General features: G+C 48.1%; 3 protein-coding genes and 1 pseudogene across 8 annotated transcripts in view; 2 read left to right on the plus strand and 2 right to left on the minus strand.

Annotated features, from left to right (window-relative positions):
- LOC149345678 (uncharacterized) overlaps positions 1 to 13,288 on the minus strand; it is a 16,193-nt gene extending 2,905 nt beyond the window's left edge. Inside the window, exon 1 of the mRNA XM_089585274.1 lies at positions 12,856 to 13,288. Within this exon, the coding sequence (XP_089441400.1) occupies positions 12,856 to 13,155 (300 nt within the window). The 5' untranslated portion in view covers positions 13,156 to 13,288. The remainder of the gene's footprint in view (positions 1 to 12,855) is intronic.
- Positions 13,289 to 26,369: 13,081 nt separating this feature from the next.
- On the plus strand, positions 26,370 to 31,317 carry LOC149345679 (uncharacterized; annotated as a pseudogene).
- Positions 31,318 to 33,365: 2,048 nt separating this feature from the next.
- On the minus strand, positions 33,366 to 42,969 carry LOC149345680 (histone H3.3A). Of its 3 annotated transcripts, none has more exons than XM_089586180.1 (3): positions 42,816 to 42,969; positions 40,452 to 40,761; positions 33,366 to 35,020 (listed from the first exon to the last, which is right to left on the minus strand). In XM_089586180.1, the coding sequence occupies exons 2-3, from the start codon at positions 40,731 to 40,733 to the stop codon at positions 34,892 to 34,894; spliced, it is 411 nt and encodes a 136-aa protein (XP_089442306.1). In that variant the 5' UTR covers positions 40,734 to 40,761; positions 42,816 to 42,969; the 3' UTR covers positions 33,366 to 34,891. The 3 variants fall into 3 exon arrangements, with proteins under 3 accessions (XP_089442306.1, XP_089442305.1, XP_089442307.1); XM_089586179.1 differs by lacking the exon at positions 42,816 to 42,969 and adding an exon at positions 42,093 to 42,248; XM_089586181.1 differs by lacking the exon at positions 42,816 to 42,969 and adding an exon at positions 41,835 to 41,976.
- Positions 42,970 to 43,167: 198 nt separating this feature from the next.
- LOC149345681 (uncharacterized) lies at positions 43,168 to 121,097 on the plus strand. Of its 4 annotated transcripts, XM_089586177.1 has the most exons (16): positions 43,205 to 43,277; positions 47,984 to 48,123; positions 49,410 to 49,546; positions 51,449 to 51,532; positions 53,975 to 54,049; positions 56,591 to 56,702; positions 63,195 to 63,380; positions 67,585 to 69,205; positions 81,388 to 81,587; positions 89,316 to 89,464; positions 92,734 to 92,850; positions 95,205 to 95,306; positions 106,396 to 106,524; positions 107,805 to 107,872; positions 116,055 to 116,182; positions 120,573 to 121,097. In XM_089586177.1, the coding sequence occupies exons 4-16, from the start codon at positions 51,461 to 51,463 to the stop codon at positions 120,614 to 120,616; spliced, it is 3,003 nt and encodes a 1,000-aa protein (XP_089442303.1). In that variant the 5' UTR covers positions 43,205 to 43,277; positions 47,984 to 48,123; positions 49,410 to 49,546; positions 51,449 to 51,460; the 3' UTR covers positions 120,617 to 121,097. The 4 variants fall into 4 exon arrangements, with proteins under 4 accessions (XP_089442301.1, XP_089442303.1, XP_089442304.1 ...); XM_089586175.1 differs by lacking the exon at positions 47,984 to 48,123 and having other exon boundaries at positions 43,168 to 43,277; XM_089586178.1 differs by lacking the exon at positions 47,984 to 48,123 and having other exon boundaries at positions 43,217 to 43,235.
- The last annotated feature ends 8,728 nt before the right edge of the window (positions 121,098 to 129,825 follow it).

Raw genomic sequence — 129,825 nt, forward strand, 5'->3', positions numbered from 1 at the left:
CTGCACCCTATTTATCGTTTTCAGCTATGCGCATTACACGTCACCATCATCCCGGTTCACTTACCCCGTACTTTGCTAGAACTGACACTTTTAAATTTTCCTTTTTCCCGCGTACCATCAGTGACTTGAATTCTTTGACACAATAAAATGTAAGCGCATAGTCATCCTGCATGCATTTTTATTTTTAGTTTTTCTTTTTATTTTACTTGTTGCCCGTGTATCTGTGTTATCCAACATTTATTTTTTCTGCTTGGATCTGTAAGATGATCTGCAGTATGAAATAAATAAAAAAAATAATAAAAGAGCCGAGAAAATTCAGAATTTTTCGAATAATTTTCAAATAATTGCCATGAAGGAGAAACAAGGCAAGACGTAGTTTTCTTCGTCGACTGTTTCAGCAGAAGGGCCCACTCCTACGCCTCACAGCGCTCTGCCGCCATCTTTCTGCGCGGGAGGCAGAGTTCGACATGATCCATTCGATTCGCGGTTTCATAATGCTCATACATGGCCTCCAAGATTGGGTGACAAAGCAGGGCTCAGGCATGTTTAGCACACCCTGCTTTGACGCCCGATCGCGGAGGTCATGGGGCAAACGTTGCTCCAGCTCCTCTCATCTACTGAGCTGTGGTGCTGTCATGAGTAGCAAAAGGTAATTTTGCTATATGTGTAATAACATGTTGGTCAGTTATTGTACTGGCTTCGTGCAGTGTACCCCTCAGTGGAGATCAGTTTTGCATCCATGGGCAGCTATGGGTACTCCACTAGTTATAGAGCCGTACCGCAACTGCCGTTAGCACTTTCGCACGATTGTTGGTTTCGTACGATTAATGGCACTTGTAGCGAATATTTGTAATATTCGGATCGTATTCGATTAGGTCCTATCACCATTCGGTTCATATTCTATTCAGTTTTTATCAATTATATTCGTATTCGATTTGGCTTTGACAGTTACTATTTGCACACACACTTTATACTAGGATACAACTTTTAAAAAAAAAGCTGTTAATGACACGGCCCGAGGCGTCCTGCATTTGAACAGACAACAAAATCAGCTCTTTAATGTTGAGACTTTATTACAGAAGCCAGGTATCCGGATTCTAGACCTTGATAATTTTTTTGTGATTAGCTACTTACCTAGGTAACAAGAAAAATTTTGACAACCCACTACTTTTTTGTCGTGAAGGAATTCTGTGCGGCGGTCCTGAATGTTGGCGGAGCTTCACTGCATACCTAAGTTGTATACGACTATAGTTACCTCATTCAGACTGTTTGTCCAAAATTTCAAATATAGTAATGGGGCGAAGGGGCAAATTGGGAGGGTATGATCCTATTTCCACAAAGCATTTCTAGAAACATATTTCCACAGATAATGGGGCATAGAGCGATTTTACCCTTTAGATAATTTCCCGCTTTGGAAAAGGAGAAGGGAAGCGGTTACCCCTCCCAGCACCCTTCTCTTAATTCCACCCTACGCGTTTTGCTAAAGGCGGGCTTAATGGGAATCAAAAGGCTACACGCTTTTGGGATCCTCTCTTCCGAGCTCTAAAAATGCTGGTGAAATTCGAAAAGTAGTCCAGGAATAACCATTCCCTGTCCTGGACTGTAAAGTGCTCATTCAACAAAAACAGAATGCTTATGTGGACATCACAAGATTTCCGCGTTCCGAGGCATGCCAACAGCGTCCCTATAGTCGGCAACTCCGTTTCGAATATACGAGGTCTGTTAGAAAAGTGTCGTGTCCGGTCGCTGTGTTGAATGCAGCGAAAGACGCACACGGTACTTTAAGACTTCGTTTATTTAAAGCCGATGAGGGTGCGACCAGCGTCGACCGAGGCAGGAGCCGAACTGGCCGCCCGAAGAAAGGAGGGAGTGGAGAAGCGTCCACGGCAGGGAGTGGCTTCCCAGAACAGGAGGAGGGTGCGGGGGCGCACCATGGGGGGGCATCCGGCGACAGCGTGCGACGAGGGGCAAGCGGTCGTTAGGAGGAGGATGCGAGTGGTCGTTAGGAGGAGGATTGAGTGGTCGTTAGGAGGAGGACGCGGGGGCGCACACACACAAAAGCAATAAGGGGACACAACACTTCCTTCCCCCTTAGAAAGTTGCCTGGTATCGTGCAGGGGGTCGGCGCTCACGCGTGGAGGCGCGCTGGCTTTGTGCGCTCGGGGGAGAAACACTTGTAGGCTGGCTGTTGTTCGCTGTGTCTCCTGGGTCTGTCCTGGGCGAAGTCTCTTCTTCCGGGAAGAGGTGCCAGGCTATGTGGGAAGACGGTGCACGTGTTCTCTCCGCTGGCGGACAGCTCTCAGACGGCGTCGTAAATCTACGCAGCTGGTTGAGATGTCGGCGTGCTACTGTGCCATGTATGTTGACGAGCCAAGAGCGCAGGCCTATGCGTCTGACAATTGTAGCTTCCTCCCAGCGTGGCTTTTTCAGAAACTGTCGGGCGAGGACGCGCTGCCCCTCATTAAGCGTGCCGCAGCGCGGAATTGCTTTTTCTTCCCGGAACGTCTCTGCCTTTGGCTCGGGGAGGATGGCTGTGAGCTGGGTTCGCATTTCACGCTCGAACATCATTTTCGAGGGGGTCTCGCCTGTTGTGCTCTGAACCGTCGTGTGCTGCTTGAAGAGAAAGCGCGCAAGGCGGCGCTGCAGCGAGCCTGTCTGATCTCTTTCAAGGGCGCGTTTTAGCTCGGCTACGTAGCGCTCGGCTTGTCCGTTTGTCGCTGGGTGGTAGGGGGCCGATGTAACTGATGAGATCCCGTTGTCGCGATAAAACTTGAGGATCTCCGCAGACACAAACGGTGTTCCGTTGTCCGACACTACCTTGCGCGGCAGGCCGAACGTTGCAAATAGTGATCGGAGGTTGTCAATGACTGCTGCCGAAGTCGTCTGTCCCATTTGCCTTATCTCAAGCCACTTTGTGTAGGCATCTACGACCACAAGGAAAGTGCAGCCCTCAATTGGTCCTGCAAAATCAATGTGCAGTGTGTGCCATGGTGTGTCTGGCTTTTCCCATTCTGGGACAGGAGCTTTCGGCGGGGCGCTCCGGCTGCTCTGGCAAGGCTTGCATTCTCGCACCACTGTTTCGATGTCGTTGTCAATGCCAGGCCACCACATGTAGCTTCTGGCACACTTTTTCATTGCAACGATGCCCCGATGTCCGGCGTGGATGAGAGACATAGCTTGTGCGCGTAGTTCTCTCGGCATCACCACTCGGGACCCAAATATGATGCAGCCGCGATGGGTGCTCAACTCTGTAGCTCGCCTGCGGTAAGCGTCGAAGTTGTCCCCTTTGAGTTTATGCACGTTGCCTTGTTGAACAGCTGTGTAAACTAGCCGGAGAGCTGCGCACTTCTGCGTAGATGCTGCAACTGTGCCTGCTGTAAGCGGAGGTTCTGGCAGTGCTTCGAACATCAGAACGTCTCCTGGTGGAAATGGTTCGTCAACAGTTGCGTCTAGTGGCAGACGGCTTAGCGCATCGGCGTTTTGATGTTTACTCCCATTTCATCACGCCTAGTGGAGAAAACCAATTTCTCCCTAGAAGGCTTGATCCTGTGCCCTTCACAACAAGCAGAGGTAGCGTATGGGTCTGGCCGTTGTAGTTAACCTGCACGTTGGCAGAGCCCAATAGTGGCAGATTCTGTCCTGACCACGTTCGCAGGTGCGTGTCGTCTTGTTGCAGGGCGGGTGCGTCAGATGGCCATGAAGTTCGGAACGTGTCCTCACTGATCAGAGTACAGGCTGCGCCGGAGTCCACCTCGAACTTAATCAGCTGGTGATGTACGCTTACTTCTGTAAAAATCTTCGGTCGCGTGCCGAGATTCATGGTGTTCAGGTCGTACAACACAGATGGTGTTGCTGATGTTGTTCCATGGAGATCAGATAGCGGCGTATTCTCTGAGGCGTTGACGCTGTGATTAGGCTGGGAAGGTGACTTTATCTTGGCAAGTCTCCGTTTCGTAATGCATGCTCTTTCGATATGCCCTCGCTTGTGGCAAAAATTACACGTGGCTGACTGGAATCGACATCCCTGGGGGTTGTGTTGGTCGTCACACCGCCAGCAGCGTTGTGCCTTTTTGACCGATTTTACAACAACAGAAGGCTTGCGCACCTGGTTGCTTGTCTGGTGTACCGGCTCGGTGTTCCGGCGAATCCCTCTCTGCTGGTGACCGGCGCTCTCCGCTCGAACGGCGATGTCGTAAGCTTTGCTGAATGTGAGGTCCTTCTCAGCGAACAGGCGCTGCTGCAGTGACTCGTCACTCAGTCCGCACACAAATCTGTCGCGTAACATCACGTCCAAGGGAAGCATGGTGGTGTTAGCAGAAGAAGCTGCGTCTCCCTCCTGCCCGGTAGCTGTTGTCGACAGCGTTCCAAAATTGCAGTCGGCAGCGAGCTTCTTGAGCGCGGCTACGTAGGCGCTCACAGTTTCTCCTCCCAGTTGATCTCGTCGTTGGAAGCGAGCCCGGCTGTAGACCTCGGATGGCCTTGGGTCGTAGTGCTTTTGCAGCGCTTTTACGATGTCGTCGTAAGACACTGCCGCTGGTGTGCTTGGCTGAATAAGGGCGCAGACAGTATCGTAGGTCTGCTCCCCGCACAGCGTCAGCAGGTTGGCCCTCTTCAAGGCTGGGTCTGTGATGTTGTTAGCTTCAAAGTAGAACTAAAGGCGTCCAACCCACGATGACCACGATGAGCCGTTGAATTCTGGTATCTGATTGGGAAACCCTCGCGTAGCCATGGCTTGTCAATAGCGTTGCGTAGCGCGGGTCGAATCCACTTTCTCGTCGCCACTGTCGTGTCCGGTCGCTGTGTTGAATGCAGCGAAAGACGCACACGGTACTTTAAGACTTCGTTTATTTAAAGCCGATGAGGGTGCGACCAGCGTCGACCGAGGCAGGAGCCGAACTGGCCGCCCGAAGAAAGGAGGGAGTGGAGAAGCGTCCACGGCAGGGAGTGGCTTCCCAGAACAGGAGGAGGGTGCGGGGGCGCACCATGGGGGGGCATCCGGCGACAGCGTGCGACGAGGGGCAAGCGGTCGTTAGGCGGAGGATGCGAGTGGTCGTTAGGAGGAGGATTGAGTGGTCGTTAGGAGGAGGACGCGGGGGCGCACACACACAAAAGCAATAAGGGGACACAACAAAAAGTATCCGACCTTTGGCCGAAGAAAAAAAAACTGGCATAACTGGAGCGTTAGAAACCTGATAACCTTCAAGATAGTCTCCTTGGGGCTCCATATACATCTCCCAGCGGTGCTGCTATTGTTGGAAGTATTCCGAAAAGGCCCTTTTCGGAAAGGAATTTAGCTCTGCTGTCGTTGCAGCCATAATGTCCTTTCTTTTCTGAAATGGCGCTCCTTTCAATGGCCTCTTCATTTTAGGAAACAGCCAGAAGTCGTAGGGGGACATATCAGGAGAGTAAGGAGCCTGTTGAACTACAGGAGTCTGGTTTTTCGCCAGAAAAGTCTGAATCAAATGCGAGGAATGTGCAGGAGCAATGCCGCGAGGGATGCGCCAATTTCTTGCTGATCTCAATTCCGGTCTCTTGCGCCGCACAGCACCACGTAGGCGATGGAGGACACCCCTGTAGTACTATTTAGTCATTCTTTGACCCTGTGGGGTGCGTACTCGTGGTGTGCCACACAGAGGGAGTCAAAAAAGCAGTCAGCATCACTTTGACATTGCTGCGCACTTGGCGGGCCTTCTCTGGTCTTGGTGACGTGGAATGCGTCCTCTGTGACGACTGGGATTTGGTTTCCGGGTCGTACCCGTACACCCAAGACTCGTCACTAGTGATTACGGCGTCGGTGAAGTCAGGATAACTGTTTGTGGAATCCAGCATCTCCTGTGAGACTTCAACACGAAGCTGCCTTTTCTCCACCGTCAGCAGCTTCGGCTCGAATTTCGCTGCCACTCTTCGGTGGCCAAATCTTCGGTGATAATGGAATGTGCAGAAAAATTGCTGATGTCCACCTCTCCCGCAATTTCTCGGATAGTCACACAACAGTCCCGCATCACCATAGCGTTCACTTCGGCAATTACCTGGTCATTTCGGCATGTTGATGGCCGACCGGAGCGTGGCTCGCTCTCCACCGATGTGCGGCTGTGTTTAAACCAGTTGCACCACTGCTTAATCTGTGTGCTGCTCATAGCATCATCACCGAAAGCCGTCTGAACATTTCGAATTTTTCGAACATTTTTCGAACATTTTTCGAACATTTTGCCAGAAACTTGGCTATCGCCAAGTTTCTGGCAAAATTTGAGGTAGTAGCGCTGCTCCTCTCGCTCCGCCATTTTCCTTGCAACAAAAAACCGACGAGAGCACTGCGCACTGCCTCACTCAAACGCTGCTTCCCAGCCACTGACGCTATCGGCAGGCGGGAAAAAATTCGTTCATGCGCACGAGGGTTCAAGGTCGGCTGCTGTAAGCGCGCTTGTTTCATATCCATCAGGTGTTCGCAAAAAAAAAAAAAAAAGTCGGATACTTTTCTAACAGACCTCGTAAAGCATACACGACTGCACTGTGCCGATGATACGGTCACTTCACCTCCCGCCTTTTCGTCGATGTGGTTGCCTTCCAAACAAGGGCGTAAAATGGCATCCTTAATCGTTCCTTAATCGTTCCTTAACTGCGTGGCGGTAGTGACACGTGTGTGCTGCTTGCGTTGGTTAGGTCGTCGGCGTTCGTTGTGTTCATTGGCGTTGTCAACACTTTACACTGCGATCATTTTAAGGAAAGGTTTGGTTTGGTTTATTGGGGTTTAACGTCCCAAAGCGACTGAGGCTATGAGAGACGCCGTAGTGAAGGGCTCCGGAAACTTCGACCACCTGGGGTCGAAATTTCCCCCAAGGAAAGGAAGGAAGGAAAGGAAAGGAAAGGAAGGAAAGGGAAGGAAAGGAAGTGCGCATAATGGCTCCCTGGGTCAGTGGACGCTTGAACCGTGCTTATAGGTACGTGGGGTGATGAGAGTAGGCTGCGCGCTGCGCTCCATGTGCGCCATGTGACGTCACTCGCTCCTCGCGCATGCGCAGTTGGGGCTCTCCGGGGCTACGCGAAATTGCTCACACCTAGCGTAGTGTTTCTTCCGCAACAAAAAATGATCGATAAGGTTACTATCATAAATCGCCCACCAAATGGTGACCAAGAAACGTTGCTGATCCACAACTTGACTCCCACTACTGCACGACAACGATGCGAACGTTGCCTGCTGTGAGTGCTGGTAACCGTTAGGCTGAAACGGCTGCCAGCTGCGTGGTGCTGCCACCTCTTCCTACACCAGCTGCATTTTAAGGCGAAAGTCTTTAATGCCTCATATATACTGTCGTGACCAGGGTTGCCAGATGGCTCCGGCCTCTGGTAGCCAAATTGGCCTGCGTAGTAGCCCAAACGCAGCCAAAAGCGAAAATTTTGCGTAGCCCAAAAGTAGCCAAAAATATTAGTTTTTTAGGACGACATTTCTTAAGCATATTAAATTAATTTTCGGCAAGAATATTTACATATTAGATTTCTTTCCCGCAGATTTCTCTTCCGTCTGAGGTGGTGCCCACGGCCTGTTCTTTCCGTTGTTACGTTTCGCATCCCTCATGCGAGCTAACCAGTGCGACTAACCAGGTGCGCTAGCCAGGTCCTGAAGATGGGGCCGCAGTTCCACTTTTCATGCGCGGCAGTAGGCCATATCACCTGAGGCGGGCTACGACAGCCAGTCTGCACGCGGAAAAGAACGGCGGCGCTATATAACGCAATCGCAGCTCTAGTTTATAAATATTTCACCTTTTAAATGTCCGCGCGCACATTACACACATCGACAGTGAAAATACCTTGCTGTATACTTACGCAGCCTCACCATTCAATTTTATGCATTAAGAGAAAGGTTCTCGCTGAGAGCGTCACCTCAAAGCACCTAGCATGCGCCTTCTTGAAGCTACATTCTACGATATGCATGAGCTCAGAATAAATTAAGGATATGTGCCATTAGATAATAATCTATGTCGATTTCATCTTCAGTCTAACAGTACGTTCACAATAATGAGAAAAACATTTTACCCTTGAACTCCGGCTCCTTTTTCCATTTCTTTTTGTAGTTCCGGATGTACATAGCCAACTTGCCCATTCTGATTAAAGTTCTCGTAACGACGGATCTAATGCCATGTCATGCCACTAACTTCCGCCGTCCTCGTTGTTACAGTGGGTTCCGCGCCGCGCCAAAGGATGACGCCATGGCACCGCATGAGTGCACGCGGATTACGCAACGGACACTGCGCTCTCGCGTAGCTCTCAATGAATCTCGAGGGCTGCACGTGTGCCGCTTGAGGCTGCAGAAAAAGCGTAGGCTCTTGAGAATGGCGCGCTTGCTGTGTCCACCACGAGATTAGGAAGAAACAGGAGAATACCTTATTAATGCGTAAGCATTACTTGCCTCATGCGTATCTTGAGCAAAATGTGTCCGCAGAACCAGAATAAACAATACAAGAAAAGAACATGCCTGGCGGTGGGTTTTCAACCAGCCACCTACCGTAGCCGAAGCGGACGCCCAAACCACTAGGCCACGTCTACGGTTAACGGTTAATATGTGAGGATCACGAAACCACGCAAAAGAAGCGAAACAGTAGCATTTAATGCTTACGCATTCGCACCACGTATGGAGACTTAAGTTCTCTTCGTGTTTTACCTCTATTCTGGTACCATGGTCACCCGTGGTGAACCGTCAATGGGGAGAACGCTCACGTGTGCTGACGGCAACAGTCTATGTTCGGTGGCGCGCGGGCGCGGGTGGCGTTAGTTCGCGAATTAAGTGGAATCTATAGGCCGTGAAGTGTTTCCTGGGTTCAACTTTCACGTAGTGTCTACTCTTTATAAAAGAAATCGAAAGGCCATGACCCTTGGCCGCCTGACACACACAAGTTTTCCCGAACACAGCGTTTACAAATTGTCATTTTGTAGCAGACGCACTCAATTTCTTTAGCCTGCTATAGCCTGCATTTTGATTCCAACATGCCTTTTATTTCTGTCCCTTCGTTATTGTAACAGAGCACGTTATAACTACTTTAACTTTTTTTTCACGAATAAAAAAGATGTAGCCCAAAAGTAGCCACATAGCCAAAACGAAATTTCTGACGCCAACTGGGACGAAAAGTAGCCCAATTTGGCTATTAATAGCCCAATCTGGCAACCCTGGTCGTGACCAAACGTGTTAGCAAATGTGTCCGTGTTTCGGATGCATGCCTGATATGGGCATATGCCAATCAATAGCCAATCGATAGTCGGGTGCAATCGAGACATCGGAACATGACATTAAGTGATTTCTTGATTATATCATTGTACTTAATGACTAAATGACTAATTGGTAATTAGTAGTAGTTAAGGGACTGTGCACTGCGCCTGTACCTTAACCAACACTAATTAATCACGCACTAGTTACGCTCACGCTAACTATCACTAACCATACATTAACTAGTATCACGAAATCAGCGTCATGCTTAACTATCATTAACCATCATTAATAGCTCAACGTTTCATACATTGTGTCGAACATTCTAGAGTTCCATCACTTGACAGGTGAGTGACAGGACATGATGGATGGCATAAGAACAATGGTAAAAACCAATTAGCCTAATTAACCTTTCTAGTCTGACCACATAAATAAATAAAACCGAGTAGGAAATTTGTCGAGTTGGGGAATCGAACCAGGGTCTCAGGAGTACGAGACGAGCACGCTAACCACTCCGCCATGCCAGCTCGATGGTTTGGAATGAACAAAGGCGCGTCTAGCTAATACGGCGTCTTCGTTCATTCCCATCTTCCTCCATTTCCTTACGGTGAGGTTCAGGTGTCCACCGACATATGCGAGGCAGATACATTTCCTTTCCTCAAAAACCAATTTACCGTGGAGCAAGGCGCAGAGCCGAACGGGCGACGACGTTTTGTGGACTCCCTGGCAGCGTTGCAAGACGCTGTCGCGTTCCACTCTCAGAGGCGAAGCTTAACATCTTACCCACATATCAGTGACACAAGTAGCAACACTGCGCTTACGGCTTTCGCCTCACCGCACTTTAGGTCAACAAAGTGCCCCCCTGAATTTTTGGCAAACAGGCATACGAATACACGACCGGTAGCACTACAGATGTGCTATATTTCGGCTTGACCACTCACGACGCTGATTGCGAATACTACAAGAAATAAAAAAATTCGCTGTGGCTTAGCTTGGTTAAGCCCGGTAATTGCGAAAGCAATATCCATACCTAGGCCATGGTACAGCTGGTAGTGTAGCTGGTGGTGCTGCTTGTGGTTAGACTTGTGGTGATGCATCGGTAATACAATCCAATCCAATCCCATCTCATCCAATCCAATCCACTCCAATGTAATTAATCTAATCTAAACTAATCTAATCCAATCCAATCCAGTACAGTCCAATCTAATCTAATCCAATCTAATGCAATCAAGGTCAAATGAAGGTCAATGGTGGCCACCGCCGCGGCACGGCAAAGGCATGAAAGTGCAAGTAGTATTGCTTTGGTGGTCACCGCCGCGGCACGGCAAAGGCGTGAAAGTGCAAGTAGTATTGCTTTCGCAATAAAACTCAGCGCACTAGGTGGAATAGATTAAGTAGCTCCGCGAGCACTGTAGATGCACACCCTTTGTAAAAAATTGGCGGTGGCTTAGCTTTGGTTAAGCCTGGTGGGTTGCGAAAGCGCGCAGCGCCTCCAACTGAAGGAACGCAGTGCGCCGCGTCTGCAGGTCACGCGTGGCTACCGGCTTTTTGAGGAAAGGAAATGGCGCAGTAATTCTCTGTCATCTCGGTGGACACCCTAACCGCACCGTAAAGGAAGGGAGGAACGCCACCACCCGTTCGGCGCGATGCCTTGTTGTTGCGAGTGAAAGAAAGAGAACTTGTAGAACGCCGCCGGGCTCGCCATTCTGCGGCATAGGCGCGTTGCTTAGCCAACCGCTCTTGCCTTTCTTCTGTCTCCTCGGCACGGCGCCGGCGTTTGCGCGCAGCACGTCGCTCCAGCGACGCCTTGTACAACTCCTCAGACATGACTAAGCGGAGCGCGCCTGCGGCACCCCGTTTATCCTCTCCTAGCGAGCGCCCTCACGCGTCGAGCCGAGGAGGCCGTCACGTGGTAGCCGCCGCGCCGAGCGAAGGAACGACTACGGTCGAAGAGACGAGTTGGGGCCTCTGCTCTCCTCTAGTCGTGACGTCACGCTGTCACGTGGTCGTGCCACGTGACAGCGAAGGAACGACCTCCACCGATGGCAGAAAAGTGCTAGCAATATTGCTTTCGCAATAAAAGTAGAGCCCAGAAGGGGTTTGCTTCTAAGCCATCTAGTGGGGTTCTTCTAGCAACCGTGCACTTTTAGAGAAGCGAGCAGACAAGTTCCCCTCACCTTCAAAAGATTAAGAATGCTGGCGATGCATGACAAGCCACGAATCATGACTCGAAAACAAACTTCTTAGCCTGCCTTAGGCAACAGAGACTTGCAATGAACTTTCTATTTACATATTTAAAAGACACTGGAGATCTCGATAAGCTCTAAATTCACTGGCACGTTACCTGCATGCATTGTTCATGCAGTGAACTTCGTCAGCCCATTTGTTGGACTATGCACTCCGTCATTCGATAGGTTACATCAATACTCGCCGTTGCATCCTTGGTATCCATTTCATGGCCGCATTTTATCTTCGTTTTTTTTTACTTCTTCCACACTGCTCTCCTTCTGTCTTTATCTCCCTAATTCCCCTCCCTACGCAGAGTAGCATGCCAGCGATTTTTAAACGCCGGCTAAATTCTCTGTATTTCATTAAAGAGTTTCTCTCTCTCTCTCTCTTGGGCTCCAGACTTCAGAGAAAGGGCATTCGTACACTGCACGCGAAGCCTCTGCTGAAATGTCATGTTTTTCGGCCTATAGCATGAAAGCAATCCTAGGTCGTGTATTAAGGCGAAAGCCTTTAATGCCTCATGCTGTCGTTAGCAGACGCGTCGGCAGCCGTGTCGGCAGATTCTTCCGCCTTTCGGCTTCACTGCTTAAAAGGCTCAAGGTTCCAGCATGAATAAAGGCGCATCTAGTGAATGCATGGGCTTCATAAATAAAATAAAAGGAGTAAAGTCAAGAAAAGGAAAGTAAACAATAAAATTAAGAAAATAAACAAAAATAAAAACAAAATAAAGATAAGATGTGAAAATAAAAATAAAAACAATAAAATTAAGAAAAGGAGCAAAAAATAAATGGAAAACAAAATATGAAAAATCAAAAAGTAAATAAAAACAAACAGTGGCCAGGAAACGCTTTCGCCTTGCAGCACTTTAAAGAGCCAAAGTGCCCCCTGAATTTTTTCGTTCGACGGCACGTGAACGCATTTTGCACACTACGGCAGGCTGTGTAAACGACGAGTTCTTCGCGGTTAGAAATGCAAGCTTGTCTGCATCACATGCGTACGGCATCGGCAGTGCATGAAGCGAAGTTTTCTCGAACATTGTATCGTCCATAGCGCACGTGTAACTTGCAGGGCGTTCGTAATGCCTCTTGAGCCGCCGCGGTGGCTCAGTGGTTATAGTGCTCGGCTGCTAGCCCGAAAGACGCGGGTTCGATCCCGGCTGTGGCGGTCGAATATCGATGGAGGCGATATTCTAGAGGCCTGTCTACACTGTGATGTCAGTGCACGTTGAAGAACCTCAGGTGGTGGAAATTTCCGGAGCCCGTCACTACGGCGTCTCTCATAGCCTAGGTCGCTTTGAGACGTTAAACCCCATAAACCAACCAAACCTTGAGCCGGCCTCTCGTCCGTATGAGCACAGACAACGTAGCCAACGCAAGCAGCAATTGCCTAACTTATAGACTTATCGACAGCAGCCACGACCTGTTCCATACCTCGTCTCCCGTTCGAAGCCCTCGCTGGTCACGCGCCGCGGATGAAGACGCTCCGGCGGAGACGTCATCCTTGATTGCGTTCCGGGCCACGGGCCGCCAAGACTTCCATCGAAGACGAATCAGCTCACGGACGCTGCGACGACGGGGCAGGGGACACCTCCGCGACGTCATGATGCCCCGACCACCCCTGAAGGCTTCCAAGTCAGAGCCGGTCGTGAGTCCACTGCGTGCAGCGTTCGGCACCTCGTCGCCTAGAGCGACGTTGCCGAATCCAATCGTTTCGGCGGTGCGCTTGGGCATGGCTCTCGCTGTGGTGCACCAACTCGAGGGTGCTGTCTCGCAGGAAGTGCCTCTCCAGCCTCTGCTGCACTTGCTCTGACTCGGTCAGTCAAGGTTAAGGCGCTGCTGCTGCTTCGTGCGCCAGGTGCTTCGACGAAGCTGTTGTTGTTGTTGTTGTTGTTGTTGCCTTGGTGGCATGGCACATACCCACGACGGGGGACTGGCCAGGGTTCAGTGAGGAGAGCCCAAAGAAGGCAAATTGGTACCAAGCTAGTGGATAACCTTTTGGGGCCAAGCTAATGATTAACTTTGGGTACGTATTGCGAGGAATTAAAGATGGAATTATGGATAAAAAGAAATTACGGGAAGAAATGAATGAAAAAAAAAACCGGCATAAAGATTAGAGAACTGAATACCAGAAAAATTCTGAAGGATTTTGCAATGCGGACATTTTGGGTACCATTAGCAAGGGAACCTGCCGGTAGCAATTATGTAATTGTGGAGGAAATCGCAAACTTGATGCAATGCAAAACCTCTGGCGCTAGCACCGAAGGACAGGAGAAGCGGAACCGACAAAGTGAGTCCCATTCGAGAAATTGGAATTTCGAGATACGTCCTTCTCTGAAGTGCAAACCTCCGGCAATAGAGTAGGAAATGCTCCAGTGTTTCCACCTCTCCGCAAGTCGCACAAAGGTTTGAGGGACTGAACCCGCATCTGCATAAATAAAGATTTAAGCTGGGAATTCTGCACCGCAGGAGTGTCATTGCAATCTCACACTGCCGGGATTTACAAGCACGAACCTTCCATGGGTACATGAGATGGTGGTAGTCAATAGTAGACAGAAAGGGATCGTTGCACATAGTGGTAATATGCTGAAAGCGCTGAAAGCGAGACATTCCGAAAAGGATCAGATTAGGGACGCTACAGGCGACCGGTGCATTGAGAGCAGATTTTGCTAAAAAGTCTGCTGCATCGTTTTGAGAAATACCGCAGTGACCTGGGATCCAAACGAAGCGCACCTCTTTCACCCATCCAGGAATGAAATACTTCAATGAGCGGCTCAATAGATCGTCCCGTTTAGAATCCAGCGCCAACAACACAGAGAGGCAATCTGACAGAAATATCACTTGGGAGACACTGGGGGGAATCTTTAAAGCAGCCAGCCCAAGAGCCATAAACTCCGCTAGAAATATGGGAGTGTAATCCGGGACTCGAAGTGAATAACTCCAAGAGAGATCCTCAGAAAAAATGCCAACGGCTGCGTTCTGGCCAGCCCCGGACGCATCTGTAGCAATCACGCTGTGGTGGGGGAAAGAGTCAAGGTATTCTGAGAGGAGACTAAGTAGGGTCCTGGACGGCAGATGCTTTGAATTAGGTGGGAAAATATAATCAAAAGCAATATCCACAGTGGACGTTGCAGAACCTACTCTACACACAGAACTGAGATCTACACCAATGACCGATAAAAGGTTTTGAGTAAAAACGACCTGAGGGAGGCGAAACCTTGGCCAATGATGACTAAAAAAGAGAGCCGGGTGGGAAACAAAAATAGGTGTAGCCACACCAGAAGCAGACTCAAATGCCCGTAAGAAAGTCCTGACAGTTAATAGCTGAAAACGAGAGTTAAGGTCGGGAATACGAGCCTCCAGGTACAGAACTGCGGTGGAAACTGACTGAGGGAGGCCGAGGCAGAGGCGCAGGGCACGCCTTTCTGACAGCAGCAACGGACGGAGCTTGTATTTGGCGGACCCAGAAAAGAGTATGCAGCCAAATTCCAAAATGGGTCTGACATAGGCTTTGTAAAGGAGTAGGAGCGTGTCCCGACGCATGCCAAATCTCCTATTGCTTATTCGAAGTAGCCGACCCAGCGCACGCTCTCCTTTCTCAACGATACTCTTGATGTGGGGCCGCCAGTCCATACTACCATCATAAATTACGCCTAGATACCGCAAGGAGTCCACCTGCGGTATAATGTCCGTGCGATATTGTAACGATATATATAAAGGCATGTCAGATTGAAAAACTAACACACTGCTTTTATGCACATTTAACACCAGATTAATGTTATTAAGCCAAACCTCGAGAGCATTGAGGTAAGCCTGAAGACAACGATACAGGGCATGAATGTCGGTTGCCGAGGCAAAGAAGGCAATGTCATCTGCATAAACGTAAACTGTAACGTCAGGGTGGATGGGAATGTCACACAATAGAATATTGAAAAGGAGTGGCGAAAGCACAGAACCTTGTGGCACACCTCTGGTCTGGGCGTAGGTGTCTGAAGTGAAGGAGCCGTCAGTGCAAAAAAACTGCCGTCCCGCTAAAAATTCGCGGATCCACGCATAAACGTAGTACGGCGGGTGTAGTGTTGACAATTTCGTGAGAAGGATAGAATGTTCAACACTGTCGTACGCTTTAGCAATGTCAAGCGTCACTAACGCTGGGACTTCGTTTTTTCGCATAGCAAGGCGGATTCTGCTCTCTAAATCAACATGGGCAGACCATATTGAGCATCCGCGGCGAAAGCCAATCTGGGCTGGACACAATGCATTAATTTCTGAAACATGCTTTGACAGGCGGCTGTGCACAATTCTTTCCACGAGCTTTACCAAATTGGATGTTAGAGCTATCGGCCGAATGTTATCAAGATGGAATCCTTATTTTGAATATTTTAAGAGTAATACTATTTTCGCCACCTTCCAGGAGTGCGGCAACCATTCAGCTTCCAATGAAGCGTTGACCAGATCGAGAAGGTCCTGAGTGAATTCTTCAGCTAAGATTTTCAACATACCGACCGTAACACCGTCCGAACCCGGAGCCGAAGACTGCATCGCAGAAACTACAGTTAGTAGTTCTGATTTATCAACCGCCACATAGTCTGAGCAGGGGAAGGGGTCGAACAGGGGCACTCTGCGCTGCTCCTGAAAGCGTAACGCGAGCCCTTGTGCGATTCGCTCTAACTCATCTTTCGCCTCATGTGGGGACAGTACAGCCGAGCTTGTTAACTGCATTGATGAGGAGTGGATATTCCGTTCCATAAAACGGTACAGAGCCTTCCCATTGTTTGGGGCTGACAAATAGGCATTAAAATTTTGATTGTAGTCATCCTTTGCCTTTGCTATTGTTCTCTTAAACGAGGCCGAGAAAAATTTATAGCTGATCCAATTAGCAGGGCTCTGATTATGCGAAAGGCTCTTCCATGCTGCTTTCCTACGGCGGAAGGCTGTCTCACACGCAGCGTTCCACCATGGGGATGGTGATTTATTGCCAACACCCGACCGCACAATGAACTGGGAACTCTCTGTAGCCTTCAAAACAGAATGAAACACTCGCTGAGCCCTGTCGTTTCCGTTGGAACAAACATCAGATGAAAGGGAAGCGCGCAAAGACGATTTGTAGGCTGCCAGATTAACTAACTTTCGGGCAGAACCCTGCCCATGGAGTGAGCGCACCAAGATGGTGAAAATAATTGGCAAGTGGTCACTAGACGTACCACTGTCAACTGTGGACCATGCCCCTATACCTACCCCACCTGCTACCAAAGACAAATCGAGAACTGAACTCGAATTTCCACGGATGAAGGTTATGGCCCGAGAATTGCAGCAGCGCACATTATTTGCCGACATCCATGTCCATAACATCTGACCATGAGAGTCAGTGTAGGTATCCCAGACAACGTGATGTGAATTAAAGTCTCCAGCAATAATGACCCTATTAGAGTTGCCAAGCAAGCTGTCCAGGTGGTCTGTTCTGTTTACTCCTGCTGGATAATATACGTTAGCAACTGTGACAGGAGCACAGTGCGGCAAAATAACATCAACAGCTAAGAGCTCGCAGTCGGGAAGCATAACCATTTTATTAATTGATGCGCGGTGACACAGTTTTGAAGAAATCAGGGTCACTAACCCACCGCCCCTACCATGTATGCGGTCCGCTCGAAAAACACGAAACCTATTTAATGAAAATGATTTTACAGATGAGAGCCAAGTTTCTTGTAAGAGCACTATATCTGGATTATGAGAAGATAAAAGAAGTTTTAAATCTGTAAGAGAAGAAGCAAGAGATCGACAGTTCCATTGTAGAACCTTTACACCAGCCATGTTAACTAGTCGAGAATAGAGGCCGAAACAGCCTCCTTTAGCATATCAGACTTCGAGGAGACTTTAGCAGGCCCTTTTCTAGTCTTGAGCTGGGGAACGGAGGTCTTAGAGGGAGAGGTGGAAGCACGATGCTTCTGTGTAGGGCAGGTCATTTCCACATCAGTAGTACAGACACTGCTGCGAGGAAGACTAACTGGGACGCTATCGAGAGGTGGCACGGGAGTCGGTATATTGGAAGATGATGGTCCAATCGAACTTTCAGCACACGGTTGAAGTGAAGTTGTCACTGGCGGCACTGCAGGTGGGAGATGACAAACTGCCTGACTCGCAGCAATCTCAGACAAAGCCTGAGTAAAGCTGCTGAGCATACGCTCTACCACAGCTGACAGTGCTTTTTCGACGCTTGACACAATCTTGGCAGACAGCGTGGCTTTAAGGTCGGGAGTAGAGGAACGCACAAGGCTGGCGTAAGAGTGATTTCTGCGGTTAAGGAGCGCATGAGCGTCTGCTCGGGAACATCTATTTTGCTCAATTAATTCCAAGATACTCTGCTCCTGTGACCGTTTTTCGCAAGTGGCATCATCAGCACTGTGGGCGTTACTGCACAAGCAACAGACAGGTTCACCAGCAGTGCAGCTGTCGGAGGAGTGACCTTCACCACACACCCGGCGTCTAGTCGCCGACTTGCAGGCTTTACCACTATGTCCAAATCGCCAACAGTTTGTGCATTGCAGAGGACGAGGTTGCAACGGGTCCACACGATATACAATAGGCCATATTTTCAGCTCAGAGGGGCAGGTGCGACCAGCAAAAGTTGTAATTACCGACTCTGTAGCAACACGCACTCCTGCGACCTCGCGCGAGCAACGGTATACAGAAATAACCCCGGCTCCTGCGTCCTGGAATTCCTCCAGAATTTCTTGGGCGGAAGATGACGGGTCCACTCCACGGACAATACCCTTAGTGCACGCAAGCTGTTCCGGAATGAAGGCCTTAACCGGAACTGCAGTAAAAGTACGACACCGGAGCAGATCCGACACACACTCAGTGTTTGTCGACTTGCAAAGAATACCACGCCTCCCGAAAGGACGCACTTCAGAGATGTCGAGATAGTGATTTGACAGACTCTTCAGTTCGTGCTGGATCGCTTTGGAATTCTTCATTTTTAGTACTCCATCACCTAACGGTACAAGCGCCACCGGAATTGCATCTACACCATTCCTCGCAAATGAAGTCAGAGGCAAGCTTTCGACCGGCAGACTGGCGAACCAGGCTGCCCAGCCCCCACCCGGGGAGGTGAAAGCCATGCCTATAGCCGGCGCAAAGGCAACCTCACATTACTCAAATCTACAGTGCTACCCTGAATCCTGACCAAAAAACCCCCGAACGTGGAACGGCCTCACCAAACAGAAACGCCCGGCACCACCAGGAACCAAAGCAGATAGGCAGGCAGTCCGAGATCAGATCGGTCAGATGAAGTCAAGCCTGGGAGACGGTCACTGACGTAGCACAGGACGGTCGATTCTGCTCGGTGGCGCCTGTGCTCTCGTGATCACCTTTTCTTTGGAATGATTGAAAATCCTCCTGGCGGCAAAATCAGCAGTTACACTGACCTGGAAACCACAAGGTTTAAAAATAGTGCCCTTTGCCTATTGATGCGTCGTCGGCAAACCTTGGCATGACCACGTGATCACAACGTCACCTCACCGGCGGGCTATAAAAGGAGCTGCCTGAATAAATCGTTCCTTCTTGTTGTGTCATTCCTGCGTGGTGCTATATAACAGTGGCGACGAGATAGCGCGCCGGCGCTAGGCGAACTTACGTGCGCAAGAATGAGTGCCGGGCGGCCACCGGAATTCACGGATGCAGAAGGTACGTGGCCTACGTATCGTGTTCGGCTAGAGGCTTACTTCGAAGCCCATAGCATCGCGGAACCAACGAAGAAGCGAGCGCTGCTCATAGCTTCGCTCACAGACAGTGCGGTGCGAGTGGTGCAGGGGCGGTGTCATCCAAAACAAGTGAATGAGCTGAGTTACGAAGAAGTCGTCCAGCATTTGGAAGACCACTACGCTCCGCAAGTTAACGAGATCGCTGCAAGTTATGCTTTCTTCAGGCGCTCGCAAAAAGACGGGGAGTCTGCCCAGGACTTCATTGCGGAAATTAGGCGGCTGGCGGAGAAGTGCAACTTCGGAACGTCACTGGAGCGCATGTTACGGGACAGAATTGTGTGCGGTGTGCAAGATGAAGACGTCCGGCGACATTTACTGACTCAACGGAAGCTTACACTAGAAGAGGCGGAAGACTTTGTTGTCTCGGCACAGAAAGCCTCCCAGAACGCCAAAAGCATGCACTCTTCAGAGCCAGGAGAGGTACATTTTGCCCGTCAAAAGAGCCGTTTATCGAAGCCGCGCCCAAGGCTGGAGAAGTGCGATACGTGTGGCAGGTGTGGTGGCGAGTCGCACACCGAGGGGGAATGCAAACACCTTCACGCGGTGTGCTACCGGTGCGGCAAACGAGGACACCTGCGCCGAATGTGCCAGTCCAGCACAGGTTTCCTTCGGCACGCATCGCACCCGGGAGGCCAACGACGCCAGGGCTCCTACGCAATGGCAGCAGCAGGGGACACGAGCTCGGACGACAGCGAAGCCCTGTACACTATTGCAGCGGTTCTCCAGCAAGAAGCCAGCATCCGCAAGGTTCGACCAATTTACAAGGACATTAATTGGAATAACGTCCCTCTTACTATGCTGGTGGACACAGGATCACCCGTGAGTGTCATCTCCGTAACGACGTTCCGGAAGTACGAGGCGCTGTGGCCGCCGTTGCGCAAATCACAGCTTAAGCTATCCTGCCTCTTGGGCGAACTTCCAGTTGTCGGGCAGCTCAGTATGACGGCTACATGCGACGGGAAAGGCATTCCGGGTACGGTCATAGTGGTCGACAGCGTCGGACCATCTTTGTGCGGCAGAGACACAATCAAGGCATTCAACGAGGCTGGGGTGGCAATGCTGTCGCGTGTGGTCGCGAGTGTGCAACCATTCGAGATAAAAGCTGACAGCACGGAACTGCAAGAGCTGCTCAACGAATATGCTGACGTGTTTGCTCCAGGACTCGGCGTATGCAAGGGACCACCGGTGACATTGCAGCTGAAAGAGAATGCGTGTCCAAAGTTTTTTAAGGCCCGTACGGTTCCCTACGCTTTGAGGGACAAGATGTCGGAAGCGCTGGACCAACTGGTTGCGCAAGATGTCCTGGCGCCTGTGAAAACCGCCGAATGGGCAACACCAGTGGTACCCGTTTTAAAGGGCGATGGGTCTCTCCGAGTGTGCGGAGACTTTCGTATGACAGCGAATGCAGCCACAGTGATGGAACAGTACCCGTTGCCTCGAGTGGACGACATTTTTGCTAAGCTAAATGGCGGAGAAGTATTTACGACGTTGGACTTGCGCCAAGCCTACAACCAGCTACCTTTAGACACGGATGCCAAAAAGATAGCAGTGCTGAACACTCAGAAAGGTCTCTTCTGTTTCAACCGATTACCTTTTGGCATAAGTTCTGCTCCAGCTATATTCCAGAGGCGGATGGACGCGCTGCTGGGCGATATTCCAGGAGTGCAGGTGTACCTGGATGATATTATCATCGGTGAAAAAAAGGACGATGTATCAAGGCTGAAGAGGGTGCTGCAGCGCCTGCGGGAGTACGGTCTCCGACTGCACAAGGATAAATGCAAATTCCGGCAAGACGAAGTCACTTTTCTCGGCCATCGGATCGATGCTAAGGGTCTGCGACCAAAGGACGATAACATCAAGGCTGTTATCGAAGCCCCAGAACCTACTTCAGTGAGTGAGCTGAAAGCTTTTCTCGGACTTGTAAATTATTACGGCAAGTTCTTGCCCAATCTGGCCACTGTGCTGGCTCCGCTGTACGCCCTCCTAGCTAAAGGGGCCAGGTGGGAGTGGAACAAGGAACAAGAAAAAGCTGTTCAGAAAGTTAAGCAGGCAATTGTGGCTTCCAAGTTCCTTGCTCATTCCGACCCGGATAAACCACTGCGGCTCGAGTGCGATGCGTCACCAGTAGGCATTGGGGCCGTTTTGTCCCACCGTGTGAACGGTGTTGACTACCCCATCGGATTCCGGTCCAGGACACTCACAAAGGCAGAGCGTAACTACTCTCAGCTAGAAAAAGAAGCGCTAGCACTGATGTTCGGCGTCGCACGGTTCAAGGACTACTTGTATGGACATTGGTTCGTGTTAGTAACCGACCACAAGCCTCTTACTGGTTTATTCAATCCAGGCAAACCAATACCACCGATGGCGGCTGCGAGAATCCAGCGCTGGGCCTTGTTCCTTGGCAACTACAGCTACACATTGCAGTACCGCAAGGGCAGCGAGAATTCCAATGCAGACGCCCTCAGTCGCTTGCCATTGCCGGTTACGGAGCCGCGGGATGTCGCTGCCGACGAGTACGTTTTGTATGCCCAGTGTCTTGAGGAAACAGCGGTCGGCGCCCGGGAGGTCGAACAAATGACAAACCGAGACGCCACTCTTCAACAGGTCAAAAGGTGGATTGACGACGGATGGCCACCGTATCTACCGCAGGATCTTGAGCATCTCCGGGCGTACTTCAACAGAAGAACAGAGCTAACCGTGAGCCACAATTTGGTGTACTGGGGACGTCGCATTGTTCTACCTATGGCGGCGGCAAAGCGTTTGTTGGGGCTGCTCCATGAGACGCACCCTGGTATGACATCCATGAAAAGCACGGCGAGAACGCTGTTTTGGTACCCGGGTCTGGATTCTGACATAGAGCGACTGGTGAAATCATGCTCTATTTGTGCACAGGCCGCTGCGATGCCACCAGCACAGATACCTTTGGCGTGGCCAGCAACCGGGGAAAGATGGAGCAGACTACACGCAGATTTCGCAGGCCCAATGGACGGACATATCGTATTGGTCGTCGTAGACTCTGAAACAAAATGGATAGAAGCAATTCCAATGAAAATTGCCACATCGCAAACAACAGTGGACGCACTACGGTCAATATTTGCACGCTTCGGCCTACCAAAAACCTTCGTTTCAGATAACGGTCCACAATTTGTGGGCGCCGTTTTTCGCGAGTTTCTGGCACGAAACAACGTAAAGCAACTCACAACAGCCCCTTATCACCCACAATCGAATGGTTTAGCCGAAAGAGCTGTGCGCACGCTCAAGGAAGGGCTAAAGAAAAACCCTGGAAAAGACCTGGAAATGCGTATAGCTCGGTTTTTGTTCCGATATCGCCGAACGCCTGTTAAGGATGGCAAGTCGCCCGCGGAACACTTATTCGGCTACCAGATAAGAACAAAGATGGACTGCATCACGCCCGGTGAGAAGTCGGCAGAAAGCCAGCCAAGAGTAGGTGCGACTAAAGTGGATGTGGGAGAACCGGTCTGGATGCGCAATTTCGGAGCAGGTGGATTCCAGGAGTAGTGCATGGTCAACAGGGCTCCAGGATGGTCTCCGTTGACTCGGAGCAAGGTCTTCAGCGGCGGCACTTGGACCAACTGAGACGTCGGACTGAATCAGAAGACAGAGCCCCTGGAGAAGTTGGCAAGCGGGAACCTGCGGACGACGCTCCAACCACGTCGCAAGATAGCCCAGAAGCATCCGGGACGGAAACTGGCCCGCCTGGTTTGCGAAGATCAACCAGACAGCGACGGCCACCTGTACGCTTGTCTCTTTAAGGGGGGAGAGATGATGCGTCGTCGGCAAACCTTGGCATGACCACGTGATCACAACGTCACCTCACCGGCGGGCTATAAAAGGAGCTGCCTGAATAAATCGTTCCTTCTTGTTGTGTCATTCCTGCGTGGTGCTATATAACACCTATGAGCTCCTGGTTCTCCGCTGTACGAGAACGAAAGTGCAGGTGATGCACAGAACATTGCTACCTTCGAATGGCGTTCTCAACGGGAATCCATGCGCCGCGATAACATATTTCTTTCTCCGGAGTCTGTTGGAATAGGCCCTGTTCACTTATCCGTGCATCAGGTTCTTTCTCGTTTTTTTTTTCTTTTTCAAATCGGCAAACCACCCTTTTTTAGTATCTGGCATCTCAGTGCTCATTTGCCTTTCCTGTGCACACTGACTGGACACACTCGTGAGAGGCCTTTATGCGGATTCCTCAAGGAAGTTGCTGGCACCTTCAATTTCCTCACTGTGTGGTTTTCTTTAGACTACCTGTATAGCCTCTCCGGAAGGCAGATGACTCAGGCACTTACAGAGTATTTGTTTCCTGTGCCGTTGTATCGGCGCGGAACGCCACGCCGGAGCGCGTTAGGACACGCCGGGACGGCGGCCTGAGGAAAGACACACGGACGCAGGTCGAGGTTGAGAAAGCCACGGTTTATTCGTTGTTGTTGTTGCGACTGAGAGATGGATGACAAGGAAAGTGCACGGACCTGTCGACTGGCTCAAGCCGAGCCACCACCGCTGCCACGTGCAGATAGAAGACAGTCAAAAGATCAGAGGAAAGAAAAAAGAAGCGCGTCAAAGTACAAGCGTGAACCCCTGTTTGTTATGGAGCGACGCGCTCTGCGCCTTTGCTTAGGTCTGCCTAAATCAGTAGCTAATGCTGTGTTGTACTTGGAGGCGCGGATACCTGATCTCAATTCTCGGTTTGAGCTTATCACTGTGCGGACATTTTTAAGGTCTTCGGAGCCTGTTCCTGGATTGGCTAACCCTATATTCACAACGAACCCAACTCTGTTCTTTGGTACTCCCTGGCCTCGGTATAAGCTCCCTCAGGTGGTGTTCACTAACTCCCTGCTGTCAAATATTTCTGTATCAATGAGATCTTTAGTACTAGTCACCAACAGGCGGGCTGACACGGCAGTCTTCTTTGACAACACCCTCCCAAGGAATGCTAAGAACCTGCCCGCCAATATGTTAAATGGGCGCATAGAGGAGTACCTAGACAATTTTCCTAACCATATTGCCGTCTATTGGAGCTACTCATTTCGGGCCCCTGACTCTACCCCTATTTTTGTAGCTTAGTTTCTGGCCATTGAGTTGGCCTTAATAAGGATTCCCTGCAGTATCACTCGGGTTATTATACTCTCAGACAACCTTTCTGTTGTGGCAGCGCTCGAAACCTCGAGTGATACTCCTATGAGCCGTTCCCTTCAATTTTTTATTCCTCCACATGTTACAGAAGTACGCTTTCACTGGGTCCCTGGGCACTGTGGCATTGTTTCTAATGAGAGGGCTGATTTTTTAGCAAACTCTGCCCTTGATGGTCCTATTGTCCCTTTCGTCCCAAATACTGTTTACTTGACTCTAGCACGCTTTCAGCGATTCCAGCGTTTCCACACCTTGAGCCATGAGCCTCTCCTCGCTGCAGCGGATTTTCAACACCTGGCATTTCCTTGGAGTGTGCGGATGTGCAGTTCGAGGCAATGTGAGGTGTCCATGACCCTTTTGCGCTGCAGGATACCGCGGCTAAATCTTTATTTATGCCGATCGGGGCTTTCGATATCCAACCTTTGTGAGTCTTGTGGCGAAATTGAGTTTTCCTCTCCTGCCGGCGGCTCGCTGCTCTCCGTAGAATTTACTTGGAGATCCCCCTCGCTCGGCTTGGGCTTCCTCTATCTATTCCGATTCTCTTATCCTTCGGGGCAAGCGCCAAGGGATATGCCCTGAAACCAGTGTTCGATTCTATTCACGATTATATAATTTCATCTGGTAGATTCCTCTGCTAGAATGTGAATTGACAACTTTTCTTTCTCCGTATTTTTGTTTTGTACAAATTCTAGCTCTACGTCCCAAAATTTTAAATTTACTCCATTCCCTGTACATGAGTGCGTTTGTATCCGCTATGCACCCTGGCCAATCCCCCGCCGTGGGCATGTGCCATTTAGCCTGAGGACATCATCATTATCATCGTCGCAGCAACAACCGCGTCCGCTGGCTGAAAAAACAGATAAGCGGCCGTAGGGAGCGCAGCGCCTTAAACAGGGCCGCTAATACAGCGCCCCCTGAGGTGATCTGTATTCTCCAAACCGAAACCACTCCGCAACAGGAACCTTTTCTGGAGTTCGGTTTGGTTTACTGAGGTTTAACGTTCCAAAGCAACTCAGGCTATGAGGGACGCCGTAGTGAAGGGCTCCGGAAATCTCGACCACCTGGGGTTCTTTAACGTGCACCAGCTGGCATCGCACAGTACACGGGCCTCTAGAATTTAGCCTTCATCGAAATTCAGCCACCGCGGCCGGGATCGAACCGGCGTCTTTCGGGTCAGCAGTCGAGCGCCGTAACCACCGAGTCACCGCGGCGAGCTTCACGCCAGTGTTTTAAAGCGTGTAAGGCAAAAGTGCATTTCTTCTGCTGCAAAAACATTCTTCTTCAAACTGCACACATCTACGCTGCCTGTGAAGGCATGGCTTCATGCTAAGGAGATGTTTGCACCATGGACCATTGCCGCCTGTGCAGTAGACCAGAGACAACTGACCATTTTTAAAGGGGCCCAGAAACACAATCTTAGTTAACTGTTTTGCCTGTTGATTGCATACAGTGAGTTATAATGGTGCTATTAGCGTCGGTAATACCACGTATATTCCGTTTTTTAATATTTTAATGTCCTCCCAAAAACAACTTCATGGCTCTGATGGTGTCGCCACACAGTGGCGGGTTTTTAGCAGCGGATATGACATCGCCTGGCGCGAGCTTGATGATCGGACAAACAGTAAATATACTGCAAATTGTGTGAATAAATAGAGACACATTTTGTCACCTGTCTGCGTTTTATATTAGATCAACAAAAACAACTTGTTTGTCTTAGATAAAATCCCTGCAAAGCAAGTAAAATAAAAATACACCACCAGGGGCGCTCTGGCATGGAAACAAGCGGCAAGCGCAGTAAGGGGCGAGCAGCAGCGTCGCCGCCCAGCACCTCGGTGCAAGAAGCAAAGAAGCTTCAGAATCGGTTTTCTGAACCTTCACGGCGCTCGACGAGAACAAAAGTGGGCGGAACTGTACAGCGCGCTTCGCACAGAGGAAATATCCGTATACGCGGTGGCCGAAACCCACCTCCGCGACCTCGAGGAGCCTCCCATCGACCCGAGCTGGTGTTGGGCGGGCAAGAACAGATTGGATGAAAGCCGGAAAGGTGGAGGTGTGGGAGTGATGTGGCGCCGTGAGTTGGAGTGGCAGGCGCAAGAGTGCAGTGATCGTGTGGGGCATGACGATGGATGCAGTAACCACTTATGGGTGGCAGGTGATCTTCTCGGGGTCCCCACAGCGCTATGCGTGGTATATTTTTCCGTCCGCAGCAGTCGTCCCGACAATAACCATGGTTTAGTGGAGTGCGTGTGCAGAGACGCCCGCCTGGTTGCAATTGACAGGGAGGTGATCATTCTTGGGGACTTCAACGGCCACCTCTCCGAGCTTGACAGATACACTGACGCTAACGGTGACCTCCTCATCCGGCTGGCGGATCATCTCCAGCTCAACATCGCCAATTTGGACCCGAGATGCGACGGCCAGTATTCGTGGTGCGCCAGAAACAGTGCAACATGTATTGACTGTGCGCTGCTATCCCCTCGTTTTTCTGAGCCTTCTGCAGCACCTCGACATTGATGAAGAAGGCCTGGTTAGCATGGGCAGCGACCATAATCGCCTGCGTCTGGACTTCAGCCGTAAACAACGTCGGAAGACTCGACCGCGACGGTCGAAAGCTCTCTACCTTCCGGTAAGACAGATGGAGGTCGTCGCCAAGGAATTTGAAGAGAGCCAGAGGCGGATCGGAGCCTCTACATACGACGACTACATGGAAGCCGTGCGTTCGATAATGCGCTCACACGTGGTCCACAAGGGACATGGGCAAGCCTACAAGAAGCCATGGTGGGACAGGCAGGTGGCAGAGGCATGGCAAGCGCGCAGGGACGCGAACCGCGCCCACCGCAGGGCGGTGAAAGATAAGGACCCTGAGGCAGCAGCAGCGACATGGGACAGGTACCTGCAGCGCAAACATGAAATGCAGTCATTGGTGCAGGCAAAGCTGGCGGCCGCAAATATCAAGCAAATGCAAGAACTGCGGGCAGAGGGCAAGTCGGCAGCTCAGAGATTCTGGCGGTATGTCAACTCACTGGACAGGAAAAGGGAGGGGCCAGTTGAAATGGTGGATAGTGCTACAGGACTGCCCATCACCGACCTGCAATAGCACGTCACTGACTACTTGTCAGCCCTGTATGGGCCACCAGCCCACACGCGTGAGCACAAGCTTGAGAAGACATCGTGCTCAGCTCCACCCCAGGACCAACCGGACATCACATGGGAGGTCGCACTGCCAGGCATGAATCGGGCACTGGGTCGCATCAGCGCTTGCACAGCCACGGGACCCGATGGAATACCAGCTCGCCTACTAAAACTACTCGGTCCAAACTCGAGGGAACAGCTTGCCGATTTGTTTACCACCATTATCAACGGCGGGACATACCCGAGGACTGGCACAATGGCAGGGTGGTGCTCCTGCTGAAGCAAGGCGGCAATGCTGCCCATATCGGCGACTACCGGGCACTGACGGTCACCAGCGTGGTGTACCGAGTTTTCATGCAAGTGTTGAAAGCCTGGATCAGCGGATGGGCTGAATCAGCGCACGTCTTAACGGAGCTGCAGAATGGGTTTCGTCCGGGCAGGAGGCTAGAAGACAACCTCTTCGTACTCACCAGCTGTATAGACATCGCCAGGAAGGAGGGCAGGAGTCTCATCTGCTGCTTTCTGGATGTCGAAAAGGCATATGACAACGTTCCGCACGAAGCTCTCTTCCACCGCCTTGGTACTCTGGGGGTGGCACCTCCACTCCTCGGTACGATAAAGAGGTTGTACCGGGAAGCGTATTCGCCAACTGCAGCCTGTACAGCCACAAGGCTTGAAACCACGGTGAATTGATCACGGTGACTGAAGATTGTCACTACGCCTTACCTAAAAGGGATAATAAATCCTCTTAAACGGCGTTATATGCCACTAAGCATCACGATTTGCGACCTAAAAGGGAAATAATTGAAAAAAATGAAATTAAAAAAAAAAAATAAAACTACAGTACAGAGAGCGGAGTCGAACGGCCGACCTTCCATACGCAAAACGAGCCTCTAATCCACTGCGCCATAGCAGCGATGTCAAGCTGTCGTTCTGAATGAATATTTATAACCAGCCTTAATGTGGCTGCTACCTGCCGGTGGGCGGCGCTGTCATCGCTGGCTGTACCGGCTGCATTTGGCGAACACGCTACCGGGAAAATGCAGTCACAGCCTTATTTGGCAATGTGCAATCGGAGCGGGTCTGCGTGCGCAAAGGGCTTAGGCAGGGATGCCCATTGTCTCCCCTTCTCTACCTGCTGTATGTGTGCGGACTGGAAAAGGCACTTCTGCAGGCAAACCTGGGATTCGGCCTTAAGTACAGCACCAGAAGAATTGACAACTCCAGCCGACTGCCGGGTCTTGCCTTTGCTGATGACATAGTAATTATGGGAGAAACACCACAGGATGTACAGAAAATGCTAGACGTTTGTGCCGTGGAACTGCGAAGCCTTGGACTCAAGTTCAACCAACGAAAATGCATGGTTGTTCAGCTGGCGGGCGAGGCGACTGATCAGCTGTTGCTGACGTTGAACGAAGAGCCCCTGACAGTCGACACATCGTACAAATACCTGGGCATAAATTTGTGCGCTGAGACTGACATGTTCAGGCTGCACGAGGCCAAGGTCCGTCAGTCTGCACTCCGAGCGCAATGCATCCTCAGACGTCGGTGCCTGTGGGGGTGCCATCAGTACACTATGGTCCGCGACCTCTGGAAGCTCGCGCACGTACCAGGACTCACGTTCGCCAACGCGGTGGTCTGCCTCCCATCAGCCACCAGGAATTGGCTAGAGCGCAGACAGACGGAGGTCGGCCGCACTGCAGTCGGTTGTCATGGACGGGTGGCCAATGCAGCCATCCAAGGCGACCTTGGATGGTCTAGTTTTGAGGCAAGGGAGGCATGTAGCAAGCTAGAGTACCGCGGTCGACTCCAGTTCATGAGCCGCGACCGATGGGCTAGGCGAGTCTGAATACCTCGCTGCGACATGCCTACGCACTACATGGGTGAAGCGCCTCCACTGGATAGAAGGCAAGTATGGCCTTTTCCAGACACCCATAAATGCCGAATCAGCAACGGCGTGGAAACAGGAGGCAAGGAGACGGGTCCAAGAACTGAGAATAAGCAGTGGCTACAGACGCTCGCTGAAAAACCGACACTGGCTGTGTACCGCCAGTGCAAAGACAGCATCGGACCCGAAAAGATCTTTGACAACGGCCTGGGTAACACACTGCTGTTTGAGGCTCGGGCCGGAGCGCTGTGGACACTGGTGTACCGCCGTCGCTTCGGTGCAACATCAGAAGCACAGGCAGCACTATGCCGAGCGTGTGGCGATGCGGAGGAGACCATCGAGCACCTGGTGATGTCGTGCCAGAGACTCCATCCGATGCCGACAGAGGGCACCACATTCCCTCAGGCGCTAGGCTTTCACGATCCTGCGGTGGACGACGAGGGAGACAACTCCAAGCACAAGAGCGAGGGTGTGCTGCGAACCAAGCGTCGACTGACTCTTTGGTGGCGCACTGTGTCTAACCGCGCTAAACCGCAGAGTCGGATGTGAACGCGGTCGATGAGCGAACTCCTTGCTTTGAACTTTGCGGTTTTTTTTGTTTTCTCCTTTCTTGTGCGCTTTCATCTCGTTTTTTTTGTTTTTTGGTCTGGGTGCTCACTTTAGTGGTGCCCGCCCGTTACAAAGTGTACGGCCTCAAGTATCTACCTAACGCTGCCAGTCTCAGCAAGAACGAGTTACAGAGAGCAGGCAACCATGGAGTACAAACTTCCGCGACGTGCCCTGGCTGGCTGTTTTGATTGGTTGCGCCAGGTGCCGTCATTGGGAGAGTGAAATAGGAGTGGGAAGCCCCGCCAAAATCGAGTTGAGGGCAGCGTTTTGTTTGCTTGTATTTTGAAATTTCTTCACTGAATAACCCCCGTTCCTGTGCATCGATTCCTGTAATTCTGTTTAAGTCAGCATCAGTGTGACAAAGAACCCACCTAAAGTATAGCCGGTATTCCCCCAGGCAGTGTTTCGCAGCCCCTTTAAGGCATGCCTCATACTGTCGTGACCAAGACGTGTTAGCAAATGTGTCCGCGTTTCGGATGCATGCCTTATATGGGCATATGCCAATCGATACTTAATCGGGTGCAATCGAGACATCGGTACATGATATAAATTTCATGATTATATCATTGCACTTAATGACTAATTGGTAATTAGTAGTAAAGAAGTGGCATGTGGGACTGCACTGCACCTATACCTTAACCACACGAATTAATCAGTGTACTAGTTAAGGTCACGTTAACTATCACTAACCATACATTAACGAGTATCACGAAATGTGCAAGTCATGCTTAACTATCATTAACCATCATTAATAGATAGACGTTTCGTAGACATTGTGTCGAATATTCTAGAGAATGCCAGATCTTTACTCCATATGAACAATATCCTAACTGTTTCAAAGCTCATCAAATTTCATTTGGGTATATCGTTCTTCAGGATCAACAACCAATTACCAACAGTTGTTTTTTTCTTACACACCAATTCCAACACTACACGGTTTGCTTCTAACAATTTCCTCTTACCAAAAGTTCGTACTAACTATGGCAAGCAGACTGTTCAGTATTCATCGATTGCACTATGGAACACCTTACCTCTGAATACTAAGAACTAGCGTGCAGTGTTTAAACAGACCTTAAAGCACCTTAATATGAACTACCAACTCGCTCAACAGGAAGTTTTAATGAACGTTAAAGCAATTCTTGATAGCAGACAGTTCACCATTTTTTTTTCTTTGGAGTTTGTTCTTTGTCTACAAATGCATGTATTGTGTCTTAATTCGGTATCATCTTTCATTCTTAAAATGCCGCGCATAGTTTACTTAACTCAATGTTATTATGAACAGGAGGTCCCCTTTCAGTCATTCGACTATGGGACCTCCTTCTGTACATCATTGTATATTGTTCAAATTACCGACTAATAAAAATTCTTGATTCATGTGGCCTCTATAGTACCGCAGTCAAGAATGTAGACAGATAAAAAGAGGCAAGCGTCATACATGTATCGAAATCAAGCACCCATGCCAGGTGCACCCGTTGAACTGCCAGCAAAACGAGCGACAAACAAGGCCTCCAGTACTGGTGCTGCCACTAGTGACAACTGTTGGATCACCTCTCTTCCACCGTGCACGGCAACATGACAATTGTGAAGAAGTCATGGCTGAGCACTTTTCGCTAAAAAGCAAACAACCAATGCCTACTAACTTTTCAGCACTTAAATTTGCTGTGCTGCAAAAACTTTTCTGAAAGGCTTTTGGTAGCCACTAGACAGTCAGGTCTGACCTCTTCTTCAGTCCCTTGTGATACCAATGAATGTAGCTTTACTCTATTGAGAAACGAATGCATTAAGAGAAATTTTTTCAAACATACAACCAGTAAAAGACTGCTCGTAGAGGAGACAAAATTGTTGCCTTTCACCTATGCTATGGGTTGTGCTAAAGCAGTTAGCTATGTCTGCATGGTGAAAGAGCTGCAAATGACTTTGTATGCATAGACGTCAATAAAGCAAATCCCATTCAGTATTCCATCACTTCTGATGATTTGAACAAAAATCTCGGGTCCCTTGAAGTTCGAATCAGAGTCTACTGTATTCCAGTGTCTAATCCAACATCTGATTGTCTATAGGGCTTCAGTTAAAGGATGCCACTTCACAGCCTCCGACAAGAATTTTTTTAAAGGAGCCGTTTATCTGTAGTGAAAATTTGAATTCCTGCTTCTTCGCGCCTTTAGGCTGGTTCACATGCAAGAGACTGAGCGAGTGCAGTGAAAATTTCGAACTTGTTGGAACCTCGCCGCTCACAGCAGCGACAACTCGGAACACGTTTTCCTGCCGCAGTGGCAGGATTCGCTAGTATTTCCCCTTGCATGTGAAACAGGCTTTTCTCTCACTCCTCTAGTCACTTTGAATGCTGAAATGCCTGCGTTCCTCCGCTGCATGTGGGAATTCCCCAGAGGGTGGAGCTTCCAACTGCAGCTATGTCATTTGAGCGGAATGCAGTGGCCGCAACTGGCAAAGGACAGGGTTCGAGACATGGGAGAGGCCTGTGCCCTGCAGGGGCGTAGTCGGGCTGTTGATGATGACAGTTTGCATGCTGAACCAATGACAGCCCTCCATTGCCGACGTAAAGAGTGCTGCATGATGCAGTGCACATGGATTCGGGCAAAAGCCTGCCACTGTGAGGTGTGAAGTACGAATTGCTGAACACATTGCAAATGACTGGCTTGCTTTTCAGGTCTCGTATGCAGCAAGAGCACTCTGTGGCCTGCAACTCTTGACAACTATATCTAATTTACTTCACAAAGCAGATGATCACAGCTTGGCACAGCGTAGAACATCTAGACTAAAATTTGTTATCATGGTAATTTGAACATATCAACAGAAGCATACCTCCAGGGACCATTTCATCACTCTTCGAGAACCACTTCAACCCATAAGCCATATTAATGCTCATAAATATTCTTTTCCATCGGCTATATCTAGCTCGAACAAACTACCCCAGGCTGCTGGCAACTATTCATAGAGCACATCAATAGCATTGATTCACCCATAATGCAACCGTGATAAAGCTATGATGCTGACTTTCATTTCACATTTTTTGTAACTATATTTGTTTCCGTGCCTAACCAGCTATTTTTGTTTCCCTGAATTGGCATCATTACCACCACGATGCCGCTGATGATGAATTCTTATTTTGTATTACATATGTACCTAACCTGTTCCCCTGCACTGTCTCCTTTGTATCCACTCCTGCACAGGCCCGAGAAGGGCCTGCAGTATTTGTAAATAAATGCAATCGTGTTAGTATAGCCAACCTCAAGCACCCTTATCGGGGACCGCTCTAGCACCTGTGCCAATGGCGTGAATGCAGAGCTATTCAGATCCAGCCACTGCACTCCAACATCGCCACTGTGTGCTGCTCCAACAGGAGGGATGACCCATGGCTGTCAATGAATGAATGACGCACCCAATGCATTGGAATGTGATGCACTTTATTCCAATCGTTTTTTTCCGCCATTTATGGTGAAGACCAGACTTTTGAGAAACGCTACGACCCGTCGCTTTACGAAACTACTGCTACATGCAAGAAGGTGTGTGTCTGTATGGTGGTGACGTGATAATATACATGCAACACACTCATTAAAAACACTGAACCACAGTGGGTGTTAGCCCCCTCTTGGTGGCTCGCTTGTACACCACGGTGAGAGACATCAGCACAGGGAGCGGGAGCCCGACAGAAAAAAAAAATAACCCTGCAAAGGCTCTGCTATGCAGCACCATGATCCAACAAAGGAGGTTAAAGTGAATCAGCAAAAAACCGAAGAAACGTACGAAGCTGCTTTGCGTCGCAATGTGGCAGTGGTAGACAAAAAGTTCTTGAATGAGGCAATGTCCGTGCTCGCACAGGTTTGAAGCATCCTTGTGCACACAAACTGTTCCTAGTGCAAATGCACACAACTGAGCCTACGTCACAAGGTGGAAGTGAGCACCATGCTAAGCTTGACCTGCTGCTGACACAGCCTCCTCACAGAGGCATGCTTTGGATCGCCTACAACACTGTGCACAAGGAAGCCTCCAACCAACCCCATTTTTGTCCCCAAAATCACAAGAATCTGCCCCAACCCAGGCAGGCGGGAAAATAAAACCTTCCGAACAACCTGCAACTCTTAAGTACGTGTTCCATGCATGTCTTGCGAAGGAGGGGGGGGGAGAGAGAGATGAGGGTGCAAGCACAAGTTATGTGCCTAAGAAGCCTTCAAGGCATAGCATCCCTAGGTTCCTCAAGTCTTTTCTCCGCCGCACCCCCCCACCTTTCCACCGACGACTGGTTGTGCCCAGGACATGAGCAGTTGCCCCATGGGCGATGGAAGCTGCTTAGCACATGGCAGACCAGGGTTTGCACCATGCGCAATACCAGTCAATGCAAAAACACTTCACAACGATGCGACCAATGAAATGGAGAAGAGTAAATAAAAAAACCAGATGCTTTACTGAAGGTTGTTGCTGGACTGCTGGCGGCAGCCAATCTCTGAAAAGAAAAGAGGCAGAGAAGTCTTGCTAAGATGACAAAAGAAAGAAAAAAGCCCGTTACTCCCCTGATAAAAAAAAGTCACTGCACAGGACACCAAAGATGGCTGGGCACACAGGAAAACAGTCCACGTGCACTGCCATGCTGGATTTTAACGGCCGTGGTTGATCTCGCATGGTGTGTGTCTGTGAAACTGTCCTTGCTTGGCCGAGGGCGGCGGAACACCTCCAAATGACCAGAGGGGACAACGTGTTGGTGGGCACACGGGTCGAAGGGGCATGGATCTTCACACACACCACACACATACACACCACCAAGAAGATTCGAGCGCAGCAGGACAGGCAGTGGCCATTTTCCTCGACGGGGGGCAGGAGGGCTGGACAACGAGACGGAGAGCGCGCAATGAAAATGAGAGAGGACGACGAGCGGGACGAAGAGAGAGGAGTGTGTGTCCTTGGTGAGCGTCTTCTAGGCGCGCTCCCCACGGATCCGTCTGGCCAGCTGGATATCCTTTGGCATGATGGTCACCCGCTTGGCGTGGATGGCACACAGGTTGGTGTCCTCAAACAGTCCAACCAGGTATGCCTCACTGGCTTCCTGCAAGGGGGGGGAAGCAAAAACACACGACACTGTACTCCGCTGCACACATACCGGATGCAGCGAAGCAAAATATTCAGGGGGGCACTTGGTTGACCCAAAGTGCAGTGAGGCGAAAGCCTCAAGCGCGGTGTTGCTGCTTGTGTCCACTCATGTGTGGTCGAGATATTAAGCTTCGCCTCCAAGAGTGGAACGCGACAGCGTCTTGCAACGCTGCCAGGGAGTCCACAAAACTATCGCCCATTTGACTACGCCTTGCTCGTCTGTAAATTGGTTTTTGAGGAAAGGAAATGTATCTCTCATATCTCGGTGGACACCTGAACCTTGCTGTAACTGGAAGGGAGGAAGATGGGAGTGAATGAAGACACCATATTAGCTAGACACGCCTTTGTTCATTCCAAACCATCGAGCTGGCATGGCGGAGTGGTTAGCGTGATCGTGTCGCACTCCGGAGACCCTGGTTCGATTTGCCAACTCGACCAATTTCCTACTCTGTTTTATTTATCTGGTCCTACTAGAAAGGTTAATTAGGCTAAATGGTTAACTAAACTCAGTCCCACTTACTTGGTGCATCACTATACCATCCATTTAATTGGTCACATGGTTACTAGCCAAAGTACAAGTCACGCACTGTGACATCACGACCATTTCGACCAATATGAAACACGGACACATTTCCTAACACGTCTTGGCGAGTGTGAAAAAAAATGCAGGTGTGCAGACACTTCTTTAGCAGCCAGGGACAGTGTGCCACCAGGAATAAACAAATTGAGAGGGGGCAGTTAACTCGCTCGCCACCGCACCACAGGCCAACGTTCACAAACGAACGATTCAAAGTGCACGCGCAAAAAGCTCACTCCGGAGAGTCATGGACGTGCTTTGCCATTTAGTTTGTGTGCTGAACAACTGTTCTTTTGAACAACAAAGATCAAATATGTGCAGCACCTGTCAAGTTCACCTCTGCTTCACATCTTCACCCCTCATTGCTTTCCACAGTGGCACCACAGTCATGACCCCTGACTTGACTGGTCATGGAAAGTGCAATAATTTTACCTCATAGCTGAAACTGGGAAGAAGGAGAGCTATAAACATGAACAGTTTGTACATTCCAATTTTCCACCAATCAAGTTCTGACTTGGTGCAGCGCGTAATTTGTTTTTGCTGCATACCTTTTAGTTTTTGGCGTATTGAAAAAATAAATGTTCAAGTACCGTTGCACACACACGACTCTGCTGTTTGTGTCATTCAGAAGTGCAACTAATAAGCTACAATTTCATGCATTGCAATATGTGCTGGGTTTGTTACTTCTCGTGAAAAAAAAATTTCCTTCAGCACACTCCAAATCGTCCAACTTTCTGTCTTAGTGAAAGATGTAAGCTCCACCTCAAAGGTAGGAACAGAGGTAATGCCAACGTATGCAGAACCAGTCATTCTCTACTTGACATTCATAGCTCGCTGGCTTCCTCTTAGAACCCATGCTGCAGCTGTTAAGAGATGTGGCACTGCCCCGAGATGGCAAATACTGCGACGCCTTGTGCAACCCAGGATGCTCTTCCCAAGCAACACCTCGCAACCAATCACTGAACACGCCAATCAAGCAGCAACACAAAATGGACAAACAGAACTCCAAAGCTAAGAATGAAGGAGCTACAGGCAAGGGATGGGGCCCAGCAAAACGACAATGTGGAAACAGAGGAGACAAAAAAATGAGGAAGGAGAGAATGGAAGGAAATTCGGTGCTGGGAGGAGTGTACATACAGACCAGATTCTTTTACCCCTGCACGCCGGCTGTGGGCGTGCTACTCTGGACACCAGTTGCCATCTGCCGGCGCGTACAGCCAGATGGACCGCTGGCTGCACCGCCGCGAAGGCGCTGCGCGTAGAACGCGTTTGCTTCTGTCATTGTTGCGCTCCATCACCCAATGTACGAGGGTGTGGGTATTGTGTGACAACTCCCATTGTCCCTCTACCAGAAAGTACTACTGCGCTTATCTTTCGAGCACTTAGTCGTTAATGTGACATCCAAGGGTAGTGACCAGGTAGGGTACGGATCAGAAATCAGTACTTGTAAGCAGATTTCCGTGCTGGCGTGTCGTTTGTTGCAGTCTTTTACGTGTGCTACCATCTATGATAATCTTATGCATTGGAATGTAGATTCATTGATTTGTCTCAATGATGTAACTGGAACAGCGAGCTGCAGACTGAAGGTTGTCCAGATGGAGCACGCGTTTTCGATCACCAGTACGTGTTCGGCATCCTTGCGCGGAGTTTGTTCTTGTTCCCATTAAACACATGTTGTGTACAGGACGTTAGCAATGTTAGCACACAAGTGCTGCCAATTTCACTTGCTCTTTCCGCTCGCATACCTGAAGGATGGGGGGGGGGAGTAAAGGGTTTACCGAGTGGTATCTTTCTGCTGTTTGTATCTGCATTAATGATAGCAAAATATAGACGAATTTCTTTTCTTTGCGATGGAACACCAAGACGGTAGCCATATAAGCTCGAGCTAAGCACCGGAGCAAGTAATGTAACATCAATTTTATCCGTTTAATGCAAACACTTCCTGCAACACTACTGCATGGCTTAAGTATGTAGCGCCCAAAGAACGGCAGTTAATCGCGGCTATAGGGAAGCGTGGCCACGGAGCTGCAGCAGCCCCGCAGCCGCTGAAGGAATGCCAGCACCACGGCAGACAGCGGCTCTGGATTCTGGTCGGTATTATATGGCATGAAAAGCACTCATTTATCAGATACCCCGTGTGGCAGTTCATTGGTTTTCGAGGCTAGAACAGGGGTTTTGAGAATGAAAACCCACAGGTCCAAATTTGAAGTGGATGGAGTACACGCACCGCCTGTTGAATTGAAACAGACCAAAGAGCACCAAGTCCCCAGGTACACAGATACAGAGGGTGTGCTGGGGAGGACGAACGAATGGATGAAAGAAGCGAGGGAGATTTGGGCAGAAAAAGATCAAATTAGACAGGGGAAAAAACAAATTTACTGGAGAAATGAGACTAGCTGGTGCACGCTGTTGCTGGATACAAAGGGTGAAGCCATTATCATCCATCCAATACAACTGCCACCCGCCACAGTGGGCAATTAGCTCGCATGACCTTGTTGGGCCTTTGGATTGTACATGAGGGCCATGCCTTTAAAGGGGCAGACATTAAAAAAGTCAACCTGCCACCTGGGCTGATCTTTTGCCCATGGCCAACGACGACCTCTACACGACTCAAGCTCCTTGACGTGATCACGTTGAAGCTGCACTTCATTAAGCTCATGGCATTGAATAAGCATGCATGTGAAGCATCTGTAGCTCACCACAAGGAATGCACTATTACTTGTTTGCAGATGCAGATAGTGCCAACAAGAGCAGTAGCTATTTTCACACTGTTGTACCTATGTATGGAACAGCATGGAGCAGCTCCAAAACACCCACAAAAAGTGCACGAATGCATGACACCTGTAGTGGCAACAGTTTATGTGCACTAGATGTGTTGGTCAGAGCTCGAATGAATGTAGCACCCAAGTGCAGTACTGTCTGCCTTTTCCTGGAGCCACTTTGTTTTTCTGCTGGCTCCGCATATCAAGGTAGGGCGTTGCATTAACTGCTACTCCAAAGCAATGCAGGGATCACTGCTCCTGTCGACGCCAAGCCAAGCATGCTCCCAACAATGAACAATCAGTGCAGTACTGGCTGCGTATGGCCAAATAATAGCACTGTCCGCATGCTCACTGAAGTTACATTAGCAGTGCCCTGAACCAAATGCGACCACTGCAAGTCGAATGTTTGCAGCCCCAGGTAGCCCACCTTCACGCATCTAAAGGAACATGCTCAGGGCATCAGAACAAAAGTGGTACAGAACAGAACACCGGTGAGCAAGCTGGGAAGCGCCAACAGGAGTTCCGCCCATCTGGCTTCGTCTTGGTCGAATTGTGCGACAGGGGCCCCTCCTTGCTGCATTCGCTCGACAAGCTGTTTAGCCTAAGCTGCTTCATCATTGCCACTTTAATCTTAGAACTCATCAGCCGTTCCCGAAACTCCTGGCCCGTCAAAATGTGGACGCACGCTGCTGAGACGACGAAGCCATGTGGATGTAGAAAAATGCGCTTCATCCATTAATGTACCCTGCAAATTCTGTGTGCGTTTATGTGGCCTCAACCATAGGTGGTGTGACATGCCCGCATTATGTTTGTACATGAGCAGTACCGGGAGTGGAAGGGAGAGGGCTAAAAAGGAGACACGAGTATGTTCGAGAGTAGCAGTGAAATGGTCAACAAAGGGGAGACAAAGATCGACGCAAGAGGTGAAGGGATTGTCAAATGAGACATAAAGGGAAGGACGAAGTTGAGAGGAATAATTAACAGAGGGGGTAATCAGAGGTTAGGTGGCACAAGCTGCCACCCAATACAAAGGGTAAAAAGGCATCCATCCATCTAGTCGCCAGAATCACTGTAATCAGCAGTTAACACATGTGTGCATCGAATCCACACATCTTGACCACAGGCGCAACAACCAAATGCAGTTCCAGACAGAGTAGACTGCACATTGCCAGATCCCTTTGTGACCCGTGGAACCGATGGTCAGCAAGTCTCCACAGAAATCCTGCCTGCTTCTTCTTCATAGATTTCAGGCAGGTTATCCAACTACTGCCATTAGCTGGCCTGTCTGCACTGAACTTGCTGCCACGAGACACGGCTGCACAAGGTGAAAAGCAAGCCTTCGCAGCTGGACTGGACCTCGCTCGCCGTTCATTTCTTTACAGCACGAATACCGCAGCCCGAGAGGCAAGTCTTTCAGCTAAACTAGAGCCGAAGCAATCCACTCCCCTGTGCATGGTCACATGGTACAGACAAAAGAAATCCCCTCCATAGGCGGATACACTGGGCTTGAAATTCCTGGCTTTTCGTCAGCCACTGTCCACACACTCAACTGGAGCATGTTCAGAGGTGCGCATTATGTATCATTCTGCTTTCGGAGGAAAGATTCAGTACCTCCTTTGTACCGTGAAGCCAACTTGCCACTCCTCTCTGGTCGACAAAAACAAGAACTGTCTCTTTTAAAACGTATCATGAACAAAACTGTTGGGATTGATCAACAATGTTATATAAAGGAGTGCAGATCTAATAAACACTCTATATGTCAAAGAATTCCATGCTGCTAAAGACTGCTTTAAATATTCCTTCTTTCCGCTGACCGCACACGACTGGAATCGGCCACCTGACGACGTGGTGTCAGTGGAATCTCGTGATGAGTTTTAGTCTTTGCTTTATGATCATTGTTGTAGTACTTAGCAAGCATCATTTGTTACGGGTTTGTCTGTGCCAGTTTCTCTCGGTATTTCTGTCCCTATGCATGTAATGTTTCCACTCCTACCTTAGCCCTGGAAAGAACTGGTAGCATGTACTAAATAGGTAAAATAAACACTCACCTGGAGGGCGCCGATGGCGGCGCTCTGGAAACGGAGGTCCGTCTTGAAGTCCTGGGCGATCTCACGCACCAGGCGCTGGAATGGCAGCTTGCGGATGAGCAACTCGGTCGACTTCTGGTAGCGACGGATCTCACGCAGGGCCACGGTACCCGGTCGGTAACGGTGGGGCTTCTTGACGCCGCCCGTCGACGGGGCGCTCTTGCGCGCCGCCTTGGTGGCCAGCTGCTTGCGGGGGGCCTTGCCTCCGGTCGACTTACGGGCGGTCTGCTTGGTACGGGCCATGGCTGGTCGTCGGCAGGAGTGGCGTCACCTGCGCACGCCAAAACACCTTTACCCACGGTCCAGCACGTGCTCAGACCCGGCAGTTGTGCATGTATTACTCATACTTCAAAGCACGCAGACTTCATGTAGACTTATGGGCTCAAAGGCGTCTGAATCTTGCCTGCACTTCAGTACGAGCCTCAAGGAAACCGGTGCAGTACTGACAAAAAAAGGGGTTCATTAGAATCAAGGCGGAAAGCTGGGCTAGTTGGTGTCTCACCGTTAATTAGAAGACTAGTGCATAAAACTAGGGCAAAGACATAGAAAGAGAAAGGACGAGCGCTAAACGTGAACGGAAGATTTACTACGACAAACAGGCACATACAAACACTTCGGTGTCACATGCGTACACTAGGTTAAAACGAGCACAAACTGATCAAAATGTGGCAAACTGGTTCGGAGACACATTTCTTCTTTTCTGGTCAGGGCAAGTGATGTCGTGCTGACAAAGCTATCACCTTCCCTGTTAATGTGATAAGCCTCGCAAATCTCACGGTCATTAGGCATGGCACGCTGAACTAAGTACCAAACGAGAACTACCGGACGGACATCGACCAGTACGTTTTCTGAACACATGCACGAACTAGGGCGACTGAAGACAGCGTCCCAATGCGGGCAAACCCATCACGACACGTGCTTGCAGGCATCAACCGCGCAGCTTTATCCGCTCCCCGAGAGTGCGGTGTCGAAAGCTGTCCCGAAAGGGGGCTCGGACGCGGGCGCCAATCGACGCGCGGCTGATTCCCGCCAACTGAACGGGCGCCCCTTTCCAAACCGAGTGCAAGACTTCACAGTGTGGTCGTATGGGCAGCGCAGAGACCCGAGCTGACAGCAACAGCACACGTGTGCGCAAAATCTTAACCGCCCGCCTTCCGGGAGCGGACGCAATCTGGTCGGCGGCGATGGTGGGGGTCGTTAGGCTTAGCGGAGCCGCCGCCAGCGCAGAGACGACCCGCCAACAGCACGAAATTGACCCCTTCAGGGCTGAACAGCGGAAATAAAACGCGGGCACAGGCGCCAACCGGGCGGTTCTCGGGGTGATGTGCGAAGCCAACAACTCACGGCGACAGCGGTTGAGAGCTTGGGCCGACGCCGGACACCGCACAACGCGAAAGCGATGAACGCGCTAAAAGAAGCTTTGTTTCAAAATGGCTGCCCCGGGTATTTCGAGAGAGCGGCAACACAATGAGCGCGGCACGACGCGGACAGGGGCAGACGTGGCAGCCTCGCAAACGACTCGGTTTTGCCTAGCGCTAAACTACGCCTGAATGAAGACGTCGGAAAGACAGGCGGAGGTTTACACAGAAACTGGCCACAAACCTGATGCCAAAAATGCGAAGCACTTTCACGTCGAGACTTGCTGCAGCACGAAACACAACACAACAAGCAGGCGTGCGGAGACCACGAAACGGACAGTTGCAAAGATGGGGGGAGTGAGAAAACTACCAAAAAAGAAACACAAAGCAAACAGCAGCATGACACAGATACGACGTCATCGCCTCCGAAAATTACTACTGGCCGAATCTGACGTCACGTCTCTTTCTATTGGCTCCGACAAGCTCTCTTCCCATTGGCCATTTCTTTGGCGGCAGGGGATGGTGATTGGTCCTGCCAGGAGCCTTCTGGATGTCGAAAATGGTCGCGTTTTGTAAAGCCCAGTACAGGTTCTAGGCGTTTCTCTGGCACTGAACTAAGTTTCGCCGTTGAAACGCGCTTCACACATATTACATCTCACTAAGAACTGTTCCTCCAAATAAAAACCTCGCCAATAACCGTTACAATAATGCGACGAACTTGTTTTCACCTACTTCCGCAAACACTCATCTGAAAGCCCGCCGGTTTTAACCTGACAGGAGGAGTAAATCGCACATTTTGCCAGACTCACGCCCTAACTGAACGCAGAGCATCGTTATTTATAACTGCTGTAGCCAGTGTTCCCCGTGCAAGCATTTTTAGGGCAGAATAAGCGTCTAAGCACAAACTTTCAGCTCAAGGTAGTACATTTGCAAAGGCAGATACGACACAACAACTAGTTCGACTCACCTTAACTGGAACGTGCCCTGAAAAATATCCAAGCTTGGAAAGCAACTAGAAATTCAGTCCAACGTTGCCGTAACTGATATTCGAGGGCAGCTACTTCGACGACAACGCGACCGCACACTACAATGAACCGGGTAAACTAGGTCAAATCGACTCTCGCGCCATCTGGGATAAGCGTACCTTTATATCCTTAATCGAAGTTAATGAACTCCAATAAGTAACGCTTGAGGGAATTTTTAAAAATAATACACGTTTTATCTGCATTTATTTTTATTTTATGGGTACATTAGAGGGACTAAAGACGGCTCAGCGACGGCGGCGCACATGCGGCGCAGCTTCTGGTGGGACGGTGCGGGCCTTGCCCTTCGGGCTTCGGTCGCTGCAGGCGCAGCGCTGCAGTTGCTTCGGTTTTGAACGCAAGAGGTGAGGGAGTAGGCGCAAGTTCGAATGCGCTGCCAAGGCAACGTGAGTAAACAGGGTTTGCCGTGGCCGTTAACGGAGTTATCGCGCGATGCGATATCTCTTGCGTAACATCGCTGCGCGCGTCAAAACCGTTGCATTCAAGCGGTGACTCCGTGCCTGCGTATTTGCTGCCGTTATCTGGCGTCTAGCGGGAAAGCCACTAAAGGTTTGAATGGTTGTCTTCATCCTTGGAGCGCGAATATTCGACCTTGCAAATCACGTGAGCAAGCTTTGGGGCTTAATTCAGCCTTTTGGACCTCAATTCAGTGCAATGCAAAGGTGCATTTGTTTAACGCAGTGCCTGCAGTTTCGTATGGCATGTGTTCTGGGAACTGCGTGCGCGATTGCTGTCGCCTTTCCCGACCTCGCTAGCTTCCGCCCTCGCCAATCTTCCGAGATGGGACAAAAACTGTTTCGAACCACAAGCCGGTCATGGTTCGTACTGGCATCGTGTTCGATTCCTTCGCGCAGCAGTTGGCCAGACCAGCGGTTCATGCTTCTTACATTACCTCAGTGGCGTTTCCTTGGGACGCTCATGGACCGTGTTTTGCGCAAAATTTTGAAAACGTGCGTGCGTGACTACGCCTGTAACGGGTTCGCCAGCGCCGCGTCCTGCTAAATCGAAACCTTTCGCCCAGGTCCGCATGGTTATTGGTTTTAGTTTGGCCGGTGTGCAAACTCCACCCGGCGTATGCGCTGTCTTAAAAAACGACACAGCCACTAATTACCGAATATAACAAGGTACCCATGTGGGCTAGTTGGTGTTCATCAGACATAGCTTCACCGGCGAAAGTACGAGACACCAGGAGAAGAACACAGGACAGTGAGTTGTTAGTCCAGCGTTGTCCTGTGTTCTTCTTCTCCTGGTGTCTCGTACGTTCGCTGGTGAAGCTCTGTCTAATTATGGAATAGATGCGTTGTCACAATGCACGGTTGGAGTTCGACCAGCGTGATAAGTCTGCGTCGCAATACGGCGCCGGAAACTAATGTGCCTTGTGTAAGTGGGGGAAAAAAAGACCCACTTCCTGGGCTTAAATCTGTCAAAATGCGTTGCACAGCAACAGTCATTACTGAACAGATTCAGAACAGCTGCGAGTACGAGGAAATACTTTTTACAGCTGCGGTGGTCAGCATTGCTGGCTGTACATACATGTGACTGTTGATGTCACCTCACCCGCATTTGTGCGGAGCGCTTTGGCAGCATTGGAAAGTGCAAAAGATGTTGCCTGAAAGCCATTGTTGTAACTGGACAGTGTCTGCTGCTGTGGATTGCAGATCTTTTCTGCCTGGCTTTGCCCATCTAGGCAGGGCATCTCATGCCTTGGATGTGGTATTCATTTGGGACCGCTTGCTATGTGTTGCTGATCATCGGCTTATTTGAGACGGTGCTAGCAGACAAACAGAGGAACAACCAGTTTGTGGTAGTTGGGGCACCCATCTTGTTATTTGCTTGCTTGTTTTAGTAAAACGAGCTTTTGGGAAAGTTGGTTACTTTGCTTCCACATAACTGCAGCGTAAAAAGAGACGAGCACAAAGGAAGAAAACACCTACGACACGGACAAACGCTGCACTCACAACTGATTTTATTTCGCCAGCAATGGGAAATATAAAGGTTCCGCCGCGAATGTGCGCGCACGAAAGTACACGTGTACTTTCGTGTACGTGAAAGTACACGATTCTAGGCAAAAGCAAAGATCAAACTGCACGTGAACTGCTGGAAGCTTACCACATAAAGAAAAGGCGATTTTTGCGTAAGTGATACTTCTACTCATTTTTATAAAGCAGAATGTGACCCTTTCCCTGCCACACGATAAGATGTGCCTCACAGTGTGATAAGGTTTCTTTTGTTGATGGTGGCACGTGTACTTTCCTGCGTGCGCATTCGCGGCGGAATCTTTATATTTCCCATTGCTGGCAAAATAAAATCAGTTGTGAGTAAAAGCAACGTTTGTCCGTGTCGTAAGTGTTTCCTCCTTTGTGCTCGTCATTTTTTACGCTGCAGTTGTGTGGAAGCTTCTGTTTGTGTTCGTAGTGACTCTCTCTGGTAACCAGACTTGCCCAGCTCGCTACTCTGCTCTGAGTAAAAAGAATGAAAGATGGAAAACAGGCCATGCAAAGTGCTAAAGATGTGCCCACCAAATCGTAGCCAGTCCCTAGGGCATGTCAATTGCTGCAACAGCTAACAAATGGGACGGCCTATGGGAATGCTTGTTTGTATCACATTGTATCAAGCATTGTATGTATCACATCTAATGATGCATTTTTCCATGCACTGCAATAATTTTTCTACCTCTAATGAAGTCTGTACCCCCCTGCTGTATTGCCCTGCGGGGCGATGCAGGTAACTAATCAATAAAAAAATAAATAACCGTAGAGCAATTAGAGGCTGCAATGTGAGAGGGATGGGGCACATTAATTCCTACAGGTTGAGTGCATCTTTAGCCACTTCCTTAATAAGGCCTGTGGTCAAACTCTCTCTCGAGGCACAGAGGTCATGGACTGTCGCACCCAGTGATTCAAGGTTTAAAGGCTTACGAGTGGCACATTTTAATTGCGTGTTCTCTATTTGCAATCATGCGCACATCAGTGAACATGTGTAGCCATGTGAAATTCGTTCGTGCGCAGTAAATGACAAAATTTTTTTTTCTCTCGCGTTGTTTATGATGCACAAGACTGAATTCAGGTCACGTGAGGTATGCAAAATCTTGAGCATGGTAGCTGATTTCTTCATTTAAATTCACGCCAACTCTTGCAGAACTTTACGCAAAGCTACAGTTACAAAAAGTGGACAAATTGACAAGTAGCAATTATATCGAAGTTCTTGTGTCCCTCATGGGTACCTCAACTTGTTTCATATGTGAAAGTGATTGTTTAGCTGTTTGAACCAAAATCAAAGCAATGTGAAGAAAAAAGAGTCAGTTATAAATTATAATTGGGGGTGTAGGCAAATGCCATGTGTTGATTCATGTATGGGTCTTTCCACTCCAAACGTCCCAGACGTTGCACTTGAGCATCTCAGATTTATTTTTAAAAAATTCATGGAAACATCGCAGTGTCTTTGATCTAAGCCAAAAATATTTGTGCCAAAAAAAATTTCTTTGTGAGGTGAACTCAGTTTGAATGTTTCGAAAAGACGTGAAACCAGGCACCGCTCAAAATTAAAAATTGGAATTTTTAGAAAACACTACAAAATTTTTTAATGACACTTGCACAGATCCGAGCTTTTTCTTATTTATTTTATTTATTCAATACTGCCAGCCGCCTTTTGGGCGGCCAAGGCAGGAGTGGAGATGCAATTGCACAGTGCTTTGTCCATAGCAAACAACGAAAAAAAGGAAAAAAAAAGAAGGCCTGCAGGTAGGCAGCAAAATTTGTGTTGAACAACTCAAATAACACACGAGTAACAAACACTTTACATTAAGATACAAAACAGCACACGACAAGGGCAGCACTCCAGAATCGAACCAAATACCCTAACTTGACCGGCTGGGGTTGGTTGCAGATAAAAATGTTTCGGCTGACGATAAGGTGACCACCTCGCGAGGTAATGCATTCCAATCAGATATCCTTCTTGGAAAGAACGACAGCTTGTGTGCAGTGGTTCTGCATTTGGGAACTACAATTGTTTTATCGTGTTTGTGCCGAGTTTGTCGTGTTCTGTTATACTTTTGATATGATTGGCATCATGTATTTTTGGACAGTGTGAATATTTTTTAAAAGTTAAGTGAAATGAAAAAATTTTATTACTCTGACATTTAAAAAAACATGAATTTCGTCTCAGAAATTAAAAAAAATGTCCATCTTGCTTCCCTAGTTGTCTGTTACCTATAAAAAATGTTGCAGCTGATGAAACTGAACATGTCGAAGTGAAATACAATGCTAAAGTTGCAGGAAAGTGCATTTTGAACCATGAGCACCTGTTTATTTCACCCTGAGATGGCCCAAATAAAAATACAAACGATTGTAAGTTTAGTAGAACAGAGTATTGCCTTTCATTTCTGAAGTTTTAATCGTGGTGATTTTTGTATAAAGTGAGAAAAAAATTCTTAAGTTGAGTTCTTGTGTCGTCTCTTTGCGCCTCTCTTTGAACATCTTTTTATTTTTTTCAAGTATTAGTGTTTATATCACAAGTTTTTTTTTGGGGCCTCGTGTGCGTAAGGGTCAACTACACATTGGAGCCATCGTGTGGTGGATGAAAGCGAAACAGCCTGGGAGAAGAAATTTAATTATAGATTATTTAGTGGTCATAGGTGAATACCACGCGGTGGTCCATGCGTTGTGATGTCTAACGGATGATTTGAAAGAAGAAAACATGCAACTAAAATTAGGTGTCTGTATTTCTTTTAACAGAGTCAAGCATTAATTGGCTGATTTCATTTTTCTGTTAGGATGGTCATGGTTGGCACTTGCTGTTTTTTGTTTAAGTCTAAGGGGGTTATGCGTTTGTTTAACGCATAACCCCCTTCCGGGTTATGCGTTGTGTTGAAGGTGAGGTTCAGGGTTGCGGCTTGACGGAACTGCGCTCAAGACGAAAAAATTTTAACGGCGCAAAAAGGCACACACACAGGAAAAGACAAAGAAAAGGAAAGTAAGAGCGCCATTACTACCAGCAGAGTTTATTGCGGATAACAGCCTCTTTTATACGCCAGTACATTATCATATCCCGAACCAGACAACGGGAAAACAACATGGTCACGATTTATCTACAGGCCAGTTCATCATCACACCCAGCACAAGACGACACCTGTTCCGACTAGGACAAGAGTGCGCCGCGGAGTGAAGGAGTTGATTGATGCAGAAAGAAGACGACTCGGTTTATTTACATTGTGTACAAGAGTAAAGATCAAATGTGAGTGACTCGGCCGCTCTTGTTGTTGAGATTTATAATGCTCTCGTTCCCTAAAGTCCCAAGTTAGAGTATGGTCTCACCATGGAAGGAGTGACCTGAAATGTTTAGTACTTGTACACACAGTCTCTCAACCCCACATTTACGGACACGCCCCCGTCACATGTTGAACCTGAGGGGGAGGCCCGTGTACTGTGCAATGTCAGTGTACGTTAAAGAACCCCATACTTTAAGAGCGTTAACTGCTGAGCTAGTTGGTTTTTAGACATAATATAAATGATTTTTAGCACAACGGGGACACAACACAAGAAAGACGACAGCACGGGCGCCCGTGTTGTCGTCTTTCTTGTGTTGTGTCCCCGTTGCGCTAAAAATCATTTATTATGTCTAAAGAACCCCAGGTGGTCAAAATTTCCTGAGCCCTCGACTACGGCGTCCCTCATATAGCCGGAGTCGCTTTGGGACGTTAAACCCCCTACACAGCATACAGCAGGAAAGGCGGATGTCGTCGAGGTAATGTAGACTGCGGTAGGTCCGCATGTGTAGCTGGTGATCCACACTTGTTGCTGACACCTGTTCTCCATCACATGTGACGCTCGAAAACAGAAAACTGGGCAAGTTGGAACGGATTCATCTTAAAGCAGCGCGATACACAGGACGAGTGAAGAGACGACACGAGTTCAATCTAACAACTAAATTTTATTTTTAGAAGGGTTAGATATATAAGCACCAAACACAACGATACAACACAAAACACATTGTGATAGCCCCTAAAGAACCCGTACGCGCATGCAGCCGAACGCTAAACGCCTCATCTCAACAAAGCCATCCAGCAATCTTTGCGCATGACAAGCACCTACTATCACCCTGTCGCCACACACTCCCCGAGAGCGCGAATCTCTTTTTCCACGAGATTAATGGAAGGCGAGGCGACATATGTCTCAGACTCCTGGCTTATCAGAAACGCCTCAACTAACTCCCTGCAGGTTGTGTTTGGTGCTTATACATCTAACCCTTTTAGGTATAAAATTCACTTGTTAGATTGCGCTTGTGTCATCTCTTGTTTCTTCCACTACATCCTGTGTTTCGCGCTGCTTTAACATGACGCTCGAAGTCTGAACATGGAGTCGAGAAAAAAGGCGGAAAGTGGTCCTTTGTTCTTAGACATATTCATGACTGTTGGGGATACGGGCGCTAGCTCGCAGGAGCTGTGCTCAGCATGTGAGGAGACGCTGGATATTGGGTCGTTTTGTGCTCTAACTTCAGTCTGTTGTTCTTGTGGGTCGAAGATGGGCGCACTCCGATGCGGCGAAGCACGGTGATTGGAGCCAGACCGGGCCCTTTCCTGGGTGGTCCGTTCCGGCAGGCGTGGGAACAATCATCGTCGAGTGGACAAGGGATGCTCGGAACCGCCCGGTAGAAACAGGTGTGCATCCCAGGCGAGACCTGCTGTCATTCCTAATAATTGCTAGTCATTGTTGCAAGAGTCAGCCTCAGATTCGTTGCCACTGCATCTCCCTTGCTTTATTTCTCTTCCCATGTGTGCACCTTTTGTCTTCAAGCGTTAGATATCTGGACGAGAGATAACCACCTTAAGGGTAATACTACAAAAACAAAAGCAATAATTTTTCAACCCAGAGGTAAACAGGCTGCCACGTTTGCTGACCTAATATTGAAATCTTCGAAGATTGAAACTCTGCAGTGCATTAAAGTTCTTGGAGCACATTTTTCCGAACACTTGCAGTGGGATGATCGCGTAAATTTTGTGTTTAACCGACTGAACAGTACGATAGGGATAGTAATCGAAACAGGTGTCTTTTACCTGAGAGCGTGAAGTTGATCATATACAGGTCTCTGTTCGCATCCTACTTAAATTATTCATTTCTAAGTATGGGGCACAACCATGGAGGGTAATCTAAACAATTTACTAATAACATGAAAGAAATTTCTACACATTATTGCTAACGTACCATACCTGCAATCTACCTCTCAGCTTTTTAAACAGTTCAGTATACTCAGAGTTAGTGAGATATGTAGCTTTCCGTTATCAATTATCACGAGAATATTATATCAGTCAAAAGTGCGGAAGCAATACAGCATTGCCAGACTATGCTTGGCCGATTCAGTGTACGCCACCAGGTCTGCCCCATTTTGGAAAATATCTACCTGCCGGACTAATTACGGTCAACAAATACTACATGATCGGTTACCATGTGTGTTAAATGACTATATATAAATCAAGGTATCGACATTTCTAAACTAAAGCTTTCTGATCTCATCACCATGTTCATCCGCTGAATCTTAACTCTATTGTGAACCATGTGATGCGCGCTCAGTTGGTGCGGTGTGATGTAGTGTATTTTGATAAGTTGAATGTTTGTACCACTTGCTATGGTTCCATTTTTATTGTTGTATATTTTGCTTTATGCTGAGTGAGCTAGCTGCGTCCTAGATCATTGCTTTTTTTGTGCTGTTCTCGCTGCTGCCAGTGCCTGATAAGTGGGGCCACGGACACCTCAGCCGTGCTTGAACGGCTTTTCTCTTGGCTCCTTTTTTTTCACTATATAGCAGGGGGAAAAAAAAAGAAGAATGAACGATTGATTGAGAGGACATAGTAGTAGCGCTAAAAAACAAGGACGAAAGGGTAGAGAAAGACAACACAGGCGCTAGTACATCAAATGACTTTATTCTCGAAAAGACCACGAATTGATAGGTGACAATCAGGAGCAAAAAAATAGTCAACAATCGAACCGCATGCGTGACGGCACTTCCCGATACAACAACTTCAATTCTGTAGTACAGAGATAAACATTAGGTTTGCTCACGCACGATTGGCTTTTCACGTGAATAAGGAAGGCTTCCAATGCCTCCCGCTCCTTCTGGTCTGCATTTACATACATCACTCGTGTCTGCTCAGACGAAGGGGTACAAGTTATTTTTTCATCATGCTTATATTGTTTGCAGTGTGCCGCCAAGTGTCCAGTGCTCGATATAGCAGCTGCCAGATTCTTGTGCTCCATGAGGCGAACGTTTATACCACGGCCGGTTTGGCCGATGTAGCATTTTCCGCAAGGTAGCAGAATCCGGTAGAACACATTGGTCCTGCACGCGGTAGACCACGTTGGCCCTGCAGGCCTGGTTGTCACCTATAAATTCGTTGTGGTTCTCGAGAATAAAGTCAGTTGATGTACTAGCGCCTGTGTTGTCTTCGTCTGCCCTTGTCCCTGTTTTCTAGCGCTACTACTGTGTCCTCTCAATCCAAACACCAACTAGCTCAGCTCTCTGCCTTGAATGAATGAATGAATGACACCTGCTTTGCTCACCGCAGGGTGTGGCAGCCATGGCGGAGAAGCACCGGGGGCCGTACGTCTCGTGCATCAGGAGCTTTGGCCGACCCATCTTGCCTCCACTGGTGAGCACAATATGCCATGGGGGGTGGGTGTAAGAATACCCACTGGCACACCAGATGGTGGCCCATTGGAGGAGGGTGGACTCTTACAGGTGGCAGCTTTGTGTGCACTTCATTGGTTGCAAAGTTCAGGGGGCTGTACACAGTCCTTTCTTCTACCGGTTTCCTCGCTGAGAGGAGGTGCCTGAAGCAGCCTGAGGCTCTTTCAAACATCCGAGGAAATTCGGCCAGATAACCCTTGGTGACAGTTTATTCCTCAAGGGTTGAAAAGCATAACAGTGATGGGGACCTAGATTCATACGGCAGATGCTGCAGCTTGTCATGGCCTGAAATTATTCCATTGCACAACCACATATATGCTTGTGTGTTGCTGTGGGGACACTTGTTTTTAGATGCTGGGCTGCTTTACTGTTCACTCTCCTTGAGACATTTTCCTGTTATTTGTTGACCTACCTCCCGTTTATTTTTTTTTTTTTTCATGTCGGCTATGTGTAGGATCTACACGGTCTTGCTCGTTCTTCTCTAAGTGCCGTAATATTCAGTATAGAGTCTGCACCCAGTCTGCAGATCTATTTTTGGTGAAAAATTTTTTTCACTGGATTGTCCGCACCAGGTACATAGCCTGCAAGAGCAAGGTGTGCACCAAGCACATAAAGATGCACATCCACGCAGAGGGCAAATCTCAAATTTTTTAAATAAAATAAATTTTTGCAATTTTATGCTATATTGGCGATGTTAAAAACGAGTACTGTATACTCTGCATCTGTGGATAGTCTGCGATGCACAAAGTTTTGGACTGTGTGTCAAAAAATTTGGTACTTGCCAGCAGTGAAATTTGAAGTGGTGTGAAAAACAGTGACCACACAGGATTGACAGCATGAGCACTGGGTCAGTGCTGTGTTGTCCTCATTTTTTTTTGTGCTGTTTCAGGTTTGCATGATGAGTGAGCGACTAGCAGGTAAATTTGCTCAGAGGCACATAAGTGGTCGAGATCAGCAGACAGTGATGACCAGACATGGCAGTGTCGACTACCAATGAACCACACATCACGAAAGAAAAAAAAATGGCTGTTTGCGTAGTTAGGCCGGATGTGAATTAGGTGTACTTTGTGGCCATTGTTTTGCAGTTTGCATTGTTTTGCATTTTTAAACCAGTTATAAATTGCAGTCCATAAAGCACAATCCACCTGTTCTATTAAATCGCCATAAAGATATGAATAACTTTTCGTTCAAAAAGCTACACGAGTACTTCAGTAAATTGTAATTGCCTTCTGCCTCGCATTTTGTGGTTATATAAATCTGCATATGTACCCTCTTTTGTGTGCTTTGTATATATGTATGTACTTTTTATATGTGTATTACTCTGTTTAATTTTGTACTGTATAGCATTTCTCCGCATATACTGCCTGTCGCTGCTCTGTAAACGTCTCCGGTACCCAGTCAAGGCCTAGTCGGACCTTTTAGCCCGGAGAACGTTCCAGTGTATAACTGGAGAATAAATTGAATTAAATTGAAAATTGAATTGAATTGTTTCCCACGGTCGCGCTTTGTCATTCGTGATATTGCTGTGTGCTTAAACCGGTGCGTATCAAGTGTGTTCTTTGTGTTGTGCGTATTTGCATCGCATGGATGAATCACAGTAGATACATAAGACAGTGGTTATACAGTCGTGCCGCGCTTCCATGTCAGTCACTTACTCTTGACTGTTACCAAGGCTCTCTTATGATCAGTAAAGTAGTTGTCCAGTATGTGCATACAGTGCTACGCACGTACACATGCACATAACAGTCTTAGCAAGTGGTAGCCTTCAAGTTATTTTTTTTTTGTTCTTCAAAGTTAGTTAATTTGTCCAGCCTAATTAGCTAACTTTTTAGTTATTGTCTGCCTCCTGCCCACGGGAAGACCAGAAGGACAAACGGCTTTTTCCGTGAATGCAGACTTGAGTGCCACTGCACTAAAGCATATTGTCACGTAGTGGTGGCTGCAGTCCGGCGAACAGGTTAACAGTGAGGATGTCTTCGAAACGAAAGTCTTTATTCGGGCTGACTTGCACCCGCAAAGAACTGAATCACTCGGCGGCGGCGTAGCAGCAAGCGTGCTCGGCGGTCGTCGAACGGAATGCCCGCCGCTCTCGGCCGTGCTCTTTTTAAAGCTGATAGTGAACTTTCGACATAAAGCTTGGAAAGTTACTAGGACACTCTGGAACAACGTAGAGTCGGCTCCGCCTGGATGCAATCAATCGAGATAAATCCAGGCGCGTCTTGCATCACAAAAAAAAACCCGAAAAAGCGGCACGCTGGCAGATTTTAAGAATGAACACACACTACAAACATTTGCAGCAATATTTGCACGTGACTGGTAATGTGCAGTGCAGATACTGAAGTGCGAAAGGCATAGGGATTGTCGGGAGTTGGGCTGAGTTGTGTCGTGTCCCTTGCGTGTGCAGATGACTGAGGAGAAGCGGCGGCTCATGCGACACTTCAGGGCCCTGGCCTGCGAGCGGGAGGTGGCACGCGACAAGGTCGGTTCTGCAGTTCTCTCCTTTAAGGGACTGTGGGCACCAGGTTTTTGCCTGTGTGTTTTCTTCTTTCAGACGATGCATTAGTAGACATCACTATGCATGGATCACCGTGTGGCATCTGCCTACAACCGTTAAATAATTCATAATTAAATTTTAAGGCGAAAGCACTTCAATAGCTCATCATTCCATTTGTCCGTCTGTCACACTATAGCTGTCAATCATCCTGACGACATCATCAGTGGTGTAATACACCGTAACCAGAAATCACTGAATTCATTCTGGCATAGTACTATGTTGTAACCATTAGTAATTAGTCATTAATTAGTACTGGTAATCAGTCATCAATTTGTGATTACCAGTGTATAATTATCAATTAGCCATTAATTTGTAATTAATCGTTGTTTATTATTAACCAATTGGTGAGTAGTCATCAATTTGTAATTAGTTAGAAATTAGACATTAATTTGTAATTGCATTACCACATGGTTGGCGGTGTGCTCGCTTTGCTCCTTGCTGTACTGTGCGATGTCAGTGCACGTTAGAGAACCCCAGGTGGTGGTCGAAATTTCCGGAGCCCTTCACTACGGCGTCCCTCATAGCCTGAGTCGCTTTGGGACGTTAGACCCCAACAAAACCAACCAATCTTGGTGCCACCGTTGTGTGGCGCTGTCATTTCGGCCGACCGAGTCGGACGTCTCCTTTCATTCGTAAACAGCATTTCAATCAGCAACAGAACCATCCGTAGTGGTGCAGAAAGGCTTTCGCCCTACGCTCTGTAGATGATTAAAGTGCCCTCTCTCGTCTTGGCGCTAGAGTAGTTACTGAGTGGTTAAATTTCAGGCGCAGTTATTTGTGAAAAAAAAATGGCACCACATTTTCTATAGTAACCTTGTTCAAAAGGTTTCTCAATATAGCATGAGTCTGCAAAACAGTTTTGTTGTGTCCTTGCATTGTTGCGCTTTTGGCGACTTTGACACAAAACGGGGAGACAGCACAGGGGACAGATGCACCAAGATCATGGTAATATCCGGCTAGCCCAATTTGAAATGCTATAAAAAGGGGGACATAGGTCAGGGGACCAAAAGATTGTATTTTTGGAATTGACAGCTATTATTCTCTAACTGTAGCAATTTTTTTTACTTGTGGAAATCAGTATTCCGACCATATCATTAAATTTGAATGATTGTATGGGCTGAATTTCCGCAGGAGCAGACGATTTGATGGCATAAAAATTTTGGACACCTGGCTTTCTTAGTATGTCGATATCTCAGCAGCTAGGACCGATAGAGATTTGTGACGGAACAGCGCGAAACACCGGGACAAGAGACAAGCGCTTGTCTCTTGTCCCGGTGTTTTGCGCTGTTCCGTCACCAATGAATAACCAACATGCCCAAGCTGCTGTCCTGGCCGACAGAGATGCCATTCGTTTTCTGCCTAAGGTAAGCTGAAGGCGCAGTGTTTGCAATAATCAGAGCACAGTTGTTCAACCTTGTTTCAAGAATTTGTAATTCTGCGACGTTTATCGATGCGTGCCATTCACACCGTGAATGTTGCTATTCCAGGCGTTGTAAATTTACTAATGAGGGTAAAATGGAAAAAAGAAAGGCCTTCGATTATTGCACTCTTTATACATTAGACGACATAGCCACAAATTAAAAGTAACTTTTTATTGAGCCATTTATTTTGTGGCGAGGTTATGATCAATGACTGATCAAAAATATCATTAGAGCTAAGTAATTTATGAAGAAGGCTATTTAAGATTTGAAATCAGCATAAAAAAACTGTGCAAGGTTGCTTAGTGTCATTAAGAGTGGACCAAAAGTAAGGAAAACAGGTCTAAGACCAGTGTCCTCCCCTTAAAGGGGCACTGAAAAGGAATCTGAACTAGTATTTTTTACCGCTGGAACTCAATCTACACGTTCCAAGTGTTCTTGGAAACATTGAATTATTGCCCTGTGCAGCCGATTTCCCTAATGTAAATCGGATTTAACGTCGCGCTCCTGCCTTTTTTTTTTTTAATTCCCCACAAACGGAGGGAGGAGCCAACCAACCAGCCAGTCCCGTGGCTACTTGCCGCTCTGCCATTGGCGGAGTGATACGTAATGGTCGGTGAAAGCAAAGAGTCTGCGCGCATTTTTATTTCCGTGGGCCTAATTTGCAGCTATGTAGTCTCTGACTAGACCTATTTATTCACGGAAACCTAAAAGGAACAAAATAGAAGTGAAAGCAAAGCTGCCACGTGGGTGCCTGAAAGGTACTCCATGCGTTGGTTGACTCCGCCCACTGTATGCGAGGAATTAAAAAAAAAAAAGCCGGAAGCCGGACGTCAGTCACATTTAAATAGGGAAATCGGCTGCACAGAGCAATAACTCGAAGTTTCTAAGAATTCTGGGAGTGTGTAGATCGAGTTCCCGTGGCAAAAAGGCGAGTTCAGATTCCTGTTCAGTGCACCTTTAAGTCTTGGTCTGCACAGCATCTGTGCCCCACAAGATCCTCAGCAGCCCTTGCCGCAAAGTGCTCTCTGGTTTTCCCCACTCCCAGCGAAAGAGGGAAGTGCATCTTCGTACCTTGCACGAAGCGGAACTGGGGCCTGGCGATGATGGCGAAGGGGATAGCCTGGACGTGTCACAGCTTTCATCGCTGCTCTCATTGGGTGAGTGGAACTTCCCTGGCAAGTTGGCTGCTGTGGCTCTCTTTTATCTTTTTTTTTTTTTAAGTTGGCATCGGGCACAAAGTGCAATAGTCATTGCCTTTCAATTCCTGCAGGAATACCGCTGCTCGCACATAGATGGCGCCAGAGTGGTGGGGCTCCTGAGGAAATTGGACGATAGTAGGCGGGCAGCTAAGGTATTTAAATGCTTATACAGGAAGAGCGTTGACTCAGAGTGGCGGAAAAGAACTAGAAAACTAACCAGTAAGTATGCCGGACAAGAGGACGGAGAAAGAAAGAGCATTAAATGACAGGTTAAAAGCACGGAAGTGAAAATTGGGACTAATTCAATGGAAAAGAAACGTAGTGTAGAACTATATCGATGCTGGAAAAGGCAGATCAGGAAAGATTTTTTCTATGATAACTCAAGTGGCAGTGCCCTACTTTTTGAAGCTAGGTCAGGGTGTCTTAGAACGCGCAGCTACAAAAAGAAATTTAACGAAGAAGATGACACATGTGCAGTGTGTGGTAGATCTGTGGAAACAACTGAACACCTCATAATCAAATGTGTGATGGTATCCATCCGGATGTCGATGCAGGTGCAGTCACTCTTTCTGAGGCCCTAGGGTTTAAAGATAGCAATGGTCATGTAAATAAATCTGCAGTGGAAGTCAGCAAAAAGCGATTGGAGGATTGGTGGCTGAAAAGCAGAGATGTGGCATAAGGTTAGAATTGTAGGGAACCGTAGTGAAAGAAGATGGTGAATCTTAATGGGAGTTAAGAACACAGTTAAAAAAATGAAGAAAGAAAAGCTGAGCATGGTGGCAATTGTCACCACCCAGTTTCAAAGGGGGCACTTCTATCCATCCATCCATCCAGCCTAGGGGTTTTAGGGGCGCTGTATGTGCCGTTGTCCGTCACCAGTGCATGAGCAAAGGTAGGGTGGCAAGGGGAGGGGAGGTCTGCCTTACCCTACTCTTTGGTTGGAAGCGGATACTGAAAGAAGCAGAGAAGGAGCTGCTTACGGCACTGGAACCCTGTCACGGTGGTTGTGCTGCCCAATATGTCAGACCCGTTTTTCGCTGCTGGGTTCTCAAGAGGATATGCACAAGGTGACGTGTCAGTCACTTCAGTTAGGCTGCTAGTGTTTCACTGCTTGATTGGAAGGGATTTACGGTGAATCTGTCTACAAACGTCGACTCCTGCACTCAGTTGGGTCACGAAAAGTATTTGTATCATCCGAGATTGGTATAGTCCGAAATGAACAAAATTCTTCGGCAGAATTTGCACAGATCTGTCTTTGGCTGACTAGGTTTACTTACTGTCACACGCAGTCGCTCGAGTGCAGCTGCTGCCAGCCGACTAGAAGTGCAGTCATACCTATGAATTGTGTTCTCACACCATGTGCTTCTTCTGAGTGATCAGGCATGCAGTCCTGTCGGCCTGGTTGGCACGAGGAGGTATAGGGCAAGTACTGCGTTAGTACAGCCGGCCGAGAACCGAGGAGTGGGAGGAACTGTTTCCCTTGGGTGCAGGTGTGTTTTAAGTACAGTAGAATCTTGATGTGAACCTTGTGGACTAGCAAAAAGTATTGTCGCGAACCGGAAGGAGGGCAGCTGCAGACACAGAAGGGGCTGAGTTTAACCTCTGACAACCCAGCCCATCCCAAGTGCTCCTTGTGCGAATCTGTCCGCTTCGTCTTCCTCGCAGCTCAGCGGGAAGGTGGTGCGGGTCAGGCACGTGGCTTTATCACCAGAAATTGATATCATGAGAAAATAATGGGAAATATATTTCGCAAATTTATTTACAGTTCACCGAATGCTATCCCACGCTGAGTCACACCTTCACCTAATACATTTAGAGCATTGAAGAATTTTTTCCGTCACACAGAAGCGTCTCAGTAAAGCGACACTATATGCGCCTGTGGCATGGCATACTGCTGTTGATCTACTGAACATGGCAGTCTGAATGTAGAATGACCTTTCTTTTTTTCTTTGCTAATATTTATGTCATACGATAGTGTTTCAGTTTGTATAATGTTGTTTTGTATTGCAATTGTTTCACTCCACACTGATAAATATGAATGTTTTTTTCTCCTGATTCGTCAGTAGACTTAGTATTTGTATTCATTTTGGGATCCACGGCTAGCCTCTGGCTAAGGATCCTTGAGTGTCTTTATGTAATTGCATGTGTACTTTGAAAATAATAAAGAAGAAAAGAAGAAGAAGAATATACTTACTGTCGTGTGCTGCGCCGCCTGTTGAGCATGATGCTTACTGTGTGGCTGGGGGGAATATGAGAGCAGCTCCAGTATATAGTACAGTAAAACCTCGTTATTTTTTCTTGCATTTTTGGAAAACTGTATTATCCGGCAAAACATGTCATCTGCACTGCCTAAATTTCAGGAATGGATATGTTGAATGAGGTACAAAGACACTGATAATTTCATTTCATAAAAATGTCTATTCGCATTTCTGGTACAAGGTCTGACCAGCTCCTTTATGTAGTGCTTGCAGGCTTCGGTCCGCATTAAGCGGAGAGCAAACTTTGCAACACACGTGGTCTCTTGGAAGTATAGTATTGAAGATGCATGCATCTTAGATGCTGTTTTTTTTATACATTTCGTGTACCAGTATTAGGTATCGCTTTTCAAAAATAAAAGTATCGGAATAACTGTATCGAAAATATGCTTTTAGTGTATCGTGTATTTGATGGTACTTGATACTCAAATGAAGTGCACCGCATGTTTTCAGGCTGCTGCTAGTCAAATCTTTGAGCGTGTGGCGCACGCTTAGTGGGTGACGCACTGAAAAAAAAAAGGGGGGGGGGGGGGGGAAGGGAAGAATTGGGAAGCGATGATGTAATGCGGTTGGCCTTGTCAGTAGTCTTTCTTTCTATGTTCGTTGTTCGGCAGGCAGATGACATGCAGAGTACAACCTCAATAGAACTTTGATAATTTGAAATCGTATATTTTGAGTCAACTTTATTTTTTGTCAGCCAGGGCTACAAGTTGGATGGTAGACTTCTACATGGCAGTACTATAGGGTAATCACAAAGTTTGTCCAATAAAGGTAGTGTGTGTCCGCAGTGGAACTTTTACCTGGATTTATTTTTTTGCGGTGGTTGGTAAAGTCGAATATTTTTCGCAGTCCCAGTGACTTCGAATTGACTTTGAATTAATGAGGTTTTACTTCATGTTGCGTTTCAGACAGGCTCACTGTTATGGTTGAGACAACGCCCCTTCATGGCTGTTTCAAGTTGCGTTGGTTGCTAAGAGACATCGAAGACACCCTTTCTCGCTCAGGAGCATACAGAACGCTAGTTGTTTACTTTGTAAGCACGATAAAGGTCACGCAACTTTTCCACGTGCGGGTCAATCTACACGGGCAACATCAATTGCATGAGCTGACACATTCCTTTCATTTGGAGCAGCAACGCTACATTAAGCCATTGTTCTCAAGATGCACCAGTGAAACTTGAGTTTCTTGACTATACCTCGAGGATGCCCGCGTTGAGGCGGCTATGCTTCACTCTTATCCGTTGATAAAAAGGTCTGTCTTGAAGGGACGCTGAAGTGGTTTTTTGAGAATTGGAGGTTGTTCAAGAATTCAAATCTATGAAGGTTCACATCACATCACTTTATTACCTTAGGGACCCCCAGTTAGGGGGTATTACATAAGGGCTGGGTACAGATAGAGTCAAACTTTATGTACAAAGATGTTATTTGTTAAATATGGCAGTTATACAATTCAGCAGTGAGGGTGGACAGCATGCAAAGGTTTTTTCCTCTAGCATTTAAAATGGTGAAATAGTAGTAGTAAAAGACTTTTAATTTTTAATATGGTGAAATAAATATAGGTTAAAATCGTGACGATGTCCAGGCTTCTCCTCATTGCGTTGGAGAATGAGGGGAAACTCGCAGTGACGTCATTATCGCCGAAATTTCGAATGTTCGCTGAAACAATACTTTGCGAGCTTCACCTTCGATGGCATTGGTTTTCCTTCATGAAATAACTGTTTCTTCGCTGGAAACGCGACGCCGTCATGCGTGACGTCATTATCAGGGGCCTCTGCCCGTCGCTGTGCACTGCAGAGAAGCCTGAGTGCCAGCACCACTTCATTCGGCAATTATGTCACCATTTCAGATAGTTGTGCAAATTGATATCGCAGGCTTTACCTGCATGTTTCTCAGATTCAGCCCTTTTAAACTCATTGAATTCTAAAAGCACTTCAGTTGCCCTTTAAGGGAATGACGTGATAGCATAAATGGGTCCTTTCAGTGTCCTGGGGTCCTCTTTGCATATCATTTCGCAGACATGGACACTGTTCTTTATTTTGTTTGCTTGTTTATTTTATTAGTCTGTAATTTTTTGTTTTTCACTAGGTCTCTCTTTAACCAAGCCGAACGAACGTTTAAAAATCCGTAGTGTGGTGAAGGACAGAGACTGTGATGATGAAATTGTATTGCTGTTTCGAAATCCAGCGCAACCGAAGAGTTTGGAATGTTCACTGCCAGCTAAGACTGCTGCAGTTTTGTAAATAACCGCCTGACTGGTATTGCTATGTATTCCCACGCCTTTGAAGGCAATAGAGAAAAAAAAATGTCTGTCGGTTGGGTATTTAGGCCAAATGCAGATAATGTGCTCTAGCATGGCGTGAATTGTTGGTTGGAGCTATGACCTAGTACCAGGTGGTACCGGGCTACTGCCCGAACTACTTCTTCTCTTTAGCTACTGTGCAAGCATCATTCTCATCACATCCTCTTCTCATAATTACCATTCTGCTTAGCTCGGTGCGTGTAGGGGCAGTGCCACCTGATTAGCGTCTCAGGTTCTCGCCTGGTTGCCACTGGCTACACCTTGCCAAGTGAGCCACCCAATGGGAAGGTGGCACAAGGAAGGTGCTATGGCAGGTGTCGCCATCGGTGGGTTGCTTGGTTTGGGTTGGGTCATCATGGTTCTCAAAGGCTTCGCCCGCTAATGCTTAGGCTCCGCGAAGAAGCGGGTGCATTTCTCTTCTTCGTGCCGTGTGTAGTGACCCCTCCCTACTCATACATTAGTTCAGCCATCTTTTTTTTTTTTTTGGTGCTTCGCCTCCTTGCAGTGTAGCACACAGGGAAGCCACTGTGACGAGTGGCTGCTGCTGCAGTTTGCTTTATGTCGTGTACCCCCGTATTCAGCCTATTTGTATGTTTGAACATTTATGGTTGGTCGCTAATTGTATTGTAAGACTAGGATTTTAGGGAATTTTAAACATAGTAGCTGGAAAGTTATGTTATCCGGGAATGTACGACCGGGAGAAAAATACTGCTACTCTGTGGGTCACATCCCGCAATTTTCAGTGTATGAACAGGGAAATTGCATGACCCTGGAAAGTATCAACAAGGTTTTACTACTTCATCTCGCAGGTTGTTTGCAACACTGTGAAGGCTGCGACGAGCAGAGTCAATCAAAATGGCGTGCTCTGCACAATGTTTTCCTCCATGCTCCCCACCCCATGGCTAGTGGCTCCATCCTTTGGAGGAAATGGGCACCAGTGTCCAGCTGCTGTACACAGGAGACTTGGCAGACTCGACAGATTCCATGTTTACGAATGTTGGCTCATCACTCCGCAGCAGGTGTTTTGCAATGCTGTGTTCATGCAGGCTTTCTCTGCTGATTTAACCAAGGAATGAAACTGTACTTCCAAAACACCATCCTGAACTGCCTTTTCAGTTACTGCAATAATTGTTTAAAAAATGCTCAGATATTTGAGGGACCGTTTGTTGTCTTCCTTGGCCCTGATTGGACGAGAGAGCTCTACCTTTCACAGTGCTGCCAACAACTTGCGAGATGAAGTATAGCTGTAGGTGTTGTTGCAGCTTCCAGGATCATATCACGCGCAGTGGTGCAGAGATGTGCTAGCGGCACATGAAATTCTACATATTGTACGCAGTGCCCTTTGGCACTTTGGAAAATTTAATGAATTTACATTGTCATGAAAGTCATGTCTGCCATGACCGTGTCGTCACGTTGTAGTGACGGCATTCTAGCGGTTAGGAAGACACCAACAAGACTTGCAAACGAAGCTCCTTATTTGGGCTGACTTTCGCCCGCAAAAGAACTCAATCACTCGGCGGTGGCGTAAGCAACAAACGTGCTCGTCAGTCGTCGAACTAAGAATGCCCGTCACTCGCGGCATCCTTCAATTTAAAGCCGGCAAGGAAACTTTGAGATAACCGGTCAAAATCAACTACAGTAATCTGGAAAAACGTAGCTGCAGTTCTTCATGGCTGTGATCAATCGAGATTAGTCCAGTCGCTTCTCGCGTCACGACTAAAAATGACAACGCCCCTTTCCTGCGGCCTTGATCGCAAACGAACGGGCACTACAGTGATACGTGGCAGTAACAGCGAGATTTTGCTGAATGTGAAATGGAGTGTAGCTGGAGCCTGCTGAGATTTTTGCTTTGTTTTATTTAATTTTCTCGCGCTTCTCTTCACGGTGTTGTTGGCAGGTGGCGGCGGTCCACCCATGCCTCCCACCCTTGGGACAAGGCTGGGTGGAGTGGTGTCGGGTGCCACCACGGATGCGGGGTCCTCGGCAACGTTGGTGCCCAGCAGCCCAGACTCGGACTACGAGGGCGAGGATGCCGACAGTTGTTTGCAGTCCAGCTCCATCCCCACCTCCCCGGCGAGTGAGGGTAGGTCTCGCGGGGCAGGCAGAGCTCTCTTAAGCGGGGAAGCTGGTCTTAGAAAAAAAGTTTTTGTTAATGAAGTCACAATAATGGAATCTTCAAGAAACATGTATTTCTGCGTGCTGATTCCAAACATGCAATTTAATTTTGTGTACAACAAGTCCTTGTGCACTTATATAATATGTTATGTAACTTTTTGCCCAGAGCTTTCAATAAATTTTGCTGCAGGAAGCTTGCTAGGATGCATGCCATTGGCTTGTCTTCACATCAAACTATGCAATAAGGACAAAATTATCATCCTGCCTATCGTAGAAGTTGAGTTACAAGGTTTTTGTATTTGCCGCTTCACAAACGGGAAGGAACTGACGATTTCAAAATCCTATAACTCAGCTTCTATAACAGACAGGTTGATAATTTTATTGCATAGCTTGATGTCAAGAGAAACCAATGGCATGCACTCTAACAAGTTCTCTGCAGTAGAATTTCTTCCAACTTCTCGGCAAATGTTACCCAACAGATTTCATAAGTGCACAAGGACTTGTTGTACATGAAATTAAATTACTTATTTGGAATCAGCATGTGAAAATGCATGTCCCCTGAAGATAGATTTAATGGTTCTGACTTCATTGGTAAAAATTTATTTCTAAGACCCTCTTCCCCCCTTTCCTCTTCAGTAATATCATGCGAGTGTTGGCCAGATTAGCGTCCCATGCAGGATCGCAAAGGTGAAACTGCTCTCCTGCTGGAGCAGGCGAGCAGCGGGACACCTCTCACATCAGCAGAACAGCAGTGTGAAGACTACGCTGGTCTGTGACATCATCATGGGGCTGCGTATTGTGTTCGCTGATGACCCTTTTGTTTCACCAGACATAACTTCACCAGCGAAAATACGAGAACACCAGGAGGAGAAGAACACAGGAACAGAACCAGCGTTGTCCTGTGTTCTTCTTCTCCTGGTGTTCTCGTACTTTCGCTGGTGAAGTTATGTCTGGTGTGCACCAACATGGGTACCTTGTTACCCTTTTGTTTATTTGTTTATTTTTCCCCTTGATGGCCTCGCTGTGGGATGTCTACACGAGTTGTGAGCTTGAAGTACGCTTTTGAATGTTAAATGGATCCGAAGTATTGTGTATAAAAGAAATTGCCATGCAATCAAATTGGATAGCAGTTCGAGCATACCAGTGCACTCCCTTTAGGACTAACTTAAAGGGACCAGAAAATTTGTTTGACTCCCATTAATTCAAGCTTCAGGGGACCAGAGATATCAGTTTCAATTAAAAGGCCACCTTGCAATGATCCAAGAGTAAATGCGATTTGCTCTATGGATATGTCTGCATGAAAAAAGCTCGAGGCTCGAAGAGCATCAGAATGACATCATGAACGGCCGTTGTGCATCTAATGCTTTGGGGGAACACAAGGCATCAGCAGGGACACCCCATTGATTGGGACGAAGCATCTATCATTGCCACAGAGAAAAACTAGTCACCGCGCCTCCCTTTGGAATCATTCCATATACATAGCACAAAGCATGCTCTTAACAGGACACGTGGTAATCTGCCGGAAATCTACAGTCGCTCACTAGGAAATTTTAACCGTATATAAGCCACTGTCGTTCCATACAGCGCTCTGCGTGATCAAGGGACCTGTCCGGGCCCCGAAACGTCATGTTTTCTTTTGATGAATTTGTTGGCAAGTGTATGTTTGTTATTTCCACTATGTTCGCTCCTCGCCAGACGGTATTCCGTCAAACGCTGGACTGTATCACAGCACAGCATATGGCTCACTGCACTGAGCATTACGCATTTCAGCAATTGTGCACCTGCATGGAAAGCTAGAAGAAGAAGAGACTGAAACACAAACATAATACCTACATAACAAACCTCAAATCAGCAAGACAGAGTTCATGTGGCACTACTGACCGAAGGGCACACATGTCATGAGCATGGAAAGCGGGCACTTGACTCTTCCTTCAAATGCTCGAGATCGTCCGTGAGTGCCACATCTGCTGGCAAGTGATTCCAATCGGATGATGTAGTTGGAGGGAAAAGATTTAAGGGGGGAAGCTGGTCCTAGAAAAAAAAATTTTGTCAATGAAGTCAAAATAATGCAATCTTCAAGAAACATGTATTTTTGCATGCTGATTTCAAATATGTAATTTCATTTTGTGTACAACGATCGAAATTTCCGGAGCCCTTCACTACGGCGTCTCTCATAGCCTGAGTCGCTTTGGGACGTTAAACCCCATAACCCAAACCAAAGCAAGTCCTTGTGCACTTAAGCAATATGTTATGTAACTTTTTGCCAAGAGCCTTCAATAAATTTTGCTGCAGGAAACTTGCTAGGAGTCATGCCATTGGACTGTCTTGACATCAAACTATGCAGTAATGGCAAAATTATTACCCTGCCTATCATAGAAGTTGAGTCACAGGGTTTTGAATTTGCCACATCACAAACGGGAAGAACCTGATGATCTCAAGATCCTATAACTCACCTTCTATAACAGGCAGGATGATAATTTTACTCTTATTGCATAGAGAAACCCATGGCATGCAGTCTAACAAGTTCCCTGCAGTAGAATTGATTTCACTCTCTCAGCAAAAGTTACATTACTTATTATATGAGTGCACAAGGACTTGTTGTACATAAAATTAAATTACATAGTATTCGGAATGAGCACGCAAAAATGCATGTTCCCCCTAAGATTCCATAGTTGTGGCTTCATTGGTAAAAATTTATTTCTAAGACCCTCTTCCCCCCTTAAGAGAGTGACAGTGTGACAAGGTGGAACGCCCGCTTTGTGTGGATGGTCAGTGTGCAATGAAACATACGTGGGCGGAATGAACAAAGCGTTTTTCAAAACAGGATTGAGGTTGTAGATCTTAAAAAAAAGGCAGAGTCCTGACATTTTTCTTCGCAGTGAAACTAATGGCAGTGGCAAAGTGTTTTTGTTAGTGTGGCACTTGATGTGCGGTCATGATGAGCACGCGATTAGCGTTTCCAGTAATGTAGGTGATATGTTAGTTCCATTATAAGTTTGATGTCAGATGTACACCGAGGTATTTATACGAGGTAACCGGGGCTAATGAAGCAATATTGGTGCTGTAAGAGGCTGGTGTTGAGACTCCGTGACGTGAAAAGCGTGTGGATTTGCATGTTGGTGCGTTTAAAACCATTTTCCATTTAGCACACCAGTCAGTAACACATTTGAGATCTGCTTGCAGTAAGTGGACATCATTAGTATTTTTAATTTCACGGTATAGTATGCAATCATCTGCAGAGAGTTTGATTGAGTGTGTTGTATTGTTAGGCAGATCATTGATGTGCACAAGGGATAACACGGGTCCGAGTACCGATCCTTGTGGTACCCATACGTTACCGGCATTGAAGAGGATTGAAGACCGTTAACGTAGACAAACTGCAAGCGATTAGGTAAAAAAAACAACGAATCCATGTTAGAACATTTGGGTCGATATGAAGATGAGCAAGCTTATGCAACAGCAGACTATGGTATACAATTTATCGAAACCCGTGCAATGTTGATTGATGATTAAGCTGAATTCTGGCAGAATCTTTGCAGGCTCCAGGTTTTCATGCCAGCCATAACTAAACAGTGATTAACAAAGGGTCACGTCTGGACTGGCATCTCCGTGGTTTTCAAGTTGTTGTACTGAGCATACATGTAAGCACTGCGCCTCTAGTTGAGTGGGCTGTTTTTTGTTTGTTTTTTCTTCTTATTTTTTTTTTTGAGTGCATTAGCATTAGAAGGGCCTATGCAAGCAGATATGATGACCGCTGTCTGTCAGTAACCAATGGCAAGTGGCATTCTGGCTGTCGGGCTGCGAGCAAACTTATTATGCTACCGATACGAACTTAGTACACTATCTCTAATATAACCAACCTTAGTATGCCACCTCTGATGTAACAACCTTTTGTGTGTTAACCTTGGAATGTAACGAACCTAAGTCTGCCACCTCGGATGTAAGGAACTTTGTGTGTGCACCTCGGATATGATGAACTTAGTGGGTCGACCTCGGGTCTAGAGAACCTACGTGTACCACTTTGGATATAACGAATTCCAGAACGTCATCCTCAGATATAACGAACATTTGGTTGATAACGCATTCAAACGATCCACCGAGGATTACCTAAGTGCGTTTTTTGCGTATTTTTCCGCAGTCACGGTTAAAGAGCCATGCATTGTCTTGTGCAGTTCCTCAAGGGGACATATCAGGACCATCTGTGGAAAAGGACTTGGTTGCAAGCACCAGTGTGAAGCCAGTGACAACACTGGTGACCACGTCTGTGGCGAGTCCTGTGGTGGTGCCCGTGACAACGCCCATTGCAACAACGCCCATTACGACAACACCCGTTACGACACCTGTGGAGACGCCCACAGTTCCGTCACCAGTTGGGGAGCATTGCTTTACCACCAAGTTACCTGTTCCTTCCTTGTGCCAGCCACCAGCGACAACAGTGGTAACATCAGTGGTAAACCCTGTGACGACACCCGTTGCAACAACCGTCACGACGCCCGTGGGGACGCCCACGGTGACTCCAGTCACGTCACCAGTCAGGGAGGGTTGCTTTTCCACCAAACTGTCGGTGCCTTCCTTGTGCCGCTCACGGTCATTTGTAGTCGAGAGACCATCCCTGGCCCTCCTGCTGTGGAAAGAACGGTGCCGCGACGGGGGCTTGGATGGCGTCGACGTCAAGATTGTTGGCGAGCCCCAGAAATCTCCTAATGGGTCCTCGTTCCAGCAGAGCCCAGAGAGTAGTGCAACGCACAGGGCTGTTAATAGAGCTGGGGAACCAGCCGACATGGCACAAAGCTTGAGAGTTTCGGAAGCATTCGTGCAGAGGGGTTGGAGTGAGGTTGGCAGTGAAGCCGGCTTGCGGACGGATGACTACAGTGTCGGTGACAGCAGCGGCCAAACGGGCCACACCAAGACCTCGCCTGAATGTGTCCAGGCATCCTGTGCACATGACCGTAGTCATCCAGGATTGTATTTACACATGGGTGGGAACACCGGTTCCCCCAAAGGAACACCAACAATTCCTGGGCCTCTAGATGTGCCTGATAAAACTGATCAAGCACAGAGTTTTCTGGATGAGTTTGATAGTGTCGGTCCACACTTTGTGTCTCGTGTGTTTAATGATTACCTCGGAAGCCCGGCTCGGATGAACTCTTTTGCCACGCATGAAACAGTGAGAAACATTCTGAATCTTCCTGTCAGCAGTTCTTCCAAGCTCACCAGGTGGAATGGGCCGTCAAGTTTTCTTGCATGGAATCCGTTCGATGGAATCACCTTCACCAAAAATCCTTCACACACTAAGGACGATGCTGCCGACAATACCCTGAACGACGTCCCGAACGTGCCGAAGGAGGATGACTCAGCGGAGGAGACTGCAGCTGACGACGACATGTTTGCCGATGCCTCGGAGGAGGATGGAGGGGAAGAATTTGCGCCTGCCTCCCCAATCAGTTTGGTGCCCAAGAGCAAGACTTTTTCCACTGCGTGGAGCTCGCCAAAGTCTGGCACGACCTTTGTGAGGGACTCGCGCCAAGGCGACTGCTTTTTTGTGCCAGTGTCGGCCAGTTCCAACAGGCACTCGCTGTCTTCTTCGAGCGGAAGTGGCCACTCGTCGTTCCCTGCGGAGAAGAACTTGGCAGCCCTCAACACCTCCTGTGATGCGGAGGACGAAGAACAGTACGAAGACGCAGATGAGCCTCGTGATGAACGTGCCAACACACCTGAGCATGTCAACAGTGTGGGAAGCGCTGAAAGCTCATTTAACGAGTCTTCTGCAAGTTCCTGCGGCCAGCAGCTAAAGTGAGTTGAAGTTTCAGCATAATTCTTCATGTGCTGTGTGTAATGTACCCAGCTTGTACAGTATCTCGAATAATGCCCTTAAACAGTGGCATCAAATGACTGGCACTCGTGTTTCGAAGCAATGCTGAACTGAGGAGATGCTTGGCAGTAGAAGGGTTTAGGTACCAATACTGGGTGTTTCGAGCCACCGCGGTGGCTCAGTGGTTATGGTGCTCGGCTGCTGGCCCGAAAGACGCGGGTTACATCCCGGTCGCGGCGGCTGAATTTCAATGGAGGTGAAATTCTAGAGGCCTATGTACTGTGCGATGTCAGTGCACATTAGTGAACCCCAGGTGGTCGAAATTTCCAGAGCCCTTCACTACGGCGTCTCTCACAGCCTGAGTCGCTTTGGGACGTTAAACCCCAACAAACCAACCAATACTGGGTGTTTCACCTGCGCCATACCTAATAACCATATGAGTTTTTAGATCTTAGAAAATGTAGCAGCGCTAAGGGCCCCAGGTCACAGAAAAGCCGGCGCTGTCGTCATCCGCCATGAGTGAAAAATCCACGAGAAATGTAGAGAAGCAACCTCTGTGGCAGGTGTGTGCCACCTAGGTCACCTGACCTTGTGAGGTTATTACAGCCTGCCCCCAGGATTCTGAGCAAACTACCCGCAATGGCAGTTAACATTTAAATAGACAGTTATAGCTGTGCGTCTGCAAAAGCTTAACGTACACAAAGAGCTAGCGGGGACCGTAGTGCACATGCGCAGAACGCAAGCGCGAGTTCTGTGTCTTGCGTGCGTACGCAAGCCTGCGGAGTTTGCTTTGCGTTGCTTGCGTGGTTAGTGTTGGCAAAATGGCGGTGCCCTGCACGCCCGCTCCGGACCAAATACTGCATCGCCACTGCATTTTTCGACACGATAGCTCACTCTAAACGGTTGTATTCACTTTTGTTTTGCGCATTCTCACTCCTCCGTAATGATGTAGGTGACTAATAGTCATCGTTTTTTTAGATAAATTCAATAATTTCTTGATGTTAAGCCTAACTATCTATGGCGTACACAGTCGTCATAGCAGCGACCCCCGGTAAAGTACTTCTCCAACTTTGCACTGGAATTTAAGTTTTCATTTGATTCAATTGATTTACGTTTTAAAACAAACAAAGCCTTCGAGTGCAAACACCACTTCCCGGGTGCTACGTAGCCACTCCCAACTAAAACTGTTGTAGCGAGGACGATTGGCAGTGCGCATAAGGTGCGTCTATAGCGTACGCACAGCTTTTGCGGACACACAGCTAAGACTGTCTAATTAATGTCTGGTCACAAGAGATTGCTCTGGGTGAGCAACGTGGGTCTCGCAAGCCCCACCGGTGGCGGTGTTGGAAACTGCCACCTGCCTGGACAGTGGTGCAGAACTTAACTGCTCCACCACTGCACCAGGTGTGGTAAGAGGACTCCCGGGGGTCAGTGAGTGTAAAGTAGAGAACGACCAATTCTGTATGACAAAGAGGGTTCAGCTTAAGTTAAGGACAACGCAGCGAGCTATGGAAAGGAAAATGATGGGTGTAACGTTAAGAGATCGGAAGAGGGCGGAGTGGGTGTGGGAACAAATGCGGAGTAATGACATCCCAGTCGAAATCAAGAGGAAGAAGTGGGCTTGGGCAGGGCATGCAATGCGAAGGCAAGACAACCGCTGGTCCTTATTAAGGGTAACGGAGTGGACTCCAAGAGAAGGCAAGCGCAGCAGGGGGCGGAAGAAAATTAGGTGGGTGGATGAGATTAAGAAGTTTGCGGGAACTGGCAAAGGACAGGGTTAATGGGAGAGGCCTTTGCCCTGCAGTGGGTGTAGTCAGGCTGATGATGATGATGATGGGCATTATCCCGTCAACGCTATCATATCGTTGCAGTGCTCTAGAACCTTGGGCGGTGTGTCGTGCGGCGGCGGAGCAAGGGCTCTTTTCGCGATGACTGCTCCGCTGCCGGCCAGGGGGTGCTGCGTGTAACAGGTGTGCCAAGCCCCGCCGCGCGCGTGATCGAGGCGGCCGTGGCCAAGGCCTGCTCGGCTGCTCCGCGAGCCGTCCGCTGCGTTGCTGCGGTACAGAATGGTGCATTTTTGAGATATTTGCTCGCTGCTGATGGCACATTTACCTAAGTAGGTGCAACATTTCAACAATAATGCGTTGTTTCGTGCAGTGCGCAGTAGTAGGAAACAGATAATACCAACAACGAAAATTTTGTTCGGTGCACGCTTTAACGGCCGTACAGGTACAGGTCGCATTCATCGTGTGCCTGCTGGATCTCCTGTTTTCGATACTATGCACACAAGCTGGTAGATTCGTTGCGGGGAGGCAATTGTTCGAAGCCTGCGGCGTTTTGAAACTCACGCCCAGGACATTTTCATTGTTTTAAAAAGTTTGCGCATTGAATGAAAACAACGGGTCAATGTGCTGACATTTATTTATTCAAGTTCCAAACATGACACAGCATGCAAAGCAGAACCTTGGCAGGCTACATACACCACACTCATTCGCACCTCCTCAGCTTAAGGTGCTTCAGTCGTTCTCGTTGGGAGCTCCTGTCTTTGTTCAAAGATTTCGTGTAGAATCGGAACCTGAGGAGCACATAAAACTTAACAATTCGAAGGGAGACGTCACTATCATGGGCAGGACAGACAACCATGGGAAGGGAAATACCATGCAGAAAGGAAGCAAAATCAGACATACGAGGTCTGTTAGAAAAGTATCCGACTTTATTTTTTTTTGCGAACACCTGATGGATATGAGACAAGCACGCTTGCAGCAGTCTACCTTGAACCTTCGTGCGCATGCACAAATTTTTTCTTGCCTGCCGATAGCGTCAGTCACTGGCACGCAGCGTTTGAGTGAGGCAGTGCGTAGTGCTCTCGTCGGTTTTTTATTGCAAGGAAAATGGCGGAGCGAGAGGAGCAGCGCTACAGCATCAAATTTTGCCAGAAACTAGGCGACAGCCAAGTGGAAACCATTCTGAATATTCAGACGGCTTTCGGTGACAATGCTATGAGCAGCACACAGATTAAGCAGCGGTACAATTGGTTTAAAGATGGCCGCACATCGGTGCAGAGAGAGCCATGCTCCGGTCGGCCATCAACATGCCGAAATGACCAGGTCATTGCCAAAGTGAACGCTGTGGTGACGCGGGACCATCGTGTGACTATCCGAGAAATTGTGGAAGAGGTGGACATCACCAATTTTTCTGCACATTCCACTATCACTGAAAATTTGGCCATGGAGAATGATGCGGCGAAATTCGCGCCGAAGCTGCTCACGGTGGAGCAAAAGCAGCTTCGTGTTGAAGTCTCACAGGATGTGCTGGATTTACAAACAGTGACACCGACTTCATCAACACCATAATCGCTGGTGACGAGTCTTGGGTGTACAGGTACGACCCGGAAACCAAATCCCAGTCGTCACTATGGCAGCATTGCAAGTCACCAAGACCAAAGAAGGCCCGCCAAGTGCGCAGCAATGTCAGAGTGGTGCTGACTGCTTTCTTTGACTCCCTCTGTGTGGTACACCACGCGTACGCACCCCACAAAGTAAACATTGACCAAAAGAATACTACAGGGATGTCCTCCGTCCCCTGCGTGGTGCTGTGTGGCGCAAGAGGCCGAATTTGAGGTCAACAGGAAATTGGCGCATCCATCAGATAATGGTCCTGCACATTCCTCGCACTAAATTCACACTTTTTTCGTGAAAAACCAGACTGCTGTAGTTCAACAGACTACTTACTCTCCTGATATGGCCTCCTGTGACTTCTGGCTGTTTCCCAAAATCAAGAGGCCATTGAAAGGAGAGCGATTTCAGACAAGAGAGGACGTTATGGCTGCAACGACAGCTGAGCTTAACTCCATTCCGAAAGGGGCCTTTTCGGAATACTTCCCACAATGGCAGTTCCACTGGGAGAAGTGTGTGGAGTCCCAAGGAGACTACCTTGAAGGTGATTAGGTTTCCAACGCTCCAGTTATGCCAGTTTTTTTTCTTCGGCAAAAGGTCGGATACTTTTCTAACAGACCTCGTACTTGCTGCACTAATCTTTCTAGTGCTAAAAAAATAGTGAATGAGCCTTCCAGTGTGGCGATTAATTTTGCAAGTTGACCAGACGGATACAATAGGCTGCCACAATCAAATTGCTGGATAAACTCATTTTGCGAGATCTGGTTTGCAGCCATCTGGTAACTGTCAATTGCATTCAGCACAAAGGCTGTGCTCTGCAGCGCTTTACGGGCCACATACCCAGCAACGTAGTGCACAAGGCGGCTTGAACTCTTTTCAGCAGTATAGTCCAAATGGTCTTCAGGAGGAAGAGAATTCAAAGCAGTTTCTGCCTCATCCATCCTTCCTTCGTTGAGCAGCTTGTCCAGTGCATCAATAGGGTTTGCACGACTTTCAGTGGGCGCCATTCTATGATGTCCGAGCAATGAATTCATTACGTCGCGGTGGCAGTTTCCAGTTTTGGGGGGCTGTGCTAAGTTATAAAAGGCGAGTGCATTCACTGCGACAAGAAATTGTGCTGGGGTTGGATGGTCATTATTTGCATTAAAATGCCTCACAATTCCGAATAAATTTTCTAGCTTGTCTTGGCTAAGTTTCGATGGTAGCAGGTATTTAAAACTGCAACGCAAACAAAAGTATAAGATCAAGTGTCGACTGTAGTGTCACACGAAGTCCCTCTGCTGTACTGTCGCTGAGGAACCCGTTTTTCGAGCTGTGTGCATGCAATTCCCATCCTGTCGAAAAATCGAGGAATTCCTCCAAAAACACTGCATTAGCAGAATCTGGTCTTAAAGCAGACTTCGAAATTCGTGCTGTCATGACCTTAATTAACCTCGACATCCGCGAGATGAATTCTTCAGTCTTTTGTGCTGAACAGCCATATGCCTTCTCTACCTGCTGGCGGTAAAAGAATAGTCCTTTTAGTACTTCTTCACTAAACAGCTGAAGCACTGGGGCAACTCGCATCTTCTCAAAGTTGTTCGGATGAAGATGTAGTTTAGTGATGTGAGGCATTACTTTCAAGGTTACATTTGCACTGTCTTTCCATGCTTCACGTATGTAACCAGCATGCACACGACCATTCGGTGTGTTAAATCCAGTGCTTATAAGTGCATTTGCAAGGGAGCGAGGTTCTTTGCACGACCGGTAATCACTGTTGCAGCCCGGCACAAAACATGTGGTGTCCCTTTTGTCTCGTCGTCTCTCCGTCATTGTGCACGCATTACTCGCTTAATCCAACTCGTAAGCACAGGCAGACGTCAACAATACACCAGGAAAAGGCAACACACGGCAATGCAACGCACGCAACAATAAAACATAAATTCTTCTCTGCCAGCACGTGAAACGACTGCGTGCTCGAGCTGCGCTTCCACCACTCCTTGGCACTCCTCTTACTAGCAGCGCCCCCTGGCCGCCTGGCGCACCTGTCATCGCTACGACGGCCGCGCCTCCTCCATTGCTTCCCAGCCCGGACGACGCACTGCCCAAGGTTCTAGAGCACTGTAATATCATGCTCTTAAGGTGGCGCTTAAGTGTCGCCTCCATCTTTTGGGGGGCTGCACACGGGTGAAACTGAAACCGCATGGCTGGAGAGAGTGTGAGCCACCTCTGCAAGGGCGTGTCCCACAGCAGCGCTTCTGTCGTGAGCTCTCTATCCGCTCGCAGCTCCCGCGTGGACACTACGAACAGAACATGCGACACCTACGCTGCCATGTGATGTGCGTTCATGGCATGGTTAGCACTCTCTCCAGCCTGTGGCAACAAAAATGGCACCTGTGAAAATATAAAAACTATAAACGGTGGACAACAAAGCTCTCTAGGAACGAGGAGCCTAACAGTAGTATTTTGAAAGTAAATTATTCGATATTAGTTAATCAGCCTGTTAGTTAACACGCCTTAGCTCTATTCTGGTGCTCACAGTGTTAGGCCAAAGAGAGCGCTCCTCGAACTCGGGGCCTATTTGTGAAGCTTGAAAGCTGTCTTGGGTGAACAGCCTGTACGAGGGGGTGCTGAGAAGTTCCTGGCTTTGCACAGAAAGAATGTTGCCAGAGTTTTGAAAGTGCGCATTTATTCAACATATTCCCCCCTCAGTCTGATGCACGTGTTGCATCGTTCTTTCAGCTTTTCTAGTCCATTAAAAAAAAATTATGTGACAGGTCATCAAACCGGCTTTCAGCAGCAAGTTTGACGTCAGCAATGTCGTCGAAATGACCACCCTTCAGATGTTTCTTCAAGTTGAGAAACAGAAGGTAGTCAGAAGGGGCGAGGTCAGGTGAATAGGGGGGATGTTGGACCAATTGGAAACCCAGGGCCTTCAGTTTGACAGCCACAACATTGGACGTGTGTGCATCATCCTACAACAAAGGGATTCCTTTGTTCAGCTTTCCCTGCCGTTTCGTCTTATTTGCCTCTTTCAGCTTATAGAGGAGGCCGGCGTAAAATTATCCGCTTATACTACAGCCCTGAGGTAGGTAGTCTATCAACTAAACTCAATCTTTGTACCAGAAAATGGACGCCATGACTTTTTTGGCCGATTTCTGGGCGCGGAATTTCTTCGGTCGCGGGGACCCACTGTGGCGCCATTCCTTTGACTGTTCCTTGGTGTCGGCATCATAAATGTGGAGCCATGTTTCATCCTCAGTCAGTAATCTATTCAAAAAGTCTTTTGTAGTATCAAAATGGGTCAAAACAGCTCTGGATGCCTCAACTCGAGCCGCCTTCTGTTCGCTGTTCAAACATTTCGGCACCCACTTTGCTGAAAGCTTGCACATGTCTAGGATATTAGTAATAATGAAACCAACGCCCTCCCAGGAGATGTCCAATATGTGGGCTATCTTTTTGGTCGATATTCGCCCTTCCTCAAGAATCAGCTTATGGACAGAATCGCTTGTTGCCGGGTCTGTTGAGGTTGTGGGGCGCTCACTACGGGGCTCATCTTCAACAGCGCAATGCCCAGTCTTGAAACGAGCATCCCAGGTTTTGACAGTGCTGTAGGAGGGACACTTTTCCCCTAGTGTTAGTGGCATCTCACTGTGAATGCCCTTCGCAGACTTTCCCTGCAGAAACAAAAATTCATCACGACCCGTAACTCCACTGGCGTGAAACTGGCTTGTGCCTCTGCCATCTCACATTCTACCTCAAGTTAAAAATAGTTAGAAAAACCAGAAACATCTGATACTTGCACAGTTACATAAAAAGATATGATTTTTTATGGTAGCAAACTAATTTTTCAATTCGACATGAAAGGGGGCAAAGCTAGGAACTTATCAGCATCCCCTCCTATTTTTCCAGTGTACTGAAGGTACTCAGTACAGTGTACTGAAGGTGTACTGAAGGTATTTAAGGGGGAAGCCTGGCCTTGAAAAAAAAAAATTATTAATGAACTCACAGTTAAGAAATCTTCAGGGAATATGTACTTTTGTGTGCGGATTCTAAATCTGTCATTTAATTTCATGTTAAGCAATTCCTTGAGCACTTATGTAATTTTTTTGCATGTATTTTGTGAAGAGCTTTGAAAAAAATTTCTTGTGGGAAACTCGCTGAAATGTATGCCATTGAGTTCTCCTGACATCGAGGAATGCAATAAGGGTGAAATTGTCTTCCTGCCTATCATAGAACTCAAGTTATAGGGTTTTGAAGTTGTCGCTTCAGAAATGAGAACAAAGGTGTGTATCCCTGTTTCTGAAGTGGCAGCTTTCAGTACCCTACAACGCAAGTTCTATAGGATAGATAAGCGGGCGAGTTGGTGATACATTATGCAAAAAAACAGCACGAACAAACGGGGACGAGACGAAGAATGCACAGGAACAAGCGCTGACTCTCAACTAAAGTTTAATCACAGGAAACACGCTTATAAAAGGAAACAGAAAACAAAAAAAACACCAAAATCAGAACGCATGTGTTGCTATGTGATGTCCAGATATGCAACCTCACAGTCACGCAGGAGCAGGGATGGTTTGTGTGGTGTTCTCGGGTCCCGGCAAGTAAGAAGCGATAAGAACGCGGCGTAGCACTTTATTGGGCAACAACTGAGATGCGTTTCTCCCCGCGGCGCTCATGCAGGTGCTCGCTTTTGTAGAGCCACTGCTGACGTCACTTGGCGCCTCATCACGCGTCTCACACAGCTCACACGGAACGCCGGCCGGCACGCGTCTCACTTGGCTCACCGCGAACGCCGGCACGCGTCTCACTTGGCTCGCCCAGAACGCCAGCACGCGTCTCACTCGGCTCGGCCGGAACGCTGGCACGCGTCACTTCCTCCACCGCAATTTGGAGAGTCACGATGGCTGGTATCGGTCAGGCGGCTTCCTGACTCGCTGAGGGTACCGCCTCGTAAGGCTGTTTCCGCTGACCACGGGTGCAGGGCTAGTTGCGGAGACAGCGGTTGATGAGGGTGGCGGACAATCTGAAAGTTCTGGATAACAGATGTCGCTCTCCTCCTCCACCGCAAATGGTGACGGCGTGTTCGCAGCTGAGGCTCATAGCAAATGATCCTTGTGTCGCCTCCACATGCAGGATCCGTGGGGTGTCTGCACCTTGACCTCGTACGACACTGGTCCGGTGCGCTGCACGATAGTTGCTTTGAGCCATCTTGGTCCGCTTCTGAAATTGCGCACCAAAACCTGTTCAGCTTGTGCAAACTGCAGATTTCGTCCCAGTCCAAGCGCAAAGTTTCGAGCCACTCGCGTCCTAAAAGAGCTGGTCCGCCGTAATCTACGACGTACAACGGAAGGTCACAGACTTGATCCTTGTACCTCACGGCTGCTTTCAAAACGCCGCAGGGCTGGATAACTTCTCCTGTGTACGTTTTCAGTTGCAGTTCCGTTGGGTCGAGTCTTAAAGGCGGTCTAAGTCTCTCGAACTGCTGTCTTGATATTACAGACACCGTAGCGCCTGTGTCTAACTCCATTTGCAAAGGTACACCTTGAATTTCGACATCGACGGTGATGGGACGCCGGGCTTTTTTAGACAGCGTCTGGAGGTTTCCCGTGTCGTCACTTTCAAGAGTGCGTATCCACTTCAATGATTCTGTTGGATACTGCTTGGGACCACGGCAGGCACGCTGAATATGGCCTTTCTTGCCGCAGTTCGCGTCAGTTTGCTGACACACACAATCTTGCTTTCTTTGCCATGTTGTACGCCTCGATGATTTCCCTGGTCAACTGGTCGGGGTGTTTGTACAAAATGTCAATCATGTTTTCCGTCCTTGCATTTTACTGATTTTACTTGTTTTTTTTTGCATAATCAAGTTCTATGATAGGCAGGATGACAATTTCACCCTTATTGCATTCCTTGGTGTCAAGAGAACCCAATGGCATACACTTCAGCGAGTTTCCCACAAGAAATTTTCTTCAAAACTCTTTGCAAAATACATGCATAAAAATTGCACAAGTGCTCAAGGAATTGTTTTACATGAAATTAAATGACACATCTAGAATCATCGCACAAAAATGCGTGTGCCCAGAGAATTTCGTAACTCTGACTAGATTAATAAAATTTTCTTTTCAAGACCAGGCTCCCCCCTTAAAGGGGCACTGCGATGATTTCCTCCGTACCGGTTAATATCATTAAATAGATTCGCTGTTCTTTCCAGGGACCAGAGCAAAAATAATTATTGAAATCGGAGCACGCAAACGAAAGTTATTCCACTCTGAAAATTCAAAATGAAAGGCTCAGGCCAAAACGCACTACACTCGCCCATTTCACTCACCCAGTACCGAGATTGGGCGCTACCAATCAGAACCGCGCCTAGCGCCCATGCAGCGGAAGCGTGCATGCAGTTGTTGCTTTGTCAGGGCTGTAGACAGCCGCGCATTTTTTACGCCGTCTTCCCCCCATGTACGCGACGCCGTAGTAAGGGCATGGGTGACTAACGACAAAGGAAGCCCCCCGAAGTTTCTTTTTAGTCGGACTGGAAGGCTGTCAGCAGTAGCCCCCTCCCCCCCAAACTCGACTCCCGTCTCCTGTCCGGCCTTTCTCTTCACAATTTTGGGCAAGGTGTGTCGACAGGCTTTTTTTTCGCTGCCGTCTTGGTATGGTCACGGCCGGTCTCGACACGCGCGCTTTCTGGTTTGAGCCAACGTTTTTTGAACAGCGCTGGCCGCCACGAAGGTTTGAAGCGGAATGGAAAGTGTCGCCCCTAGCTGTATCCTTGTTAGTTTTCGTTCGCTTTCCCTGCTTCTTTCCAGTTTTTGTGGCATCCGAAAAGCTTTCAGTACTCAGAGACATAATATTTTGGATTCATTTCGCAAGTATAAAGGAACAATATGCAAACTGGACGCCCAGCCAATGAGAAAGGCAGCGCCCTATCTGGATGCCACCTCATTTTCGCTGCTGCAAATGACCGCCGCGTTGCGACACCATCGGCTCGAAACAAGCATTTCTAACAAAGATTAAAATATCAAACATTATGATTTCGGTGATCTCATTGTGCGTTAAAGACTGACAATGTCCCTTACTCTGCATACAAAGAATAAAGACCCCATGCTTTATCTACGTCGCAGGGCACCTTTAAGCAGTGGTCTGGTGGAGCAACCAGTGAGTCCCTTAAATGGCCAAACGAAAGTCCTGTGCCTCCGTGGTAGACGGCTGTGCAGTTTGAGGGGTGGTAGGGAATTTAGGGGATGAAGTGGGCTGTGCACAATGCATCTTTCACTTGATCTTTGCTTGAAATCGTGCACATCCGTATGTATGCTACGCATGTAGGCCTCTTCTCTGTCCCTCATAGCTTGAGTTGCTTTGGGGCGATAAACCCGAAACCAAACTAAAACCAAACCTGTTGTTAGCGGGCACACAGTGTGCTGATTGAACTGCGTGTCCTTTCGGAGTGCTGACAGATTGTTCACTGCATGGTGGTGGATGGGTTCAAGCAGCAACACAGAATTGTGGGCCACTCTCCACAGCACAACTCACACAAGCGCTTCCTAGTGTAGCAGAACTGAAAAGAGAGGCGTGTCACAGGCGCAAGTTTGTCGATAAAAGTTTTACAGGAGCTTTCTGGTTTCCACTACTTTCCAACGTAGAAAAGCCACTGGATTCTTTACTAGGAGAATACGTTTGCACTTGTGAAGAGATTTGAGCCAAAGCGACGAATGAGACCAGTAGAACTGAAATTTCTCATACTCTGCAGTCAGCTCATTCATAGATATTTTCTGAGCACACTCGAGGCATGGTCAGACTGGACATTGCGTCAACGATCTTTCAAGGGAGCGCATTTAAAAATTAAACGAGGAGGATGAGAAATATGCACATTTAGCTGCACATGTCAAGAAGCGTAAACAGTTGCGTGGCCCTGTTTGAAAGGGGAAAGATTGTAGGCACAAGTTTGGGCTAGACGGCGTGGACAGTTTGGAAGCCTTTTACATAAAAACAAGAGGCAGCGGGTGCTTTAGCATGCCTTCTTTATGCGACCGAGACTGACTTTTTGGAAGTGGCTACGTGTAAGCCCGTTTCATTTCAGGCAGCATTTCTGCTTATAATTAGGGCCTGAACGTCTGCCAATAAGCCAGTTTGCAGTTGTGTGTGTGTTTATTCTTGTGTTTATTATTTATTTTATTTTTCCATACTATCGGTCCTAGTTCGGACCCAGATAGGGGTGGACACTGAAACAAACAAGTAGTACAAAGCAAAGTGCACAAAGTCGTAAATCGTAGCAACACCTGTGCTGTTCTAAGGAACCGCAATCGGCACACGCTCAAAAATGATAACCAGAGTTATACAATGACAACAAAAACTGCGACAGTATTATATTTTTTTAATTAATTAATTTCATACTGCAGATCATGATGCTTGTAATATTGTACATTTCTTCAAGGCGGGACCGAAATTGCTCGTGATTTGAGGCCATAATGACATTTTCTGGAAGTTTGTTCCAGTGTCTCGCTGCAGATGGAAAGAATGAGTGCCTGAAGCAGTCCTTCGAAAATTTCACCTCTGTTACACATTTGCTATGCTTATGACGGGTTCTTTGCGTTAAGTCATCCTGTATGTAATGCTGTTTGTCAACTTGTACCATGCCATTCATAATGTCATATAACAGGTGCAGCCGCTTCTGTTCCCTTCTAATCTCAAGGAATCTGTGGCATCTGTGTTTGCGGAAGTACTCCACAATCGAAACGTACCAGCTCGCCCCCAGAAAAACGTCTCGCATACATTTCTCTGCCTGTCAGGTATTCGGAGGCGGACGACAGTGTGCCCATGGACCACCAGATGGAGGCACTGTATCACACGCGAGCCCAAGAACGCTCCGGAGGGCACTGGGGGGCCATCTTGGAAACGCCGCATCCTCCCCCTGCTGCTGCTGCGGTTGGTGGGGACACAGACGACCCCGCACCAGAACCACGGCGAGCACTCTCAGCATCACCCACTGGTGAGCACGCACTTCCCTTCTCTCTGCGGTGTTATTGGGAAGGATGCTGAAGGGGGGTACTGCTTTGAAATCCCCAAAAAATGGCCCTAGGAATTGATTTTTTGATAATTGGTGCTTGTATGCTTCTTTTTTTATGCTGTTCCAAGGTTTGATTGCAGAGATCAGTGAGCAAGTACTCCTCTAAAGAAATTCTTTCGTTTGCCATGGCAATTGTGCATTGCATCCCGAACAATGGGTGTTTTTCTTCATTACGGTTTTCTGCATAGATACTCGCCTTGTTGAGCAGAGTTCTTCACAACTGTTTTGTCCATTTTGATCCATTTTGTATTGTTGCACTCCTAGCTCTATAGTGCAGGTCTTTGTTTTTTCAGATTTGTGAATTTTAAATTGTATGAAATTTTCTTCACACTTTCAATATGTCAATGGGCACTGCATCCAAAAAGTTCAGTACCAAAATATGTGCTTTATGAAAAAAAAATTTCTAAGAATGTCTTGACCTGTTGTAGCATGCCAGTAGAAACTCAGTGAATGTTGAACCAGCCTTCTACGACATTTCCTTAACTCTGCAGCCTTTTAACGAGATGCAGAGGAAAAATATATATATTAGAAAACATGTTTCTGCACATATAACAGTGCAATTTTAAGAGAAGTCATAAATTTATTGCTAATATGCTCAGAAAATTTTATATAACTACATCAAGAAATTAAAAAAAAAGGTGTTGCAGAAAGCCACGTCCCCTTTAGAAGCTCATTGAGTACAAGTTTAATTTGGCCCGTGTCTATTGATCACTGCATTCTGATGACAGAGAGGCTGCTCTCACTGAAAGTGGAGCTTTTATAAGATGAAAAAGGTCAGAAAATGAAATGCAGGTGTCGCATGGTCACCAGATTCCACAAACGGTGCTGTCATCGGGACAGTTTTTCATTGGGGTATTACAGACGCTAGGCTACATTGCCATTCATTTGGTGGTCACAATGTTGACATCAAGAAACAAAGCAGCAAGAAACAAAAGTTCCATTACTTAACAGGTGTTGCACACTGTTGGGTTACAGCGTTGCTTGGGAGCGTGAGCAAGCAGTAAAGGATGGGTGTGAGAGCTGACAGTGTTGGGTAGCTATCAGCTCCAGCTGTAGCTGTTTCTTCTTCAAGGGTTTTCAAAGCAGCAGCATACTCATACACTTCCCTCCATTCTGTCCCTGTAAAGCTTTCAACGTCTTCGTCTTCAGATGCAAGGTCTATGGTTTTGCCTCTCTCATCCACCTTGTTTCCACATCTTGTACAACTCTTTCACAGTCTGTTCATGTCTGTCATGTGCCTTTGGGCTGTGCTTGTAATGCCCAACAATGGCTCTTGCTTTCTTACAAAGCACAGAAAGGCCTGGAGTTGTTTCCTTAGTGCCGTTAATAGCCAGCTGCAAGGAGTGGGCAAAACAAGTTCTTGCAAACCAAGAAAGAGCATGTGCGGCTTGTAGTGCTAGTTTGCACAGTCATAGGCGCAAAACCAAAAGTATGTTAGCGCTTCACACGGGATTCCCTGGGTTAGCGTTATGGGGTTTAAAATGGGGGGAGATAAATACGTTCTCCCCGCTTAAGCGTGGCTGACACAGTTCAAAACCGCGCGGACCCCACCCCGTGGTCGCGTACGCTACTGAGCGCACGCCGACCACGGCGGGCCTTGCTCTGCGGGAACAAAGGAACGACACACTGGCTGACACAAACAAGGCATTTATTGCTATAACAACAATAACGCCAGCTAGCAACAAAATACACTGAGGAATCGAGGATGTCCGACTCACCAGCACGGCTACGAGCGAACGTTCGCCCACGCTAGGGCAAAGGGATAAGCTCCGAGGCCAGACGGGACGGGGTGGCGGGAGCAAGTTCCGACTACGAGGCGCCCGCGGCCAAGAGCGGAGCTTTGCGCGTGAACGTCCACACGCTATCCTGTCCCAGGGAGAAGAGAGCCAGCTATCCCCCGCGCGCGCGCAGCAAAACGCCATCCGTGGCGCTGGTGTCGCTACGACGCGAGCGCCCTCCCCTGTTAGTTAAAGTAACCAAAACAGAAGAGCGCGTTTCGGAGGAGCTAACAACAGTGGGGTGTAATGCGGGAAAGTGAACGCAGGGGACGAAGGCGTCCCCACATCCCCCCAACCTTAAATAGACCCACGCGCCTGCAAGTTACATGCTATGGAGGAGTCTCCTGGTCCTCATGCACTTGAGGCAGGTCGTGCAGCGGAGGTCACGCCGACAGAGTGCACGCAGTCTTCCGCGGTATTCCGAAGGCGGCGTTAAGGTCTCCGCTGGGACGACTCGCATGGCCCGCGTACTACGTGCCCGCAGGCCCGCGAAGAGGAGGGCCGGTTGACCACTGCAGGCCAAGATTCCGCAGTAGTCGCCAGGGGAACAGCAGCCAGAGGTGGCTGCTGTCTGGTCTCGCCACGGCTGCCCCGGATGGATGCGGCGAACAGGATACAGGCCGCTCTGTCGCAGCAGGCGGCAGCGAGACGATGTGCACGGGACAGCAAGCCGGAGTGGCTCCACTGGATCTGAAAGATTGCCAAAACACACTCCGCATGCCTTTAACGTAGGTCACGGGAGGGGAAACGGCGTGCACAAGAGCCTCGTGGCTCAATGCTCAACTCGCTAGCAAAACGTGTCGGGCGGCTGTGCGACGCAAAGTTCGAGTGAACAAAGCCCTTTCTTGAGTTGAACGAGAATGCTCAGTTCATGCGAGGTTAAAAAAAACGGGTGGGCCAGCAAAGTGCGCCCCCTCTCAATACCACGGTCCGGTGGTCGTGTCACTTTTGACAAGGTGCAGGCAGCTATGAATAGCCTTAGGCCTCACTACCATAGTGAAGGTCGACGATTCCCAACAAAAGAAAGACCCGAAACGGGTTTCGTGCGCGCAGCCGCGAGGAGACATCAGCGTTGTGGGGTGGTCCTCCCCGCTCACTGCACAAAGCAGCTTCTGAGCGATCGGCGCCCACCGTATCGGACGGTGTCGGAACGCCCGGTACCGAGCTGCAATACCAGCGAGCTCGTATTGGCACCCGTGGCCCCAGGCCACCCGGCTCCCGGAGTGGCGACTCCCAGAGTCGAAAAAGAGACAGCGAGAAAATATATACAGAAAACTCGGACCACCCACGCGGCTTCCGTACTCACTCGCTTCGGGCTCGGCAACTCCGCGGGCGCTAGGCCTCGCGCTCCCTCGATGCGGACCAAGTGGTTCTTGAAGAAACTCCAGGAAGAAAACTTCACAAAAAACATGCTGAGCATGTCGAAAAGTTCAAACATGCTGCAGCGCAATACACCTCGCACTCAAGAAAGCATGCCGCAGGTCCTAGCGATCAAAATTCACACTAGGCCTACCACTTGTCAAGTACGGACAAAGAGCGTTCCTCGAACCGAACTGACAGTCGTCCAATGTTCCAAGAGCAGGCCCCACGTTGGGCTGCCAGATATGGGGTTTAAAATGGGGGGAGATAAATACGTTCTCCCCGCTTAAGCGCGGCTGACACAGTTCAAAACCGCGCGGACCCCACCCCGTGGTCGCGTACGCTACTGAGCGCACGCCGACCACGGCGGGCCTTGCTCTGCGGGAACAAAGGAGCGACACACTGTTCGACACAAACAAGGCATTTATTGCTATAACAACAATAACGCCAGCTAGCAACAAAATACACTGAGGAATCTAGGATGTCCGACTCACCAGCACGGCTACGAGCGAACGTTCGCCCACGCTAGGGCAAAGGGATAAGCTCCGAGGCCAGACGGGACGGGGTGGCGGGAGCAAGTTCCGACTACGAGGCGCCCGCGGCCAAGAGCGGAGCTTTGCGCGTGAACGTCCACACGCTATCCTGTCCCAGGGAGAAGAGAGCCAGCTATCCCCCGCGCGCGCGCAGCAAAATGCCATCCGTGGCGCTGGTGTCGCTACGACGCGAGCGCCCTCCCCTGTTAGTTAAAGTAACCAAAACAGAAGAGCGCGTTTCGGAGGAGCTAACAACAGTGGGGTGTAATGCGGGAAAGTGAACGCAGGGGACGAAGGCGTCCCCACAGCGTGCACAGCCAAGCACGTGAAGATGAAAGTGTACGTCATGTGACGGCAGGCATGGGTACGCTCGTAACGCTACTCCGCACAGTCAAAGGCGTGAAAAGGAAAGTACAGTGGCACAACAATGCACAGCGTTCACTGGGAGAGTGTAGAGCTAGCACAGCCAAATGCATAAAGACGAGAAGTACGCTATGTTGCACGATAGAGCAAAGTATTCCCATGGAACTCCAGAAAGCCGGCTGCAGTGCGGGCCGTGGTGTGACAGCGCAAGTATGCCACTAGCGGCCGTGCAGTAGCACAATGTCAGGCGCTGGACTAAGCAACTTCGATATTCGGCCGTTTTTAGGGTGATGCTAACGCAATTTTACTTCACCAGCTGATTTTGCGACGCCGTGACGTTATTCAAAAAGGCCACATTTTCAAATGTCTAGGCCAAGAGATTTTACTTCGGCTGGAAATTTAATTCTGTGTGCAGCATGTACACAGTTGCAAACGCTAAACGCGCGCCGTAAAATGCTTCTCTCGGTTACACCGCTCACTTATTTGCACCGGAATTTGACTCAGATACGATAGTCTTGCTTTTCCAGCACCAAGTTTGGACGATGTGCTGTCCGGATTTGATCAGAATTATTCGTGAATACACATTGTCTACAGCATGGCAACCCCTCCATAACAATCGAAGAAAAGGAGCAGCGCCAAAGCATGCAAACACAGGCAACGAAAGGAGAAGGCACAAGCGCTGACCAACAACTGAATTTTATTCAAGGAAGGCACAGCTTAAATAAGGCGAGGAACAGAGGTGAAGAGGAGGAGAACGAACAATCGTGACAAACAAAAAAGTCAAACATTAGCTTCTTCTAAAAAGTCGACCTCTGCTGCAAAAAGTGATAATGAGGGAGTGCTGATGCAAATGTCGCCATATCTCTTAATATAGTACACTTCCAGGCTAGCACGGGCACTCTTGTCGGCACTCTTACCTAGCATCCTAGTCTCATCCAAACGAGCCACGCATCCTCTGCACTTAATTACGTGCGCAACCAAATGTGCATACTGATCTTTTAATTGACTTAATGAGACTAGGATTCTAGGTAAGAGTACCGACAGGACTGCCCGTGCTAGCCTGGAAGTGTACTATATTAAAGGTGCACTGAAGAGGAATCTGAACTCGTCTTTTTGCCGCGGGAACTTGATCTACACGTTCCGAGCATTCTTAGAAACTGCGACTGATTGCCTTGTGTGGCCGATTTCCCTAATTAATTCGGATTAACATCCGGCTCCCGCCTTTTTTTTTTTTTTTAATTCTCCCCGTACGATTGGCGGAGTCGACCAACGCGTGGAGTGCCTTTCAGCCAGCTCCGTGGAGGCTTGCCGCTCTGCCATCGGGGGAGTAATACGTAGTAATCCATACAAGCAAATAGTCCGCGCATATTTTTATTTCTGCGGACTTATTTTGCGGCTATGTTATCTGCGAATGAAACTGAACCTGAAACTGAATGAAACGGAAACCTAAAAAACAAAATAAAGCGAATGCAAAGCCTCCACAGAGCTGGTTGAAAGGCACTCCACGCGTTGGTCGACTTCGCCCACCGTACGGGGAGAATTAAAAAAAAAAAAAGGCGGGAGCCGGACGTTAGTCCGATTTAATTGGGGAAATCGGCCACACAAGGCAATCAGTCGCAGTTTCTAAGAATGCTCGGAACATGTAGATGGAGTTCCCGCGGCAAAAAGATGAGTTCAGATTCCTCTTCAGTGCACCCTTAAAGGGACAGTGAGGAGAGCACTATTAATATTTTTTTTATAGCAAAATCCGATACTTCGGCATGTCATGGCTTTGTTGTCACTTGGCCGGCAGCTAAAGATGCATTTATTTCTAAGAAATTTGGATTCGAAGTTGAAAAAGTTTTTCCCGCCGCTCTGATTCAAACTTGGGATTCTCCTATGACGACACAGGACTAAGTGACGTGCAACATGACGTGAACATGACGTAACGCAGACTCTGTGATTTCTGGCAGCCAGCAGTGCGGCCTAGCAGCAGCCGAAACGAAAGCTACCGCTGGCCGCACGTTGAAGGCATCTATCGGCTATTGCGGCCGTCGCTACAGTCGCTTCGCTTACGTTTGCACTGGCGTTTTGCCAGCGTTACGATGGAGCCCGCTCTCAAAGTCGTCAACGAAGTTCTCGCAAATAGACACCTTTAGCATACCGTGTACCTTGTTACCGCTAGCGGAATACCGGGAGCCCCCCTAAAGTCGGTGAGCAGGCGCTGATTGGTCCCGATGCTTCAGGCGCGCGCGTAGCTGCCGGGCACGTGGCGCCATCTGGCGACGTCAAGGAGATTTGCGCATGCATTGGCTGCGCCTCAGTGATTTGTTGTGGCTTCTCGGGTCCTAGAGTTGCTAGAACCATTGGTTCTAGCAACACTGCTTTGTCCTATGACGTCATTACGCTTGTACTTGCGAGTTTGGCCTGTGGCGGCGATGCCTGTATTTTGGTTCTTGCTCTTTTCTACGTTACAAGAGCTTTGTTGTCAGTATGAGTGGCGTTTCTGTAATTAGGAGCTGGTATTCTGCCGATACAAGCAACTTCAATTTCTCCTCAGTGTCCCTTTAAGAGATATAGCGACAGTTGCATCAGCACTCCCTCATTATCATGCTTTGTAGCAGGGATCAACTTTTTAGAAGCAGCTAATGTTTGACTTTTTATGTCCTGTTGCTTGCTTGGGCTTGCTGTTATCTTTCGCGATTGTTCGTTCTCCTCCTCTTCACCCCTGTTCCTCGCCTTGTTTAAGCTGTGCCTTCCTTAAATAAAATTCAGTTGCTGCTCAGCGCTTGTGTCTTCTCCTTTCTTCGTCTGTGTTTGCATGCTTTGGCGCTGCTCCTTTTCTTCGATTCAAAATGCACCAACTAGCCCAAAAAGAAGTTTTATTGAAGTACCTCCATAACAAGCAGCTATCATACAGTGCGCGTTTAGCATTGCAGCAGTTAGAAGTCTACATAAGTCTTGTGAAACGAATGGGCATCTCGAAATAGACTGTCGTCGTCACCACCTTGCACGAGACTTGGTAAAGCTCCGAAGGTAGGCTATGCGACCTCCTGCAACTTTTTTTTCGTTACCGCATTTCATTTTTTGCCATTTACGGATTAAGCAAGCCTATATGTTTAGTATTTCAACAAGAAGGGATAGCTGTGCAATAAAAGACATTGTTATGCGCCGGTGCTCATGCTTGCGCTGGCGCGCAGCGGCTCTGCCAGCTTAGCGATAACTGCCAAAAGCGTCAAAAGAAAACAGGAAGGGAGGAAGTGGGAGTGAAAGAAGAAATAGGGGCGGTAATGAAGAAAATGAAAATTGTATTTTAGGAAAGGAAATTGCGCAGTAACTGTCTCTCATATTTCGGTGGACACCCGTCAAAATTCGCGCACAGTGATGTCAGGACCATTTCGACCAATCTGAAACGCGGACAAATTTGCTAACACGTCTCGGTCACGACAGGATGAGCCATTAAAGGCTTTCGCATTAATATGTCACAGAAAGCTTCTGAAAACCCAGAAAGCTCAAAAACCCCATTTTTGAAAATTAGTGGCGGCCTTCCCCAAGACACCTGGTATAGGGGTCCATTGTAGTCTTGAGGATGCAGCCACTCGGCCTTTGGCTCATCAGTGCTGCCTGATCGCCTGCAGGTGGGAGGGGTGACAGCACTGGGGGACCCCTGAGCCTGCCGGCCGACCTGTCCTCGCTGAGCTGCTCGGACGCAAACCAGTCCCATGCGGACGGGTCGTCCCTCACGACCACCTCTGTGCACCTGGACCTGCTCTCAGAGACACGACAGGTCAGTTCAGTCAACAGTTCCTGCACAAGATTTGTTAGTTTCACGGTATACATACTGCCGGCCAGACTGTGGTGGTCGCCAGCTGGCAAGAGCATGGAACACGAAAACATGCCACGCAAGGTAAAACTTTAGATATAACTAGGGGTCGGACTATTTCAACTGTTTATTTTTGGAAAATTTGGTGGACTTTTTTTTGTTTCGTTTTCTTTTCAGAAACCAGAATTCGTTTTTTTTTTTCGTGAATTATTTTTTCCTGCAGATGAATTACTGACTTTTTTTGGCAATATAATGTTGCATGTGAGTACGGTCAGAAGTCACTTAGTTATTTATCCTGGCCTTTGCCAGGTTAAGCATTCGATTTAGGAATAATGCATAATTCATTGCATTTAAACTCATGCTTGTCGAAGGATATGTTATTACTGAAAGTAACAGTGGTGAAATCCTAAAGGCGGGATGTCATGTAGGTGTTGAAATGTTGCCCTAGGTTGAGCAAGAGGACAGTGGGCATCGCATGGTCTGCATGGTCTGCGTCTGTGTGTCAGTATCCTTGTATGCAGTGGACGAACCTAATTAAAGAAGCAGCTGGCCTAGGACGGTAATGATGCTGAACAGCGCTACACTAGCATGCAACGCTAGTTGAGGAGGTACTTGGAGCCTCTCGGTATGCGGAGCAGTGCCTCAAAAATTCCGGGGGCACTTTGACGATCTAAAGCGCACGAGGCGAAAGCCTTTACACGCAACTTGCCGTAGGCTCACACGAGGCGGCTATGGGGCGACTTGGATTGGCTAGTCATGACTAATTAGTCATGACCCATGGATAACTAGTCATGACTGGTTAATAACTTACCAGTCATTATTTGTTAATGACTAACTATGCATGACTAATTAGTTGATGACTGGCTAATGACCAACTAGTCATGACATGTGACTAGTAATGACCAATTATGACTTTCACTTCAGATGTAACGGACTTACAGAGTCATGGCCGCGAATATGAGCACTTAAAGGCTTTTTGCCTTAAAGGGATACTGAACCAAACTTTTGGAGCTGCTCTTTTACATGTAAACAAGAGCTTGACTCCTAAAATTGACAAATTCGACAAGCATTTTATCAAAAAAGGTGGATAATACATTTTTTTTGTGGTTTATTGCCGTATCATTGCACCTGGTGGCCGCCGGTGGAAGCTATGACTAGACGTCACTACTCCCGCGCGCCCACCGTTCCCGCAGGAGCACGATTGCCATCGCTGCTTGCGGTTGTCATCTGCTCATGGCGTACACAGATATGTCAAGATGTTAATCGATGCTGTCTACATACCATAACCGTATGCGCCCTTACGTAAGCTAAATACAGCTATTTTTTCCGGACTTTACGCCATTTCTAACATTCTGACTTTTAAAATAGAGGTAAGACGATGTTTAGACTAGTGGCGCCATCTGGTGGTTAGGAGGGGAACCATTGTTGTCAACAAACCGACGCCCCTCTTAGCCTTAAGGGGGCAGAATCGTCACTCTAAATAAAAAATAAATCAAATTTATTACTCATACGTGTTCTTATGGGCGACAGGCGACGAAGCGAAAGGCTGGTTGCCCATTTATGGCCACTGAACGCGCTAAAGAAGGCTGTAACAACGACGAAACCAGTCCGAAGCGAGGCTTCATGCATCGAAGGGCGCTGCCATATTTGTCTCCCCAAGAGGGTGCCATTACGTCACACTCCTCACCTCGCGCCACCGAGAGGGCTTGGCGCGCGCTCATGAAACATCGAAAATAAAACCATCCGCTGAAAAATATGCGCAGTGACGACTAGATTTCGATGTAATCACATTCTGAGAATCTATTTTCAGCGTTTTTGTTCAATTTTAAGATTTTGCTTCAGTATCCCTTTAAAACATACGACTGCGTTGTTTTATGCGAAGGTACCACCATCTCACCACGCCCCTGGCTGGCATACATGATTAATTTTCTCTTTGGTTGGGTATAATTGCTACTTAATAATCAAGCTAGCTACATCATTTATGCCATGGATACTGACCTTTTTCAGTTTTTCGAAAACTGAATTCAGCGTACCTTTTTCGTTCCTTTTTTTCTGGTTTAAACTGAAAAGTACAACCCCTAGTTATAGCAAAGGGAAAAAAAACAAAAATAATGAAACTCCAAAGTATAAAGTTCGTTAAATGTGTCTTACGGAGGAAATAGTTTTTAAGGTATGACGTGGCAATTAAAACTGTTCTCTTTATTTATCCATGTAATGTAACCAAATCTAGCTCAGGTTTTTAACGTTTCACGCTGATTTCAGAACAGCATTTTATTTAAGCGAGCTTCAATAGTTATTAAATAATTTCAGGTAACACCATCGTAAGGTCATCCCTGGGCTGCTAAATAATTAAGAAAAGACTGCACTAGTTTTTTATGTCGTCATGTTCACAAAGCCTTCTTTTGTGCAACAAAGCTATTACAGTTCCTTTTTTAGATGATCATTACTTGTGGAAATAAAAGTTACTTTTATAGCATGCGTATTTCATCATAGCATTTCTTACAAAGATACATGTAAACAACTTTTTCATTGCATTTACGCCTTGATTAATATGGATGGAAACTTGCTGTCTGGGCAGTGCTCAGGGCAAAAATAGCTAGCCCATTGGCGTCCACGTATTTCTGTCGCGGAAATATGCATTAACGCGATATGTTAGTATTGCATTGATATATATATATACATTAATAGTATATAATACTTATTAATATATTAATAATATATTGGTATCAGAAATATGTATTAACGCGATAGTGTTAAGGAGCTCATGCTGCAGAAAAGCCAGCATCGGTGTTGTGGGCCGTTGGAGTTGCAACCCGAAACACGAGAATCTCCATTTAAAAAAATCTTGTGGAGATACCGGGAATCAAACCAATGTCTTTCAGGTTACGAGGCGAGCACGCGCAGAACATGCTACGAAAGCTCGTTGGTTTGAACTGAGTAGAAAATGAACCTAGTGAATGCGTTGTGGTCTTTGACTTCGTGAAGTGTCTTTGTGTACTGATGCGTACATGAGTAATTATGAGTGTGGAAATTTTTAAACTGGACCCTTTAAAAATCGCCTTCTGCTCTGTAAAGCATTTCAGTTGACCGCCATCAGCTGTGGCAAAGTAGTGCCATCTATGTTGCAGAGATGAAAGTGAATGCGAATAGCTTGCGCTGAGGTACGATAGGTGGTGTTGTGACCGTGTTCGGTCCATGGACACCAGTCTCTCACCTCGCTTGTTGTGTTTCAGTCCCTGCATCCCAGGTGGCGCCGCTGCTTTGACCGGCTGACGGCCATGGCGAGGGGCCACCTGGTCCGGCGGCTGATGCAGACCCACCGCGTGCGCTCCATCATCCAGACCATCAAGGTGGGGGCACGGCCACCTTACGTGGCAGTCCAGCTGTGCGAGCCCTTTACTACGGTGTCCCTCATAGCCTGAGTTGCTTTGGGACGTTAAACCCCCAATAAACCAAAACCACTGTCATCATTTAAAAGTCACGTGCACTGCAGGCTGCAAAAAAGGGCTCTTAGAATGATCAATTTCGTTGCACCTAGAACTTCATCGCAGCCTTAATTTAAACAAAATAACATTATGCCACTAAGAGACCTAAGAGACTATCATTTAGCAATTTTTGTAAACAATGTTATCTGCAACCCTAGCACCTTTCCTTTAGTTTGATACAAGGCTCCTCCGTCCAGTTCTCGTTCTGCCGCTCATGGAAAGTTCTTGCTTCCAATATCTAACAATCATTATGGTCATCGATGTCTCCGTTTTTGTGGTATCAAAATCTGGAATTCTATCCCATGCTCAGTCATATCTTCACCTAGTACATTTAGAGCATTGAAGAATTTTTTCCTTCACACAGAAGCGTCTCAGTAAAGCAACACTATATGCGCCTGTGGCATGGCATAATACTGTTGATCTACTGAACATGGCAGTCTGAATGTAGAATGACGTTCATTTTTTCTTTGGTTATATGTATGTCATATGATAGTGTTTGAGTTTGTATAATGTTGTTTTGTACTGCAATTGTTTCATTCCATACTGACCAAGAAGTATGTTTTTTTTTTCCTGGATCGTCAGTAGACTTATTTGTATTCATTTTGGGATCCACGGCTAGCCTCTGGCTAAGGGTCCGTGAGTGTCTTTATGTAATTACATGCGTACTTTGAAATAAAGAAAGAAAGAAATGCAAAGTGAACGCTAAAACCAAACCTGTGCAAGCACACGCTGATATCCTGGGCCTCTGAAATGTACTCTTGCAATCAAAACTGAAATCCAACCATTCCACTTGGTTGTCTAAACTCATCACTACTGCTTTAAAAAAGAAAAAGGACAGCATAAGAACCAACAAAAGTGCTCACTGTAGCCTTTCACCTTTGAGGAGCGCGTGGCGAAACTGTCACCGTGATCGGCGACTGGCGAAATACATCCTCTCAGTTTCATTTTTTACGTCGCCTCCTCGTGTTATGACATGAAGAAACAAAACTGAAACCAAAGAAATGGTGTTGTAGATGAAAACTAAATGGCAAGTTCAAAACATCGGTCGTATGGCCTGTGGCGCAGTGACAAAGCGCATAGCAATATCATGAATAATAAAGCATAACCTTGATAAACAATGCAAAAACAAGATGAACATTGCAAAGCAATGGCAGTGCTGCCGCTCTTACTTCACAGCAAGACTTTGGTTTGAGCTAGTTGGTGCAGAGACATAGCGAGGACGAGAAGACTCAATAGACAGGATGGACACCTGTCCTATGTATTGCATCTTCTCATCCTTGTTTTTCTTGCGCTGTTGTATTCCTTTACCTAATTCGCATTCGGCCTAACTACGCAAGGAGCCGCCGTGGTGGCTGAGTGGTTATGGTGCTCGGCTGCTCACCCAAAAGACGCGGGTTCGATCCCGGCCGCGGCGGCTGGAATTTCTTTGGAGGAGAAATTCTGGAGGCCCGTGTACTGTGCGATGTCAGTGCACGTTAAAGAACCCCAGGTGGTTGAAATTTCCGGAGCCCTCCACTACGGCGTCTCTCATAGCCTTAGTCGCTTTGGGACGTTAAACCCCATAAACCAACCATAAACCATAACTACGCAAGTTGACTGTCATTGTGTTTGTATTTTCTGCATCCCAAAACATTTGTGGGTACCTGTACAATCGTTCCATTGTATGCATTGTGTGCATGTGATGCAGGATAAGAATGGGGTGGAGTGCATATGGCAGGTTCTCTCTCAGGTCATGAATGGCAGTTTACCACTATCCCTCAAGGGAAAAGTATACAACAGCTGTATCCTACCGGTACTCACCTATGGGGCAGAAACATGGAGGCTAACAAAGAGGGTTCGGCTTAGGTTAAGGACAACGCAGCGAGCTATAATGGGAAGGAAAATGACAGGTGTAACGTTAAGAGATCTGAAGCGGGCGGAATGGGTGAGGGAACAAACGCGGGTTAATGACATCCTAGTCGAAATCAGGAGGAAGAAGTGAGCTTGGGCAGGGCATGCAATGCGAAGGCAAGATAACCACTGGTCCTTAAGAGTAACGGAGTGGATTCCAAGAGAAGGCAAGCGTAGCAGGGGACGGCAGAAAGTTAGATGGGCAGATGAAGTTTGCGGAGATAGGGTGGCCGCAACTGGTGAAGGACAGGGTTAAATTGGAGAGACATGGGAGAGGCCTTTGCCCTGCGGTGGGCGTAGTCAGGCTGATGATGATGATGATGATGCAGGACACCCTGGAGTGTGCCCTCCGTCTGCACGGGGATCCCCACATCCGCAGTGGGCTGGTCACCGCACAGGACGTGGAGCTGCACCAGAGGCTCATCACACAGGTGGGGGTCTGCCTGCTCACGCTGAAAGGAGGTAGTATAAGTTAAGGGGGGAAGAGGGTGTTAGAAATAAATTTTTACCCATGAAGTCACTACCATGAAACCTTTGGGGAACATGCATTTGTGCGTGCTCACTCCAAATATGTAATTTAATTTCATGTACAACAAGTCCTTGTGCACTTATGCAATATGTTTGGTAACTTTTGCTGAGAGAGTGAAATAGATTCTACTGTAGAGAACTTGTTACATTGCATCCCATGGGTTTCCCTTGACATCAAGCTATGCAATAAGGGTGAAATTATCATCCTGCCTGTTATAGAAGACGACTTATAGGATTTTGAAATCATCAGTTCCTTTTCGTTTGTGAAGCGGCAAATTCAAAAACCCTGTAACTGAACTTCTATGATAGGCAGGGTAATAAATTTGCCCTTATTGCATAGTCTGATGTCAAGACAAGCAACGACATGCGTCCTACCAAGTTTCCTGCAGCAAAATTTATTGAAGGCTCTCAGTAAACATATTGCCACATTCCTGGACATTCTCGTGGCGCCGTCTCCTGGCCGAACTGTCTCAACCGCCATCCTGGCTAGCCTTAGCCATGGTGGCGGGCGGGGTTTCTTCGTCGTCTCTTCTTCGGGTTCCGCTCGGGAGTTCGCTGCTACCTGGCGCTGTTCAGTAAAACGTGACCTGGCTGTCCCGACTGTATAGCCGTGACATATTTGGTGGAGGTGCTGGGTATCGATCCCAGTACCTCTCGCCTACGACGCTGCCTCCTGAAGATCTTCGAGACCTTGTAAGGAGCATCGTTCGCGAAGAACTCACGAAACTCCGCTTCGAAGCTCCACAGGCCAGCGTCGCCGCCCTGTCGGACGTGGTACGGGATGAAATCCGTCGAGTGGTGCAGCCAGCACCAGTTGTTCCGGAGCCGCAGCCGCAACCCTACATCATGACCTACAGCGAGGCACTTCGACGCCCTGGGGCAGTGGCACAAGCTTTTTCACCTGTGCCGGCTGTGCAGTACCCACGTCCAACTGTGCCCACCACCGTGCCGCAGGAATTCCGGCCCGCCATGCGTAAAGCGGACATGTGGCGAACGCCGAGGAACCGGCCACTCTGCTACCACTGCGGTGAGCCCGGCCACATCCTGCGCCACTGCCCCTACCGTCGGATGGGTTTAAGGGGTTTCGCTTCAGACGCTCCTCGACCACGCTACGGCGAGCGACCCCAGGAGATTGAACAATACCTGACGTCCAACGTGCAGGCTCAGACCGTGCCGCGACGCCAGTCTCGATCCCCATCGCCCAGGAGACTCTCTTCTCCCAGCCGCCCGTCGACCTCTGGCGAATTCAGAGGTAGGTCCCCACGGCGGGAAAACTGAAGACGGCGTCCTCTGGGGGTAGGGCCGCCGCAGCTAGAAAGAAACAAGAGCCTCCACTCGACGATCTGCAGCGACGACGAGACCAACGACCACCTAACCCGACGAGCCCACCGCCGACGAAGAGCCAGCAGTTGGCTTCTACGGAAATTCCAGTAACCGCCGATAACTGTGAAGTAACCGCACTGGTAGATACCGGCGCTGATTTCTCTGTGATAAGCAGCCGGCTAGCCACGACCCTTAGAAAGGTTTTGACACCTTGGACTGGGCCCCAGATCCGCACAGCCGGCGGCCATGTTGTGACGCCGACCGGCGTTTGCACCTTACGAATTCAGATCCGCGGCGTCACTTTCCCCGGCTGCTTTGCTGTGCTTCCTGAGTGTTCTAAAGACCTGATTCTCGGTCTGGATTTCCTACAGGAATATGGGGCTGTCATAGACTTTAAGGAGCTGATCGTCTCGTTTGCCGCACACCGCACTGTTGGCGACGAACCGCAGCAACGCAGGACTAAGTTGCGGGTCTGCGATGATAACGTGGTGATTCCGTCGAGAACCACCATGCTAGTAACTGTGGAGTGCGATGACAGCGCCGGCACTCATGGCATCGCTGAAGCCAACATGTCACTGCTCCTGGGTCGGCAAGTGTGTGTAGCTCGCGGGCTTATAGAACTGAACAATAAGCGAGCCGAACTACTGATAACAAATTTCGGTTGTGAACCCCAACGTTTAGCGGCCAACACAACGATTGCTTATTTTGAAGAACTCGGGGAATGCGCCGGAGAGTACGCGTTGACAGGGACTCCGAAGTCCGTGGAATCAACGAATGCTCCGGTTAAACTCGACGTGAACCCGAATCTCCTGCCTAGTCAAAAACGCAACCTGCAGACTGTCATTGACTCTTTCCAGGACTGTTTTGCGTCAACCTCCAGAGTTAGGCAAACGCCGATAACAAAACATTGAATTATCGTTGATGAAAGCCAGAGACCATTACGCCAGTCTCCGTACCGGATATCTTCAAAGGAACGGGATGCAATTCGAAGGCAAGTTCAAGAAATGCTCCGCGACGACGTGATCCAGCCATCGAAGAGCCCGTGGGCGTCGCCTGTGGTCCTAGTTGCAAAGAAAGACGGGACCCTCCGGTTTTGTGTTGATTACCGACGTCTGAACAAAGTCACTAAGAAAGACGTTTATCCTTTGCCGCGCATTGATGACTCCCTAGACCGTCTGCGCCACGCCAGATACTTTTCATCCCTCGATTTACGCAGCGGCTACTGGCAGATAGAGGTGGACGAACGTGACCGGGAGAAGACCGCATTTATTACCCCGGACGGTTTGTACGAATTCAGGGTGCTCCCCTTCGGCCTATGCTCAGCTCCGGCAACTTTCCAACGGATGATGGACACTGTGCTTTCTGATCTCAAATGGCAGTCGTGTCTTGTGTACCTGGATGATGTTGTCATCTTCTCCGACACTTTCGAAGAACACCTCAGCCGCTTACGCGCTGTTTTCGAAGCTATCCGTTCAGCTGGTCTCTCCCTTAAGCCCGAGAAATGTCACTTCGCTTTCCAGGAACTGAAGTTTTTGGGCCACATTGTGAGCGCCAAGGGCGTTAGTCCAGACCCCGACAAGACTGCCGCCGTCGCTTCTTTTCCCATTCCTGCTGACAAGCGAAGTGTGCGCCGTTTTCTGGGTCTCTGCGCCTACTATCGGCGCTTTGTGAAGAACTTCTCCCGAATAGCTGAGCCCCTTACTCGCCTCACCAAAGATAACGAACCGTTCGTCTGGGGTCGGGAGCAACAACATGCCCTTGAAGAGCTACGCACGCGTCTTCAGAATACACCCATACTTGGGCACTTCGATGAGGCCGCTGACACAGAACTGCACACAGACACGAGTAACGTTGGCCTTGGTGCGGTACTTGTACAGTGGCAGGATGGTGTCGAACGCGCAATCGCTTACACAAGCCGCACGTTATCACGGTCTGAGGTGAACTATTCCACCACCGAAAAAGAATGTCTAGCTATTGTGTGGGCAGTAACGAAATTTCGACCCTATTTGTATGGCCGCCCTTTCCGAGTGGTGAGCGACCACCACTCGCTGTGTTGGTTGGCAAATCTCAAGGATCCCTCAGGGCGACTCGCACGCTGGAGCCTCCGACTGCAAGAATTTGATGTCACCATCGTGTATAAATCAGGGCAAAAGCACAGTGATGCAGACTGTTTGTCCCGTGCCCCACTTCCTGCCAGTCCCGTGGACCTCGATGACGATTCCCTTTTCCTTGGGGTCATTTCCGCGTCCACCCTGGCTCACCGCCAACGAGACGACATTGAATTACGGTCCTGATTGACTATCTCGAAGGAAGCGCTCAGACTCCGCCCCGCATCTTTTCACGCGGCCTGTCATCATTCTGCTTACGGGAGGGTATCCTGTACAAAAAGAACTATAGGTCGACGGAGCCTGCCTATCTGCTCGTTATCCCTAATACCTTTCGCGATGAAGTCTTGCAGGCGTCCCACGATGATCCTTCCTCTGGTCACCTTGGTTTCTCCCGAACGTTGGCCCGCATACGGCAAAAATATTACTGGCCCAAGCTCGCGGAGGTTGTGAAACGCTACGTCCGAACTTGCCGCGAGTGTCAACGTCGCAAGACGTCGTCGACTAAGCCGGCCGGACTTTTGCGGCCTATTGATCCACCACAAGTTCCTTTCTACCAAGTCGGCATGGATTTACTCGGCCCCTTTCCGGAGTCTTCGCTGGGTAACCGGTACATTGTGGTCGCCACCGACTACCTCAGTCGATACTGTGAGACGAAAGCTCTTCCCTGCGGAACAGCTGCGGAAATTGCCACCTTCTTCATGCACAACATCGTGCTTCGTCATGGCGCACCCACGGTCGTTATAACTGACAGAGGAACGGCCTTTACCTCGGCGCTGACACAGGAAGTTATGCGACTCAGCGGCACGAGTCACCGACGAACAACAGCTTATCACCCCCAAACTAATGGACTCACTGAGCGCCTAAATAAGACGATCGCCGACATGATTTCCATGTATGTCGACGACGACCACCGCAACTGGGATGCAGTACTCCCTTACGTTACGTTCGCATATAACACCGCGCTGCAAGAGACTACTCACTTCACACCATTTCGCTTAGTCCATGGTCGCGAGGCCGTGACAATGCTCGACGCCATGCTGCTTCCTGGTAGTGAAAACTCCACTGCCGTGGGGGCCGACCGCTTTGTTCACGAAGCCGAGGCCGCCCGCCAACTTGCTCGGCAGCATATCCGGCATCAACAAGAAAAAGACGCTCGCCGTTACAACCATCGCCACAGGGATGTCACTTACCAGCCCGGAGAACATGTTTGGGTGTGGAGCCCAGTCCGTCAACGAGGGCGCTCTGAAAAGCTTCTTCAGCGGTACTTTGGCCCCTATGAAGTGTTACGCCAACTTGGCGAGGTAAACTATGAAGTTCTCCCTCAAGGAACTGCTCGTTCCTCTAGGCGACCAACGTCCGAAGTTGTGCATGTGGCCCGAATGAAGCCTTACCACGCCCGCTAGCAGCTCACTCGTCTCTACCTTCTCTCTCTCCACTCGGCTCTTCACCGTGCGCACCCGTCGAGATGGTGATCGGCCAGAACCGCCTCATGGAATTCGGCAACGTCAACATCCATTCCACACTTGCCGTGCTGTTCAACCACAACACGCTGCAGCTTGAATATTTCGTCGGACGGAGTACCCACGCTTCACTGTCGCGAACGCTGAACGACCGCGTGCTGCTCCCACTGGAAGTAGCCTATGTGTAGACGACTAAGAGCGCAAAGATCATGGCATTCTCCATCCTGACCGTCCATATGCTCCAGCTATCCGCATCTATGATGATTGTCTTAATGCCTCCCTCTCCTCGCGTACGAGATCACGACGGCCGAGAAAGTGGATTCCGCGCCCGTCGCCGATACCTACTATATACACCAGGACTACTGCGCCTCTGCAAGGGCACTCTATGATCAGCGGATGTTCGTGCCCCAAAAGCCTGTGCCCGGGGAAGCGGCTGCCGGACCACACGCCCTCCAGCGCCGCGGGCGGCGCTTTCCAGAGGGGGGGAGCAATGCCACATTCCTGGACATTCTCGTGGCGCCGTCTCCTGGCCGAACTGTCTCAACCGCCATCCTGGCTAGCCTTAGCCATGGTGGCGGGCGGGGTTTCTTCGTCGTCTCTTCTTCGGGTTCCGCTCGGGAGTTCGCTGCTACCTGGCGCTGTTCAGTAAAACGTGACCTGGCTGTCCCGACTGTATAGCCGTGACAATATTATATAAGTGCACAAGAATTTCTTTTACATAAAATTAAATTACATATTTGATACATGTTTCTAGAAGATTCCATCATTGGGACTTCATTAGTAAAAATTTTTTTTCTAAGACCAGCTCCCCCCCCCCCCCCCCCCCTTAAAAAGGAAAGCCAACCAAACCTGAAAAAAAACGAATAATCGCGCTTATAAATCTACTGTTCCTTCATCGGGTGTGACTGTGGGCGAGTTGCAGCTTCACTATTTAAGCCCTCATTTAGTCAGCCACCGGGTGACTGACTGTAGACCGTGAATGTAAGAGAGGGGAAGCCAGACTGCTCCGTAATGGTAAGGGTCTCCATGGCTTCTTTCAGAGTGCAACACGGCAAACCTATACTCTGTTTCATACATAGCAGGCAACGCTGCCAAAGCTAGCGCGCCTGTTCGCGCAGGCTGAGTCCGTGCACAAAAAGTAGCTCACCATACAACCAAAGTGAACGCAAACATATTTCATAGCTTAAGTGCCGTGAATGGCACCTCTTAGACTTTGTTTTACCTCTTGGCACATTTTCACCCTGCGACTCATCGAGATTTCGAGAAGCAAAAAGTACACATGGCGGTATGATATGTGGCTGGTTGGGCAAATCGCCCCTACTCAATCCGTACCCAAAAAGTAGTTCACACTCCGTGAGAATTATGGCCAGAGAGCCCAAACACTGAGTGCCTCACAGCTTCGTCCGTGATTTTCAATGCTACCACATCGTTTTATACCGCTCTTTGTATTCGTCCAAACCATGACCGGAGTTTCGAGAAGAACGAATGATACCTGGTGGAGTAATATGGTTTCCCGGACGCACTACTTCAGCAACCTCCGCAGCGTTGCCTGCTATGTACGAAACGGAGTATAGTGCTTCTTCGCGCATGGCTCTGCTCATGAGGAGGCCTCACCATGCAAACAGCGAACAGCACGTAATGAACGCAGAGTTTTGGCACTCTGGAAGGATGGAAATAATGGAAATTCTATAGGGCGATCTTTTGCGTTAGCGATACTTCTATTCATTTGTACAAAGCAGAATGTGACCTTTTCTCTGCTACACGATAAGATGTATTTCACGGGTGATAATGTTTTCTTTGTTTGTATTTTTTGTTTGTTTTTTTAATTGGTGGCACGTGCACTTTCCTGCACGTGCATTCGCGGCGGAACCTTTATATTTCCCATTGCTGGCGAAATGAAATCAGTTGTGAGTGCAGCGTTTGTCCGTGTCGGAGGTGTTTTCTTCCTTTGTGCTCGTCATTTTTTACGCTGCAGTTATGTGGAAGTATCAAATTGTCTAAATTTTTAAATTTTTGCGGGGGCACGACGTGAATTTCGGATAGGACGAACAAATTTTCTTCGTCCCTTCAAGTTCATCTTAAAGGGAGAACATTCTACTACTGCTATAGTTCAGTCAGAGGATAGTTATTTTTCCGCAATCTGGGTTGTCATGTCTCAAACCTTTCGAGCTCCTAGAGTCTGCACCCACTGCTGTGGGCACTGCAGAGATAATGTCTCGTCACATTTGCCATCAGCTGTGGCTTCGGGCACTTCTTGGAGTTCGCTGCAGTGTAGACAGCACCTAGTAGTAGGCCACTGTCATTTATTTGCATTCACTGCATGGCTAACATACCACTGGTGCCAGCCACACTAGAAACATGGCAGTACTGGAGAAATCAAAAGAGAGAGAAAAAAAATATCTCGACAGGACACCAATCCCCACCTTGACCCTTTCAGGCCATCTGTTGAGCAATGCACAACACGTTTTGTCTTGCTCTTTCTCGGGCAAAATGGCATGTCATCTGGTTGAAATTGTTGTAGCCTGCAAATTGGCTGTTTGGCTTTCCTCCCTAGGAATGGCAGCACCATACTGATGCAAAAATATTTTTATCGCGTGGTTTTGAGGCTTCCAATTGGCACCAAAAAAATCGTGCCATGACTTCCGTTCCGGCAGGCGTGTTCTTCGGGAAGCTATCTAATGACTTTGTAGAAATCGAAGACGACTTTAGTGATAAACACAACTATGTGACAGAATGACAAAAGGCGGCAGAAAGGAGACGGTATTTTTTGCAACACATGCGACGTCTAACCTGTGTGCTTCTGCTCTCTGTCCTTTGTGTGTATTTCAACGCTAGTAATATGTCGCAGTCTGTGGATCAAAAGCACCAACTCAACTTTATTCTTTATGGAGGACACTGGTCGTTGAGTCCAAAAAATGACCAAAAATATCAATTTTCAGAAAATGACATTTGTGGAATCTACAGCTATTATTTTCCTACTGTACCAATTGTTTCCTTAATAATTTCGCTAAGTTTATTGATGCATTACATTCACACCTTGAACATTGTTATTCCAAGTGCTGTAAATTACTAGTGAGGGTAAAATGGAAAAATGGTTTTGACTATTCCACTCTTCACTCACCATACTATGTAGCCATGGATTAAAAATGGTTTTTTATTGGGCAGTTTTTTCTTTGCACCGAGGTACTAATGAATGATTAATTAAAATTATCTTGGGAACCGCCTGATTTATGAGAAGGGTAATTTCATTGTTGAAGTCAGTACAAAAAACTGAGCAAGGTGGTACAGTTTCATTAGGATTGGACTAAAAATAGGGAAAATAGATCGAAGACCAGTGTCCCCCCTTAGGCGAGAGGAACCCTGACCTCTACCCAGGAGAGCGCTTCTGGAGGTACCACACTCTAGCTGAAGTCCTAGTGAAACTGAAAAAAGAAAAAAGAAAAATGCTTTAAATAAATCTTTACAACCAAATCATGACATGGCACTCCTTTTCTTTGCAAGGAGCCAGAAGGCCCAAAAGAAGTTCAGCGCCGTCCTTGTTGTCTCGTCTAGTCCTCGTCTCCTTGCGCTGTTATTTATTTGTTCAAGACATGTACCAACACGCCCAATTTTCCACGTTAGTAAAGTTGGTTACCAGTGCAGTAGTCACTGGGACAAGTATACCTGACTGGAAAGGGTCAAGGGTATGATGTGGTAGTGTTAATGGGACCCTGTAGTAGTGGCCTTGGGTCCTTGCAGTGTGTCTCTCTGCAGTCACAATAATTCACTGCATTCGTAGGTGGCTGGGAGTCCTCGTATCACTCCTGTCACTGTGGTGCAGCGTACAAGCGATGCACCACTGCCCGTGACTGTTGCAAACAAAGCCACCGGTGGTCTGGTGAGACTCGCGTTGCTCTCCCTTGGCAGCCTCTTGCGAGCAGTCATTAATTCAACTGCCACCTGCTGAGGTGGGCAGTTTGCTCACACACTCATCGGCAGGTTGTGATGACGCCACGAGGTCACACGACCTCGGTGTCAGGTTTAGCAAGACGTTCAACTGGGCTAGTTGGTAAACATTCATGGTGACAGCACAGCGCAAAAAGACGAGCAACCAGAGTAAGAAAGACACAGGACAGGCGCTGACTCGTAACTAAACAAGTTAAGAAATCAGGACACCCTATCATATCTGGTCAAACATTGTCTAGGATGCAAAGAGATGAAAAAGAAAAAGTGCACTGCTCTGTTTCATCGCGCACGAGTGCTGTACAAGCACAATGATCAGACTACACGGGAAGTGGTTCAGGCTTTTCACATCGAGAATGACAAGCAAAAATTACGTCAGCAAACCATCAGTTTCCTTAATTGATAAGGAGATGGATTTTCTTCAGAACGCTTGACTGTCGTGTATGTGGTTTTTGTGTGTGCATTGTGGTGTATCTTTCTGCCTGTTTCCTTCATATAGGAAGGTTTTAGCAAATAAAGCCTTTAGTTGCGAGTCAGCGCCTGTCCGGTGCCTTTCTTACTCTGGTTGCTCGTCTTTTGCGCTGTGCTGTCACCATGAAGGTGTCAGGTGGGCCACCTGCTTTTTTGTGAACAGCGCTGATGCCGGATTTTAAGGCGAAAGTCTTCAATGGCTCATACTTGCGGCCATGACTCTGTCCGTCCGTCTGTTACATCTGAAGTGAAAGTCATAGCTAGTCATGACTGGTTAGTCATCAGTAGGGGTGTGCGAATATTCGAAATTTTAGAATATAATTCGAATATTATATTTTTAGTATTCGTATTCAATTCGAAGTCCAAGTATTCGTGTTTCGAATATTCGACACGACGCGAATATTCGTATCCAGCCGAATATTCTATTGCGAGCACCGGCGTTCATTTCGGTCCGCAAGTCCTATCGACAGAGACATAACAACATGGCAGCGCCCGGAGCAATGCGTAACGTTGGGCCATGCAGTAGCTGACTGCAGTGGTGAGCTTCTTTGTGGCTATACCTGCGAAGCTGGTATAGTCAGAGCTGCGCACGAAATACCTCGCAATACGAGCCAGTTCAGTGCCAATTGAGAGGGCATTTTCTGTGGCTGGAGAAGTCGTTTCAGCTAGAAGGGAACAACTATACTTCTGCCTGACCCTGTGGAGCAGCCGGTTTTCCTTCACGACAACCTTTTACGTTCATCCCAGCAACGCGCTTTTGTGCTTATGGCAAGTTAGCCTTGATCAATGCCATTTACCAGCCATCTTCTATGATATTTCCACTCTTCTAAAAACAATGTTCGAGACTGATAGTTTTTGTGCAGCCACACACACCTTTTGTGCTCATTTCATCACTGATAGTTGAACTGTGATGTTCTTGGGTGCTCAAATAAATGTTTTGTAGTGGTTAAATGCGTCTGTCCTTGATTATTCGATATTCGATTCGATATTCGGAACCAAGTATTCATATTCGAAAAATTTGATATTCGCACACCCCTAGTCATCAGCCATTCAGTAATCAATAATGACTAACTAGTCATTAACCCATTATGAGTAGTTAGTCATCAACCAATTAGTCATGAATAACTAGTCATTAACCAATCATGGCTAGTTAGTCATTAACCTATCATGAGTAGTTAGTCATCAACCAATTAGTCATGACTAACTAGTCATTAACCTGTCATGAGTAGTTAGTCATCAACCAGTTAGTCATGACTAACTAGTCATTAACCAATCATGACTAGCTAGTCATGTGTCATTACGAATTAGTCATGACTAGCCATTCCAAGTCTCCCCATAGCTGCCTTGTGTGTGCCTACAGCAAGTTGTGTGGAAAGGCTTTCACCTCATGCACTTGAGATCATCAAAGTGCCCTCTGAATTTTAACATCATCGCGTTAAAACCGTGAGGAGATACGTAACAGTTTCTATTTTGATACCTTTGTTGGAGGAAGCTTAACTTGGCAAGGTGTCCTCCAATAGATTCCCTAAAATCTCAGTACAAACTGTATAGTTTCTGTACAGATAGGTTGCAGTGCTTAGTGTCTGTGCAGTGTCATTGATATTCGCTGGAATATGTGTGGATGTGACGTTTTCGTCATGCGAGGAAAGCACTCATTTCTGCCTGTTTTCTACCGCTCCTCCCTGCAGCTGACATCCGCGTGCTACGAACTGCATGACGTCTTCTTCAACATCCCGACTGCCGAGCGGATGCAGCTGATTGCTCAGCTGCGCACCCACAAGGCCCGCCCTCTGGCGAGCAACAACGGAAGCAGCATGGTGAGTTATCGTGCTCGTGGCCCAAAGGCTTGGTCAGCAGCTTGGGCAAATTCTCAAATGCATGCACTAAATCGGGATCAAAATTCAAAACTTCACCATTGCCTGCCAATGCAGCATTGCGACTACAAATTTCAGGTTGTTCTGCTGTTAGGGTTAGCTTTGCACAAATTAATCTCTCAGCAGACCTCCTGTATCCCTGGTAGTTTGCACATTGGCCTTACATTGATAATTATGTTGGAGAAAATGGTTGTCTCAAGCATGCTAGCAATTTTTCTACTGATGTGAGGAGAAATGAAAATTATTGATGTTTTTACTGTCTCTCTTCGGTTTGATATGCTGGGCATCACGGGGTTAGTGCTGGCGTTCATCATCCGCAGTAAGGAGAAGGAAGGTAGTAATTGGGAAGAGCAGTGAATTGGCATTCAGGCAGCTCTAATGTGAAAGGGAACGAAAGCAGTCAGTTCAGAGTAAAAGAAGAAAGTGCGCTTTTCACTAATGTTCATGGAGTCTGTCAGGTGTGCCTTCTACAGTTGGTTCCCTTTCAGACTTTTGCAGGTTTTTACTTTGAAAACTGTAACTGTAATTACTTTGAAAACTGGTAATTGTTTTGCGTGTTCCAGAGAAAAAGGAACAAATGTTTTTTGGGTATATGTATATAAATTTATATCATCGTCATCATCATCAGCCTGACCACACCCACTGCAGGGCAAAGGCCTCTCCCATGTCTCTCTCCAATTGACGCTGTCCTTCGCCAACTGTGCGGCCACCGTATTCCCACAAAGTTCTTAATCTCATCCACCCACCTAACTTTCTGCCGCCCCCGGCTATGCTGCTTGCCTTCTCTTGGAATCCACTCCGTTACCCTTAAGGACCAGCGGTCATCTTGCCTTCGCATTACATGCCCTGCCCAGGCCCACTCCTTCCTCGTGATTTCAACTAGGATGTCATTATTCTATATATATATATATATTTTCTTGTTTCGTTCCTGTGCATTCCGCTTAGCATTGTATACATGCCTCAAGATCATTTAACTGTTACATAGAGCTCCTTTTGTTGTTTAGTGTTCTATCTACTTATTCTTTCTCTGTCTTGATGTGTTCTTGTCACAAAAGTCTTGATTTTGCTCCCCCTCCCTTATGTAATGCCTTTGGGCCTTTGAAGGGAATAAAAACAAATGAAATAATGAAGTGCATGTACTGCAAAGCACCTCCCAACTGCTAGCAGGTAAGGTGCAAGAGAGTTTGTATCATTAATGCTGCTCCTGTGTGTGGTGACCACAGGACCGGGGTGGAGCCACCAGGAAGATCTCCTCCGCCACACAGAAGGTGCTCGAGAGGCGCATCTCCCGGTGAGTGCCTGCTCCTCCTTGTGCTTGGTGCCCTTTTAAGGGGGGAGCGTGGTCTTGAAAAGAAAATTTTGTCAATCTAGTCACAGTTACGAAATTTTCAGGGCACACGCATTTGTGTGCGCTGACCCTAGATATGTAACTTAGTAATTTAGTGTAAAACAATTCCTTGAGCACTTATGCACTCTTTATGCAAGTATTTTGCAAAGAGTTTTGAAGAAAATTTGCTGCACGGAACTCGCTGGAATGTGTGCCATTGGGTTCTCTTCACACCAAGGAATGCAATAAGGGTGAAATTGTCTTCCTGGCTATCATAGAGCTTGAGTTATAGGGTACTGAAGGTGCCGCTTCAGTAACAGGAACACACACACTTCTCAATTTTTCCACCCGCCGCGGTGGCTCAGTGGTTACGGCGCTCAGCTGCTCACCCAAAAGATGTGGGTTCGATCCCGGCCGCGGCGGTTGAACTTCGATGAAGGCGAAATTCCAGAAGCCCGTGTACTGTGCGATGTCAGTGCAGGTTAAAGAACCCCGGGTGGTCGAAATTTCCGGAGCCCTCCACTACGGTGTCCCTCGTAACCTTAGTCGCTTTGGGACGTTAAACCCCAATAAACTATCTTCTCAATTTCTGAAGTGGCAGCTTCAGTACCCTATAACTTAAGTTCGATGATAGTCAGGAAGACAATTTTACCCTTATTGCATTCCTTGGTGTCAAGAGAACCCAATGGCATACATTCCAGCAAGTTTCCCACAAGAAATATTTTTCAAAGCTTTTCACAAAATCGATGCATAAAAATTACGTAAGTGCTCAAGGAATTGTTTTACATGAAATTAAATGACATATTTAGAATTGGCACACAAGAATACATATTCCCTGAAGATCTTAACTGTGACTTCATTAATAAAATTTTTTTTTCAAGACCACGCTCCCCCCTTAAAGGGCAAGTGCACCGCTTTCTGAGAATTTCGCAATATTCAAGGATTCAAATCAATATAGGCTGTCGGAGAAGCATGCCAAGTTTTTTTTTCACTAGCATTTAAAATAGGGACGTAATCGACGATTGAGTTTTGCACTTCTCAAAGCATCAGAGAAGTGCAGGGAGGTTCAGTGTGACGTCATGGAGGGTATGATTTCAAATTACCGCTGCCGTCAGCCACACCCAGCCCTGATGCGTTAGACGCTGCCAAACAACGTTCAGCAATGTTTTCCTTCGGTGGCGTTGGTTTTTTCCTTCAAAGCAGGCGTTTGTGCGTTGGAAATGTACCGATACCTTTGATGACGTCATCATCCGTCGCCCCCCACTTGACGTTGTGCACTGCGGAGAAGCTTGAATTATGTCGCGATTTTAATTGGTGATTACCTCTCCATTTCAGATGCTTGCCCAAAAAGACTTTGCATGCTTTACCTGCAAGTTTTACACATTCAACTCTTTTAAGCTCGTCGATTTCTAAAACCTATGCAGTTGCCCTTTAACTGAAGCAGCTTGGGTGCTCTGCTGTGCTCCATGTTAGTACAGTCAATGAAATGCGTGTCATTGTTGGCCACAGTGTCTCCCTGGGTGTGATAGGCTGTTTTATGTGCAACAAAATTATAATTACAATTAGCGCATGAGGCATTTTTCCGAAATGTTCGCGTGTTATGTATCAGCGAAATTTTTTTATGATGGCTTCTGGTTGTCTGTTCAAATGAAATAGCACTACTGCATACATGTGTGCTATGGCTGCATTCACGTAATGGCCAAACCCCTAACTTTGTAAACAAAGTGCGAAAAAATATATGTATTTACCGTATTTCCCGGTGTATAAGACGCGGCTTTTTTTCAGAAATCTTGCTGGTGCGTCCTGTACAAGGGTGCGGCTTATACGCTAATTTTTCGCGTTTTTTTTTGCGAGTTCAGAAGTTACTCAGGTTCATGTTCAAGCTTTTTTCATCGAAAAAATATAACTACCAATGACGCGGTTGTAACGCGGTTAATACTTCAATACGGGGACCGCCGTGCGCAACTTTTCTTAGGTGAACTTTATCATGAAACAACTGGGGTGACGACTTCCGGGATCAAAAACACGCAACCGTTTCGGAGCTAGGCCCCAAGCAAAAGTAATGTGAAATGCCAAAAGATGAAGACAATCGCGCTTCTCGCCACTGTCAAGACAAGCCGGTGTTCTTTTTTAGCCACCATTTGGAACTTTGCTTCGTCTACGTAGTACGAAGAGAATGTTTCAGCCCCGTTGCCGCCAGAAATGGGCGAACTTTTTGATAGCGTATACGAAGATGAAGACTTCATAGGTTTTAAGTAGAATTAAAATGTTGTTATGGACATAATTCAGAGCACATTCGTTTTTTCTTTTTTCTAAAACGTGGGCGGGTATAACGTGAGTGTTGCAATTTTCGATCACTTAGCGTTGCTTAAGAATTTGTCACAGGCACAGTAAATTTCGCGATGGTCGCGCAAGCATGTTTCATTCTCACTAGCCTAACCGGTTAAATTGGGTGCGTCTTATACACGGGTGCGTCTTATATACCAACTTTTTTAATGACAGCCTGCATATATGGCGGGTGCGTCTTATACACCGGAAAATACGGTAAAAATTACCTGTGTACAAGGTGCACCAATAATTTCAGGAAGTTTGGTGCTGCCATCAGCTGTGAGGGGCAAGGGTTTTGGAATTTTTTTTTTAATTACTGCCGGCACAATCCTTGACATCGGTAGTAGCCGAGAATAGCCATTAGCTCTGCCTGTTTGAGTTTCTTGTTTTAGCTCGTTCGCCAATCACGTGCAGCATCGAAATCGGAATGGATCAATCCTCTCCGTTTCTCCGCTGATATGCCTGCAAGTTCGCCATTATCATCACTTCAGGATGGGGAAATACATGAGCTGTACTGCTCACTTTAAAGGGATAGTTCAGGGACTGCACGAAAGAGAATGGAAAAAGAGCGGCTGGAGGAAGGTTTGGGGTTGACGAAAAAGTGTGCCCCCAGAAAACGCCAACTAGAAAACGCCAGCTGGTCGGCTGCAGAGGGCATCCCTTGTGGATGTTTGCGGCTGGAACCACGAAGCATGGGAAGTGGTGGAGATGACTGTGGAGAGAAGCTTTGAAGTCATGGGAAGCTCCAACAAGCCCAATGGGACGGAGGATGACCTGATCTGGGACAGGGATGCATTCGAGGTCCCGACGAGGAGGACGAGCGTTAACATTCTTACAAGCTTGTGAAAGTGGCCGGCATTTTGTCTTTTTTTTTCTCTCTTCTGCCAACACTTCTGAGTGCTTTATTTTAATAATAGTAACTACTACTGAAAATATTTCTGTGGCTTTTTCTCTGTGTAATGGCTACCTCCAAACCTTGGAAAAAAAACCTCCGGCCATTACACGCGTGTGTTATTTATGCATGAAATGTAACCAGATTTAACGCAGATATGCAACTATTTTTATGCTGATTTGAGAAATGCATTTTATTTTAAACTGGCGTGTATGGCTGAGTAAGTTGAGCCCATTTGTAAAAGCCCCACTTATAACGAACACTTGCTTAGTATACAAGCAACGACGTGACGGTCACAATGTGCATTAGGACTGTGGCATTGAATCCAGGATAGAAAGAATGCTGTGGCCACAAAATTCAGTTGCAGCGAACATGCAGGCGCCAGGAACTTGCATGCTGGGGGACGCTGCATGGTCTCCATCTCAATGCTGCAGGAGTATTGATGCTGCTTTCACTGTCCACGCGAAGACCACAAAGAGGGTTTGGGCTACGTGAAGGAAATAAAAAAAAAACATCAAGGAGGCAAATGGGGTCATGGCAGAGAAGCAGCACATTCCTGAGTAGTAAGCATGGTGGTACTGAGACAGTGGTGCTCCATTTTCTACAACCACGCGTGAAAAAAAAAAAAAGGTTATTTTGTAAGCATGTGCTGCATATTTTTCTGTAATTCTTTGGGATGAGAAAGATGACCTAATGGCCACAACAAAAAAAAAGAAGAAAAATGGCCATTCTGTTTGCCGTGTCTCCCTTTAAGGAGAATGGAGTGTGGCATTTGTTGGTCGGTCATCACGAGAAAATGACCTGATGAATTTCAGCCCACAAGAAAATGGGTCATGGGGCAAAAAGGTATAACTAAATTGAGCGCATATTACAGCCTGAGCTGTTAGCTCGTTCCTTAAAATCACGCTGTGGCGGCAGCGTCAGCACAGCCCACTGTTAAAAATGCATCTCCGCAACAAGACGGCACAAAGTAGGAGAAAAAAACGACAGGACAGGCGCTACTTGCAACACTTTAATGTCTCCATAAACTGCCGCGTATATATCACACACAAGGGGGAGGGGGGGAGTAAAGACAGATAGGTGTGAACACAGTTGAATGCACGTGCTTGGGAACTCTAATGCAGCAAAACAGGCACAGGTGATTCAGCTAAAAACTGACATTCTTTTTTGTATAGCATGACTTTGTGTTGTCTTGTTGCGCTTTAATTTCTTGCCAGCTGTGAATCAACATGCCCCGGAGAGTGTTTTACTGAAGATGGTCTAACCCCTGGGCCACTGCAGAAGCGGTAGTCTAGGGGTTAGAGCAGCCATGTAGCAAACACAAGTACCAGTGGAAGAAGGATGCAGAACAGCGCTGGGCTTAATTAATTGGAGTTAATTATGTGTTGAAAAAGGGAGCTACCCAGGCACTCACATTTTTCCACTATAGTCGGATACAACTTAAGTCTGCAGTGAATCTCCGCCCACATACAGCCTTCCGCGCACAGAATTCCTCCACGACGAGAAAGTAGTCCGCTTGTTAAACATTTCTTGTTACGTAAACAAGAAGCTAGTCACAAGAAAAAAAAATTAAGAGCTCTAGATTTTTGATACACGGAATGTTTGATATAGCCAAACATTAAAAAGCTGATTTCGTTTATACAGTCGAACCCGGATATATCGAATTCAAAGGGGATCGGAAAATAGTTCGATATAGCGAAAATTCGATACAGTGGAACCTCGATTATACGTCCCCCGGTCATGCGACGACCCGCATTTTACGACGAATTTGTGCGGTCCCGGCAAAACCCCCATAGAGACAATGCATTAAAAACCTCGGTTATACGACGCAAATTTTAGAAGGACCCCGCTTCGTACGACGGCTGGCTCGTACCGTCGGTCAAAAAAAGGTCGTCAGCAAACGCAGGCCGGGATGAGCCGTATTTTCGCGATTCTAAGCACCCCCCTATTTTCTGAAAAAAAAAAAAAAAACTTTGCATGCGAATCTAAGCACCCCCGTTTTTGCGCGGAAGAGAGCGTTGCCGAGGCCGCCAAGTGCACTTGCTCTCTTTTTCGTCGAGCCTGTGCAGTCGGAGTCCCAAGGAGGCGCGGCCTGCCTGTTGTTGCGACTGAGAGAAGGATGAAAAGGAAAGCGCACGGGCCCGCCTACTGGCGTGAGCCAAGCCACCACCGCTGCCGAGGAGAGTTAAAAGATCAGAGGAAAGATAAAGAGAAAAGATAAGACGCGCGTCCGTCGCAGCAACAGATGCGTCCGCAGGAGCCGACGCTGATGAAAAAACAGATAAGCGGGCGAGGCCGCGCTCGCCCAAGCGAGGACAGCGGCGTCCACGGCGCTTTTTGTAATGGAAGTAATGGATGCTTGTGCCCCACGATAAAACTTCCGACGAAGAGGAAGTGGACAACGATGCAGAGGTTTGCGCTCCCATTCCTAGTTACGCGGACGTGTTGCAGAGCGTCGACAACATCCGGCGCTTTGCTTGCGCGCGCGACGATGTTGGCGACCTACTGCCGGACGTGGCAGCCCTTGAAAGAAAGTTGATGCGCCGAGGTTGGGCAAAGGTGCAAAAAAAAAAAAAAAATACCGATTTTTTTTAAACGGTAATAAAGATTTTTTTGCAAATCTGTTTCAAACAAATGCTGGGTTTTGTCTTTTTTAATCTGATTGGCGTACTTGCCGCGGGCTTAAAGCCGGTCAACAGTTTTCGGCGCAAGGGCCGCATTCTTTGATTTTCGATTATACGACACCCGGATTATACGACGGTTTCGCGCGGTTCCACTGTATACAGATATAGGCTAAAACTGCACTCCCGATCATAACAAATTGTGGCTTACCGTTTGGAACAGCCGCGAATCACATAGTATGGGCACGTAATGTGAAAGCGCTTTATTTCGCGGAAAAAAAATCACTAATTTTGGGCTGCTTTTTCCCCTGGGAAACGAAGTTCAAAACACTGGCCTCGATCTTCTCGAGACTGTCCAGGTGCGAGAGCACAGTGCCTTCCATTTCGCCGCAACAGCGCCGAATCAGGCTAACGCTGACGCCAGTTCAGTGGCTGCGCACGGACGCGTTTCTTCGACAACACAGTTGCCCTCGTCGTCGCTGGAGTCGGCTTCTTGAACGCCAGTTACCACTTGAACTTCGCTGTCAGCGTTAAAGTCCTCAACAGTCACTTCGGACGGAATGGCGCCGAGAAAATTGGACAAGTCGCGAAACGCGTCGTCCAAGAACACATCGTCATCTAAATCTTCCGGACATTCATCTCCGGCCACTTCAAGGCCTGCCTTGCCAAAACAGTTGGCTACTGGGGCCTGCTTCACGTCGCGCGTTGAAACACAGGCACACACAAAAAAAAAACAAAAAAAAAACACGGGAGGCGCAGATGGAGCGATAAGAGCGAAGCCTATGCGAGCGGCAGTCAACGCGGCTGCGAAGGAACGACAGAGGGAAAAGAAAGAGCAGGGAGAAAGATCGGCGCTCTGGGCTTCGTGTTTTTTTTTTTTTTCTGAGCTCTCTCTTTTCCCCAGACCCACGATGTGCCCACGAGCGACCGTTTTCTCTCTCTCCCTTTCCCCAAGAAGCGTGGCTTAGAACCGGCGCCGCGCGTCTCCATGCCGCACTCTCTCTTTGCTAAATGACCTTGACGGAGCACACGCCGGCGATACAGGAGGAGCGGGAAAGCTCGCGCCGGTGAGGCGCAAAAACGGGGAACAAAAAAAAAAAAAAGGGTCCTGCGCCTGCTGACTGACTGCGGAAATGTTCTCCGCTGAGGCGGCTGAGGACCGGACAGGAATGTCTTTGGGGAAAGCGCACCGTCCAGGGGCGCGCCGCGGCGTTCGATATATCCAATGTCCGGCGAAAATGGCATTCGATATACAACGCAACTGTCCTATACTTTTACATAGTATTTTCAAGGGGGTAATCTGTGTGTTCGATATAGCCAATAATTCGAAATATGCGGGTTCGATATATCCGGGTTCGACTGTAGTTGCGATTGACCAGCACAGTCATACAGGATGCCGCAAACCGTGGAAGACGCGGGTTCGATCCCGGCCGCGGCGGTTGAATTTCTTTGGAGGAGACATTCTAGAGGCCCGTGTACTGTGCGATGTCAGTGCACGTTAAAGAACCCCAGGTGGTCGAAATTTCCGGAGCCCTCCACTACGGCGTCTCTCATAGCCTTAGTCGCTTTGGGACGTTAAACCCCATAAACCAAACCAAACCAAACCGTGGAACAGTGTTAGCAACTGTTGTTTTTTTAAGTTCATCATCATCATCAGCCTGACTACGCCCACTGCAGGGCAGAGGCCTCTCCGGTGTCTCTCCAGTTAACCCTGTCCCTTGCCAGTTGCGCCCACCGTATCCCCGCAAATTTCTTAATCTCATCCGCCTACCTAACTTTCTGCCGCCTACTATAGTTCTGTTTCGTTAGTGGCTTATGTGCTTGTTGAGCAGTGCTAGTGATGTAGCAGATCATGCAAGCATGACGTCATCGCCCCCATGACCTCTCCAATGCCTCATAAATCTTCCACGATTGCTATCTGGTATTAAAATTGTGTTATTTTTTTTCCCCCGCAGTTGAAATTCAGCTGTCCCTTGTTCTCTCCATTCCTCAAGTTGCCCCTTGCATTGAGCACTGCGGGAGAGTTGAAATCTGGGTTAGTTGGTACATACTTATGAAAAAAACCAGCTGAGAAGACGGGGACAAAGGAGAGACGAGGCACACACATGGACTGGCACTGTAGAACGTGGTACTGTAGACTGGCACTGTACTGTAGACCGGCACTGTAGAACGTTACCGTGGATGACCACCTAGCTCACACCCAAGTGTGTGGCAACTGACTACCAGCCACGGTGCTTCGTTTGTGTGCACGGGGTGTGTCTCCTCTTTGTGGTGTTGACGTTACTGCTCCCCCCTTCTGTCTCAGGTTGGCCGGTCATCGAGACCTGGGAGTGCAGACCAAGCGACCGACTGCTGTGGTGCGAGCCCAGACCTTTGTTGTGACCGGCCCGTCAGACACGTGCCACAACACAGCCGGAGCCACAGCACCGTCCGGTGAGGGGCAGGCATGCACAGTCTCCAGAGGCAGCGTAGTTTGTAGGTGTCAGCTTGCGAATTTCATGAAACTGAAGCAAATATACATTGCTTAACCTTGTGTGCAGCAGCGGGACGCATGTGTCCCACTTGCTTCAACTGCCAGCAAACAAAAAATTACTAACTTGCGTGCTATACTTTTGTGTGTGCATTACTACCAAACTATCACACAAGCCATTCAGTCTGTTGTTATATTTCACTAATAGGCCTGCTTGGTGCTCCGTTTGTTTTTACAAGTGCGGGTGTAGTTTGACAAGGCCCATCCTTGTAGGAGAAAAAAAATTTTAGAAAAATTGTCCAGACCCGTCGCGGTGACTCAGTGGTTACGGCGCTCGGCTGCTGACCCAAAAGACACGGGTTCGATCCCGGCTGCGGCGGTTGAATTTCAGTGGAGGCGAAATTCTAGAGGCCCGTGTACTGTGCCATGTCAGTGCACGTTAAAGAACCCCAGGTGGTCGAAATTTCCGGAGCTCTCCACTACGGCGCCCCTCATAGCCTTAGTTGCTTCGGGACGTTAAACCCCAATAAACCAAACCAAACCAAACCAAAATTGTTTAGCTTTTGAGCCTTTGCCAACAGTTACATAATGAATGAAAGTGCCCAAGACGAGGACGAACAGCAAACAGTACGACCGCTGACTCGCAAATAACGTTTTATTGAGGAAAACACTGGAAATATATCCAAGCCAAGCAGCACCAAAACCACACAATCATCAAAACCCATGTCATGACAACCCCCTACACATGCCCTGTTCAAGAAATCTAACCTCATTATCAGCAGTGGAAGGGTCACTGACACATTCTTCCCCTAATCTCATGATATATCTGGCCTCAATGATTTCCTGGTTGATCCAATGGGCATCTAAAATAACTGTCTGTGATAGATATGGATGACAGCCTTTGCACCCCTTACAATGCGTAACCAGATTTGACCCCCTACCAATCTCTAGTGAACATTGATACGTCTGCCAGTTTGGCCCACATACTTTTTGTCACAAGATAACGGAATTCTGTATGTCACGCCCACTTTACAAGGAACATAAGCATATTCATGCTTCATTAGACAAGTGTTTCTTTCCCGAATCTTTTTCACTGCTTTGTTCTTGACCATGCTGCATATTTTCGACTACTTATTTGGTGCTGAGAAGACCACACCAACATCATACCATCTGGCCACATTTTTAAAATTATGTTTTCATTATGTCACCACACCAACTAGCCAGATGTCTCTTCTATTGCCAACAGTTAGCTGCCCCATAATACTTCTTGAAGCAATTTTCAGTTCTGTTGCAAGTTTTCTTATGTGATGATATGATGGGGGTACAGATGTCGTATTTACGTGATGGTCAGTTGAGCTTTCTTTTTTTTTTTTGAATTTGAAAATCCGGAGTTTGGGGTCTACTTACCATCAGAACCAAAGCATAGCACCATAAATAAAGCCAAGACAAATGAAATATCGGGAAGGCTACAGTGCATTTGCAGTTTTGTTTGCTTTGTGGCTCTACCCAGTAGCATTCGGCTATTCTGGGTGCTTTCTCACTAGGATTTTTATTTTCATCTGCAAACTCGGCGTACAAAGGGGTGTCGATAGTTGATGGAATGGCGAAATGCTAGAGGCCAGTGTTTTTTCTGTGTGATGTCAGTGCACCCTTAAAAACCCCAGGTGGTCTACATTACCATATTTTCGAGATTCTAAGCACCCCCCCCCCCCCCCCCTTGCTCCCTATTTTTGCGAGCATTGTGGGCATGCTTTTCTTTGTTCAGTGTCAGTTGTTTGACAGCCATAACTGAAGTCAGAATGAGTTTGAAGAGGGCCGCCTACAGCTTGAAGTTCAAGCAAACTGTAACTGCGTATGCCGAAGTGCTGCCGTGGAATTCACCGTGGACCGAGCCTGCATCATCGGGTGGAGGAAACAGCGGGACCAGATTACCAAAGGCACCGCGACACGCAAGAAGTTCACGGGACCACACAAGGGCTGACAACCGCAAATTGAAGAAGTCTTGAGTTTGTTCGTTGAATGATGCAGGGGCTTTGCTGTCACTGCTGATGCAAGATTGCAACAAGAATGCAGATTTCCAGCACGGTGCTTCATGCAAGCTGGATCTGAGCGGAGTATGTGACAAGAAGAAATGGATCTTCTTTGAGATACCGGACGACAATATGCCAGAAGCTGCCAGCTGATGTTGAAGAAAAACTTGTTGCTTATCAGTGGTATGTGATGAAGCTTCACAGGGAACACAGCTACGAGCTGTGCCAGGTGGGCAACACTGATAAGACGCTGGTGTATTTACATACCATACCAAGGGCAGGCTACCAAGGGCAGGCTCAGTTAATAAAGTAGGAGCCCGAGAAGTGAAGGTAAAAAATACAACAGGGTATGAGAAGCAGTGTGTCAGAGTACATAACAACTGATGGCCAAAAGCTTCCCCCATACATGTTCAGAAGAAAAAACATGCCGAAAAAAATGAATGTTCTATCAAAGATGTCATCGTTAAGAGTCAAGGAAAAAGTGGATGACAGCCGAGCTGATGTCTGACTGGATTCGTGTTGATTGGCAGCAATGCACGGGAGCATTGCTTGGCAGACCTGCAGGTACGTGTTCGATGCTTCTGTTGGACATGTTTCACGGCCATCTTACCCCAGAGGTAAAGACCAAGCTACAGAATGGCACTTGCGACTTGGCAGTGATTCCAGGCGGCATGATGCGAGTGCTGCAACATTTCACTCAACAAACCTTTTAAAGCAAATCTTCGACAGGAGTATGAAGAGTGGGTGCAGAGCCTGGCCGGAAAAAGACGTCAACGGAAAAGCTGCAGAAAGAGTCCCCCCCGTCAGCCATCACGAGGTGGATTTTGGATGCATGAAGCCAGGTCCAAGTTCGCATTGTGGCCACGTCATTCAAGCAGTGTTCGATTACAAACCACTTGGACAGAACGGAAGACAATCTCCAGTCGGATACTGAGAGCAACGGCTCAAGCAGTGCAACAGACTCGAGTGGCAATGCGAATGAATGAGTATCAGACACAAGCGGTGGATTCACTGTCTGCATCTGTTTTTCTTTTTAATGGTTGCCAAATAAAATGTTATTTTCCGCACACATCTCGTCGAGATATCGTCACAAAAAGAGGGGACGGGGGTCATTTTATACATTTAGAATTTAAGCCCCCCCCCCCCCCCCCCCTCACTTTGGGAATCGCAATCGTGAAAAGAAGGGGGTGCCTAGAATCGAGTAAATACGGTAATTCAGAGCCCTCCAGTATAATATCTCTCATAGCCAGAGTCACTTTGGGGCATTAAAACCCCACTGTCCACAATCCTGTAGTAATAGTGACTAGAGCTGTACGTAGTTTAGCTCTTCAAACTGGGCTGTCGTGCACCAAGCAAAAAGAAAAATATGGCTCTTAGTCAAATGCATTTTAGGGAAACCTTAAGCTGGAGTAAATTTGAAATAAGGTGAAATTACTCATTAGCACCTGTCCAAGCACTGGCATACTACTACAAAGCAAACCTGTATGGCTTTCACTGGGACATCTCAGCTGAGGAAGAGTTCGTCCTTGCCCGCGAATCGAACCCAGGACTGCCAACAGTCCGGAGCTGTCCTCCTAGAGAGCTGCCATATGGCCTGGTGAGGTGAAACTGACAGGCCGTTCTGAATGGGGACGACTCATTTTGATGCTAAGGAGTGATTACTCCGCTAACTGAAATCTACTCGACCTTGGGAGATCCATCCCCCTAAACACATTTTACTAATAGGCCGCTGCGGTGGCTCAGGGGTTATGCCGCTTGGCCGCTGACCCGAAAGACGTGGTTGCGATCCCAGCCGCAGCGGCCGAATTTCGATGGAGGCGAAGTTCTAGAGGCCCATGTACTGTGCGATGTCAGTGCACGTTAAAGAACCCCAGGTGGTCGAAATTTCCGGAGCCCTTCACTGCGGCGTCCCTCATAGCCTGAGTCGCTTTGGGACGTTAAACCCGAATAAACCAAATCAAACCAAACATTTTGCTAACACCATTTTCACTGAAACTTGACTGGTTTGGCCTCTCCCTGTGACCTGTTAATTGGAGAGACATGGGAGAGGCCTTTGCCCTGCAGTGGGCGTAGTCAGGCTGATGATGATGCTTTGAGAGGCCAGATGCGTCTCATTTGATTTTTCTCACTTCTTCCTGTGTAATGTCTCTTTTGTAAGCAGGGGCTTATTTATTTCTTTTTAGGTTGCCCCAACCTAATGTATGTGTGATGTCTCTGTGGGCTGGGCAACGTTATTTTTCTTTGTTTTTCTCTGCCCTACACTGTTATGTGTGTAATGTTTCATTTGTGGCATTAATGATTCCCCTGCATTCTGTCTCTGCAGGGACCACCCGCAAGATCTGCCGCCTGCCAATGTACAAAGTCTGACGCAAGGCAGCCTCCATCGTCCGTCGCCTTACTTTGCAGCTGCTGTGATATTTTTCCGACACGATGCCTTTGCCAAGCATGCCTTCAAATTTTTTTTTTTGTCTCCTTATTCAACGACCAAAGCTTTCTTCCAGAGACCAAAGAGTGTTCGATAATCTAAGGCAGACACTTGCTTTGTGATAAGGGAAATGTTTTAGAAGCGAGTTTTCAGGCAGAAATTGTGCTTTTAGATTTTTAGCATTTATGCTCTGGAGCAATTTAATTGAATTGCCGAACAAATTTTTTCTATTCCAGCTAGAAAGTGCTGCGCCTTATTAAACTCGTGCTTTCTTTGTCTCGCATCAGGGTTTTGTGAGCGCTCTGAAAACTTTGTTTTGATTTTGCCTGTGATCACAACAAGGACATCCCTTTACTGAAAAAAATGTGTTCTCAATTCTTGCGTGACAAGATATGCTGGGGCCAGAATAAATGTTTGCACGCATGACTGTTGCCTCCCTAGGATAGCGAGACAATGCTGTCTCGCTGTTCCTCTGCTTGCAGCATGTTTCTGAGCTCCATGGCTGTTACTACGGAGACATGACCACAGAGCCATCGGTGACAGTTCAGAACTGACCGTAGCCGATCTGTTCCTTTTCCGGGGCCGCAGCTGTGGCTATGTGATTACGGCATTCGGCTGCTGACTCGAAAGACGCAGATTTGATCCTGGCCATGGCGGTCATGTTTCGGTGGAGGCGAAATTCTGGAGGCCCGTGTACTGTGCAATGTCAGTGCACATTAAAGAACCCCAGGTGGTGGAAATTATCCGGAACCCTCCACTACGGCATCCATCATAGCCTGAGTCTCTTTGGGACGTGTAGCAGCGTGGGACGTGAGTCGCTTTGGGACGGGGATTAAACCCCCGTACACCTATCATATCCCATGTGCAGTGCTGTGCAGTGCCATGCAATACCAAAATGCAAACGCAACCACACACTGCATTTTCAGTGCATGTCAAGGAGCTCCGAGTGGTTGAAATCGATCCATAGTCTTCGAGTTCAGTACATCTCGTAGTCGGCGATGTTGCATGTGTTCGTGGCTGGACGCAGTGTGGAGAAAGCACAAGCACAGGCTCCCACCTAAAAAAGTTGTCCAGAAGAGAAGAATCTAAAGAAACTAAAAACTGCTCACCGTGCTGATCAAGACATCCTGGAAAAAAAAAAAAATCTGAATAAATATGGGACGACAAAAGTCCTGCGGCATGACGGATAGTCTTTCAGTTTTGCAAAGTGGAATGCTTCAGTAATCTCGTGGGTGAACTGATCTCAGTGCTTGTGTGCCCCTACTGACAAGAAGAGGCTGATGTAGCTCCTTGAGCCCTTTTTGTGTCTATGCCATGCATTGCTAGGAAACCTCACATATCAGTGCTCCTAATGCATAGATCAAGGCGACGCGTCACGAGAGAGACTCTGGCAACACTATGGATGCAAGTGCCTGGAAAAGAAAATTTCAAAAAGTGTGAAAGAATTTTTTTTTTTCAGAGCTCTGAAAAAAAAGACTACAGAATTTTAAAAATTAGATTGGTAAATTGGTTTTTGAGGAAAGGAAATGGCGCAGTATCTGTCTAACATATATTGGCAGAAAGGGAAGGGAGGAAGGTAGGAGGGAAAGAAGAAAGAAAAAGTTGCGGAGCTGACCTCCCTGCCTTCTTTGTCTAATGAGCTGTTTAAGAGTATGCCTTTGCCCAACCTCTCACGAAGGATGGGTATTGCAAGCTGGGACTCCCTTTGGCATCCCTCAGTTATGTGTTCTCTAAGTGCTTATCTGGAAAAGGGCTCAGTGCTCAACATGCTCCTGCTAGACTTTCTAGCAACTGCAAACCTCTGCCCCCTGCATGCAGATTGAACGGGTGCGTCTCTCGCTGCCCTGTTATGCCATCGCCCGCCCCCATTTACTGCTGACCCACCTATTCTTTGACCCCCCCCATGTGCAGCCCTGTAGCGGTGGCCCCCGTCGTTAAAGGACAGTTACTGGGCTGCGCAATTCCCCATTCTCAATCCTCTTCCCCTCCAGCATTACCCACCTTACAGAACCCCACCTGGCATCTGGAGCTGTCCACATGCATGGCGGCAAGGTCCTTGTATCAACGCTGAGGTCAGTCGTGTGATACTTGTTGCAGTTGGGTGCATACGAAGCTGCGCAACAGGCTTGTGGGAGAGCACCTGCTAACTCTTGAGTACATGCACTTAAGTCTCAACGTGGGAAAAGTGCAGGAGTGAGCATTTCCATACCCAGCAGTGACAAGTCACACGGATGCAATGCTTTGCATTGATTTTGGTGTGTGTGTGTGTGTGTGTACACGCGCGCGCGCGCACACACACACACACACACACACAATCACCATCTTTACCTGAAAAAGCTTTGCAACATCTTTGTGTTGGTTCAAGAATATAATTCATTTGCAAAGTAAATGTGCTTAGTGAAGTGGGTTTTCATTCTTTCCGAAATTTTGTATTTTCTTCAAAAAGAAGACCTGAAAAGAATATTTTTTGAGCGTTCAAAATTTCTTGAAAATTGTCGAGCAGGCTTATTGCAGCTGCTGACACGCCGTGAGAGAAACCACCCTCCTCTCGGGAGACGCCAGCGTGCCTCCGCCGCCGCCACGTTTGCCGGTGTGGATGTCCGAGTGTTTCGAAGGGTGCCTCGGTTCCTCGATGCAGCTTCCTAAGGCGAAATTCCAGAGGCCCGTGTACTGTGTGATGTCAGTGCACGTTATAGAACCCCAGGTGGTCGAAATTTCCGGAGCCCTCCACTACGGTGTCCCTCATAGCCCGAGTTGCTTCGGGACGCCAAACCCCAGTAAACGCGATAGACGGGTGAAAGGAAAGAAGAAACGCGAGCGGGAATGCGAATAAGCAACGCACGAGACCGAGGGGAGGGTAACAAAGACGGGAAGTCGTGAGGGGAAAAAAAGTGCGGATAACCGGGAAGCCGCGCTGCATGCTATGCCTGCGGTGAGAGGACAGGCTCATAGGTAATGGCGGACGTCCTCCACAGCTGCCCCGTATGGACAAGAAGGCGAAGGACGGAGTGAAAGCGATGGATGGAGAAAACGGCCATGGCCAGTTATGAGAGGGACAAGAGATAGGGGCCGAAGTAAAGAGAGAAGGAGAATGGAGGGGACAAAAACAGCCAAGAGGCTGTCAGAGTATTACGCGGTCCAGGTGTTGTGGGAATCTGGCTTTCCGCCGTCGCCTTTGCGCGGCTGTGCCGGCCGCCCGCGTTGTTTCTCCTCTTTCCCTTGCTCCCGGCTCAGGCGGTGGAGAGGCGGCTGGGTGACTAATCACTGTCATTTAGCCACAGCTCCGCCCCGGCTCCCCAAGGGCCTTTGCCATTGGCGCCTTTTGGCGGGAATTCGGGACCCCGCTTTGGGCGGCCGCGCGCCGCGCGACCGTCCGAGCGGGGCCCAGAGAGAGATCCCTCCGAGACAGCGTAAGGTGCGTACGTTACTGTTTTGTCCGTGCCGGCCTTTGCCGTTCGGACCAGTGCATACTCGAGCTCGCCCGCACGTGTCCTCTGACCTGCAGCGGCTCGAGCCTGTCCAGCGGGGTCCAGCGACCTCAGACAGGCGTACCTTGCGTTGATTGCCCACTCTCTCTCGCAACCGGCCCAACGGTCGACACGAGAGAGAGATCACAGCACTGCCGCGGGGACATTCTCCTGCAGCGGCGTGCTAGCGGCGCATATTGCTCGAGTCGCTTCGTGCGCGCAGCGGAGCCTTGCTCCTCGCGCGCCCCCGGGACGGGGTGACGATTGAGTGTGTGTGTACTGCTGAAGGACGACGTGAATAAACGTCTCCTTTGTGAACTTGGAGGCCTATTTCTTTGCGGCGAATCGCTCTCCTCCCAGCGGAGGTTGAGTGCGCCGCATCGGGGTCCCAGTGGTGTGTGGTGACGGCTGATCGGGGCCCTTGGCTCGCGCGAAGCTCGAACCCGCGGTGGGTGGTGGCCTGTGTCCACTTAGAAACCCACAGTGTATAGACCAGATTTTTTTACCCTCGCACGCAGGCTGCGGGCGCGCACCTACTCTCGACACCAGTCGCCATCTGTCGGCGCGCGCGGCCCGAGGGACTGCAGGTCGCGCCGGCGCCGCACGTAGAACGCATGTTTACGGGTTCGCTTCTGCCGTTGTTGTGCTCCATCAGCTAACGTATGAGGGTGTGTGCTGTGCGTCACTACTCAAATTTTCCCTCTTTCAGACAGTACTGCGGTTATCTTGTGCGCAGTTACTCGTTAACGTGCCATTCGAGGGTAGTCGACCAGGTAGTGTACGGACTTGGAAACCGGCACTTCTAAGCAGATTTCTGCGCTGTCGTGTAGTTAATTGTTGTCGCCTTTTACGTGCGATATCTTCTATGATACTTTTATGCATCAGATTGTAGATCAATTGATTTGATTCAGTGGAGTAGTAACTGGATGGGCGAGCTGCAGACTGAAGCTTGTCCCGACGGAGCGCGTGTTTTCGATCACCAGTACGTGTTCGGCATCCTTGCGCTGAGCTTGCTCTTGTTCCCATTAAACACATTTCATGCACAGGATTGTAAGCACGACCGCTACCGATTTCAGCTGCTTTTTCCGCACGCATGTCAGAGGGATCTGGGGGGTAAAGGTTTATCTATAGTATCTTTCTGCTGTTGGTATACCTACACTAGTTTGGTTTGGTTTATTAATGTTTTACGTCCCAAAGCGACTCAGGCTATGAGGGACGCCGTAGTGAAGGGCTCCGGAAATTTCGACCACCTGGGGTTCTTTAACGTGCACTGACATCGCACAGTACACGGGCCTCTAAAATTTCGCCTCCATCGAAATTCGGCCGCCGCGGCCGGGATCGACCCCGCTTCTTTTGGGCCAGAGCCGAGAGCCGTAACCACTGAGCCACCGCCGCGGTGCGGTATCTACCTTATTCGTAAGAAAATACTATGTGCGATTTCATTACATTTTCCACACTTAGCCAAACGACTACGCAACGCTCTGACACGCGGCGAGAGCTCCTGAATAAAATAACGCGACTTCGGACCTCAGAACTAGTGAAAGCTGGATTAGCTGCTCATATCTATTCAAGCTTTGATAAAATAAGCGAAAGTACGTTTTTATGCACCAGGGTGCATAAACCATGACAAAATTTGTTTTCTGTTGGCGCTGCGACTCAGCTGAGCTCACAGCGGTAATTTGTTGATAAACTGGCGCGGCGACAAGAAAGCCCTGTTTGTGGAGGGGGGGCTTTATGGCCGGCCGGCAGGAAGGAATAAGAGTGCATGGGAATTGGAACTGCATGCTAGCCGCACACCTAATGCTTGATATTGAACAAAAAGTTTCTTTGCGGTGGAGCACTAAGACGGAATTCGATATAAGCACGAGCGCGTTCTAAGCGCCGGCACAATTAACTTGAATGTCAAACTAAATGTCATTAAAACGCGTCAATGTTATCGCTTTGATAACGTAAATACTTCGTGCAACACAGCCACGCAGCGGAAGTATGCTCGACAATGTTTTTTTAGCGCCCGAAGCGCGGCTATATACAGGCGCGGCCGCAGAACTGCCGCAGCCCCGCAGTCCCCAAAGAAACGCCCGCACCGCGGCGCGCCAGTCGGTGCAAAATGGCCGCGCCCAGGAGAGGCTCAAAATTCTGGTCTATACCCACAGCCTGAGGACGGTTGTGCGCACAGACAAGGGCGACGGCCGCAGGAGGCAGCGCGTCGGCACAGGCGGCCGTCAGCGAGCTCGTTGCCTCAGACACCACAATGGGCGGGGGTCTTCCTCCATGGCGGGGGCATAATGCAGGACGGTGAAGAGAAATGGTGGCACGGATGCGCTCCATGGACGGATGCGCTCCATGGATGCGCTTGATGTCTCGGACGGGTAAAAGAGGGGTGAAACAGGGAATCCCTGAGGGCTGCCGAGAGTACACTCTTGGCAGCCCTATAAGGTTGAGGTGTCTGTCAACCCTATAGGGTTGGCAGACACCTCGTCACCCGTGTGCTGCGGTAGACTACCGTGTGCTGGGAAAGGAACACAAGAGATTATAGAGGTTGGAAACATGGAGGAAAAAAAACTGCATGGTTGGAAAGGAGACCGCGGCCGCGAAGACGAGGGGTTGCCAAACGTTATAAAACGCACCCTGAAAATCAAGGGATATGAGAACCACGGGCGCGCAATATGCGCGGAAATGTTCCAGAGCCGTTCGCAACAAGACCAGGGCTTGCACGGCGCTGCGCGAATGGGTAAACCCGAACTGGTTGGGATGGAGATAGCCCCTGGCGTTCAAGAAATAGTGGAGATGACCATGAAGTAGACGCTCTAATAATTTACAGAGTACTGAATTCTTACTATTGACCCGTAGAAAGTAGAGAGGGAGGAGGGACGGTTTGGCTTAGGAAGGAAGACAATCCGCCCCCTGCACTACGCGGAGAAAGTGGCCGAGACAGAGGGCACTGTTGAAAAGGAAGAGAAATAAGGACTGGTGGGCACACCCGAGGCCTGTAACCAAGGGCGCAGTCAGCCCATACGGGCCGGGAACTGTGCCCACCGAGGGCGTTCACGAGCAACTGAAGCTCGTTACGCAATAAGTGGACGGCCGATGGTAGAGAAAGCCATCATGATAAGGTGACTCTACCGATGCACGGATAGACACGTGTAGTGCCGAATCCATCGAAGAATTGTCAAAGGCGACCTGTGTCCGGAGCAAAAGTGCTGCGGACTCGAGGACGGAAGTTGTCAGAACCCCGCCTCCGATGTCCAGAGGTGGTACGAATGCAGAGGCGCGCAGTTTGGCGAATGCCTTCTGAAAGGGTGCGCCGAAAGGTTTTTTGCGAGTCGCACCGTGTCAGGCCTGGCTGAACACCGAGTCCTTCGTCTCCTTGATGCCGCGACGATAGCAGCTAGGCAAGTGCCGCCTAAAACGCGGTGCGACAGGCGGGGCGCATCGACGGGTCTGAGCAACGCGCGCCGGCGCAAGACTCGAACGCGGCGCCGCTCGACGACGAGCTCAGGGGACCACCATGGCTTAGGGGCCCGTACACCCACAACAGTGCGCTTATGGCGCTCAATGGCCTTTTGGCTTCCTTCCTGAAGTGTATGTAGAGACACTTCAAATAAATGCTATTAAAAACTTCAAATCAGCGTGGTAAGCCGGTAGTGGAACCGGTTGACAACGGTCTTCTGAGCGTCGAAAGAGCGCAGGTCTGCGCCAGCGACCCGGGGAAACTGTGTGTCCTTTGCAAGGCACTCAAGCAGCCTGGGATGCAATCGCTAGACGGTGCTGCTTCGGAGGAGGTGGCTACTGCAAAATGGCTACTAGGAGGCCCAGAAAGAAAGCTACGAAAAAGAAATTTAACGCCAGGATCAGTTACATAAACATGCAAGGGGGTAGAAAGAGAGCGAAATGGCTAGAAATAGAACAGCAGTTAAAGGACAAGCAGTAGGTGTGTGCGCTCGATGCGAGACACGTCTGAGGGATCTAGAAGATCCACCTTTCATCGATGGCTATGTCTGGGAAGGGTGCAACAGAACAACAACGGAGAAGAAGGGAGGAGGAGTAGGTATGCTGATACATCAAGGAACAAATTGGCAAAGAATAAAATCAACTTGCAAAGAACATGTCTGGGTATCAGGTACAATTGCTGGCAAAAGGACATGGCTAGGGGTAGTTTATTTAGGGACCGGGGACAAATGCAGGCAAGAAAACTAGGATCTAGTTAAGTGCCTCAATGACGATATAAAGCAGATTGGAGACGGTGTCGATATTATTTTGCTTGGAGACATGAACGGCCACATCGAGGATCTGGATGGATACACAGATTGTAACGGGAAGTTAATGCTAGACTTGTGTGAGCGGCACAACCTAGTTATTGTCAATAGAGAAACTAAATGTGAGGGACAAATCACGTGGGAATCCCGTAACAGGCAAACAACAATTGACTACTGTATAATGTGGCAGGGCATCTATAGCAAGCTCGCAATAATGGAAATAGACGAAGAGGGGAAGGACAGCCTAGGAAGTGATCATAAACGTATTAGTCTACAGTTGGGAGCCTATAGTCAAAAGAGAAATGCAACGAAGTCCAAAAGACAACGCAAAATTAAATGATGAACAAATAGCGCTAATATCAGCCGATATAGAAGCAGTAATTGAGAAACGCCACATGGAAAATTGGGATTATAATCAGTTGGAAGTGCTCATCGCTACAAAAATGAAACAAGTGAAAGGAGTTAACCGCTGGAGAGGAAAGAGGAAGCCACGAAGCTGGTGGAATATGGAAATTAAGGAGGCCATCGAACAACGACGGGTGGCTTCAAGGGAACACAGAGAAGCAAAGAGGGCGCAGTTATCTGTAGAGGAAATAGGCAAAAAATGGGAATCTTATCGACAAAAGAAACAGCAAGTTCAGGTCCTAGTCCAGGCTAAAATAAAGCAGTCCTCTGATAAATGGCTGGCTGAAGTTCGCGAGGCAAATAAAGGGGGGCCAAGAAAATTCTGGAACCATATAAGCTGCTTGGGAAAAACAAATCAAAGAAAGCAGGAACAGATTATAGATGCTGAGGGAAAATGTTTAGAGGGAGACGATGCTGTGGACTACATTACGTCATTTATAGCTGCGTCTTTTAGCAACGCCAATGGGGTAATCTCCCCAAGTGAGGCGGCAACACAGACAGCACAAAAGAGAACAGCTTAGAACTGACTAGTCTTAACTGGGAAAAGGCGGAAGCGAATATTCCTAAAACCACATCCGCAGGGATAGACGAAATTCCAATTAAGCTGATTAATGAACTTGGCCCAAGAAGCAAGGAAGCGCTGATAAAAGCATTGGAGGCAGTCATAACAAATCAGCAAATTCCGCACAGCTGGAGACAGAGATAAATGAATTTGATTTATAAAGGGAAAGGAGATAAGATGAACATAAAATCCTTCCGTCCGATTACGATAACATCTGTTATGTACAGGCTGGCAATGCAGGCGGTGAAATTAAAAATGCAGTCATGGGTAGAAGGGAATAGGATACTTGGAGAACTTCAGAATGGGTTCAGAAGGGGTAGGCGGTTAGATGATAGCCTGTTCGTGCTTACCCAATGCATAGAAATAGCTAAGGCGGAAAATAGACCTCTGTTTTTAGCCTTTCTGGACATAAGCGGTGCATACGATAACGTGAACAGGGAACTCCTGTGGAGCATATTGAA

The sequence above is a fragment of the Amblyomma mixtum genome, chromosome 4, assembly GCF_055824585.1.
Source record: "Amblyomma mixtum isolate Tamu chromosome 4, ASM5582458v1, whole genome shotgun sequence".
NCBI lineage: Eukaryota > Metazoa > Arthropoda > Arachnida > Ixodida > Ixodidae > Amblyomma > Amblyomma mixtum.

Excerpts from the sequence above, each read along its gene's own strand:
- LOC149345680 (XM_089586180.1), bottom strand. The coding sequence starts at position 40,733 with ATGGCCCGTACCAAGCAGACCGCCCGTAAGTCGACCGGAGGCAAGGCC. Across the intron at positions 35,021-40,451 it reads CCGCCATCGGCGCCCTCCAG|GAAGCCAGTGAGGCATACCT; the intron begins GTGAGTGTTTAT and ends CCCCCCTTGCAG.
- LOC149345681 (XM_089586175.1), top strand. The coding sequence starts at position 51,461 with ATGGCGGAGAAGCACCGGGGGCCGTACGTCTCGTGCATCAGGAGCTTT. Across the intron at positions 63,381-67,584 it reads CACCTCCCCGGCGAGTGAGG|TTCCTCAAGGGGACATATCA; the intron begins GTAGGTCTCGCG and ends TGTCTTGTGCAG. Across the intron at positions 116,183-120,572 it reads CGGAGCCACAGCACCGTCCG|GGACCACCCGCAAGATCTGC; the intron begins GTGAGGGGCAGG and ends CTGTCTCTGCAG.